The 121,896-nt window shown below is 42.4% G+C and overlaps 6 protein-coding genes across 9 annotated transcripts; 3 read left to right on the top strand and 3 right to left on the bottom strand.

The window, feature by feature from the left end:
- Nucleotides 1-2,114: 2,114 nt before the first annotated feature.
- Nucleotides 2,115-22,216, bottom strand: LOC138960786 (uncharacterized). Its single transcript, XM_070332436.1, has 12 exons — nucleotides 21,538-22,216; nucleotides 15,663-15,822; nucleotides 15,118-15,288; nucleotides 14,729-14,820; nucleotides 13,822-14,048; nucleotides 12,473-12,723; nucleotides 8,753-8,975; nucleotides 7,786-7,875; nucleotides 7,308-7,519; nucleotides 6,656-6,856; nucleotides 5,550-5,721; nucleotides 2,115-2,584 (listed from the first exon to the last, which is right to left on the bottom strand). The coding sequence occupies exons 1-12, from the start codon at nucleotides 21,855-21,857 to the stop codon at nucleotides 2,490-2,492; spliced, it is 2,214 nt and encodes a 737-aa protein (XP_070188537.1). The 5' UTR covers nucleotides 21,858-22,216; the 3' UTR covers nucleotides 2,115-2,489.
- LOC138960927 (melanoma-associated antigen E1-like) lies at nucleotides 18,722-20,816 on the top strand. The gene is made up of 2 exons (XM_070332562.1): nucleotides 18,722-19,310; nucleotides 19,938-20,816. Exons 1-2 carry the CDS (start codon nucleotides 18,918-18,920, stop codon nucleotides 20,814-20,816), a joined length of 1,272 nt encoding a protein of 423 aa, XP_070188663.1. The 5' UTR covers nucleotides 18,722-18,917.
- Nucleotides 22,217-35,828: 13,612 nt separating the features above from the next.
- LOC138960784 (uncharacterized) lies at nucleotides 35,829-67,480 on the bottom strand. Its single transcript, XM_070332433.1, has 13 exons — nucleotides 67,281-67,480; nucleotides 66,810-67,192; nucleotides 66,273-66,432; nucleotides 65,874-66,050; nucleotides 65,275-65,366; nucleotides 64,483-64,709; nucleotides 61,784-62,034; nucleotides 61,417-61,654; nucleotides 60,474-60,563; nucleotides 60,129-60,340; nucleotides 37,652-37,852; nucleotides 37,200-37,371; nucleotides 35,829-36,145 (listed from the first exon to the last, which is right to left on the bottom strand). The coding sequence occupies exons 2-13, from the start codon at nucleotides 67,130-67,132 to the stop codon at nucleotides 36,054-36,056; spliced, it is 2,235 nt and encodes a 744-aa protein (XP_070188534.1). The 5' UTR covers nucleotides 67,133-67,192; nucleotides 67,281-67,480; the 3' UTR covers nucleotides 35,829-36,053.
- Nucleotides 67,481-70,406: 2,926 nt separating this feature from the next.
- On the top strand, nucleotides 70,407-74,723 carry LOC138961214 (xylan 1,4-beta-xylosidase-like). The gene is made up of 5 exons (XM_070332814.1): nucleotides 70,407-70,732; nucleotides 71,220-71,376; nucleotides 73,086-73,157; nucleotides 73,930-74,020; nucleotides 74,443-74,723. The coding sequence occupies exons 1-5, from the start codon at nucleotides 70,407-70,409 to the stop codon at nucleotides 74,721-74,723; spliced, it is 927 nt and encodes a 308-aa protein (XP_070188915.1).
- A 14,758-nt stretch (nucleotides 74,724-89,481) lies between these two features.
- Nucleotides 89,482-95,134, top strand: LOC138961213 (periplasmic beta-glucosidase-like). Its single transcript, XM_070332813.1, has 6 exons — nucleotides 89,482-89,605; nucleotides 92,251-92,310; nucleotides 93,049-93,260; nucleotides 93,403-93,603; nucleotides 94,081-94,252; nucleotides 94,618-95,134. Exons 1-6 carry the CDS (start codon nucleotides 89,482-89,484, stop codon nucleotides 94,704-94,706), a joined length of 858 nt encoding a protein of 285 aa, XP_070188914.1. The 3' UTR covers nucleotides 94,707-95,134.
- Nucleotides 95,135-97,925: 2,791 nt separating this feature from the next.
- LOC138960778 (uncharacterized) lies at nucleotides 97,926-116,331 on the bottom strand. Of its 4 annotated transcripts, none has more exons than XM_070332424.1 (13): nucleotides 115,853-116,331; nucleotides 114,206-114,576; nucleotides 111,210-111,369; nucleotides 110,739-110,909; nucleotides 110,257-110,348; nucleotides 108,849-109,075; nucleotides 107,018-107,268; nucleotides 106,224-106,446; nucleotides 105,415-105,504; nucleotides 104,769-104,980; nucleotides 102,099-102,299; nucleotides 99,082-99,253; nucleotides 97,926-98,247 (listed from the first exon to the last, which is right to left on the bottom strand). In XM_070332424.1, exons 2-13 carry the CDS (start codon nucleotides 114,526-114,528, stop codon nucleotides 98,135-98,137), a joined length of 2,235 nt encoding a protein of 744 aa, XP_070188525.1. In that variant the 5' UTR covers nucleotides 114,529-114,576; nucleotides 115,853-116,331; the 3' UTR covers nucleotides 97,926-98,134. The 4 variants fall into 4 exon arrangements, with proteins under 4 accessions (XP_070188525.1, XP_070188526.1, XP_070188524.1 ...); XM_070332425.1 differs by lacking the exon at nucleotides 115,853-116,331 and adding an exon at nucleotides 115,389-115,531; XM_070332423.1 differs by lacking the exon at nucleotides 115,853-116,331 and adding an exon at nucleotides 115,313-115,527.
- Between the last annotated feature and the right edge of the window lie 5,565 nt (nucleotides 116,332-121,896).

Here is a 121,896-nt window from a genome sequence, read left to right as displayed (position 1 = left end):
GAATACTAGATGATCACCCGCTTCGCCGGGTACCGGCTTCGCCGGGAAGAAGTAGAGCCGAATACCAGGCTGCGCCTGGGACCCGGCTTTACTGGGTGTACGCCGGCTTCGCCGGCGCACGAAGGAAAGGAGATAAACGCGCAAAACACTGGAGACCTTCTAAAAATAGTAACGTGCAGTGACCTTCTAAAAATAGTAACGAAGTAACGGGAATATGGATTGACGCCACACGGAGGAAGGGAGATAATCGCGGCTGAAAACACTGAAGAAGATAAGGAAGAGTTACTGGTAGTGGATCCAGACCAAAAAAAACCAAAATCGGTTCAGCGCGCACAGCGCTGCGCGCTGAGAGCACGTGTTGAAATATCTCATCGACCAGGTTGTGTCCAGGGTGTACCTGAATATGATCACCAAATTTGAAACAGATCCATCGAGAACCTTGGCCGCGCATCGCGCACAGACACACAGACACACAGACACACAGACACTAGTCGTATACATATACTGTTCAAAAAAAGAAACGCATAGCTTGTAATATTTGGTTAATTTAGTTATATGGCTACAAGGATATCCACCAAACTGCAGAAAATGTTTATCTGGTCGTCGACCTTTCGTCTATTGCCACAAGTGAGCTCTGCACGTGACGCATGCGTTATCAGTGGCTACAATGTCAAAATTGCTCATTTGGCATGACCACTCGTCATGCTTCAGTGTAATCTCGTGAAACTCGGGGAATATTGAGCTCTCACCATGTCTTCCAAAACCCATAAAAGCGGATTGTTCGCCACAAAGAAATCAGACGACAATTCAGCGACGAAAGATGGCCCGATTGAGCAGAGAAGACCGCCAAATTGCATTGGGTCGTTTACAAGCAGGCCAAAGTCAAAGTGCAATCGCCAGGCACTTCCACGTGTCCCAGAGCACCATCAGTAGACTGTGGGTCAGGTTTCAAGCCACTGGCTCCGTTGCTGACTTGCCACGAGCGGGAAGACCAAGGGCGACAACTGCTGCTCACGACCGCTTCATACGGCTCCGCCACCTCCGGAATCGTTTCCTGTCGGCCTCATCTTCTGTCCAGGCTCTCCCCGGGCCACACCGATTATCGGACCAGACCGTGCGGAACCGCCTGCATGAAGCTGGTTTGAGAGCTCGCAGACCTCACAGAGGAGCTGTCCTCACCCGCCGCCATCGCCAGAACCGAGTGCAGTGGGGCAACCAGCACCTTCGCTGGACCGTCCGGAATCACTGAAGACACGTGTGGTTCAGCGACGAGTCCTACTTCCTGCTCCAGCGACATGATGGTCGGAGGAGGGTCTACCGGAGAGTAAACGAACGTTACGCGCCCAACTGTGTGGATGAGGCACCCGTTCATGGTGGTGGAGGCGTCATGGTGTGGGGGGCGATCAATACCACTGGAAGGAGCACCCTGGTGCACGTCCAAGGGCGCATAACTGCCCAGCGATACGTGGAGGAAATTCTGCGCCCACACGCCCTTCCTCTTCTGGCTGACCAGGATGCCATATTCCAGCAGGACAACGCTCGCCCGCACACAGCACGACTCACCACCCAGTTCCTCACCGACCACCATGTCCAGGTGCTTCCCTGGCCATCCATGTCGCCAGACATGAACCCGATAGAACACCTCTGGGATGAATTGGACAGACGTGTGCGCAGGCGAGAAGAAGCGCCGGCAAATCACCGCGATCTATTGCAGGCACTTCAGGAGGAGTGGGACACCATCCCACAGCAAGATATCCGGCATCTGATCCAGTCCATGCCCAGAAGGTGCCGGGCAGTTGTTGCTGCTCAAGGCAGTCACACCCCCTACTGACTTGACAGCCTCGGCACCCAATCGTATTGATTGACTGATTGATTTGAAGATGCAAATGAACTGTGTGTGCATTCAACTGTGTCCATACCAAATTTCAAACAAATAATCTAAATATTGGATTTTCTGTTAATTTTTTCGAAAAATAAAACAAATTTGGCAAGTAGCAACTATGCGTTTCTTTTTTTGAACAGTATATATATATAGATAGATCTATGCTTCTACTTTGAGTTCTGCTATGATGTATCATTGTATGTATGGAATGCAAAATAAATCCTCGAACTCAATTTGACGAGTTGTTGTCTGCGCAGCTGCTGTGAGGACGCGCCACGTAGAATAAAAGAACACAACTATACGACATTTGAGAACTTCGTCTATCTCAAGTGTCGTGTAACACACGCATTAGTGATATTTTTAATCTTTTGCAATAGTAAGATAAGCAAAGTAACAACAATTAAGCTACAGCACACGGAAAAACCGAGAGAACTGGGGAAGCAATTAGGCCCTACAGCTGGAAAAAAAGAGGAAAAAAATAACGTAGTAACATATGAACGTAGCCAGTTTGTAACAGTGAAAAAAACAGACTGAAGCATCTTCTTATCATGTAAGGTATTCAACTGAGCGACCATATCGACTTGCATTCCTACAAGGTGATATGACGTCATTTAATGACGATGACGTCAGCAGCGAGGACGTTGGAGCCGACGTTTGGTGTCTGGTTTGGCTGCTGGCCGCCCGCGTATACTCTCATCGTACCTGTAACAAACCCATGTATTTTAAATGTTACGATTGATTGTTGATTTAATATGGGATATCTATATATATAGAGAGAATACTACATGGCTTGGTGTGTCGTACCAGATTTACACGAGTTTAAAAAAAAAATATTGAACTGCGAGCGAAAGCGAGCTGTTCACTATTTGAAAAAGCAACGAGTGTAAATCGGTACGACACAGCAAGCCAGGTAGTATTCTGTTTATCCTACATACTGTACTTACGTTTATTTTACTGAAAATGTCCTGCAGTCGAGGCAGCTAAATACACCGATTAACAGTTCCGCGGCCATTTGGAATTGTGCGTACGCAGACCGTTTTTTTGAGTATTTTTTCTAATTCCACTTCCAGTTCCGTGGAATTTGCGCATGTGCAGATCGTTTTTTGTGTGTATTTTTTCTACTTCCACTTCCAGTTCCGTGGAATTTGCGCATGTGCATATCACTTTCCGTTGATTTGAACGCATAGATTTGCTGAAGAAAGTACACTTTTGTAGTGATTTGCAAAATTGGGACCCCCATTTCTGAAGGCGGTAACCTACACTGAGCACAAAAAGTTAAAGGGCAGCTGTCGGGTTGTGGCTCTCAAAATCTGTTCCTTAGAATGAGTTATCATGTAACTGAAACTATACTTAAAAGTTACTTGGTGATTTTGACAGCTTGATAACACAAGTCCGAAGACTTTAGACATGCTACAATGTCTTTAATCGAAGAAAGTTTGCATTCTTGGCCGAGTCAATGCAGCCCGCTCGAAAATTACTTCCCTTGGACGCGTGACGTCAGCCGCGGAATCGGCCGGGTTGAACGGTGCTCTCTTTATGCCCTGTAATGGGCGCAATCGGGTTGTCTAGTCAAGCCCTCAAGCATACTTCACGGGTAGGTGAAGAGAAACTTAGGATGGGGTGACTTCTCCCAGGCCAAAATTTCGCAGTAAAAAACGGAGTTCATAACATGTCTTCTGTCCCCCTCCTGCTTTTGTTCCACTTGAACCCTGTTTTTGTTCAACTTATTGGCAGATATTGTCACGCGTCGAGGAACACAAACACACACACACACAAACACACTCACACACAGACACACACAGACACACAGACACACACGTGTTATCACACATATACACACACACACACACACACACATACGTGTTATCACACACAAACAGACACACACACACACACACACACACACACACACACACACACACACACACACACACACACACACGATAACCATCACAAACACAGTTTGACAAATTCATCTTTGATTTTTTGCGGCCGAACCCCCCTCCCCCATTTACCACACTAGATCCACTGTTTCATCTTTGTCTCCGTCTCTCTTCCCTTTATCTTATCTCGTCTATCTACTTGAGTGAGTAACTGAAGATGTATTATCATCATCTCTTTCCTAGATTTTCCCACCGACAGAGTTGGCTTTTGTCTTGAATTCAGTACCTCACACGTACACGGTAATTGGTGTGACACCTCAAGCGGACCTTCTTCATAAGTGTACAGTGTCTGCTGACAAGGGACACGAGGGTCTGTGGTTGAGCAACTTTATGGTTTAACCGGGTGGACTGGAGGAGTAGCAACAGCATGTGAACCACTTTAGAAATGACTTGTAAAGGTTGCAGTCGGTCAGATCAAAGAAGAGAAAATGTGAACGTGGGTCTTGAGAAGATATTACCATCCTAATACTTTACTTTGTGCAAGAATCAATCACGCGTACAGCATTACAGATGTCCAGCTGTAGTCTACATTGTACTGTAAACTTCACAGCGGCCTTATCGGCTTCCTCGAGTGACGTCACAGCAAGGCTAACGCTGCGACGTCTTTCTTGTGCTGATAGAGTTGTCGGTCGCGGATTTTGAGTCGTTTCGGCCTGCCAACTGCTTCGTTTTTTTTTGCGGATTATGAGAACTAGCAGAAAGTTTCACGCATTTTAATGGTTTCAAACTAATGATGAAAGTGTCTTCTTCTGGACCAAATCAACAGTCTTTAGTTGAATCAACTCGGAAAACTCTTAAACGCGTTTTTGCACGCGACTCCGCGCATTTTTGAGACCAGGCAACCCGACAGCTGCCCTTTAAGGATATTTTTTCAGTGGTATAGCCCAGATGTTAAACAGCAGTTTTGGGGTCAGAAATATACGTGTATTTGAAGAGTATTTCTTCTGCTCAAAAATGTGTTTCCTGGATCTGAGCAATATTTGGGTATGACGTCACAGGTCCGTGACCATGCCTACCCTCAAAAATGGCGTTTTTTGACGGCATGATTCACTTTCAACCGTCGAAACGGTGACTTAAACTGAATGATATTTTACAATTTTTGCATCAAAAAGTTTATTTGGTGTTTTTTCTAACAGTTCATGCACATTTCGTTCAAATCCGCCGCGCAGTCAGGCTGATCCAGCGTGTAAAAGAGGGCGACCACAATCTTGGAAAACAGCCAAAAAATGCGGGGTTTTTGTGGTGTTTTTGCTGGGTAGCCGCAGTTGATATGCAATACACCTAAAACTACAAATAGCAGTCTCTCCAAATATTACAGAACGATGACAAAGACCCTCATCGGTATACGTGCCAATACTTATAGCAAACGGAACCCGAGAATAGACGTTGTAACGGTTTTCCGTTAAAAAATTGTAAACGTTCGTAACGTCCCAGAAACAAATATGACATACACGCGACTTTAGATAGATCTGCATCTTTGGTACGACCTTCCAGATTATCAACAGCGGGTTCATGTTCGGAATCAAGAGGTCAAATTTGCGTGGCTCCCAATCATTTTCATAAAAGATTTCCTTTGTCTTGTTTCTGCGGCCTACAGAGAAATATCGCTGGATATTTTCTCACTAGAATAACAGAGACAAAGAAGGGAAGTCATGCTATATATAAGGTTATATGTCACAATGGTCTTGCATTTAAACTGTTGCTTTTTTCCCAGTTGTACGTACACTGGAGGGAGGCCCATCCCGAGCTGGTGTAGATGGCAAAATGGCGGGCAGGCACGGTAAAGTGCAGCGTGTTGCCTTGTCCCGGGGCCGTGGTGGTCCGGGTCACTGCCACCAGCTGCAGGCGGGGTGTGGCCACTGAGGTCTGAACCCACTCCACGTAGATCTGGGTCACCTGCATGGATGAAATAGAACAGCATGGAATGAAGTATAATTATGTTTGTGAAATAGTAGGCCTACATAGAGCTGAGCACATAATTATTATGTACATTTAGATCGTTAATGTATTACATTCAAGCAAGCAGTTGACCCGTGATTTGTAAAAATGTAAAACAATGTAAAATGTGACAATTGTTTTAAAAATCACGGAGCGCGCCCCGAGATATGTAAAACATATTTACAAATCACGGGGCGCGCCCCGCAATTGGTAAAATGTTTTACAAATCACGTAAATGCGCCCGATATTTTCTTGTCAACTCCAAAGTCCAGGGATCTATTAGCTTGGCGGTAATTACGATGTTGAGAATTTGTTTGAGAACTCGCGTGCACATGTTTGTGACGGACACACCGACAGACAGACAAATCTGCGCTAATCACGCTTCGAAATCGAAATAAAAAAAAATAACATGTGCAGATTTACTCACACACTTTCATTTTCATATGAATGTTTGGCCTGGGATCCCTTAGTGGTTGACTGGGCTCTAAACAACATATAATAATAACAATAATAATAATAATAATAATAATAATAATAATAATAATAATAATAATAATAAAAGGAAAGTTATACTTTGTGGAATGCGATTTTTTTTACATTTTTACAAATCGCGGTTTTAGGTTCGACGTAATTTGTAAAATGTTTTTCCATTTTTACAAATCAAGTGTTAACAAGGCTACCTTATCAAAAGCTATGTATACAGATGTCAAGAGTTAAGATAAAATACTCCCCAGTTTAACTGATAATGTGCAATTGTGGAATGTAAAGCTAATCCATGAACCCTCCCCCCCCCCCTGCCATCCTAGATCCCCCCCTCTACCCGCAGAAGGAATGTGTTGCTGAACCCTTCATCCTTTCTTTTTTCTTGGTGATGTTTGCCATGACCACTAACCTCATCAGCAGTCAAGTTGCCAGTGTTAGTCACAGTCACACTCAAGGTCATGTCGTGACCCGGGGTCAAGGTCTTAGGGACGACAAGGTCAGAGTAGCGGAACGTGGTGTAGGACAGACCAAAGCCGAACGGGTAGAGAGCTGGAGCATTGCTGTAGCGGTACGTCCGTCCTGACATCGAGTAGTTCACCATGTTGGGTATCTGATAAGGTAGGACAATTATATCATCTTTTCGGAATATCATCAATGGATACTACTGAAAAAAGCAGAGAGAGCGAGCGAGAGAGAGAGAGAGAGGGAGAGAGAGACAGAGAGAGAGAGAGAGAGAGAGACAGAGAGAGAGAGAGAGAGAGAGAGAGAGAGAGAGAGAGAGAGACTGAGAGAGAGAGAGAGTGAACACTGAATGGTTTACTGTACTAAGGCCACAGACCCATAAGTAAAAAATGCGGTTTGGCTGTGAACAGCATTGCGCAGACCCGGTCGGCGAGGAGAGGCCAGGCTCTGGGCAGACGTCCTGCAGGAGAGCTGGTTCATGCGTCGTTTACCTCCATTGAACATTTGTAAGATCCGGAAGGTCAAAAAAGAGGAAATCACCATAGACAATGATTACAGAGAAAACCCAAACAAAACAAAACAGCATCGTCTTAACTAACATCATCAGCGAGGAGAGGCCAGGTGCTGGGCAGACGTCCTGCAGGAGAGCTGGTTCCGCTCTCATTGGTCAGCACGTGCAGCAGAGCTGTCCCCGTACTCTGGGCCGGAAACCAACACTCCATGATGGCTGACACTGAGGGATTCTGGTCCGCCCACGTCACGTTCAAGGGACCCGCGTTGAATAAGAGCAACACGACATGAGCCCCTTTACCTGCAAAGGCAAAACTTTAGTTCAAAGCTCATGAAAATGTGATTACAAGGCTAGTTTTTGTGTGTACTTTTCGACCAATAAAAGGTGAGATAGTACGTGTCTAGAAGTCGAAGATAATCAAAAATAGATTTCATTTAATATCAGTAACGATTATTTTCCTACTCTTCCAAAATCGTGATGGAATCATCTTTAGAAATTCGTCGTAACCTTGACGGACACGTTTTGACAAGAGACACTGTGAATTGAACGGGTGGGAGAGTACTCACCGAAGGTCACAGCGTCCTTGAGCAGCACGAGCTGTCCCCCGGGCAGGTCCACATCAGGACGGTCTCGGTTCTCCGATTCTATTGACGCACCTGGATGTACACATGATCGTTTATAGTCACTTGCATCTAGTGTGTATTATGCTGACACCTGAACCTGTCATACATATGGGTAAAATATAGGCTCCGTGCAGTCTGTCAATAAGAGGAAACTGCTTGAATCTGATTTGTCATACCAATCCCCCTCGGTGTGCGATTTTCTAAGTGTTCGTCGACCATAATTATATAGATTATCTTCTCAATGTGTTCACCAGTTACTAAACGCAAACATATGTAATTCATTTAATTAGTTCTTTTCAGGGTCGGAATTATGATATATTAAAACAAAATGACTTTCTCTGCCGGGACATCGATGTCACGATACACTGAAACGGTAATGATAAAACGAATGATAGCAAAAACGTCCACCACCGAATAGTTTTTCATACTTGCTGGAAGATCATCTGAATGCCGGTGTCACGAACTGAAAACTCTGCCTGAACAATCCTTCTCATTGCGGTCAATGCGCATGCGCTAACATGGGGAGATTAATCAGGTCGTAAACAACCTAACCCTAACCCTAACCCTTACCCCAATCCTAACCCTAATCCTAACGCTAACCCTAATCCTAACCCATGGTTCGTTCGGTCAAAGGGTCGCATTGTTTAAGTCCAAGATTGGCGCATGCGCATTGACCGCAATGAGAAGGATTGTTCAGCAGGGGTTTCAGTTCGTGACACCGGCAAACAGCCAGATAAAACTCTCTTCTGGTTTCCATATTCATTCATAGTGTTGTTTTTATAATAAGCACTTGTTTGTACGTCCTGTATGTGACCGATTCTCGTCGACGGCCAGGAGAGACCACATTTGTCTATTTCAATAAGTTTAACGTTCCATTATTTTTTTTAATGAATTCTGTCACATGAGTCACCTGTTCCAAGACAGACAAAGATGATGTCAGCTCCGGCAGTCGCCTTGTGGATCTGCGTGGCGTCGTACTCGTCACACTGGAGGTCCTTACAGCCGTTGGCCGAGGTCGCCTTGATGGCCAGCTGGGCCAGCCCCTCTGCCGGTGTGACGGTCAGTGTCCTGTTGACCGTGGGGCTGTAGCTCCCGTACAGCACGCCCTTCGTGTTGGACATGGGGCCTACCACCTGTACACACAATGACCACTCTGACGTGACTGAGAGAATCTTTGTTCTGCCCTCAAAGGGGTTTGCTGTGTCCGAGTACCTACCCCCGAACCCTAATCATGACCTTTCGATCTTAATATGGACCACCTCCTGTTCTGACAAGCTAGAGCGCTAAAAAAAATTAAAAAAATAAAAATTCACCCTCTCTGGATAACTTGCACATGTCAAAATAGTTGCCGAAACACAAATCTCAAAACCGTTGGGCTTTTTCTCTTTTTATATTTAGTCAAGTTTTGACTAAATGTTTTAACATAGAGGGGGAATCGAGACGAGGGTCGTGGTGTATGTGTGTCTGTGTGTGTGTGTGTGTGTGTGTGTGTGTGTGTGTGTGTGTGTGTGTGTGTGTGTCTGTCTGTGCGTGTGTGTAGAGCGATTCAGAGTAAACTACTGGACCGATCTTTATGAAATTTTACATGAGAGTTCTTTAGTATGATATCCCCAGACAGTTTTTTCATGTTTTGATAAATGTTTTTGATGACGTCATATCCGGCTTTTTGTAAAAAGTTGAGGCGGCACTGTCACACCCTCATTTTTCAATCAAATTGATTGAAATTTTGGCCAAGCAATCTTCGACGAAGGCTGGACTTCGGTATTGCATTTCAGCTTGGAGGCTTAAAAAATTAATTAATGACTTTGGTCATTACAAATCGGAAAATTGTAATTAAAATTATCTTTTTATACAATGATCCAAAATTACGTTCACCTTATTCTTCATCATTTTCTGATTCCAAAAACATATAAATATGTTATATTCGGATTAAAAACAAGCTCTGAAAATTAAAAATATAAAAATTATGATCAAAATAAAATTTCCGAAATCGATTTAAAAACAATTTCATCTTATTCCTTGTCGGTTCCTGATTCCAAAAACATATAGATATGATATGTTAGGATTAAAAACACGCTCAGAAAGTTAAAACGAAGAGAGGTACAGAAAAGCGTGCTGTGCAGCACAGCGCAACCACTACCGCTAAACAGGCTCGTTAATTTCACTGCCTTTTGCACGAGCGGCGGACTACGGTCATTGTGAAAAAATGCAGTGCGTTCAGTTTCATTCTGTGAGTTCCACAGCTTGACTAAATATAGTAATTTCGCCTTACGCGACTTGTTTTCACTTTTGGCAGCGTTCACTCTAAATTTGCCGCCTAAAACGGACTCGTTTCTGTCCACAGCCAAAGCTTTTATCACACAAAAATTGCTATACATGACAGCTAAGACCGTATTTGTTACATTTTAGCAGTGCTGACCCCAAGTTTTTTCTGCAAAAAAAAAAAAAAAAAAAATAGCAAAATCTCAAAGTATGTGCGAGTCCCCTAATATGGACCACCTTCAACAAATCGAAGAAAATAAAAGCTAAAGGCTATTTTCATTAATTCATTAAGAAGCTTGCTGGAAATAACTTATAACTAGCCCTCCAGATAAAAAAAAATATGACAAAAAGTCTTCTTTTCGTGGAAGTTGATAATTTCACTTAATTTCACTCTGTTTTTGATAAGCTTCTTTAGTTTCCTGGTGTGCTCCAAATAATGCTCTCATCACCCCGAAACAGATAAATCTAAAGCATATTTTAATTAGTCTGACTTGTACACTAAGTTGTATCATGTTATTTTGAAGTATAGGGGGCTTTTTACAGTGAATCACGAAGGCCGCTTCACTGGTCCATATTATGCGCCCAGGCTCCTAATATGGACCATTTGTGATTTTTTCTGTATTTAATTTTTGCTGAATGTCTATCAAAGCTATTTCACTCTAATTACGCCTAACGGTTAACCTAGGAGAGAAGGACTACCAAACACAAAATGAAACTTCTTCGCCAAGAAAACAAGCTAGTTATCAGCATGAAACTGTTTTGCTTCGTGTTGTGAATGACATTCTTTCTGCTCTGGATAATGATGACCTATCAGTTCTGCTTCTCTTGGATAACTCAGCTGCGTTCGATACGATCGATCACTCTGTTCTGCTCTCTCGTCTCGAATCTGTTTTTGGCATTCACTCTACCGCTCTTCACTGGTTTAGTTCATATCTACAGGGCCGTAGTCAGTATGTGTCTGTCAATAATCTCTCATCTCCTCCATCTCCTCTCTGTTTCGGCGTTCCCCAGGGATCAGTTCTAGGCCCAGTTTTATTTGTACTATACACCACTCCTCTCTCTGCCGTCATCAAGCAACACGCAGTCAATCACTACCTCTTTGCAGACGACACACAACTCCAACAAGCATGCAAGCCTACAGAAATCCAAGCGGTGACGCACACTCTCCAAAACTGCACTTCAGATATTAAATCATGGATGACAAACAATATGCTCAAGTTAAATGATGACAAGACTGAATTTCTTCTTTTCTCTGGAGCTTCCTGTTCGACCACTTCCCTTCCAGCCTCCATCACAGTAGGTTCTAGTGACATTTCTCTCTCTGATAGTGCTAGGAATCTTGGGTTCATCATGGACTCCCACCTCTCAATGAAACAACACATCAAAAAAGTCTGTCAGACATGTTACTTTGAGATCAGAAGAATAGGTTCCATAAGAAAATTTCTCACTGTTGATGCCACTAAAACTCTCGTTACATCCTGCATTCTGTCCAGATTAGATTACTGCAACTCCCTTCTCATAGGCTGCCCTGACTCCACTCTCCAACCCTTGCAAAAAGTACAACACTCTGCTGCACGTCTCATTTTCAGAGCACAGCATCGACAACCCTGCACTCCTCTCATGAAAGAACTTCACTGGCTTCCTGTATCTGAACGTATTAGGAATAAAGCTGCCTGCTTCTGCTACAATATCATCTCTGAATCGGCACCTGCCTATCTTTCTGAACTGGTCTCTCTCTACACTCCCTCTCGCACCCTTCGTTCTTCTGATGATGCTCGACTTCTCTGTCAAGGTCGCTTTAAACGCAAGGCTCATGGCTTCCGCACGTTTTCGTATTATGGACCTCAGTTATGGAATTCACTCCCCTTTCAATTACGTCACTCTCCATCCATTTCATCTTTTAAGTCCAATTTGAAAACTCACTTGTTCCAACAACACTACGGATAGTTCCTTAGTATAGAGTCTGGGGATGTGAGATGTGCATGATGTGTTGTTTGAATCTGACAGTGATTGTATGATTTTTGTATACATGTATTGTTATCCCGCGCTTTGAACTTTTGATAAGGCGCTTTATAAATGCCCGTTATTATTATTATTATTATAAACAAAAAGTGGTCCATATTAGGAGCCCTTCCCCTACTTTCTTCTATCAACTTCTACCAAATTAGTATTTGTGTGGAGAAGGCAGTACGTGACTGCAATATGATCGAATCGGTGGCGCATAGGGTTCGATTTAGGCACTTGATTCAGGCTCCTATGCTTCTTGGCAGGGTTTTAGAACGCGGTCACGCGGATAACGTTTCTGCACAAGGAGAGTATACTCAACCGCAATAACACATAACCTATTCAGACATCCTAATGTACTTACAGCTACGTGGTTGAAATTTCTTTTGATCGGCAGAAAGCCGTTCTGATTTTTCAGCAGAACAAAGCTCTTCATCGCCGCCTCCAGTGTCAGAGCTTGGTGGGCGGGGCTCTGGATGATTGACAGGTTTAGTTTTGTGTAAGGGTTCATGGAGGCGGGGTCGAATTCTCCGTGACGCATACGAGTGTAGAACAGTGGTTTCACACGTTCCCTCACGGTGGACTCTTCTAGCAATCCGGCTTTCACTGCGTCACCTAGAATGTATTGCAAAAAGACACAAGAAAATTGGTTGATTAAAATCAACATGGCCGAAGCAATGTTTTCATAAAAGAAGCGGTATTGTACGGGCACATGTTGTATTTGGGTTACATGTTTTGCAGAGTATTTGAAAATACGTAGGCATAAAAACATGCAAAGAAGAGTGATAAGTCCCTGTTGTGAATATAGTCAAGTGGATAAATTGATTACTTATGTATCACACTAGTTTTACTGCTACAGCAGTCCCTCTCATGAACGGACACCCTAGGGTCAGTGCAAACCTGTCCGTACATTGCAGGTGGCCGGTCACGCCCCCCCCCATCACACACACTCAGACACACTGACGGACTGAGTGAGTCTTTGCTACTGGTGAACGAGCTCTACTTGTACTAAAACAATAAGGTCAAACTACTACAACTTATGACTGAAAGGAAAAAAAACCTGTCCTGTAAAAATGACGTTAAATCAACGGTGTCAGAAAAAGAGAGATAAAAGAAATCCTCAAATTCCTGAGGATACAGGCATCCCACGAAAGCATCCACGAACATACTCACAGAGGCACACATGCTTGTGCAGATACTTTGCAAAAATATGAATTGAAAACCTGCATGTCGTAATTTTTTTTTCTGGCTTTATTGAATGCTTCAGGCAGTGACTTTTCCCTGCCCAGTTTCCTCTTTCGTCTCTCTTACCCCTCGCTTACCCCCCCCCTTCCCCTCCCCGGCCACTCCCTTTACCCAGCCACGACAGCACAAACTTATAATCTGCAAGGCAGAGTACACATTTTCTAAAAGGAAGACTACTCCTCTTCAATTATATCCAGAGATCTTCCAGCTGTCTCCACCACAAGCCAAGTGGTCGAGTTTTCTTTCACAATGTATTTCTGCTAAAAAACACACACACCCAAGCCCAGATCGTGCATGAAAAGTGACGAAAGATGTCAATTTTGCCTTGAATCTAGGCCTATGTGTATTGAGCACGTTTGAAACATTAACATCTAAATTATGATCGACCATCATTGAGGAAGACAACGTAATATGGACACATTTCAGCTCAACGGAAGATAAGGGTTTTAACCTGCTAGCTACACCCACCAATATTCATCATGACGTTCTGACTCAGGTTACCCGAGATCTCCAGACTGACGCCAGCGTTGACCGCGGCAGCAGCGGCCTGTGGGTAGGTCTGCAGGTAGTGGTGCTGCGTCACTATGCGCTCCAGGGCGTGCTCGTCACTCACCACGTAGCCCGTGAAGCCCCACGTGTGTCTCAGGATCTCCGTCAGCAGCTTGTGGTTGGCGCACGCTGGTACTCCGTTGATGCTGGACAGAGACAGAGGATAGAATGAAGGTTTTAAGTCGGCGTGCTCAGTGAAGAGTTGCCAGTGAGTTGAGTTGCAAGTGGCTTGAAGTGAATGTGCTGAGCTAAAGTTAGTGACAGTACCTCACAGAGACACCGGACATTCCATCTAAATAGCTGTATTGAGCCCAAATCTAGCTGTCACGTGTGCAGTAATACGGCTGGCAATCCGTGACGCTTTACGGCTGTGATGTCCCCTCGCTGTCTGCAAGTCCGTCGCTAGTTTAATAATAATAATAATAATTAATGAGCATTTATATAGCGCAACATCATAACTTTACAATTATGCTCTTTGCGCTTGACAATGATGATGAGTTTAGACGATTCCTATAGTTTAAGAAAGCTTAGTTTTCTTTGTTAAAACAGAAAATATGTCTTTCCCTAAGTTACTGATTCTTTTGCTCTACACAGATAACCCGAAAACCCAAAGACAAACCAAAAGATATTGAAGCCTTTTCAAGCTTTCCATTTGAAGTTTTCTCACAGACCGTCTTACCCCAGATTAACCTAATTTAGCAGTCGAGTCTGAAAGAAGAAGTAGAAGAGGAAGGGGACGGAGGAGGAAGAAGAAGAGGAGGAAAAAGAGAAGAAGAAGAAGACCGAAGAGAAGAAGCAGGAAGAAGATGATCCAATGGTGTCAAACCTGTTGTAACTACACATAATACTGTAGGTACCGGCATCCACACAGGCCTTGAAGGCAGGGAGGAACGTCTGGTGCCAGTCAACCTCGCTTACCTGTGGAGAGCAGACACACGTGTAGATTTCATTGTGCTAGGTGTGCTATCAAGCCCGTGCTTGCTTTGCCTGCAAGTTATTTTCAAATTGCCTTTCCATTCATCTTAAATTGGGAAATATTTGTGTTCATTTCTTTAAATATACAAACAGACAGACGCAGACAGACAAACAGACACAATCACCCCCCTCCCCCCCCACACACAGACAGACACACACACACACACACACGCACACACACACACCACACACACACAAACACACACACACACACATACACACACCCAAGTAAATGCCTACCTGAGCATCAAATTTCACTCTCAGAATGGGAATATTCTCGGGGCCGCCATGGACGTCAAAGTGTTTACATCCAGCGTTGGCAAGAATGTAACGACTATGGTTGCCTTGGAGACCGTAGACAAACTGTGTTGCTAGGATACCAGTGAGAATGGGGTCTTCGCCATAGGTTTCCTGCAGAAAACGGCATTTGGTACTCATAAAACGTAAAGTTGACATTTGTCAAGTTTTATTGTATTGACGTCTCAGACCATGTATGTTCTGGACTCCTGGACTGAACATTATTTCTCAACAACCTCTGCGGTCCAACAAAACCATTCAAAGATCCTTAATTATAGACGAAGGAAAGATGGGAAGAAAACAACGCTGCAGTTTGTTTTTACAAAACGTATCTTCATAATTTCTCTCATTTCATAATTTCGTGCATTGTCATTTTTGCTTGAATGCAAAACGTGTGATAGATTATCGGTGATCGATATTTAACTTTTGCGTATAATACATGTAATGGCATTTTGAAATAGTAAGCCTCAACATTGGGAAAAACAGACCTGACTTCTGCCCCATCTTGGGTCTCGTACGATGTTGACCACTGGCGAGAAGCAGGACAGACCTCGACTGTCTCCGTACAGACCTCTACGCGTGTAGTCGTTGTGCTTGGCGCGCAGCTCCAGGCCTGTCGCACGGGCAACACGGAACAGCAGGTCGGGGCTTGATAAAAGGAATACCTTCATAACTTACACACAAGTCGCGTGAAGCGATATAAAAACATTTAGTCAAGATCAACACCACAAACCAATCATCGCCGAGACTACATTCAGATAGTCTCGACTAACCATACCGAAGACCGAGACATCTCACGCTCGCCGCCGCGAAGAACGCGTCCGTTGTACTTACTGAACCTATTTTCTTTCATTCTGAGCATATTTTTAGAGTAAACATGACATATCAAACTCATCAATTAATGTTTAAGCCTCGAAGCTGAAATGCAATATCAAAGTCCGGGCTTCGTCGAAGATTACTTGACCAAAATTTCAACCAATTTGCTTAAAAAATGAAGGCGTGACAGTGCCGCCTCAACTTTCCACAAAAAGCCGGATATATCGTCATCAAAGACATTTATCGAAAAAAAAGAAAAAACATGTGTGGGAATATCATACCCAGAAACTTTCATGTGAACTTTCATGCAGATCGGTCCAGTAGTTTTCTCTGAATCGCTACACACAGACACACACATATACTCTTAAAAAAAAAGTTAAGGGCCGGTCATGAAATGTTCACAATCTTTAAAATATTCGCAAAAAACTCAAGGGTTTGACAATTTGATTGAAACGTGACTTTTTTGAATGAACAAAAGGGCAGTGCGTATTGAGCTAGGAACTTTTTTGGCAGGCGAAGTTACTCTGTCATGCTAAACAGACGTAAAAAGTAAGGTTTTCTTTACAAAGGGGGCAGTTTTCAAAGTCCTATGTAATCGGTGTAAGACATGCCAGGACAAAAATCCAGTAATGCACGGGCTACAACAGGGTTCCAGCCACAAAATGTGCTTATACATTTGTCTTTGTAAACTGACACACTGACAAAATAATGCAATGAAACAACATGCCCCTATCACGAAAACGGAGCGACTTGGATCAGGCAAGAGCAGTTTGATGGCTATAAGATGTTGTTTCTGCCCATCAAGTGGTTCAGAGTGTTGCAGTGTCTCACTTCAACATCATCAGACTGAAGGAATGGCTTCAAGCAATTGGCAGAGTGCAGTTACAACAAGGGGTATGGTCGGCCTACAGTCACCACAACAATGAAGGATCGCCTCATCCAAATGAAGGGCATGCGGCAAAATAAAATTACTGAAAAGGCACGAGGCATCGACCATGAGCTGACACCACCCACTGTTGTCAGTAATCAAAGTGTTACAAAGTGCTTACACGCTTTCAACTTCAATAAAATACGCCCAAACCGCAAAACAACATTGACTGCCAACCATTCAGCTGCCCACCGAGCCTGGTGCACTCAAAAGGTGAGAAGCTTACGTCATCGTAGGGCTCAGTTCTTGTTTACAGATGGGTCCCGCCTCTTCTTGGATACTGCTGATGGACGCACAGAGTCTGGAGGCGTAGCAGAGAGCGCTTTGTAGATGACGCTGTTCTAGAACGAAATCATTTGATGGGGGCTCTGTGATGGTCCGGGGAGATGTCACCCTACGTCGTAGGACATCTCACAACCGATATAGCGGGTAGCTTAACTAGTTATCGCTGCCGGGATAAGATTTTGCAGTTCTTCGTTGTAAGAAATACTACTGTTGTGAATTTGAAATCAGAGGGTTGTCTAGAGTAACAAGCTCTAGCGTTGTTTTTGCTGACATGTTTGACGTGACATTTTCTGGATACAGTCCTCGGTGTTTCAATAAAACAATACAGAAAAAATAAAATAATTTAACCTTGTCATTTGTTTGGCATGCGTTAGAAAAAGTGGCCCTCAACTTTTTTTTGAAGGGTATACATACACCACACCCTCGTCTCGATTTCCCGTCTATGTTAAAACATTTAGTCAAAACTTGATTAAATGTAATAAAGCACGTTAAAAAGTATATATGTTACAGGGAATAACAAAATTTAGGGAATAAGCTTAATCACTGAAATTTTAAGGGAATAGGCTTATTCCCTGTTTCAACTGGGGAGTAAGCTTATTCCCTAAAAAAATCAGGGATTTAGCTTGTACCCTGAAATGGGAGATCATTTTTTTGGCTTATTCCCTGATTAGTTTGAAACACACAAACAGAAAAACGTGTACATTTTATCATAAATAAATTCGATATCAGTGAGCTTTGATCACTCTTTAAAACCATCTTTTGCTTGGAAATGAGTTCTTTCTTGACTTTTACTCACTCTCTTGATAAATACAGAATGATTTCGTGAACTGTTGTCGGTGTTTGTGTTTTGATTTTTCCTCGGGCAGATTCAGTTCAATTGAAAAAGTCAGTCGAGTCTGTGATTCATATCAAGCAACATGGACGCGAAAGAACAAGTATTTCTTGAGGAAGTGCTAAAAAATAAGGACAAAGCAAATAGATTACTTATGACCAGAGATGAGTACCACAGAATTTTAGATGAAGTGAAGGAAGCAGCAGCGACAACAGCTACTAAAACCCAACATCAAAGGCACCTTCTAAGAAGGTATGAAATTCTTACCTGTGGGCAAGTATCCAAACTCGTTCTAAAGCGAAAGGACGAAACTGAGCAACCTAAACACTTCATATTTGTTGAGGAAATGTACGATGTTTTAAAGCGCATCCATGTTGTCACTGGCCATGGTGGCCGTGATAAAATGTTGAAAGAGGCTGGGAAAAAGTATGCAAACATAACAGAGGCCAGTGTCACTTTGTTCAAGTCTTTGTGCGTTCAGTGTCAGGAAAAAAAAGAAGACCTACGATTAAAGGCATTGTTGTAAAGCCTCTCCTGTCAAAGTCGTTTGGATCAAGATCTCAAGTGGATTTAATTGACTATCAGTCACTTAAACAGGGAGGATACTCATGGGTTATGGTCTACCAGGAACATCTTACCAAGTTTTGCGTGCTTAGAGCCCTTACAACAAAACGAGCAGAAGAGGTGGCATACCAACTTTTAGACATTTTCCTTCTCTTCGGAGCCCCGCAAATTCTTCAAAGTGACAACGGTGCCGAGTTTTGTGCCAAAGTCATCACTGAGCTAAAAGAATTGTGGCCTGATTTGGTTCTTGTCCACGGGAAGCCCCGACATCCCCAGTCACAGGGGTCTGTTGAAAGAGCAAATTCCGACATTAAGGACATGATGACAACTTGGATGGCCGACAACAGCACAACAAACTGGACAGTGGGTTTGAAGTTTGTACAATTTCAAAAGAACAATAGCTATCACTCAGGTATAAAGCAAACACCATTTGCTGCATTGTTCGGTGCTGATGCAAAAATCGGGCTTACTTCAAGCAGCATCCCAAATGAAGTTCTTCAACGACTGCAAAGTGAGGATGACCTGCAGGCTGCTCTGGGATCCCCAGAGGCTGGATCCTCAACGCTCATGCTGGGATCTCCAGAGGCTGCACCCTCAACGACCGTGCTGGGATCTCCAGAGGCTGCATCCTCAACAATCGTGCTGGGATCTCCAGAGGCTGCACCCTCAACAATCGTGCCTGGACTTCCAACGTCCTTACTACAGCATGAGGTAAGCTGCTTATTTACTCTCTCTCTCTCTCTCTCTCTCTCTCTCTCTCTCTCTCTCTCTCTCTCTCTCTCTCTCTCTCTCTCTCTCTCTCTGTTTCATTATTTTCCTCAGATATAAGAGAGGTTTGCCCTGAAATGGGGCAGGAGTCTGGGGGCAACGGCCACATTCAGTAACCGACGTAGAAAACAATGCAGTATGCCTGAAAAAAACACTAAGCATTTAGATTACAATATACATATTTTACAGAGAGAGAGAGAGAGAGAGAGAGGAGAGAGAGAGAGAGAGAGAGAGAGAGAGAGAGAGAGAGAGAAATGCATGAGACAGGAAGAGTTGCATGAGAGAGAGAGAGCGAGAGAGAGAGAGAGAGAGAGAGAGAGAGAGAGAGAGATGCATGAGACAGGAAGAGTTGCATGAGAGAGAGAGAGAGAGAGAGAGAGAGAGAGAGAGAGAGAGAGAGAGAGAGATTTGTGGGTTGGGGGAGGGATGGGGGGGGGGTCGCCTTTATTTCAGAAAAATGTTCGTCACCTTATAATTATATTCCATAATAATTTATTCGCCATAAAACAATATATCCAAAATTAGTCTTTTGGCATGTCATCATTTCCAAGTGAATAATTGTTATTTCAGGTCATGGACTTCGAGCCAGGATCTTCAACGCCACCATCGGGACGTTCAACCCCAGGACATTTAACGCCAGCATCAGGACGTTCAACCCCAGGACCTTCAACGTCAGCATCAGGACGTTCAACCCCGGGAACTTCAACGTCAGCATCGGGACGTTCAACCCCAGGACATTTAACGCCAGCATCAGGACGTTCAACCCCAGGACCTTCAACGCCAGCATCAGGACGTTCAACCACAGTATCTTCAACGCCAGCATCAGGACGTTCAACCCCAGGACCTTCAACGCCAGCATCAGGACGTTCAACCCCAGGATCTTCAACGCCAGCATCAGGACGTTCAACCCCAGGTCCTTCAATGTCAGGAATTGATAAGCATAAAAACAATATACTAGTCTCTCGTAAAAGGGCCTATCAGGCGCAAGAAAATCAGGCTGAAAGGATGGTGAAAAGAAGCAAGCGAATATTTCCTGAAGCTGAAGTTGGAGACTCGGTGACAGTCCCAATACCAGCAGTTGACCGTGGGAGATCTGACCCAAGAAACTTGATTGGCATAATCAAAGACAAAGACGACAAAGGCCTGTACACAATTGTGGTTAAAAGTGGGGTGCTCCAAGGCAAATATTCACGAAATCAATTTGATGTTTGCACATATTCCATGCACAATCTACAGGATATGAACGAGGAATGTTCTATTTCACTACGAGCAGCTGTGAGGCAAGAGTCGAACTGTGGGGGACAGGGGTACATAAAATGTAACTGCTCGGGATCAAAACGGTGCAAGACAAACCGATGCTCTTGCTTCAAGGCTCGCATGGCTTGCAACTCAAGATGCAATAAATGCCCTCTTGACGTGCTCCAACAAAAATTGAAGATCACACTTTGAACGTGCTGTGGTAGATTGAAGAAATAAAAAAACAGAGCTTTGGACTTCAATTGTTTGCTTCAAGTCGCGGATAAAGTATGAAGTCAAGTCACTGTAGGTGATTTTCATGTTCAAATTTATACAATCTGTACTTTGCATGATTTGAATGTATACGTTCGTGTTCATATCAACCAGTCCGCAGAATATGTAAATGTTTTGACATGTTGCCCACTTCTTATTAGGGCTTTCATTGTTTGTGTGCAGCAATATTTTTATCTTGTATTTTGATCCTTGTGTATTCATGAATAAACCAATGTTTAAAGCAACAAATCTTGTATTAGTGTTTCTGTTTGTGTGCTTTAAACTAATCAGGGAATAAGCCAAAAAAATGATCTCCCATTTCAGGGTACAAGCTAAATCCCTGATTTTTTTAGGGAATAAGCTTACTCCCCAGTTGAAACAGGGAATAAGCCTATTCCCTTAAAATTTCAGTGATTAAGCTTATTCCCTAAATTTTGTTATTCCCTGTAACATATACATAGGTCTAGAATGGTCCTGCGAATTACACACGATATTAGTTGTTGGAAACATTTACAACCTTAATTCATAGTGCCACTTTTGTATTCGGGGGAGAGAAAAAAAATCTGTGTACGTGTTTTGGCTGATTCGATAAAATTGTGCCGTCAAAATGTACTCCTCGTGTGCGGGTTAATTAGATTGTGTCATTTACCAGTTCTCTTACCTGAAAGTTGCAGCTAGCCCCAGGGCCTGGGGGAAGGAGGTGGCGGGACCGGCATTGACCACGCCCCTCAGACACTCTGTGTTCCACGAGTAAGGCCCCACCCCCAGGCGCGGGATGGGCGGGGCTGGACTGACTGCTGAGCCGTGACCTCCGCGCGCCATCTGCAGTTCTAGTTCCTCCAGGGTCAACAGCGACACCAAGTTGTCTACCCTTGCTGCCCATGGCAATGACACGTTACGGAACGGGTAGTCCTGGGTCGTCAGTGTTGCCAGGCAACTGAGGAGCATGAGAAGTGCGACGAACTCCTGACAAGTTTTCATCCTGTTTTATTTTCTTGGAAGGGAAGTTCCCGGTTAAATCAATGTCTTACCTCCACGAGGATTAGAACTGTACTAGAAGAACACGAGGCTTAATACCACGAAATGTGAGGAACTTTTGTGATGTTCACGTCATTCACGTCATAATTCCATGTTCTTCCAACCGTTCATCCTAACTTACAAAATATAACAAACTAGATCCGTACAACTACACCAGACGTATCGGCTGTGTGAGTATCTGGAGCATTCCAAAACTGAACTGCTAGTATTAAACCTTGCACGTAACAAAGCTGCAGCGCAGCTTTGTGTAAAAGATAATCTGAAGTTCAGAAAACCGGAGTAAGCTTTCTTCACAGACGCTGTTATCTTGTATCGTTACGAACATGGGTATAACAATCGCAGGAGCCAGCTATGGCCTGATATACTTTCTTTATGACTGATAGGAACGATTAAAGGAAGTTTGAGTTAGTTTTTTTTATTTTGAATTTCGTTTAATCGTACATCGAAGCAATATTTATGAACTTTGGCGTCTATGACAGCCAGTAAAGCGGGTCATCTTCGTTGTGCCCTTGTCAGCATTCGTAGTGTCTAATGGTGCACAATTTTGAGGCCTCCGTTTGTGTTTGAAGGAACGTCTGACTGTCCGTGTTCTTCAAGTGCACTGGGACGCAGCTATGCAGATAAACTATTGAGATATTTTTTTCCCTTGTCTTTTTTTTACGCTGACCGTCACTGGCCTGATTTGACAACAAGAAATACGAACTCAGCAATCTTGAAAACTAACGTAACTGGGACAAGGTTTTGAATGACTTTAACTGTGTTGCAAATCGACTTTGTTCCCCCTAAATTGTACTGTGCTGCAAAGTTGTCTAATCCAATATGAGAAGCCTTAAGACAATTCTCTTGTAATCCACGCATTATTGTCTCAGAATCAGCCCAGAGCTCACACTGTTTTGTGTTGTACAGCTACGTCTCAACTCATGTATACACACTTCTTCCACTTTGTCTTCTTCAACTCATGTCATTAGTTCCAAGCATGCAAAACAAACCTGTCCAAGAGAGAGAGAGAGAGAGAGAGAGAGAGAGAGAGAGAGAGAGAGAGAGAGAGAGAGAGAGAGAGAGAGAGAGAGAGAGAGAGAGAGAGAGAGAGAGAGAGAGATCAAATCAAATCAAATCAAATTTTATTTTACGAGGGTTGTGGCATAAGCAATATAAAGGAGCTTCTTTTCAACCAGCCCTCGCCCAGAGAGGGACTATTCTAATCTTGAATACATATATATATATATATATATATATATATATATATATATATATATATATATATATATATATATATATATATATATATATATATATATATATATATATATATATATATATCCCATGACCTCCCTTCTTTGTCTCTGTTACTTCAGTATGGGTATATATGTTGTATTTTTATAGCTCAATAAATACATCATGGACTCCAAAAAATATATGATAGTGCAGATTCCGATTTGGGCAAAGGACTACTTTCCTCCCGACCTTTGACCTCGCGCCGAACAATGTGACACATTTGTATGAAGTTCTAAAATCGTATTGCACGGCTCAGAAAACCATATCAGTTGCACGCAAAAATGAATCTCAGAACTGATCTGATGTATGAGATGCAATAAGCAAAAGTTTCTTTCATTATGAAAGCAATGCAGGTCGAAAAAAACGAACATTCAACTTACAAGATAACCAGATGCTAGCGAACCAAAAGAAAAACACGAGTACCCTCCCCTTGCATCGTTAGCAGACGACTTTTGAGAATCTGTCGGTAGTGTGTTTTGGTGTGCGCCTTCAGCTATCAAACATCGGCTGTTTCTCGTGTTTTGCGAGCAAGTCTACTCTTTTGCCTGGCTCTGCAGTAAGTCCACATATTTTTCCGTAATCCAGTCATATTCCTTCAAAATGCAATCAATCGGCGGTGACAGACGTGTCGGTCGCGTTTTCCTCACACCGTCCATACCAGTTTAAGTTCATCCATGCAAACACACTCGCAAAACAGTTTATCACGTAGATACATTTCAAATAGGGAGCAAATGGTTAAATCTAAACCTACATATTTGTTCCCTAAAATTTGCTTCTCTGTCAATAAGCCTAATTACACACGTTCGAGAAAAACAACGTGGAATCGATTCTGAATCGAGTAAGCCAAATGGGTCCCAAACCCGTTTCGCCCGTTCTGCCGACCTGAAACGCAAAACAAAAGAATTGTGCGCTTCAACTAAATTAATTTCTATTCGACTTCATTACTTTCTTGCAACTTATGAACCTTTACTTAAAAGCTTTTAAATGGTCTGAAAGTAGTGTTACCGCGTACTTATCGATGCACTCATTCGTTTTATTTTTTCAGCGACGGTCACTTAGTTTAAGGTTGCAAAAGGGCTAAGTCTCGCTGGCAACAGTTTTACCCTGCACAGATCGCAACAGTGCCGCTAGTAGTCTACACTTTGTGTTTGATGGTAGAATGGGATATACAGATTACAACACTCGTGGTTTTTTATATGGCTTGTATTTCAGTCAAGACCCAGCGGGAATATCAATCGAGAGCCACTCGCCAGAGGCTCGTGTCTCCCGATGATATTCATCCGCTGGGTCTTGACTGAAATACAAGCCATATAAAAAACCACTCGTGTTGTAACCTATACATATACATACGTAAAACAGAAAAACTATTCACATGACTATATACACGTTGTAGGCTATACATACATTCTTGCGTTATGAAACACTGATGCTTTATGGACAGATATGATCAATATGAAAATAATCAGAACGAAGTCTTCCATCACTGTGACTTTTCGTAATTTGACATTAAATGTAATGAGAGGTGTTTTTTGAAAGTATTGAGACTTGTTGGGACTCGAACTGATTCCGGGAGAGAATTCCACAAAACGCTGCCAGAATAAGCTAAACTTGATTTAAAGAGATCTATCCGCGGAATGGGGACGTTGAATTTTCGGCTTGGTTTGGCTTTAAATTTTGTAATGAAAGCACTCGGTGCATGTCCGGAAAGGATTTTGTGAAGGAGCACGCCTTTATTTGATTTAAATCTTTCTTTTAAAGGCAAAATCTTAAGTTTTTTATAATCGTCGAAAACAAGACTGGATTGTTTTAATAGAACTGATTTTAGTGCTCGTCTGTGTAGACTGTACAGTGGTTTTAAAATGTTTGCACTGGCAGAGTCCCAGATGGTCGAACAATAATCCGTGATGGTTTGTATGTATGCATTATAAAATAATAACCTTGAGTGTGGATCAAGAAAGTGCTTTATTCTGTTCAACAAATATATTTTCCTCGACACGGTTTTACACAACGATCTAACATGATGGGTCCAAGATAAATTATTATCGATATTTACTCCCAAAACTTTGTGATCTCCTACTTCCGCTATTGCATCGTTGCCAATTAATAAGGAATGAGGATTATTCTTGATGTTTTGTCTTTTTTGCCTTGTTGTAATTAACATGTATTTGGTCTTTTGGGGGTGAAGACTCATGTGGTTATATTTCGTCCAATTAATGAGATCATCTACACTGTTCTGCAATGATAAATAAACTTTGTCTAATTTTTTATCAGAAGTGTGTATGGTCGTATCATCAGCAAATAGTTCACAATCATCATTAACACTAAAAGGAAGATCGTTAATATACAGAGAGAAAAGAAGTGGCCCAAGGACAGAACCCTGGGGGACTCCATATAACACCGGTCTTTTACTTGACATAGTGGAATTCACGCAGACGGATTGCTCTCGTCCGGCTAAGAAAGATGAGAGGAGGCATAGGGTTTGGGGTGACAATCTATACTCAGCTAATTTTCTTAAAAGTAACTCATGATTAATGACGTCGAATGCTTTTGCAAAATCGACGAATAGGACACCACAGAGTTCATTATTATTAATGTTGCTAAGCAAGTTTTCAAGAAGGTTTATTAATGCTGTGTGGCACGAATGATTTACTCTGAAGCCTGACTGATTTGAATGAATAAGGTCGTATTTCTTCAAATGTGCGGCCAAGTGTGTATATATGTGTTTTTCAAGTGGTTTGGATAAAACAGGAAGAATCGAGATTGGTCTGTAATTGGCGGGGTCAGAAGAATTACCTGATTTGAATAGCGGGATTACTTTTGCCTCCTTTAATTTGGCGGGAAAGTCAGATTTGTCCAGGCACAAGTTGTAAACGTATGTCAGAGATTCTGCAATAAAAGGGGCAGACAACTTCAAAATTTTCCCATCAAGATTATCTAGACCATGAGTACCAGTTTGTTTTAAGCATATCAGATAATGGAAGACTTCGCTCACAGATAACAGGGGGATGTCTAAATTATGTGTAATATTTTTTGAAACACAAAAGAAAACTGTTTCAACTTGTCCAGATTATTCTGTTTTGATCTATCATTTGTGATTATTTTTTCAACAATAGAAGTGAAATGAATGTTAAGATCATCCGCAGGTACATCAATGGCAGAAGATTTTACGGTTTCTTTACGTGTCAACTGGTTGATCACTTTCCAGATGGCTTTTGAGTTTTGTTTCGTATTTGATGCAGCGAGCTCACGGTAATATTTTTTGCGAGCAGCACGTTTCATGGACGTTACTTCGTTTCTCTGCTTTCTGTACTCTTCTTCTCTGCCATTACGTTTAAGAAAATCGCGGTGATTAATCGCACATTGAATGTCGTGTGTAAGCCATTTTGGTTTTGGGTTTTGCTGCACACGAAAGGTTCTGAATGGTGCATGTTTATCATATACTTTTAGAAACAAGTTGTACCATAATTCAAATGCTTCATCGGGGTCAGTATGATTATAATTTGTTGAAAAATCTGTACAACTTAAATCAGAAAGAAATGATTCTTTATCAAGTTTTGAAAATAGCCTATACGTTATGAATTTATGCTTTCGTTTGGGGATTCTAACCCCTTTTTTCGACCATGTGAGGCATATTGGAAAGTGATCACTACAACCAATACTTGGAACTGAGGTTTCAATAATGTTAGCCTGAGTTGACACACATATATGGTCTATAAGCGTAGATGAGGTAGCTGTAACTCTTGTTGGAATCGTTACTAATTGTTGTAAATTATGAAGGGATAACTTTTCCATCCAGCACTTGTTGGGTTTCAGAAGATCAAGATTAAAATCGCCCAAAAGTATAATTTCTCTGGATTCAAGGCTGACAGCGTCCATCATGTTATCGAAATTATCAAACCAGTTAACATGTTCAGCTGGATTCCTGTAGCAGAAACCGGTCAAGACTGGCGCTGATTTACGCAATTTTAATTCCAGCCATATTGTTTCAACCGAATGCTGCTCTAAGTGATGAAGTCTATGAAACGTTAAGGACTCGTGGATATAAACAAGCAAACCAGTTTCTTTTGTTGATGATGGATCTCGACGTACGACATTATATCCTTCAATCTTAACTTCCACATCTGTGATATTGCTGTTAAGTCTCGACTCAGAGAGTCCAAAAATGTGAAAGTATTTGCCTGAGTTGAGAAGAATAGCTGCTACCTCATCAAGCTTATTTATGGCATGATTAATATTCAAATGTCCAACTCTTAGACCGTCTTTAACAGGCCAGGAATTCGTAGATACAGTCATGGACTTTTATTAAACAGTACACAATGAAAACAATCTCTGTAAGAGAAAATGAGTGAGTAGAAATCTCGTAGAATACAACAAAAAAAACAAGAACAATTCAAATTAATCTAGAAAACAAAGTTTAAAAAAGAAGAACAAAGATGTATGCACTGTAAAGGCAGGAATCTGCAGGAAATGCACAAGCAATTCGATAAACTCGATCGTACTTCAACCGTCACAGAAAAGTCAATTTTCCAATGCTCCAAGGCGCTGGTGGTAATGCTGAAGAGTTAGAGGCAATCACAGTACAGACACGGATTGACCGACACAACATTTAACTCGCACGTATTGAGTACAATTCATGCGCACGGGCAGAACAGTTGAACCTGCCAGGCCAATGATATGCTTGTCACAGGTTACGTTATGATCGCTAAACAAAGGGTACTCAGTTAAGTTATTTTCCACAATACTTTTTCGCGAAAATACGGATAATTGAGCGAAACACACTGATAGTTAGGTACCGAATATGCGTACCATTCACACAACTGATGAAGATGATCACTGTCGTTTGGTGGACTATCCTAGCGGTAGTCCGATGAACTCACCAAGACGATGTTCCAGCAACAGACTCTTTGTTCAGAGCCGCTTTCTCTCTCTCTCTCTCTCTCTCTCTCTCTCTCTCTCTCTCTCTCTCTCTCTCTCTCTCTCTCTCTTTCTCTCTCCCTCTCTCTCACACACACACACACACACTGACACACACACACACACACACACACACACTCACTCAAACCCACATTGTTAAACACGCCAGTGTCAGTACATTTGTTGAGGTTGTTGTAGATGCAAGAAGTAATTCCACAGTGCAGGATGCCAGGGTGGAGACATCATAGGTGGTGGAAGAGGGCGGTGCAGAGGGGCCATTGCGTGCGCCCCGTTAGCTTGCAGCGGCGACATCATGGGGTGCGCGTGGCCAGGGAAGGCAGCCATCCGTTGAGGAGGAGGCGGTGACCAGGCATGGTCAGCATACCCAGCATCGGCGTGGCGGACAGCTGACAATGGAGGTGGCAGAGTGTAGATTGGCGGGGCAGCAGAGCGTGGCTGATGGTACTCGGGCAGCTGCTGCATCACGGGGTCGTCTCGCAGCTCAGCACTGAGCGGAACACTGGGCGCTAACGGCACGGCGCTGGTGACTGAAGTGTGGTGGGCGTGGCTGGGAGGGTGTTGGGGGTGGCTGGTGGGTGGGCGACCGTGACCAGCCTGGGTGTGGTCATGAATCAACAGGGGATATTCCTCCTGAGACACGAGGGGAGGAGGGCGCTCGTGAACATTGCTCCCCATGGGATGATGCATCTGGCGTTTTGGATCGCCGGTCCGTGGTTGTTGATTCCCGTCATTGCCTGGGCCAAACAAATTTTCGGCAATACGGGCTGTTCCTTTGGGGCTGGGATGAAGTACGTCTCTGTATAGCGCTAGGCGTGGAGCCCCGCTATCTGTTGTGAAGATGTTGTCATGCGAGACGAATGCAACCCCAAGTCTACCACACACTTTGTTTAGCGCATCGTTAGAGAGGCGTATGTTTGCATTGAGGGGTGACCGGCCTTTAGCAGGGAGGATGGCGGAGGCACAGAGTGACGCGTGAGGAAACACTCGCCTGCATTCCTTGACCAGATCTGTCCACGTATTGCCGTCGACTGGGGAATGCTTACATGTATTCACACCTACGTGGAAAGTGACAGTTTGCACCTGAGGGGAGGGTGATTGTTTTTTCAGTCTGGCGATGAGGTCTGTCCCCGTCATGCCTGGAATACACACTTTTTGACCGATGTCTTCGGCTGAGCGACTGGATTTTGCCATGTTGATGCCTCGGATGACTGAGTCACCCAGCAACAAGGAAGTAGTAGTGTTGTTGAGTAGAAGGGGCCCGAGTTTTTCTACTGAGCTTGAAGAGGTCTTTTGAGCCGATTTGGAGCTACATGTATCATTGGCGCAATCTGTAGAAGAAGCGCTCGCCGAAGCTGACACAAGTATCTCCTGGATTGGGTGTGGGGTAGGTTGGGAGGTTGAGGCCTTCTTTGTAGCATTTGTACCGTTCTCGTTCGGGGCGGTGCTCGAGCATGTGTCGTCGTCTACCGACACTGAGGGGAGCCATGTGGGTGGTGGTGGGAGATCCACGTCTTGATCCGTGTGGCATACTGAGGGGGGACTTGGGGGAGAGGGCAGAGGGGGGTCATCTAGCCTTTTTTGGATCTTTTCCACCACACATCTGATTTGGGCGTTTTCCTCCTCAAGCTTGGCCACTTTTGTTTTGAGGGACTTGATTTGTTGTTTCGTCGCGTCCTTTGATTCATTGCATTCCAGAGTGACTAACCTGTTGCCTGCAGATGCCAGGTTCTCCAGAGAGAGAGAGAGAGAGAGAGAGAGAGAGAGAGAGAGAGAGAGAGAGAGAGAAAGACAGAGAGAGACAGAGAGAGAGAGAGAGGAGAGAAAGAGAGAGAGAGGAGAGAAAGAGAGGGAGAGAAAGAGAGAGAGAGAGAGAGAGAGAGAGAGAGAGAGAGTGAGTGAATACTGAATGGTTTACTGAACTAAGGCCACAGACCCATATAGAAACCAAAGCCACAGCACAAGGTAACATGAAGTGAATTTGCCAAAAATTCAAAAAAAATAAAATTTGTTGTGCACACAAAAGCATTCAGGCTGTTGAATTTTGTCATGTGTCTTGGGAAAGGGGAAGTCTTATTCTACGTAAAAGCCGCGCCAGGTCAGAGTGAGCCAAATCGTTTGCATGGAAAGGACTGTGCCTTTTAAGGACGCATGGATTTTTCATCAATTCAATTGCAGGATAACAACACAACACCAAATAGTTTCTAAGCTATTATTTCTTTTCCTTTCTTGAGTCCCACAAAGTTCCCAATGCATGCTAGGGCATACTTTTGTATTGAAGCTGTTCGTGGAAATGTCATGTAAGTTTTTACACTGGCTAAGGCCTAAAAAAAAAATAGGTGTGGTTACGGTAACCCGACCTACCCTATTTTTAGGGGCCGATCCTATAACTTTTTATTACATTTGTCAACAAACAAACAAAAACGAGTGCAAAAAACGTAATGAAAGCGAAAGCGCCCGAGTCGCACACTTATTTCCCTGTCAAGTAGGTTTAATTTGTACACATTAGAAAAAAAAGTAAAAAAAAAAAAAAAAGTGATTGCCTACCTACCTACCCTATTTTTTTTGGCTATGTTACCGTAACCACACCTATTATTTTTTTTGGCCTAACATGAATTTTTTAGACTGGCTTAAATGAAAGAAGTATGCATTCTTGTGTTTTGTTTCTGCAAGCGGTATCATTTCCTCATGTTATCTGATTTTGATCTTTTACAGTTTTAACCGCTAGGATATCCACAATGGGCTAATTAAACATATACGCCAGCCCACAGTGCAAAACAGGATATGAACAAGGTATGTACGTATAGCGCTGTTTACATCATTCGTTTAAATTCAAAAATCAGACTAATTTGCCTTCTTCGGCATTATGCATAAGGTATTCATCTTCATTTTTTGCAATGCTGACTGTAGTTCTGTGTGTGTCTGTGTGTTTACCGATATATTGTAGTTTATCAATCGGTTGAAGACGACACAGTTTCCAACTCCCCAGTTCGTTTATTTATGAGCGAGACTTCTTGAGTCAGTTGCATGTATGATAGCTAACTGTGGTGTCTGCAAGAAAGTTAGGGTATTTCGTATACTTCATACTTGGTGTACATTAATTTCAGCTTCGGCATGACTAGTCCCGAAAGATGCTAGTTTGTAAGTGAAATGATCTGACTTTGGTTGTCTTTCGAAAAAGAATCCAAATTCGGGAATGGACTCAACAGTTCGAGGTTTAAAATGGAGCGGTAGACTAACGAATCCGATTTAATCCTTCAAGATTGATATCCTTGGGGTTATGTGAAGGACGTAGTATACCATAAACAACCTTAGACAATCAGTGACTTGAGTACAGCAATTACAGGCAGGATCAGGGCATCCCAATAGAGGATTGCGTTCCTGTCATCGGTTAATTTTGCGCAAGTGTGACTCTACAATGAAGGGGTCATTTCTCCAGTCAATTGTGTTTGGCGAATATCTTCATGGTTGTGCATGGAATTCACTTTGTTCATCACCATTCCACGAAGGATCCTGTTTGAGGTTTCATGTTCCGATTTGTTAGTTCTTTTCAAAAGTGTTCCAAAGTACCCCTCAATTTAACCTGTAAACTCACAACTTTGTTGACCTTCGTCATGCATAAGCTGAAGTTAATTAACACCAAATGATAACTAATTCGGTCAACGGATGCAGAAGTTATAAAAACAAAATTGGGTTCGGATGTTTAATAACAAGAGACAAACTTGAATAAAGCCTTACGAAGTACATGATTGTAACTGGAGCAAAAGTGTGTGTGTGTGTGTGTGTGTGTGTGTGTGTGTGTGTGTGTGTGTGTGTGTGTGTGTGTGTGTGTGTGTGTGTGTGTGTGTGTGTATGTGTCTGAAGTGCAACAGTTAACAATGACGATGAGACAGAAAGCTAAAGCACAGATCCTTTTATCTAACGATCTATAGCGTCCTCAGTTTTTTTTAAAATGTTGCTGTGTTGACAAACGTTCTCCGAGCAAACGTCTATCGCATGGGTTTTTTCATAACATTGAAAGCGTTTCTTCTGAGTAGAATGAAGCTGAATCAAAATGTAAAGAAACAAAAGACCCATTGCTCAAAACATTCAGAAACAGGATGATTTTGGTTGGGTCGTATACCTAAAAGAATTACCGAAGGGATTCATTTGAGGCTAGTGTATTAATGCAAATTGAAAATCTTTGAAACTCAGACATAACTTTATAGAAATTTGATAAAAATAACCAAAATTCACAGTAGTGTTTTGCATCTCCCTCTTCACCCAACCCCAACCCTAATTTCTCTGCCCTAAATCGCTCAAAAACAGACACACGTTAGTTTTTCGCCTCAGTGCGTATATATCCACATTTAGAAATATTGTATTATTTATTTTTGGTCACCGCCCTTCCCTTTTCAGATAATTATAGTCGATTTCCCTTGGATTCCCGATGGGTCCACGGTAGACACCATGATCACGCATGCGCACTAAAACCACTCAAGTCACTTTCCCGAATCTATTTATAACCTCCGACCCAGTAGGGTAAATGACCGAGACGGCTTCGTGCACCGCGACCAAGTGGGAGGGAGAGGCCCAAGTCGGTTAGCCCACAAGAAGGTGACAACTCTCACCAAGTTACCACCCAATGGTTGTCACCCGCTTCGAGCTTCGTGCACCTCAGCCCTGCGCTCTAAACGATGGCATCAGTTGGACCTGATCATCAAAAGACATTGCGAGCTAAAGAACGTAGTTATCAGTCGCTCTTAACAGAGGGCTGACTGTGATCACTCATTGGTCTGTTCAGATCAGGATACAGCCCAAGAAATTCCACCGTCCCAAACCACCAGGCAAACCACGCATCGACACCAGCAAGGTTAAAGACACAGAGATGGTGAAGAGGCATGCAAAGAGCCTGGAAGACGCACTGGAAGTCAAGCCCCCAGAGGCGAACGCAAAACAGCGCTGGGATCATTTAACGGACACCATCCACAACACTGCATACACCGTCTTTGGAAGACGACAAGGAAAGACAGAAGACTGGTTTGAAGCCAACGCTTCTGAACTCCAAGCAGTGATTGAGGAAAAGCGAGTTGCACTATTGGCACACGTACAAGCAACAGCCAACCGAGGCAACACCGCGAGCACTTAGGTCAGCCAGGAACAAAGTCCAGAGTGCAGTCAGGAGATGTGCAAATGACTACTGGTTGCAACTATGCGAAGGAATTCAGCTGGCTGCTGACTGCGGATATATCCGCGGTGTCCATGACGGCATCAAGAAAGCTATTGGTCCAACACACAGCAAGACAGCACCACTGAAGTCAACCACTGGAGAAGTCATCAAAGACAAAAGCAAACAAATGGAGAGATCGGTGGAGCATTATTCTGAACTGTATGAAAGGGAGAAATTCATCTCAGAAGCTGCGCTGGAAGCTGTGGAACGATTACCCGTCATGACAGAGCTGGATGAGACAACAAGTTTGGAGGAGCTCTGCAAAGCCATAGACAGTCTGCCCACAGGCAAGGCACCAGGACTGGATGGGATTCCCCCATAAATTGGAGTAGTACCTTCAGCGCCTCATGGACAACTTCTCAGGAGCCTGCCAGGACTTAGACTTGACCATCAGCCTAAAAAAAATCAATGGCCAGGACACTGAATGCCCACCAATCATCACCATCACCAACTATCAGCTGGATGTCGTGAATGAATTCACATACCTTGGCTCATCAGTGACTGACGATCTTGGCATGGACCCTGAAATCAAGGGAGAACAGAAGCTCCAACCAGCCTCGGAAGCACAAAGGCTCAAAGCCAAAGAAAAGAACAGTAAAGTATCAACACTATCAGATACTATTCACAAGTGTGGTCGCTGCGGCAGAGACTGCCACTCTCGCATCGGGCTACACAGTCACAGCAGGGGCTGTTCCAACGCCAACGGACTTTTCCAGGCGCAGATCCATGGCCCCGCGGGACCGACGGATGCCGACGATAGTTTCTCTCGAGCTGTTTAGGGTTACATACTTGATGTTTCCAAACGGCACACACGCACACACACACACACACCAACGCACACACACACACACACCAACGCACACACACACCAACGCACACACACACACACACCAACGCACACACACACACACACACCCCAACCAGGGCCGGACTAGGCTAAGAGAGGGGGGGGGGGGGTGCCAGTGGTGGACCAGGGGGATGTTCCCCCTGGCGGGGTCAAGGGGCAGAGTCCCTTGTGGGGCTGATGGGTAGGTCATATTCTGAGATAGGAAAATGGTCGCTCCTTGCATGAAACGGCATAAAATACACAATAATAACAAATGTTTTAAATAAGACAACAAGTTTGGACATGTTTAGGCTGGGGGGGGGGGGGGGTGTTGCGCAACCCCCATGTCACAAAGATGTGAGTAGCATATTTGTGAGGTGAAACCACGTCGTGTTTTTAACCTCCCTAAATATTGAAGTGCGATGCGTAGCTGACCGGAGAGGCGTTATCACGGGTTTTGTGCGTTGCACGAGAAAACCATAGTTTGACATGAGTTGTGTTTATGAGACATGTAGCTGGTCTGGGTGTAATATCGTCACAACGCTCAACATTTTCAACCAGTGAGGTTGTCAGCGTGTGTCAAGTTTGTCGGGGACAAACACTCTTTCAAGAGACGGGTCTCTTAAGGTAAATGATTTACTATGTTGTATATTATTGACGTTGGAATACATAGCTGGAATGTAAAGGTTAGTGTGTACAAAGTGCACTAAATTCTAGTGTGAAGTTCTGAGAGAATTCTTGTTGTGATTGTATTATGGTTTTCGTTGGTAAATTCTTGAGCATAATTGCTGTTACGCATTTATGTTATGTTTAAGACAGTGATACTATGTGTGGTAGTGTCAGTGATGGATTAAGTGATTCATGGATGAAGTATAGTTGGATTTTGTCTGTGGACGGAATGTGAATGTAGAATGAACGAGAGAGATGTTTACATGACTTTAGTTTAGGAAGAGGAGATCGTTTAAGAGAATGTGTATTAAGACTTGGGTTAATTCTTTAGGAGGTTCCATGAGGGTTTTTCCATGGCGTGGACAAGGGAGGGACCTTACACGGGAGAATGCGGAGCGATGGTGGGGGGAGAGACCACATCGGCGCAGAGATGGCTAAACGGAGGAGTTTCCATCGTTACCGGTCGTAGCGACGACGGTTTATTTCGCTAATCTCGGGGAGAAACGTGAAAGGTGTGTGTTGGCACCTATAAGGAAAGTTCTGGGAATTCATCATCTACGGGATTCAACGACACAAGGATGTGTAAATGACGACATGCAGTGAGCCGTGATACGAACTCGTGAGTGTTGGTCAGCCCCTTATCTTGTGCGTTAATCTAGCTTTGAGAAAGTATCTTTATAACATGTATTTACATGCATTGAGTGAATGCTATATGTTGTGTGAACTGTGTGTTCAAGAAGTTGATTCGTATTGATGTATTTGAAGTGAAGAATTGTGTTATATTTTGGTGAGGAAATAATAAGTCTGTATCCTCCCAAAATTCTGTGTTTGGAGTGTTTTAGTGTGAAGAGTGAAGAGTCAGGGTAATTAGATAGGGCAGAACACGTATACGTAAAAGTAACTCCTTTATTCACACTAAAATCCACTTCATGACACCCCATAACCCCCCCGGTAGTCCGGCCCTGCCAACGCACACAACACATACACGCACGAACGGTGGCACTGAACACTCGATGCATGTATCTTATTGCATTGTATCACAAGACGTTACATCTCCAGATACCATTGAACTTGAACAAATCACGAATCACCAGTTCACGCAGTTAAAAAAAAGGGTGCATGTATCTATAAGACAGCTATGATTACATCTAAAAAAAAGCTTCTATTCTAATGTGGCATTGTTTTGCAGATCTGACAGAATTGAAGTAAAATTTCAACAAGCCAATATCTATTTGGCCATGATGACGTCAGCAATGAGAACATTGGATCCCACAGAACGCTGGCTAGGCTGTTGACCTCCTGCGTACACACGTACGGTACCTGGATAAAATAAATATAATTTATTCTTATAATTGTCAATTGATTGATTGATTCATTAACATTAGGTGTTAGCCATTCTACGTGTCTTTGCTATTTTGACATCAACATCAATCATCATCAGTCACACGAGCAACTTGATCGTATGAGAAAGGGGAACAAGTCGCGAAAGGCGAAAATACAATATTTAGTCAAGTAGCTGTCGAACTCACAGAATGAAACTGAACGCAATGCCATTTAGCGCGGTAGTGGTTACGCTATGCTGCATAGCACGCTTTTCTGTACCTCTCTTCGTTTTAGCTTTCTGAGCGTGTTTTTAATCCAAACATATCATATCTATATGTTTTTGGAATCAGGAACCGACAAGGAATAAGATGAAAGTGTTTTTAAATTGATTTGGACAATTTAATTTTGAAAATAATTTTTATATATTTAATTTTCAGAGCTTGTTTTTAATCCGAATATAACATATTTATATGTTTTTGGAATCAGCAAATGATGGAGAATAAGATAAACGTAAATTTAGATCGTTTTATAAATTTTTATTTTTTTTTACAATTTTCAGATTTTTAATGACCAAAGTCATTAATTAATTTTTAAGCCACCACGCTGAAATGCAATACCGAAGTCCGGGCTTCGTCGAACATTACTTGACCAAAATTTCAACCAATTTGGTTGAAAAATGAGGGCGTGACAGTGCCGCCTCAACTTTCACGAAAAGCCGGATATGACGTCATCAAAGACATTTATCCAAAAAATGAAAAAAACGTTCGGGGATTTCATACCCAGGAACTCTCATGTCAAATTTCATAAAGATCGGTCCAGTAGTTTAGTCTGAATCGCTCTACACACACACACACACACACAGACACACAGACACACGCACATACACCACGACCCTCGTTTCGATTCCCCCTCGATGTTAAAATATTTAGTCAAAACTTGACTAAATATAAAAAAGGAAGAATGACCTTCAATAGTTGTAATCCACGTTTATTAGTATACGTACACAAATAAACCCACGCCAGCATGCACTTGTACTGAACATAAAACTCACACTGCAGGAACGCCCATCCCGACCGTGTGTATACAGCCAGGTAGTCAGCAGGCACGGTTAAGTGAAGCGTGGTGCCTTTTCCAGGGGCCGTGGTGGTCCGTGTCACTGCCACCAGCTGCAGGCGGGGTGTGGCCACTGAGGTCTGAACCCACTCCACGTAGATCTGGGTCACCTAATGATATCAACGCTCGCAGGTGTTGGAATGCCAAACACGGTGCAAAAAAAAAAAGAGAAGGAGGGGGAGAAGTTGAGGCTGAAGGAGACCTAAACGCTTAAAATAGACGGACAAATCTTGCGAACTCTGTTTCCCCCAAAACGCACAGTATGCTAAAATGTGCAAAGTCATGAAATTGAATTGAAGAAAATGAAAGCGATAAATATGTTCACTTTTTTAAAGTATGAAACAAACAACCCAACCCAACCAACAAACATACAAGAACTCGAACACTAACTTCATCGGCAGATACGCTGCCTGTGTTGGTAACGGTGACAGTGACGTCAAGGTCGTGACCCGGGGTCAAGGCCTTAGGGACGACAAAGTCAGAGTAGCGGAACGTGGTGTAGGACAGACCAAAGCCGAACGGGTAGAGAGCTGGAGCATTGCTGTAGCGGTACGTCCGTCCTGACATCGAGTAGTTCACCATGTTGGGTATCTGATAAGGAAGGACAATTATATCATTTTTTCAGAATATCATTAATGGATACTACTGAAAAATAAAGAGAGAGCAAGCGAGAGAGAGCAAGCGAGAGAGAGCAAGCGAGCGAGCGAGAGAGAAAGAGAGAGAGAGAGAGAGAGAGAGAGAGAGAGAGAGCGAGCGAGAGAGAAAGAGAGAGAGAGAGAGAGAGAGAGAGAGAGAGAGAACAACAAAGAACAAGAACAAATCTTTAATTGTCTAAGGCCACAGCCCCTTACAGTTGTGGTTAAAATAACAGCAATAGTATCTGCACAGTTATAAATTATAGTCACGCATAAAATTCAACAAATACATTAAGACCCTGATGACATGTCACTGAACCTGATTTATAAGGGTTCGTCTCTTCTGTATGTGACAGGGGAGGCTACCGCTCCTTTCACAGCAGACTCTGCACCCGAGTTGTTGGCCTTTAAAAGTCAACACCAGTGGATTGTAGAGTTCTGTTTGTGATGGGGTCTGGTGGTTTCCGATTGTCTGTATGTTCATGGAAACCTTCGGGTTTGCATAACAGTTTTTATAGGGCTAAGAAATTAGCCCTAACATTTTCAATCCTGTTTGATTGCACTTCGCTTCCCGAGGTGATCGTAGTGTTTCGGCACACGGTTACATCTGGCGTTTGCGAGCAGGGATGGGACTCGGCATGATATGTTCAGGTAATGGCATAATATGACCACTGAACATTTTCGTGCTGTTCCCATTCTGCGAACTTGGGATGGACAGTGGTCCCCCGGTTCGGAACTTCGGGACGAAGTTCATTTCAAACAGGGGCGATTGTGACAGGGGAGGCTACCGCTCCTTTCACAGCAGACTCTGCACCCGAGTTGTTGGCCTTTAAAAGTCAACACCAGTGGATTGTAGAGTTCTGTTTGTGATGGGGTCTGGTGGTTTCCGATTGTCTGTATGTTCATGGAAACCTTCGGGTTTGCATAACAGTTTTTATAGGGCTAAGAAATTAGCCCTAACATTTTCAATCCTGTTTGATTGCACTTCGCTTCCCGAGGTGATCGTAGTGTTTCGGCACACGGTTACATGTAACATGAAGAACACAAATCTGCTGAAGCTGTTCATCACATTATCCTCATTACTGCCACAGAAATACACAAGTTGTTGTTGCAGCGTCTTAGAGTTCGAGATTTTCAAATACTTTGCTCGAAGGTCTTGATAAAAAGGACATAAAAATACAACATGGTGTTCATCTTCTTTATCAGCTGTACATAGAGGACAGTTTCTTGTCGTTTGGTTTGGTGCGTACCGAAACTTGTGAGCGTTGATTTCGGATACTCCTGCGCGGAAACGAGTAAGAGCAACTCTGTACTTAATATCTTCGATTAATTCAATGTATTTCTCTTTTTCCAAGCATGTTTTGTAACAATTATAAATGTCGAAACGTTCACTGCATTCTAAAAAGCAGAACCATTCTTGACAAAAACAATCTTGTAAACGTCTTTTAAACTCTTGTAAGAAACACTTCTCATTTCCAACCATTCCGTACATCCACACAGCAGCAAAACCATTACAACATAAAAGACTCTGCACATGTGAGACCCAATTTGTGTGGCCCTTCGATGCCAAATTACATAAAGCTTTATATGCAATCTTGGAATATCCTGAATCAGGTCGCTTCAGCAGTGTAAACCAGTATTTCACACATCTGACTGCAGAGTTAATATACAGCGGATGTCTTCCCAATTCACCATACACAATGTTGTTTGGAGTTCGAATTGTCACTTTCAGGAACTTTTTACACGCAAACAGGTGGACCCTTTCCACAGAGTCATACTTTCCATATCCCCATAGCTCTGAACCATACAAGAGCATAGGGGCGATCCGTGCGTCAAACAGTTTGAAAAACACCTTTGCCGAATGGCAGCCAAGTCTGTTCAGTAATCTAACGATTTCGATCACTCCCTTTTTCGCCATGGTTGTCTTTGTTTCTACTGCAATGTTCCAGCTCAGTTGGGTGGAAAGGGTTACACCGAGATATTTAAACGAGTTCACAATCTCAAGACGATCCATTCCGTAGAACCACTTCTCTTTCTGTGCAATGTGCCCGCCCTTTCTAAAAACCATGACCATAGTCTTTGTCAAGTTCACGTTCAGAGAGAGAGAGAGAGAGAGAGAGAGAGAGAGAGAGAGAGAGAGAGAGAGAGAGAGAGAGAGAGAGAGAGAGAGAGAGAGAGCGCACTGAACTAAGGCCACAGACCCAAATAAATTTACAAACCAGGGCGGGGGGGGGGGGGGGGGGGGGTCCAAAAATATGGTAAAAAAATGAGAGGGAAATATACAACAAAGGTATAACTGATTGTACTCAAAATTCAAGATTAACATATATATTCATGTAATATTTACCTCAGAAAACAACTGTCTTCTTCTGATCGCATATATACTACTAGAGGAAAACCCGGCTTCGCCGGGTGAATCGCGAGACAGAGACAGACAGCGTGGCGGTTCACCACAATCACCTTTGAAGGCGAAGTCCTCTCAAACGGGATTGACAATTTTAGAGCTTATTTCTAAGCACTATATTAACTGTTATGGTTTCTCAAAGGCCAGAACATACAGACAGTTAGTTAAAATTAATATTAAACTAGAGGAATACCCGGCTTCGCCGGGGTGAATCGCGAGACAGAGACAGACAGCGTGGCGGTTCATCACAATCACCTCTGCAAGCGAAGTCCTGTCAAACGGGATTGAGAATTTTAGAGCTTATTTCTTAGCCCTATATTATCTGTTGTGGCTTCTCAAATGCCAGAACATACAGACAGTTAAGTTAAAATTAATATTAAAAGTCCTACGGTTTTGAGCCATTAAGGACTTGAGTGTTTGTCCGCTTTCAAAAAGAGGAAAGAAAGAAACAAAAAATAAGGAGAGGAGGGCAGGGGGTGGGGTTGAGTTGATAATGCTCTGTGGAATTTGTTAAAATGAAAAGTAGTTAAGATGTTTCTTGGTAAGAATTATAAGTCTGTATTCTATATCTTGAATAACGGGCTTGTAATATTTTTTTATTTTATTTCAAATCGAGTTAAAAAGTGGAACCTTTCAGGATCACCAATAAAACCAAATAGATGAGCAAGTAAGAGGAACACGAACAATAAATCTCAAAACTTTTTACAAATAAAAGGATTAAGATGTAAGCCACGAAGGCCGTGGTAATAAAAACAATATGTACAGTTTGGCGACTAGTGGGCCTTGGGTGAGGATATGTTGTCTAGAAGGTAGTCGCTGGAATCAGGAGGGATGGCGGGAGCCACTCGACCTCAAACTGAAACACGCTGATGTGATAATCTGGGCTTAGTTATACCCACAGCCCCATGTCCGAGTCCCTGACCAGTCGGCACAGCAGCAAGCTGTGTGACCAGCCTAGAGAACTGCTACTGCGCAGATAATCCTGGGGACTCAGACCATGGAGCTGCATATGGTCATATAAGGTTTTAAAGGTAATTCTATTTGTAGCGCATGGAGCGAAAATGTGTTGAAATGAATAGGGTTCTCCACAATGGCAGGACTTGTTAAAGATATGGAAGCGGCAGCCGCCGGCACGGAGGCGTCTGAAGATAGTGAGGAGGTTTGTTGGGAGATCGGGGTGTAGATCGTTCATATCAATGGGTTGATAGGACAGAGATGTTACGTACTGACTTCGAATGAGTTTACGGATTTTACTGTAGAACTCGGTTACTGAGTAGCCGATGTTAGTGTTAGCTGGGCTAGATTCTGCCGCTTCTTTGGCAGCGACATCCGCCAGTTCATTTCCCCGGACCCCTACGTGAGAGGGGACCCAGAGAAATGATACGGATGTGCCGGATGAGATTAACTGGTGACATATAAAGAGGATTTCTCTTTGTAGCTCTGCCCGATTTGATGTGTTTCGATGCAGAGCTTGTAATGAAGAGCGCGAGTCAGAGCAGAAAACTACCGCACGCGGTGTGACTGGGAGGTCATTTATAAAAGTGCATGCCATGAGCAAGGCAAATAGCTCGGCTGAGAATATGGAGATGTCTTTATTAAGAGTATATTTCCTTGAGATTTTGAGATCTGGGATCACAAAGGCGCAGCCAACGCTGCCGTCTGCAAATTTGGATCCGTCAGTAAAGACTTTTAAATGCTCCGAGAATTTGTAGTTTAGGGTTTCTTTTGTAACAGTAGCTAGGTAGACGGGGTTATCTTTTTTGGTAGTATTATCTTCACTGTCGTATATGATAGTAGGGGTTTCCTCAAGCCAAGGCGGGTAGGAGGGCGGGGGGACCCTGGCCAGCTCACTGACCTTCACCCCGCTATCGGCTAGAATGCGGTTTACTGTGTCGGATAAGGGTAGCGTTTTGGCCAAGAGTTGAGTGCTATGTTTGGTGTTGGCCTCATAATTTTGGTGCTGAGGAAAAAAGTCAGTCAGGACCTCGCAGGCAGAGTTCTCTACCGCGTGGGCTCTGACAGCATACTGAGCTGAACGGAGTTTTATCTCATCCACAAGGGGCAGCCACCCACACTCGCTGTAGACTCGACTCTTACTCGCTTGTTGGGAGAGTCCCAGAGCTATTTTGAGCGCCCTGCACTCTATAATAGCCAGTTTTTTCATGAGCGCCGGGCGCGTCGCGAAATAAGCTTCGCACCCGTAAAGGAGGCGGGAGCGAATTAATGCCCGCACTACCTCTGTGACACACTTACGCCCTCTGGCCCAGGATTGGGACGCCAGGTAGCGTATGATATAGAGATCCTTGTTGGCCTTATTGATCAGATGTTCGATATGACTGGTCCAGTTAAGTCGGGTATCGATGATAACGCCGAGGAACTTAACTTCTGAGCTCGGTTTGATAATATCACAACCTATCTTTATACTGCAGTTCCTGTACAGTTGTCTACGGGAGACAACAAGAAAGACTGTTTTATTTGAGGCTAGTTGGAAGCCGTTGGTGTACATATATTGACAGAGGTTGTCGATTTTAGTTTGGTAAGAAGATAAGTCAACAGTGTTGGTAACTCTGTTATGGCGTGGTCTATTAGTGTCTATTAAGGCGAGGTCGTCCGCATACAGAAGTACACTGGCACCGTCAACCTTAACAGAAGTAATGTCATAGAGCATGATGCTGAATAAGTTTGGCGCGATGATACTGCCCTGGGGAACCCCCATGTCCAGCGCATGGGTTTCGGACACCGAAGAGCCCACCCGGACAGACATCTTGCGATTGCTGATGAAGTTTTTGATGAATTGGTACATGTGGCCAGAGACACCGATTCTGCCGAGTTTTAGGAGTAGACGAGCATGCCAGACGCTGTCGTACGCAGATTTAATATCAAAGAAGGTTCCAAGAAGAGAATTATTACTATGTGCCAAGGTCTTTTTGATTTTTTCAGTGACGTGCACAATGTGGTCCGCACACGAACGACCTTGCCTAAAACCTGCCTGGCATGTAGGAATGATATTGTGTTTATTGAGGTGGAACTCCAGCCTCTGGTTCACCACACGCTCAAAGATCTTGCTGAGGTGGGGGGTTAGTGATATGGGGCGGTAACTGCCAGGTAGATTGCCCGGTTTTCCGCTCTTCAATACTGCTACTACTTGTGAGTCTGACCACGCTGCGGGGATAGTATCCTTTAACCAGCATAGGTTGAAAAACTGAGTGAGCAACTTAACAAAGTTAAGTGGTAGATGTTTTATCATGTGATATGATATTGGGTCTAAACCTGTGGATTTTTTTGGGTCTTTCACAGAAGAGATGGCGTTTTGGACTTCTTTTGCCTTAAACATGCAGTTTATAGGCAACTGGTTGTCATCTGGGGGGTATGTGAAACCCTTCTCCTGATCTAACCTATAATTGAGTCGTTCAGTATCTAGGGATTTTGATTGACTATTTTTGGCAAAGGTATCTGCTAATAGGTTTGCCTTTTCAGAGTCAGTTGTGGTCATTTTATCACCCGATAGTAGTGGCTTTTCTTTAGTTCTGTATCTACATTTAAATCTGCGGATTTTCTTCCAGATTTTGCCACAGTCTTTGTAATCTTTAGTTTCTTTGTGCACAAAGTTTTCCCAGTTTTGAAGTTTAGCCTCAGCGGTGATCTGGTTAAATTGTATTTCAGCTGACTTCATATTCGTGAAGTTAGCGTCTGAGCAGTGCCTGAGATATGTCCTAATGTGATATCGCTTGTTTGCCAAGGCTTCATCACAGTCTGCATTCCACCACTCATTCCTTTTGGCCTTACAGTTAGGATTTACTGATTTAAGCGGAATGTGATTATTGGCAGCAGTGAGTATACATTGACGTATGTTATTGTAAGAGGCTTCGATGTCATCCGTAAGGAGAGTTTCCTCCCTGACACCCTCGAGCTCCGCACGGAAGCTGTCCCAATTTGCCTGTTTGTAATTGTACTTTTTTCTGACCTCCGAGTTATTGCGATTAGGGGCGAAGTGGCGGAAGGTAAGAACAATGGGTAAGTGATCGGAGCCGAGGGCGTCCGGGAAAACGTTCCAGTCGATGTCAGTGACTATGGCATTTGAGCAAAGGGAGAGATCGATTGCTGACGGGGAATGGTCAGCTCTGTCTGGAAGTCTGGTTGCCGAGCCATCGTTTAGTATACAAAAGTCAGTTTCCAAAATGACGTCAGCAAGGTTGCTATTGGCATGTTTGTATCTAGGGTTAGCAGAGTCCCACAGAGGGTGGTGATTATTAAAATCACCCATCACGCACCAGTGTGCCCTGCCATGATCCAGGGATTTTAGCCAGTCGGTAGTTCCTTTTTTATTACACCCGTGGGGGTAATATATGTTAACTATGTTGAGGTTTTTGGATCCTTTTATTTCGATTTCAACAGCACATGTACTGAGATTTTCTGAACTAGGGATGAGAGGTGCAAAGGGTTTGTAATTTAAGGAAGACTTTAGATAAATAGCTGTTTGAATGAGTTGCCCTGAGCCCTTTTGCTCTACTATGGGAGGGAAGTCAAAACCATCTATAGAAGGCAGTAGGGAGCGTTTTCTCTTGACTGACTGGATAACTAAGATGTCAGCAGAGTGATTTGATATATAATTATATAGCTGAGAGAAGTTAGAGTTGATAGAGCGACAGTTCCACTGTAATATGATAAATCCGTGACCGCTTTCACCTTGTTCAGCCATTTTAACACGCACAAAGAAGGTAAGTTAAAGGGCAGATTTAAAATAGGTTAAAAAGTGGTTTTAACAGCTTTCATATCCGTCACGGACAACTGCTTGGCACCAGCAAGAGCGCCCAGCGCCAGAGTGGCACCGCCCGGAATGAAGCGTTCAACCTTGGTGTTGGAGAGTTGTGTGTATGTAGCTGAGAGGGAGTCGATCAGGTCGAGAGGACTCTGCATCTGTCTGGCCTTAACCATGAAGCCGAGGCACTGCTCGATGAAACCTTGAAGGCCTCTTTGTTGTTCATTTAAATTTGCATATTGCTCTCCTGTTTTTAGCTTATCTAGTGCAGCGTCGGCTAGCTCAAGCTCTGCCTTCTCCTGCTCCTCCCTCATCTGCTGCTTTATTTCCTGTTCAGTTTTAAGTTTGTATTCTCTGAATCTCTGGGCCAATCCCTCCTCCATTCTCCCCATCAACCTCTCGAAGAGCTGCTCTTCTTTCGAGTCCTCCTTCCTGTTCTGGGCTTTGCGTAGGAGGGAGGCCTTTAACCCGGGGGTCCCATGAAGCGGCGCCTCTGCCCGAGCCGTCTGAGACTTACAGGGCGCCTGGGGGCCAGGATTTGGATTTTGCGAAGTTGTTTGGTGCTTCGCGGTTGCAGCAGAACTGTCCGCATGAACTGGAAGGAGTGTATTGTCATGTTCGGTCATTTTGTTTTTGATTTCTTGTATTTTATTTACTTGCCCACCCAGGGGGGGTCTCTGGACAGCCAAAGAGTACCCGGACCGGGGGGTTGAGGTCCGCCGGATCGGTTGCGGAGGGGGACGCCAGAAGGAGTCCCTCATTTCCGCTGGGGCAGTCGCTGTTTTATTTTGTTGTTTGGCGAGCTCGCGCCGCGCCCGATCCAGGGCCTCAGAATATGGTATGTATGCTGCCGACCTGATCTTATTGGCCTGCAGCCTCAGTCTCATTTCCGGGCATCCAAGATAAGCGGCGGAATGCTCGCCCTTGCAGTTTACGCAATGTTTGGCCTTGGTGCACGTCGCTCCGTCGTGGCCCTTGGAGCCACATCGGGGGCAGATCTGCACTTTTGATTTGCATTGTTGTTTTAGGTGCGATAGTCTCTGGCACTTCGTACAGCGCCGCACTGGAGGAGTGTAGGGTTCGACGCCGTACACCTCACTCTCCAGAACGACGCTGTCTGGAAGAATTGCCGTTGTAAACGTGACACGGACCGCCTGAGACGGTTTCCCATCCCTAAGGAGAAGACGGCGAAAAGATCGACATACAGACAGACAAAAGCCGCTAGACCCCATCACAAACAGAACTCTACAATCAACAGGTTTTTTCCCACACACACACACACAAACACACACACAGAGAAGCCGTATATATATATATGTATATCTATATCTATAAATATATAGAGATAGGTGAGAGTGTATTTTTTGCGTGGCTATAAATTGATTCGACCTTTTCACTTTGACAGTAAGAACAACTTACGGGTGCAAGGGAAGCGTTCTGGACAGCGCAGTGACATTCTAAAAATAGTACCTCAGAAACGGGAATTTGGGGTGAACGGCGCGACAGAGACAGACAGCGTGGCGGTTCACCACAATCACCTTTGAAAGGCGAAGTCCTGTCAAACGGGATTGAGAATTTTAGAGCTTATTTCTTAGCCCTACTGATATCATCTGCTGTGGCTTCTCACATGCCAGAACATACAGACAGACAAAAGCCGCTAGACCCCATCACAAACAGAACTCTATAATACATAGGTTTTTGCCCACACACACACACAAACACACACACACACAGAGAAGCCGTATATATATATGCATATCTGTATCTATAAATATATAGAGATAGGTGAGAGTGTATTTTTCGCGTGGCTATAAATTGATTCGACCTTTTCACTTTGACAGTAAGAACAACTTACGGGTGCAAGGGAAGCGTTGTGGACAGCGCAGTGGACAGCGCAGTGACATTCTAAAAATAATAGTAACTTACAACTGAACGGGAAAGCCACACGAAGGAAGGGAGATAAACGCCAAACACTGGAGAAGATAAGGAAGAGTTACTTATAATGGTGAAATGAACACAAAAACTAAACTCATTTCAGCGCTGCGCGCTGAGAGCACGTGTTGAAATATCTCATCGATGATATTGTGTCCGGGGTGTAGCTGAATACGGTGTCCAAATTTGAAAAAGATCCACCGAGAACTTTGGCGTTGTGATGTGGTGTAGCGGCTATGGTGTGTCGGTATGGGGGCCCGGGTAGCTGAGGTGGAACCAAAATAGCTGAGGTGGAACCAAAATCGGTTCAGCGCTGCGCGCTGAGAGCACGTGTTGAAATATCTCATCGATGAGGTTGTGTCCGGGGTCTCTCTGAATAAGCCCACCAAATTTGAAGCAGATCCATCGAGAACCTTGGCCGCGCATCGCGCACAGACACACAGACAGACACACAGACACACAGACTCTAGTCGTATATATATATAGAAGTCCTACGGTTTTGAGCCATTAAGGACTTGAGTGTTTGTCCGCTTTCAAAAAGAGGAAAGAAAGAAACAAAAAATAAGGAGAGGAGGGCAGGGGGTGGGGTTGAGTTGATAATGCTCTGTGGAATTTGTTAAAATGAAAAGTAGTTAAGATGTTTCTTGGTAAGAATTATAAGTCTGTATTCTATATCTTGAATAACGGGCTTGTAATATTATTTTTTTTTATTTCAAATCGAGTTAAAAAGTGGAACCTTTCAGGATCACCAATAAAACCAAATAGATGAGCAAGTAAGAGGAACACGAACAATAAATCTCAAAACTTTTTACAAATAAAAGGATTAAGATGTAAGCCACGAAGGCCGTGGTAATAAAAACAATATGTACAGTTTGGCGACTAGTGGGCCTTGGGTGAGGATATGTTGTCTAGAAGGTAGTCGCTGGAATCAGGAGGGATGGCGGGAGCCACTCGACCTCAAACTGAAACACGCTGATGTGATAATCTGGGCTTAGTTATACCCACAGCCCCATGTCCGAGTCCCTGACCAGTCGGCACAGCAGCAAGCTGTGTGACCAGCCTAGAGAACTGCTACTGCGCAGATAATCCTGGGGACTCAGACCATGGAGCTGCATATGGTCATATAAGGTTTTAAAGGTAATTCTATTTGTAGCGCATGGAGCGAAAATGTGTTGAAATGAATAGGGTTCTCCACAATGGCAGGACTTGTTAAAGATATGGAAGCGGCAGCCGCCGGCACGGAGGCGTCTGAAGATAGTGAGGAGGTTTGTTGGGAGATCGGGGTGTAGATCGTTCATATCAATGGGTTGATAGGACAGAGATGTTACGTACTGACTTCGAATGAGTTTACGGATTTTACTGTAGAACTCGGTTACTGAGTAGCCGATGTTAGTGTTAGCTGGGCTAGATTCTGCCGCTTCTTTGGCAGCACATACAGACAGACAAAAGCCGCCAGACCCCATCACAAACAGAACTCTACAATCCACAGGTGTTGCCTCCACACACACACACACACACACACACACACACACACACACACACACACACACACACAGAAGCCGTATATATCTATCTATATATATATAAATATATAGAGATAGATGAGAGTGGATTTTTCGATAAATAGATTCGACCTTTGCACTTTTACAGTGAGGACAACTTACGGGTACATGCAAGGAAAGCCCACAACTTCTAAGGCGAACAACTCTGCAGAGTCTGCTGTGAAGGGCGACGGTAGTCTCCCTGTCACACTCGACCCCCTTTGAATGAACTTTGTCCCCAAAGTTCCGAACCATGGACCCGCCAAGCTTAGGTCCCTCCCAGGTTGGTGGAATGGGAACAGCACGAAAATGATTCAGTGGCCTGAACATTTCATGTCGAGTCCCATCCATGTCGACCACGCCAAATGTAACCGAGTGCCGAAACACCACAATCACCTTTGAAGGCGAAGTCCTCTCAAACGGGATTGAGAATAACTGTTATGGCTTCTCACCAAAGCCGCCAGACCACATCACAAACAGAACTCTACAATCCACAGGTGTTGCCCCCACACACACACACACAGAGAGAAGCCGTATATCTATCTCTATATATAGAGATAGATGACAGTGTATTTTTCGCGTGGCTATAAATTGATTCGACCTTTGCACTTTTACAGTGAGGACAACTTACGGGTGCAAGGAAAGCGTTCTGGACAGTGCAGTGACATTCTAAAAAATAGTAACGTAGTAACGGGAATATGGATTGACGCCACACCAAGGAAGGGAGATAAACGCAAAACACTGGAGAAGATAAGGAAGAGTTAGTGGGAATGGATCTGGGAAGATGAAGAGAAAAACCAAAATCGGTTCAGCGCTGCGCGCTGAGAGCACGTGTTAAAAATTCTCATCGACCAGGTTGTGTCCGGGGTCTACCTGAATATGCCCACCAAATTTGAAGCAGATCCATCGAGAACTTTGGCTTGGCATAGCGAACACACACACACACACACACACACACACACACACACACACACACACACACACACACACACACACACACACACACACACACACACACACAGACACAAGTCGTATATATATCCCCCCTGAAAAAAAAGAAAAAAGAAAAAAAAAAGATTTTTCTATGCTGATTCTATGACCATTTCTAAGTTCAAATGGCACCAGATGGCACCATTTTGCTTCTTTGGGCAAAAAAAATTTCCGGGGGGGCACGCCCCCGGACCTCCCTAGCAAATTCGGGCGCTTCGCGCCCATCACATTCACTTTCAATTCAAAGTGCCCCCCCCCCTTACAAAGCAACTGATCCGCCCCTGAGATAGGTGCTTCTACATTTAATAATTGAAGAAAGTGGCATGTTTCCAAAACAATTTAGAAATCTTAATCTTAAATCTAAATACAATGGACAATGTAATAAAAAATGTGTTTCGCTTTCTTCCAGATAGTCGCAAAAAAGGCAGTTACGTGCTGTTTCACTGTCAGTGTCACAAAACCAACTATACGAAAACAATAAATGTTAACATTTGAAATATACGTTTCCACAGCCATCATATCCTTAAAGGCAGAGTAAGCCTCCCGTAAACCATCACAGATACGGTCAGGCTTTTACACACAGTACAAACACCCTTTCATTTAAACACTCACCAATTGAGAACATCCTAGGTGCCCTCCGTAAAGAGCGAACAATTTTCAAAGAATTTATTTTTGCGTGGTTTATCTTACCCCTGAGCCATCGTGAACCCGTGTGATCCAGTTTTCCCCCTTTTCACAATGCAGTCGTCATAGTTAGTCATTTGAATGCGACTCGACGTGAGCTTATCTACAATAGCACGTTTTTTATGCACGAAACAAAAGGCTGTGGTTCACAAGAACTCTAGCGATGGCTTTTGACTGTTGAGAGAAACGACGATTTGCACTGATAAACCGGGCCGTCGTCTGCTACGACCCTTGCGTGACCCTGCTTCCGGGCTTTTCTTTTTTTTAAACTTTCACAACTTCGAATTGTTCTGATCTTGTCTTGATGAAAAACGAATTCTTTTATGATTAAAGAATGTTTGTGTAACAAGCTGTCAATTTATTATTTAGATTTTAAAAGTTAGGTCTAGCGCAAAAACGAGGCGCCATTGTTCTTCAGGGCCAAGTCCACGAAAATAAATTCTTGGAAAATGTCTCACGCTCAACAGAAAGCAGCCAGGATGTTCCCGTTCGGTGAGCGTTCAAATGGAAGTATGCTTGTACTGTATTTAGACGCTCGGGGAGCTCTGTGATGGTTTACGGGAGGCTTACTGTGCCTTTAAATGTACAATAAAAACTGTAGCGATCCTTCAATCGAATGGTTTCGGCCCATTCCTGCTTAAACATATCCATTAATCTTAATTTAAATCCTTTAATGCTGAATCCGGTCGACTAATTTGAAGGATTAGCCCACGTACTGGTATTGTGTATGTTTGTGTGCAGGAGAACGTAAACCCGCCTCTCAGTGTTGTTGCATCAATTACATATTTAACATAAGTAATAATTATCATTGAGTTTTTGTTTTTGTTTTGCTGTTCTCTTTTGTGTGTGTGTGTGTGGTTGTTTTCTTCCATACATTCATAACGAACTATGCTGCCCTCTCCATGAAAATGTACACAATAGGCCCTCAGAGGAAGCCTACGGACAGACTAGAATAGAACATGCACATAACACAGAATGTCTGCACAGCACACACACACACACAGCAATACAGCACACCGTCTTGTACCTCCTTCTGCCCTGCCGAAGTCGGGGTATCCTTTTTAATCCACCGAACAATTAATATCCACAGCCATGTGTGTCTCCTGCCTCCGAACACACACGCTACAGAGCTCGACTCGATGTGCGCAGTTCCGTATAAAAATTATTTTCCAAATTTCCCCACTGTGTTTTATAAAATAATCATATTATGAAAGCACTTACATTCTTATCTTAGTTGTTATGTATTCATTGTTAGTAAACATCGGCATTATTCATGTTTTACTTTAAACGCAATCATTGTTATTTATAGATCACAGGCACCTGATGTAAGTAGGTCACACACGTGTAAATGTTGTGCCCAGTCCTTGTTTTTGTTTCTGTTATTATTTTAGTTAGCAGGTCTAGTTGAGCACGTATTAAGTATCATGTACCCACTACTAGTCATTGTGCATTTTAGTTAATGGACTGATGATGTCATTTGTATGGAGCCGACGCACGTGCGAGGATATGTATGTGTGGGAGGGGGGGGGGGGCGCGGGAGATGGAAGCTTGCTGTATGTTATGTAATGTATATATAGTATGGGATACGTGGAAATGTGATACTATTTATTTGCATGTATGATACAGGTACAATGTGATAATTGTAGGCTTATACTAGTGATTACTGTGTGTGATACATGAAATGTGATATGAATGCTGTTTTTATATGTTATACTCTTACTTTCTCCCAAGCGCAAGACAAATTCTTCTTTGAAAATTGAAGCCAATAAAATTTGAGTTGAGTTGAGTTGAGTTTATCAGAACTTACTTATTGCATGTCTCAGCATCGATGTTCTCGTCCCACGCGCTTCATTCATAGTCTCACCTTATTTTTTTTCTTTATTTTTTTTCTTTTCTTTTTCTATTTGATTAATTTTTTTTCTCTGTAAATCCTCCTGTTTTGATTAAGTTCCCCATACCCCCCTCCTACATTTTGTTCTTCTGGTTAATAATTGTGTTGTCCACCATCATGAAAACTTGTGTAACTTAGCATTGTTATGGTCACGTCAAATAAGCATCTGCTTGAGTTCGTGTCCTAGCTGCATTTTTGTCAATTGTTTCATGTCATGTATTTTGAATAAAATTGTGTTTAAACCAATTTAAATACACGCAAAAACATGTTAACATGTCCACGCCCTGTTGGAGCCAGACGAAATAAAAACCTGTTTTTGACAATATCAGTCGAACATCAGTTGTCCAACACTTTTTCCCGTTTTCGTCCAAAGCTGAAAGCATTTTATATGACTGTTTCGGAAGTCGCTTATCATCCATTTCATGCAAGCGGAACCAATAGCGCAAACACCGTACATAAGCATGTATATACAAAGGATACCTTCCCAATTCACCATAAACCATCTTGTTAGGTGTACGAGTTGGGACTCCAAAAAACCGCTTACATGCCAACATGTGAACTCTTTCAATGCTGTCTCATCTGGTTAAACCCCATACGTCAGAGAAATACAACAATACGGACTGCACTTTTGAATCAAAAATTCGAAAAAAACGTCTCTTTTGTCATCTTTTTGAGCCTGAGGAAGACTTTTAGAACCTAACATGTACATTTGTTTGCTTTTACTGTCAAGTGATACGTTCCGCGCTTCAGACTTAAGCTATGTTTCCATATAGCGACGCGGCCGCGGCACGATGGCGAAAAACACGCGATGCCGCTAGCGAATTTCGCCGTGAGTGTTTCCATTAAAAGCGGCGCTGCAGGCGGATTTTTGTTCTTTCTGGCTTGACGTCTTCTAATAAATCGGTCAAAAACTCACACAACCATACTGTAATTAAGAGAAACTATATTTGAAGCTACATACATGTATATTGGTTACAGGGGCGGATCACATCATTTTTAGGGGGGTGGGGGGTGTCCACATTTCTTTTAGGGACAATTCGACGACGCGAAGCGTTTAGTTGAGGGCGCGAAGCGTTCGAACCTCTTAGGGGGGTCCGCGGGCATGCTCCCCCGGAAAATGTTGACAAAAACATTGAAAATGGGGCAATCTGGTGCACTCTGAGCCAAGAAACTTCCCCTAATACACCTTCCAAAAAGTAAGTTTAAGAAGACAAATTTGGATCAAATTTAAGCAAGGACAATTGATCGATCTGGTGCAACCTGAGCCAACATATGAGCCAACTACTTTCCAAAACCGTCACTTAGAAGACAAAGGCCGGCTCCTAGGCGGGTCCGGGGGCATGCCCCCTCGGGAGAATGTTGATAAAAATCAAGGAAAATGGAGAAATCTGGTGCAATCTGAGCCATCAGTTTTTCTTTAGTCTCAATTTAAAAAAAAAAATTTAAGCTAGGGGGGAAGGGTTCCGGAAACCCCGGAAACCCACCCTGGATCCGCCCCTTGGTTAGAAAATGTAAAAGACGAGAAATGTAAGAAAAAAAACTCTTTTGTTTCAACAAAATGCTCAAAAAGCGGATCGAACATTTGACAACATTTGAAAAAATTCTTGCTGGTGCAGCTCAGGGAATACATGTAACTGACAAAAAACACACATTCAAAATAGAATAAAAACTTGGTTGTGGGGGGTCCTCGAATAATTGGAAAGACTTAGACCACGCCCACTTTGGACGCGAATATCGCGCGGCAGCAATTTTTTTTCGCTCCCTGGAGCGAACAAAATCTTGACGCCGTGCCATCGCGCGGCACGTCGCCGCCCCGCCGCCCCGCCGCCGTCGCGTCGCGCATATGGAAACACGATTTCTTTGTTACTACTGTTGCGGTCGGTTTTGACGCTGCCGCCACCTCGCCGCAACCATCGTGCCGCCGTCGCGTCGCTATATGTTCTTTAACATGGTTGTAAATTTTTAAAAAATCCAAAAACAAAGAGACTGCCAACGTTCCAAAATTCAGAATCAAAAAACAAGAAAGGTAGGTTGTTGGAACGTTTGTTATTGACAAAACAATACATTCACAAATATATCGACCCAACGGTCTTTAAAGTGCACAGACAAACAATTAATAACGAAAACTTATCTGGCTGATTTTTTCTTCCGCCTGCCACGAAGCCGCAAGCAAATGAATGATTATGAATGCTTCGTGGCAGGCGGAAGAAAAAATCAGCCAGATAAGTTTTCGTTATTAATTGTTTGTCTGTGCACTTCAAAGACCGTTGGGTCGATATATTTGTGAATGTATTGTTTTGTCAACAACAAACATTCCAACAACATACCTTTCTTGGTTTTTTTATTGTAAATTTGAAACCAAGGTAACAACATTCGTTCACAACATCTAACTTGTGACCATCATAATTCCATTTTTCGTTTTCAGCCAAATACCCTCCCTTCCTAAAAAACATAACTTTTGTCTTTTCCTTGTTTACTTCCATTTATAAATCTGGACAACAATCTCTCAAACAGTCAAGCTGATGTTGTAGTCCAACAGGGGTGGAGGAAAACAGAACAACATCATCCGCAAAGAGGAGAATAAATAATTCCATCAAACCTGGCAACATCTGTATACCATGTTTTCCCACAGAGGTAATATGTACCGCAAGTTGATTGATAAGAAGGGAAAAAAGTGAGGGACTCAGCACACATCATTGTCTGACACCCTTTGGACAATAAAAAAACTCAGAATATATGTTATTCACCAAACTAGCATACATAGCCTTCAAGGCACAGTAAAATCTACCTGTAACACCTTCTCGTGTCATGGGTTAATCTTGATCATCTGCGATGCCGTGATAAAATTGAGTGCAATGTATTGGTTTTTATATTTAGTCAAGTTTTGACTAAATATTTTAACATCGAGGGGGAATCGAGACGAGGGTCGTGGTGTATGTGTGTCTGTCTGTCTGTGCGTGTGTGTGTGTGTGTGTGTGTGTGTGTGTGTGTGTGTGTGTGTGTGTAGAGCGATTCAGACTAAACTACTGGACCGATCTTTATGAAATTTGACATGAGAGTTCCTGGGTATGAAATCCCCGAACGTTTTTTTCATTTTTTTGATAAATGTCTTTGATGACGTCATATCCGGATTTTCATGAAAGTTGAGGCGGCACTGTCACGCCCTCATTTTTCAACCAAATTGGTTGAAATTTTGGTCAAGTACTCTTCGACAAAGCCCGGGGTTCGGTATTGCATTTCAGCTTGGTGGCTTAAAAATTAATTAATGACTTTGGTCATTAAAAATCTGAAATTTGTAAAAAAAATTAAAAATGTATAAAACGATCCAAATTTACGTTTATCTTATTCTCCATCATTTGCTGATTCCAAAAACATATAAATATGTTATATTCGGATTAAAAACAAGCTCTGAAAATTAAATATATAAAAATTATTATGAATTTTTTTTTTCGAAATCAATTTAAAAACACTTTCATCTTATTCCTTGTCGGTTCCTCATTCCAAAAATATATAGATATGATATGTTTGGATTAAAAACACGCTCAGAAAGTTAAAACGAAGAGAGGTACAGAAAAGCGTGCTATCCTTCTCAGCGCAACGAATACCCCGCTCTTCTTGTCAATTCCACGTGCACTGCCTTTGCCACGGGCGGTGGAGTGACGATGCTACGAGTATACGGTCTTGCTGCGTTGCGTTGCGTTCAGTTTCATTCTGTGAGTTCGACAGCTACTTGACTAAATATTGTATTTTCGCCTTACGCGACTTGTTTATCTTTTACCACCTTCCTGCATATTACGTGTGTGTGTGTATGTGTGTGTGTGTGTGTGTGTGTGTGTGTGTGTGTGTGTGTGTGCAGTATATATATGGCGGACGTGTCATATATCTCATATATATATATATGTCATATATAACTCATATATCATGTGCGCGAGAGTGTGCGTGCGAGAGTGTGTGTGTGTGTGTGTGTGTGTGTGTGTGTGTGTGTGTGTGTGTGTGTTTGTGTGAGTGTGAGTGTGTGTGTGTGTGTGTGTGTGTGTGTGTGTGTGCAGTATAAATATGGCGGACGTGTCTGTCTGGAGTACTTTGGGTGTTCTTACTTCATATGATTTATTGTTCTTATTTTTGTTTTTTTAAGGTTGTTGTCATGTATTGTTTTGGTTGTTTTGAGAGCAGATGAACCACACTTTTCCATCTATTGTAATTAATTGTATGGACAATAAATGATCTTATGTATTGTGTCTTATGTCTTATGGTTGACAGATTCAAAAGCCTTCCGTCGCGATATAACCTTGAATGGTTGAAAACGACGTTAAACACCAAATAAAGAAAGAAAGAAAGAATCAAAAGCCTTACGGAAATCCACAAATGCCACATATAACTTGTGACCTTTTCTGTTAAGACATTTTTGAACAATTGCATACAAAGTGAAAATATGGTCAGTTGTGGAATAATTTTTCCGAAAACCTGCTTGATTTTTGACAATCTTTTCATTGGCATGCATATAATCATACAATCTCTGGTTTAATATGGAGGTATTACATTTTCCGATGATACTCAATAGGGAAATTCCTCTGTAATTATCAGCCAAATGCATATCCAGCTTCTTGTAAATTGGTATTATAATTGCCTCTGCCCACAACTTGGGATAAACACCAGACCGAAACACTACATTTAAACAATTTCGTAAAAAAACCAAAAACATCCTGGCCACCAGACTTCAACATTTCAGCAAAAATACCATCTGTGCCACAGGCTTTTTCATTCTTTAATTTGTTCACAGCCTGCAAAACTTCTTCGCCAGAAAAATCTTCATTCAGACTCAAGTCGTCATCGATTTCAGCATTACTGTCATGACCCACATTGTTTTCCCCAATTTCTTCATTATCCACTTCATCATGCTCACATCCATATACTCCTTTAAAATAATCATACCACTCCTGTAAACATATTTTGTCACTCACACTACTTTTTTGCTGTCCAGCCACACTCTTGAACTCTTTCCAGAACTCAGAGGAATTATTTACCTTTGATGCCAGAGAACTTGCTTTGTCATGTCTATATTGACACTTCTTGCTGTTTTCAAACAATTATAACTTTTCTTGGCCTCTACAAAGCCAATTCTATCATCTTCGTCCCTAGTTTGTCTAAAAGTCTGCAGAGAGGGAGGGAGAGAGAGAGAGAGAGAGAGAGAGAGAGAGAGAGAGAGAGAGAGAGAGAGAGAGAGAGAGAGGTTTTTTATCTTTTACCACCTTCCTGCATATTACGTGTGTGTGTATGTGTGTGTGTGTGTGTGTGTGTGTGTGAGTGTGTGTGTGTGTGTCTGTGTGTGTGTGTGTGTGTGTGTGTGTGTGTGTGTTGTGTGTATGTAATAACAATAATTTGAAACCCTCTGTGATGCCGAGAGAGAGAGAGAGAGAGAGAGAGAGAGAGAGAGAGAGAGAGAGAGAGAGAGAGAGAGAGAGAGAGAGAGAGAGAGAGAGAGAGAGAGAGAGAGAGAGAGAGAGAGAGAGAGAGAGAGAGAGAGAGAGAGAGAGAGAGAGAGAGAGAGAGAGAGAGAGAGAGAGAGAGAGAGAGAGAGAGAGAGAGAGAGAGAGAGAGAGAGAGAGAGAGAGAGAGAGAGAGAGAGAGAGAGAGAGAGAGAGAGAGAGAGAGAGAGAGAGAGAGAGAGAGAGAGAGAGAGAGAGAGAGAGAGAGAGAGAGAGAGAGAGAGAGAGAGAGAGAGAGAGAGAGAGAGAGAGAGAGAGAGAGAGAGAGAGAGAGAGAGAGAGAGAGAGAGAGAGAGAGAGAGAGAGAGAGAGAGAGAGAGAGAGAGAGAGAGAGAGAGAGAGAGAGAGAGAGAGAGAGAGAGAGAGAGAGAGAGAGAGAGAGAGAGAGAGAGAGAGAGAGAGAGAGAGAGAGAGAGAGAGAGAGACGTCTTTCGACAATATCCGACAATATCATTTATAGCAAAGCTCCAAAACGTGAAGTACAAACTTCTGCGGAGAAGAACATTCTCATTTTGATGTGGCTGGATTTACAGCCTTCTCAGTCTTTGTATTTGCCTATGATATGAGTAAATGGAAGGATGACTTTTAAAATAGCGAGACCACAACATTATCTTCTTGTCCTTGTGAAATTCCTTCAAGAAAATTCAGATTGCTATCCTTGGGGACAATCTCACGCTACCCATTTTTTCCCCGCATGCAGTTATTCGTGTTTCACTAACAAGCCCTGATACTTTATTGAGCGCATACGTGCACACGGGGGTGTTCGCACACCGAGGAGAGGAAATAAATCCCTCACCACACTAATCACGACAAACTGGTTTTAGGCCAGTTTCTTCTTCTTCTGCGTTCGTGGGCTGAAACTCCCACGTGCACTCGTGGTTTGCACGAGTGGAATTTTACGTGTATGACCGTTTTTACCCCGCCATTTAGGCAGCCATACGCCGCTTTCGGAGGAAGCATGCTGGGTATTTTCGTGTTTCTATAACCCACCGAACTCTGACATGGATTACAGGATCTTTTTCGTGCGCACTTGGTCTTGTGCTTGCGTGTACACACGGGGGTGTTCGGACACCGAGGAGAGTCTGCACACAAAGTTGACTCTGAGAAATAAATCTCTCGCCGAACGTGGGGACGAACTCACGCTGACAGCGGCCAACTGGATACAAATCCAGCGCGCTACCGACTGAGCTACATCCCCGCCCTAGGCCAGTTTAACACCAAACCAAAAAAAACAAAAAGTCGCGTGAAGCGATATATAAAAACATTTATCCTACATACGTGAGAGAGACACCCGTGAGATAATAATCGTTCAAATCACACGTGTGTATATCATGTAAATGAGGTCATGTCAAGCAAGTCTGGCAGGGACCTGTTTTTCCACTGCTTATGATGCCAAAGTCACCGAGACAAACGTCATTATAGAAAAAAAATTGCGCTCGGTAATTTACCCTCGATAAATCTTTAGAACTAACACGTCACGCCACACTTTCAGAGTGACGTTTCTTTGCTTTGACGTAATAGATTGCACGAGGCTTTAGAAGAGATCGAGGTTCCAAAACAAACGTCTTCAATGCAATTTAGCTGCCTCGACTGCAGGACATTTTCAGTAAAATACACGCAAGTACAGTATGTAGGATAAACAGAATACTACATGGCTTGCTGTGTCGTACCAGATTTACACTCGTTGCTTTTTCAAATAGTGAACAGCTCGCTTTTGCTCGCAGTTCTATATTTAAAAAAATAACTCGTGTAAATCTGGTACGACACAGCAAGCCATGTAGTATTCTCTATTTAGTCAAGCTGTCAGCATCAACACATATCAACACAAAAAATCAGTCATCGCAGAGACTACGAAACTATTTTAAGATAGTCTCGACCAACCACACCAAAAGACCCAGACCGGTCACGCTTGTCTCCGCGTACTGTGCGAACGCAGTACTTACTTAACCTATTTTCTGTAATTCTGAGCTCATGTTTAGAGTTAACATATCATATGTATACATTTTTGGATTAAGGAGAAATTGAAAAATACGATACATTCATTTTTAAATCTGTTTGTAAAAATTCGATTTTAATGACAAATTTAATGAGCTAAATAATTAAATATTTTTTAAACTCCAAAGCTGAAATGCAATCCCATAGTCCGGACTTCGTCGAAGATTGCTTGACCAAAATTTCAATCAATTTGATTGAAAAATGAAGGCGTGACAGTGCGGCCTCAACTTTCACAAAAAGCCGGATATGACGTCATCAGAGATATTTATCGAAAAAATCTGGGGATATTATACCCAGGAACTCTCATGTTAAATTTCAAGAAGATCGGTCCAGTAGTTTTCTCGGAATCGATGTATACACACACACACACACACACACACACACACACACACACACACACACAAACACACACACATACATACACACACACACACACACACACACACATACACACACACACATACACACATACATACATACACACACACATACATCACCACCCTCGTCTCGATTCCCCTTCTAGAATCAAACAAGTAGAATGTAGTTTTACTTGGTCATAGAAGAGAGGCCAGGTGCTGGGCAGACGTCCTGCAGGAGAGCTGGTTCCGCCCTCATTGGTCAGCACGTGCAGCAGCGCTGTCCCCGTACTCTGGGCAGGAAACCAACACTCCATGATGGCCGACACTGAGGGATTCTGGTCCGCCCACGTCACGTTCAGGGGCCCGCCGTTGAACAGCAACAACACGACTGGGGCCCCGTTGGCTGGATAAACAGAGGCGAGGAGGATTTTTGGGCGCATTGGTTTCAAAATTCAACAGACGATCACCCTTACATCTTCCAGAATATCATTATTGTTTCATACCTTTTCTTCAATGCTGTATGAAGGATAACTCACCGAACGTGATGGCGTCCTTGAGCAGTATGATCTGTCCTCCAGGCAAGTCAAGGTCAGTACGATCGTTGTCTTCTCTCTCCACCTGCAAGCCTGTCACCACATATAGATTGCTATTATTCCTTATTGTGGGAGAGGAAAGCATGTGTAACGGAACGTGAGTGAATGTACTGGCGTAGCCATAATAAGCACAAATCTCTTTGGGTGATTAACACATATATAAAGTTATTATTTTACACTAATCTGACGAAGTCTTAAGTTCATTGAGAGAATTGCAAAAACGCAAGGAGCAAACCGCGTGAGAGTGAAAGAAAATGTACATTTCATTTTTTTCTTTCTTTATTTATTTGGTGTTTAACGTCGTTTTCAACCGTTCAAGGTTATATCGCGACAGGGAAAGGGGGGGGGTGGGATAGAGCCACTTGTTAATTGTTTCTTGTTCCCAAAAGCACTAATCAAAAAATTGCTACAGGGGCTTGCAACGTAGTACAATATATGACCTTACTGGGAGAATGCAAGTTTCCAGTACAAAGGACTTAACATTTCTTACATACTGCTTGACTAAAATCTTTACAAACATTGACTATATTCTATACAAGAAACACTTAACAAGGGTAAAAGGAGAAACAGAATCCGTTAGTCGCCTCTTACGACATGCTGGGGAGCATCGGGTAAATTCTTCCCCCTAACCCGCGGGGGGTACATTTCCTTCGAGCCAAGTGAGAAAAAAAACCAACCATAAAACAAACAAACAAACAAACAAACAAACTGAAACAAAAATCATTAAAAAAAATGCATTTCTTCTCAACACATTCAGCTGCAATCAGATACAAAAAACAACAGCAATGGATATAAACACAGTCAGAAAGGACTAAGCAAAGATAGATGCAGGTTGAACACAACAAGCAAAGATGTAAAAATAATTATCTGACTGTCACATGTTCACCTGTTCCGAGACAAACGAAGACGATGTCAGCGCCAGTGACGGCCTCTTTGATGGCCGTGGCGTTGTAGTCGTCACAGGGCAAAGGACCGAAAGGGTTCTCGACACAGCCGTTAGCCCACGTGACCATGCTGGCCAGCTTGCCCAGACCCTCCACAGGTGTCACGGTCAGTGACTCGTTCATGGTGGGGGCGTAGTTGTTGTACAGCGCCTCCTGGTCGTTGGCAAAGGGACCCACAACCTGGAACAAGACCAGATTGGCACAATGGTTGGTGCGTATCTGCGTTGCTGATACACAACAAGACGAGAGATTTTCCTTCTCCAGGTTTCACGACAAAAGAGAAGGGAAAGAGAATCATAGTACACTCACCGCCACTTGGTTGAAATAGCTCTTTATTGGCAGAAAGCCGTCCTTGTTTTTCAGCAAAACAAAGCTCTTCATCGCCGCCTCCAGTGTCAGAGCTTGGTGGGCGGGGCTCTGGATGATTGACAGGTCCAGTGTGGAGTAAGGGTTCATGGAAGGCGGGTCAAACTCGCCGAGACGCATGCGCGTGTACAACAGGGGCTTGATGCGTTCCCTGACAGTAGTTTCATTCAGCAAACCAGCCTTCACTGCTTCTCCTGCAGATACAGACTGCCATGTTAGCAGACGAACACACGAACAGATCTACTTTTGAATTGTGAGTTCTGTTACTGTAGTTTAGGAATGATGAAGAAATAATGCGACGTGTTGTTTTGCTTAACCAATTTGTGGACAGGAAATCAACTTCAATATTAATTAAACAAGAGCAGACGAGAGAGTGTGTTGCGCGCTGTGCTGTCCAAATGTACACAATATGACAAGGAGAACAGGAAGTAGTGTTGACTATCAAAGCTTTACGATTAAATTTAAACTTGTTTACAGCCAGAGATAAGAAGTAAATTATGGGGAACGGGAGCCCTGAGAGACAAGAAAAGGAAGAGAGACTGACAAGGAAAAGAACTACTCATCAAAACTCAAGAAGTATACATACACCACATTTACATGTTTCTCCAATCCACATGTTATATGAAAACTCTGAACATTAATTTCTACGGAACCAACAATAACAAGGGAGTGCTGGTGGTGGTGTGGTCTCTTGTCTTCCGTTCTTTAGAACTTTATTGTCCTGCGTCACATTGCCTTCAGGAGCGATTGCAAAAATCAACAACTACAGATTTGTTATACATGTAGGGGAGAGTTACTGGTTGCGTACCTGTTATCCATATCGTACCACCCCCATTCCCGCGAAATGACGAATGCCTGAAGCCCCTGCTGAAGTGTGGGGAGAACCCCGTAGGAAAGAAGCATTATTCCAGTGTCAACATGGCAGCTAGCGAGAAAACCACCAGCAAGAAAGAAAAATTCACTTTTTTCGCATTTTGATGTTATTTTCGTAGTGACAAATTTGTGTGACTATGCAAAGACTACACCACTGAGCAAATTAACTTGACTATACATTAATACCTTGTTGAGTGTAGGCTGCATTTGGATCAAAACGTTGGCCTTTGCTTTACATGTGGAAGGCTAGATCTACTTATTGTCCAGCCTACCGAAGTCACGCATATCGTGAGAGAGAGAAAATGAAAGTTTTACGCCCTCACGGCAAAGCCATTAGGGGCATGTTACACGGGAAATCCCGGCTTTGTATGAAAATAAAAAATAAAAATGCGGGGGGGGGGGGGGGGGGGATGTAGACAGCTGGCTGCCGGCTGCTAGAGGAGACCTGAAATGGGCTAGGGACCGGGTTGGGTCGTCTTGGGTCAGTGCTGAACTGGTTACTTTTTTGGCTGTTGGCCGAACGGACACCCGGGCTTCATATTTTTGCATGCATGTATTCGTGTTTCCAAGGCCTGAGGCTTTCGCTGTGACCCTGGGATCTTTATCGTGCGCATGTGTATGCGTGCACACGGGGGTGTTCGGACACCGAGGAGAGTCTGCACAAAGTTGACTCTGGGACACACATCCCGCGCCGAACTTGGGGGTTGAACCCACGCTGATAGTAACAACCGGTTTTAAAGCCAGCGCCTCTACCGACTGGGCAAGCTCCCCCCCCCCCCAATTTGTTGGGGTCAAGAAGTTCCATGGAGGGCGGGGGGTATGGAGTATCACATAGTGTTTTGCTCAGAACATTCCCACCCATGCAGAGCCGCGGTATGGGTACGCATTACCGTGAAGCTGGCAGTCAGTGCTACCAAATGTCGTCTGTGTCTACCACTCGGTGGTGACTTAATGTGGGTCTATGTAAGCAGATGCCAGCGCAAGCAATCTGATGCAGAGTCAGGAGGCGGTTTGGTACAAGAGAACCTTAGAGGCCACAGCCTCGGCCGTCTAAGGGATCTGTGTGTCTGGAGGCACATTTGGTTTCTGAGGTTCAAGCGGAGCTGTTGCCTCTGCCGGTGGTACGATAACAATGACTTCTGGTACGATATGCAGGATGACACAACCTCCTATTAATTGCCAAATGATCCATTTAGGAGTACTTATTAAGAAGTCTGAAGCCTGAAGTTGTTTCAGAAAAATGCTTTCCCCCTCGAACTGGACATCAGAGGACATGAAAAAATGTCTGGCAGCCATTGCAAACGGAATGGGCTTCAACGCTGCTTCAAGAGTTATTGATATTGTACCACAAGGTCACTAATATCGTACCCCCAGTACGTTATATGTGACTGACAGGTACGCATTACAGAACTGGTCTTGTAATTCGTACCATTTGGATGATTTTTTAAAATTCGTACTGAAACCAAGTTTGCGTTTTTTTCATTGCAAACAATATACGGAACGTTGAAGGCACAGGAGATGAGTGTTTATGGACAATTTGAAGTGCCTAGCATAAAATGGTTGCGCTATAGAGCTGTTTGTCCTTAAGTGGTACGATACCAGTAACTCTCCCCTACATGATTTTATTCTATGTTGTCTTCTGTCATGTGATCTTTGACAAATTGACGGGATTCAGGTTTCAGGCATAGCCACATGCGTACCAAAGACAGTCAAAGTTGCACATCAACACAGTGTTACATAAGCGTTTTTAAACTATGAATAGTGCTGACCAATGTTCATCATAACATTGTGCGTGAGGTTGCCAGAGATCTCCAGATTGACGCCGGCGTTGACCGCGGCAGCGGCCGCCTCCGTGAATGTTCGGACATATTGGTGGTCAGTGACAATGTGCTCCAGCGCAGCTTCGTCGCTGACCACGTAGCCCTTGAAGCCCAACTCGTCTCTCAGGATCTCTGTCAGCAGTCTGCGGTTGGCACATGCTGGTGCTCCGTTCACGCTGAGACGCATAGGCGACGGACAGATAATGGTGTGTGTATACGATGCGATACAACTTTATATCGTCGTAAGTATTACTTTCATGGCAGCAACATTTCACATTCATTTTTTGTCACTTGGTAATAAAACAATGGTTACTTTAGTAATGTCACCCAAACCAAGGTTTAAGATTGCATGGTCATACTAGGAACCAACCAACTAACAACCATAATAGGCTTATATCTATATAGTAACTCTGAGGTTCAGAAAAAAACACATCTTAATAATTACAGAGCTATCTGACTTCCAAGGAAGGGTGCGGCCTAGTTCACTTCAATTCTCAGTTACGGAATGTAGACATTTACCACAGAAATTCCACATCGACCATCAAGCCCACCAATCAGTCACTGCTGTTTATTAAGTTTAACGTTTTGTATTCATGCAGGAACAATATATATTTTGTGTTTGATTTATAGTCAAGCTGAAGAACTGGAAGCACAGAGTACACTTTATTTATGGAATTGCAAACGAAAAAGGTGATTGTTATTGTAACACTTATTCTTCAAACAGTATGAATGTGTCTTGACCTGTTTTCGCTACACATGAGACTGTAGGTACCGGCATCCACACAGGCCTTGAAGGCAGGTAGGAACGTCTGGTGCCAGTCCACCTCGCTCACCTGTAATGAACAAAACTAATTGGATGCGGTTTGCAGCGATTAGGACATCTGTGACACCGTTTATATTCGCATCACCGCTTGTCCCCATGGTGCACAACTGAAAATGTCCGACCACAAGCAACATATGTTTCAGCTGCTGATTATTCTAGCTACTTTATCGTTTCTATGTTTCGGGTTCCTTAGCTTCTTTTAATGACAAAAAGTAAATGTCTATCCTGAGCACGCTCTTAGATGTTTAAGACAATTGTCAGACTCAACGCTTTACTATGTCATGTTAATACTATGCTTGTACATTTAGTTGTTCAAGTGCATTCACTTTGCTAAAGTCACAAACAGATAAGCATGCATGCTTACTAAAAAAAATTGAGGTATCATTTTGTGTTCCTTTTTTCTTTTGTTCATAGTAACTGTTAGAAGTGGGTAATTTTGGGAAACGAAGGGTAGGGTGCTTTGCTTTAGAAACGAATCATATAAATCAAGGTATATCGGATTTCTGCAGATGCGTACCTGAGCGTCGAATTTGTTCCTTGGGGTAGGAATGTTTTCCGGCCCGGCGTAAGCATCGAAATGCTTGCAACCAGCGCTGGCTATGATGTAACGACTGTCCACGTCGTTGCCTTGAAGACCATGGATAAAATGTGTTGCTAGGATACCAGTAAAAACAGGGTCTTCGCCATATGTTTCCTTTAAAAAAAAAGAAAAACAAACTCAAACATGGCTTTTTTTTTTTATTAATCGATATTGAATTTGAAGATTTATCCGTTAACAGAAATGACTTTTGAACTATGCTTTGTAAACTAATGCTAAACTAAAAGTTATTTGTCAGTCATCCGTAAGATGACATATTTGAGTTTGAAACAAAACAAAGGAAGAAAATCAAGCTGAGCAACAAGGTAAACAACATACCGCATTTCTGCCCCACCTGGGATCCCTCATGATGTTGACGACAGGCGAGAAACAGGACAGTCCACGACCATCACCATACACACCGTGTCTCATGTAGTCGTTGTACTTCGCGCGTAATTCCAGCGCTGTCGCACGTGCAACACGGTAGAGCAGCTCAGGACTGTGTAAAAATATATTGGAAGGGAATTTTCAACTGACACAAGTTGCCATTTCTTTAACGACGAACAACAAAATACAACGTGATATCTGGTAAAAATAGGGTAACTAATTAAGACAATACATGTACTCCCCAGTTTTAGCTATATTTACCACCTTGCATATACATCGAATTTTTAAATATCTAATGCAACTACGCTTAATTTTAAATTTCATGAATTAATTATTCTGTATGACAATTTCAGTTGCCAAAAAGCTAAACTGCTTGAAAAAGGTTAACTGGCTTAATTATCAATCTATTTGCTTCAATTGTCGTTGTTTTTCTCTCCATTGAATGGCTTGAGTATACCGGATATCTTGAACAAGATTGTATGAACTGACCTGAAAGTAGCAGCCAACCCAATGGCCATGGGAAAGGAAGTGGCGGGACCGCTGTACGCTATTCCGTGCAGACACTCTGTGTTCCACGAGTATGGCCCCACCCCCAGGCGCGGGATGGGCGGGGCTGGACTGACCAGAGAACCTCGCCCACCTCGTGACATCTGTAGTTCAATTTCCTCCAGTGTCAGCAGTGACACCAAGTTATCCACCCTTGTTGCCCATGGCAATGACACGTTACGGAACGGGTAGTCTTTGAGTGTAACTGTTCCAAGTGAAGCAACGGTTGTCAAGACGACGATAATAAGAAGGTGAACTTTTACCATGGCTGAATCTGTACCTTGACGGAGTACGGAGGTAAAATACACCCAATGGATGAGGCTCCTCTGCACACACACAATTGAATCGAAAACTCGCTTTTATTATGATGTTTTTTCAAGCAATTAAAGCCGTTTTTTTCCCTATAATACTCACCACAGAAATCCAAAAGCAGGTTTATTCTATGACTGTGAAATTGTCGACAAATGCCTCGTTTCGATTCAAGAAACAAACACCCCAAAAGGCTTAACACATCATGTTTATCCAAAACATTTCAACCCAAAACGGATAAATTAGCACAAAGGCACTGGACAGCTACATTAACATGTTTTATTCATTCAATTTGAGTTCTCATAACGCACAAGTTTACGCTGAATACAAAACAGCAGATACAACCGGTGCAATTGTTATGTAGGTCATCTGGTCTTCTTATCGCTCAACTTTTGCATAATTTGCTAACCTGTTTGGAATGTTTAAGTGCAACATGACCACACATTTTATCTCCATAGGTCACTCTCCTTTTTACATTTAGTCAAGTTTTGACTAAATGTTTTAACGTAGAGGGGGGAATCGAGACGAGGGTCGTGGTGTATGTGTGTGTGTGTGTGTGTGTGTATGTGTGTCTGTTTGTATGTGTGTGTGTGTGGTGCGATTCAGACCAAACTACTGGACCGATCTTTATGAAATTTGACGTAAGAGTTCCTGGGAATGATATCCCCGGACGGGTTTTTCTTTTTTTCGATAAATATCTTTGATGGCGTCATATCCGGCTTTTTGTAAAAGTTGAGGCGGCACTGTCACACCCTCATTTTTCAATCAAATTGATTGAAATTTTGGCCCAGCAATCTTCGACGAAAGCCGGACTTCGGTATTGCATTTTAGCTTGGTGGCTTAAAAATTAATTGATGACTTTGGTCATTAAAAATCTGAAAATTGTAAAAAAAAATTTTTTTTTAAAACGATCCAAATTTACGTTTATCTTATTCTTCATCATTTTCTGATTCCAAAAACATATACATATGTTATATTTGGATTAAAAACAAGCTCTGAAAATTAAAAATACAAAAATTATTATTAAAATAAAATTTCCGAAATCGATTTAAAAACAATTTCATCTTATTTCTTGTGGGTTCCTGATTCCAAAAACATATAGATGTGATATGTTTGGATTAAAAACACGCTCAGAAAGTTAAAAAGAATAGAGATAAAGAAAAGCGTGCTATCCTTCTCAGCGCAACTACTACCCCGCTCTTCTTGTCAATTTCACTGCCATTGCATCGAGCGGTGGACTGACAATGCTACGAGTATACGCTCTTGCTGTAAAAATGCAGTGAGTTCAGTTTCATTCTGTTAGTTCGACAGCTTGACTAAATGTTGTAATTTCGCCTTACGCGACTTGTTTGTTTTGTTTTTGATGTTGTAGATTTTTCCTTCTGCTATTTTGATGCTTTTAATGTGAAAATTCGCAAAATGGTAAGTTGTAAAATAAATTTCGCAAAATGGTAAGTTGTAAAATAAACTTCTAGATTTTACGAGGTTAACCAACTGTGAGCGCTTTTGACGTCACATGGGATTTACAGGCTTTTCTAAAACCACCACCACCCCCGAACGCCCCCCCCCCCCCCCCCACGAAAAGAAGTAAAGAAATCAAAATGTCAAGCTATTCCCTAATGAAGAGAAAGAGAGAGAGAGAGCTAGAGAGAGAGAGAGAGAGAGAGAGAGAGAGAGAGAGAGAGAGAGAGAGAGAAAGAGAGAGAGAGAGAGAGAGAGAGAGAGAGAGAGAGAGAGAGAGAGAGAGAGAGAGAGAATTGAATTGAATTGAATTGAACTTTATTTAACAAGGATTAAGATTTAAGGCTACGCCTTTTCTTACAATCTGTCCTTGGGACGCACAGACACAAAATGATAACATTGAAAAATTAAAAAGTTAAAAAAGTTAACCAACAAAAGGAGGTCAGAAAACTTCAGCACGTGATGATAAAGATGACGATGATGATAATGATGATGATGATGATGATGATGATGATGATGATGAAGATGATGCATGAAGAGCATACATATGTGGTTATTCATAAAATAAAATGCATACTATGCAAGTAATTATAAGTACAAGCTGGTAGCAATCGAACATGTAGCAATAGTACAACAAAGATATGTTCAGAATATACAATGCACAGCATATCTTTGGCGTAATACTAAGTGTGGTCAGAGACATAGATAGAAGAGATGCGAAGCTCTGTCTTTCCACTCGCGTTATCTTCGCCAATGTATGTCTCTGGTGTGGTAAATCAAAACGCGTTAAACTACTCAGACATTAAGTGTTTTTTGACACATTTTTTAAAACTTTTTAATGACTTTAAGTGCTTAAAGGGTGATGGAAGTGAATTCCAAACTGATGTACCCGAAAAAGCAAGACTGGTCTTATAAAAGTCAATTCGTGGAATCGTTGGGATCAAGTTGACCGACCCATATCTGTCGGTAGCTTTATTAAATAATGGTGTAATGTAAATCGGCACTTTACCGTAATACAATTTATGCATGAAAATGGCTTTGTTTAACTTGAGATGCTTTTCCAGTGGAAGAAAGTTAAGCATTTTTAATTTCATATCTGTTGGGGCATTATCCTTTACGATGAGTTTAGCCGAGCGACGATAGAGAGAATCTAACTTTTTCAAGTGGACATCACTGCTGCCATCCCAGAGCGTCGAAACATAATTGATGTGAGGCATTACATGAGCATGGTGGAACATTTCCAGAGTCCTTCTGTCCGTAAATTGCTTTAACTTGGATAGGAGGAAAACGTTCTTGGCTACTTTCTTGCAAATATACTGTAATTGTGCCTGCCACTTGAATTCACAATCACAAGGGAGAGAGAGAGAGAGAGAGAGAGAGAGAGAGAGAGAGAGAGATAGAGAGAGAGAGAGAGAGAGAGAGAGAGAGAGAGAGAGAGAGAGAGAGAGAGAGAGAGAGAGAGAGAGAGAGAGAGAGAGAGAGCTGATAAGACCTCTGCTAGACTGAACTCGTGTAGCCGACAGAACGTAGAATTCATTGTAAACACAAAAGACATTGTTCAAATCTAATGTGTAATATGTGTCAAAGAGCCGGCTCAGCATTAAACGTTTTACTTTAATTGCTTGTTTTTGATATAACCATAGTCGTATATGTGCACTCTGGGACTGAACAGAACCTTCCTTTTCATATCGTTCATCCATTCCGTCAGTGGAAGGATTTTGGACAGGTTAGAGGTTATTGGCTCGTTTTTGTTGTAACTTTGCTGTAAACATGTTCAGGCTCGCCCAAGGCTTTTTGGCCTTTCTGGCAATTCTTGGTTGCCTAACAACGGCGGCGATTCCAGGCTATCCGTTCCGCTACGTGTCGACGTTGCCGTGGGCAACAAGGGTGGACAACTTGGTGTCGCAACTGACCCTGGAGGAAATGCAACTGCAGATGGCACGAGGTGGGCGTGGTATCCTGGTCAGCCCGGCCCCGCCCATCCCGCGTCTGGGGGTGGGGCCTTACTCGTGGAACACAGAGTGTCTGCACGGTGTGGCCTATAATGGTGCCGCTACCTCCTTTCCTATGGCTATCGGGCTGGCTGCAACGTTCAGGTACGCAATTGATTGGATTCAGTTTATTTTGTAAATGACATTTTATCTAGTTTGCAATGTTGCTTTTATTGATGTCGTTATTAATTGTTAACATTGGCACAGGTATTGTTTTTCTGTAAATTGTATACGCTATACCCTTCTTCGCCAGACCGGAAGGAAATAAAACGTTGACTTTTGTATAGCGGCATTCAAAAAAGATAAAGTCAGACTATTTATTCTTTAAGGACGGCAATGTGCCCACATTATACACCTTTCTTCTCTAGCACTCGGTCATTCCACAGCATGCTCTGCAAAGGCGTAATTATTTTCTCCTCCGTGTTTTCGACATCTTTGCTTGATTGTAACAACAAGTACAATTTCGTTGCATAGCCTGGTACAAAAAGGATACAGGATTTTTCAATATGCAGATCTATTATTTTTTATGTTACAATCCTATACTCGAGTTTGTCTTCTTTATAAACAAACCCATTATTTATGTCCCCCACAGCCCTGAGCTACTGTACCATGTTGCACCTGCCACAGCGCTGGAGTTACGCGCCAAGTACGACTACATGAGACACGGAGTGTATGGCGATGGTCGTGGGCTGTCCTGTTTCTCGCCTGTCATCAACATCATGAGGGACCCCAGATGGGGCAGGAACCCGGTAGGTAGGACCTGTATAACCTGAGGTCTTTGCCAAGCATCACACACAAGCGTAGGCATAATAATAATAATAACGATTACTTATATAGCGCGTAAACCTCGTGGTGACAAGCCCAGAGCGCTTTACACTTACATAATCATAATACAAACAAGGAAAGAGAACTAAATCCGAATAAATTCAAACATGGTCACACACACCCACACACGCACGCACACACACACGCACACGCACACACACACACACACACACGCGCGCGCGCACACACACACACACAATCTTTCTTTCGTCATTGTCAATGTTCAGGTAACCCGCAATGTCATTCTATGTACGCATACGTTATACTAGTACAACACACACAGGCACATACACATCTTCACGAACGCCACACTTTAGTGGATAATACACGTGGCAGCGCCAATGACTCACCGATCATGGGATCTCCTTCAGAGGTCTAACTTAAACATGTGTGTTTTGAGGGCTGTTCTAAAGGCAGATGGTGACTGGGAATCCCTAATGCTCCGGGGGATTTTCTCCCAGACAAGAGGTCCCTGGTACTTGAAGGATCTCTCAAATCCATAGTTAGTTGATTTTCTGTTTCTTTTTGGTTTACTAAGTACATTGGTATCTGTTGCAGAGCGAAGAGAGGAGAGGTTTGAATATTTTGATAACATCTCAGAGAGATAAGCAGGTCCTGTACCATGAAAGAAAGAGAAACAAATGCATGCAATTTTGTATTGAATACGACTTCTTACAGGCAGCCAGTGAAGAGATCTCAAAACAGGTGTGATGTGGTGTCTTTTAGGGGTCTTTGTGATTAATCTAGCGGAGTTGTTCTGTACTTTCTGCAGTTTTTCAATGAGATAGTCAAAAGAACCAGAAAGAAGGGCATTTCCGTAATCTAGCCTTGAAAGAACGAGAGAGCAAATGAGGGTTTTTGTAGCATCGGAAGAAAGGCAGTGGCGGATGGAGCTAATTTTTCTCAGTTCATAGTAGGCATTCCTACAGACAGTGGAGACTTGTTGTTTGAAGCAGAGAGGCATGCACGAATAACAAAAAAACACTTGACAATTGTTTGAGTTTTAAAATACGATGATGAGTTGGCTGGCGACTTTTAAAGAACAACCGATTTTGAAGACGCTTTGAACAATGTTGCCATTGTGGTGTTGTTTCTCTCATTGTTCTGGGTCTTCGTTATGTTTTTCTTCTTCGCTCGCCTGCTGTTTTTATTTCTCATACAGTATCTGTATTTTCATCCCCTTTTGCAGGAAACCTATGGCGAAGACCCCAACCTTAGTGGAATCCTAGCAACACATTTTGTACACGGTCTCTAAGGCAACCACAGTCGGTACATTCTGGCCAACGCAGGCTGTAAACACTTTGATGCATATGGTGGCCCGGAAGCGGGCCATGAAAAGCTTGATGCAAAGGTGATATGGCTAACCTTGTCTTTAAGGTTACCTCTGAGAGATGTATTAAAATAAAGGTGACTCACATGTGGAGAAATGCTTCCAAAAGCTGCTAGACACATGCTAACTTTTGCTGTATGTAACGATAACTCTGCGACAGCTTCCGATTGTCTCAATTTTGTTGAACTACAACTTTTAAGGGTGTGTTTATTTATTCTTTGTTTGCGTTATCGGCTACACATGCCATGTGTAGTCTCATCCATTTCAACCTGTTGATAACGAAATGCATCTTGTGTGCTACAGCTGACCAACGTGGACTGGTACCAGACGTTCCTACCTGCCTTCAAGGCGTGTGTTAAAGCGGGCACCTATACAGTCTCATGTGCAGCTATAACAGGTAATTAATACCAACGTGTCCTGAAGCCCATGAGTTAAGAAACCATGAATAGATAAACATAATATACGTGTGCGTGATGGGAGGGGGGGGGGAGAGAGAGAAAAAGAGAGCGAGCGAGAGAGAGAGAGAGAGAGAGAGAGAGAGAGAGAGAGAGAGAGAGAGAGAGAGAGAGAGAGAGAGAGACACACGGAGGGAGAAGATGGGGGAAAGAAAGAAAGAGAGAGAGAGAGAGAGAGAGAGAGAGAGAGAGAGAGAGAGAGAGACACACACACACACACACACACACAGAAAAGATGGGGTGGGGGGAGGGGGGTGGATTGTGGTGTTTACGTAGCCGGTTTTGTAAATAATGACATTCCTTTGACATTTTCATACCAAGTGACTAACTGGTTTTTTTCAAATCCAAAGCAGCCAACACAAGTTTTTGATAGCCTTCGGGCCAAAAGTCATGGAGTTTTTGTTCCCTTACTGTCGTTTTGGTTTTAACCCGCAACTAGTTTCAGCCCAAAACAGCAATAAGAACTTGATCGTTGTTGAACAGCGTCAACTCTTTTGTTACCTCTTATCCCGTCAACTCCTTATTCTCCATTCCAAAATACATGTTTGTTTCAGCATCAACGGTGTACCGACATGTGCCAGCCACGAACTGCTGACTGAGATCCCGAGGGACACGTGGGGTTTCACTGGCTACGTCATCCGAGTGACGAAGGTGCCTTGGAGCACATCGTGACGGATCACCACCATGTACAGACCTTCCCCGAGGCCGCCGCTGCTGCTGTCCATGCCGGAGCCAGTCTGGAGATCTCTGGAAACCTCACACATAACGTCATGATGAGCATCGGTCAGTGTTCACAAACTGTACAACCTGTCCATAGACTGGTCACCTCAATCCGAAAATTCTCAAGTAGATACAAATACTCTTACGCTCGTGCTGTGAAACACGAGTTTGGCGCTCATTTGATACAAGTTGTAGGAGCCCACATTGGGGAAAACATTTACAACATGCAGCTTGATGGAGCGTTGCCTTTTGCTGTATGGGCCTGTTGTGTCCGATATTAGAGGTACACACAGATAACCCTAAGGCATGCATCCATTTTTGATTCAACATCAGCAATAAGCTTCCCACTATTATAATGTTAACCCATTGCTTGAATGCCAGTATAACCCTGGCGTATGGATCACAAATTCATAAACGGAAAAAAATTGCTTTTTTGCAGCAGTCTCTCTACTCTTCAGTGTTATTTGTAATTTTTCTTTTTGAAGTTGACGCCGTGAAAGCTGGTTTGCTGAATGAAACTACTGTCATGGAACGCATCAAGCCCCTGTTCTACACGCGCATGCATATGCGTCTCGGCGAGTTTGACCCGCCTTCCATGAACCCTTACTCCACACTGGACCTGTCAATCATCCATAGCCCCGCCCACCAAGCTCTGACACTGGAGGCGGCGATGAAGAGCTTTGTTCTGCTGAAGAACCAGAATGGCTTTCTGCCATTGAAGAGCAAGTTCAACAAACACACCGTGGACCCTCCCTCGACAATCTGATCCACCTCAGTTAGTACAGCACTTTTGATCCACCTAACAAGGCAGAATTTGGCGGGTTTGCCCCGAAAAATGGCTGTCAGCTGTCTTAGATAGCCTACAGTAGTTGAAGAACTGAAACAATTGAAATTGAAACAGAAGGTGTTCGTCTTAGTGCTGACGCAAGAACGCAGTTTGCGATGCGTTCTGATTGCGTCATATCATTGCGTGCAGGTACAATATCACAACTAACGGAGCAAAATCTGAACAAGATCTAACGTCTACACACAAACTGCTCACTTCAGCACGATCTTTTAACTAGTATAGTATACTTAAAGGTGTTATACATTGCTACTGTTTGTTTTAACGGTGTATCTCTGTGCGTTAATGCCATGTGCGTGATCAAAGAAGGTAGGCCTAAGTGTAAAAAATCTTCGTACGTGCCTCCTTTCTCTCTGAAAACTGATCCGTACGTGCCTCCTTGACAGGATCGTACGTGCCTCCAAATAATGTTATTTATTTTGTATAGCCGTAGAGGCACGATTAACACAAAGAATCATGAATCAATGTAATTATTTAGCAGCAAAAAATCATCTGATTGCACACAGTACACACACACCCACACACACCTTGTAAGTGTGTAAGTATGTGTGTGTGTGTGTGTGTGTGTGTGAGTGTGTGTGTGTGTGTGTGTGTGTGTGTGCTTCAGTGTTAACACACATATACCTGAGTGTGTGTGTGTGTGTGTGTGTGTGTGTGTGTGTGTGTGTGTGTGTGTGCTTCAGTGTTAACACACATATACCTGAGTGTGTGTGTGTGTGTGTGTGTGTGTGTGTGTGTGTGTGTGTGTGTGTGTGTGTGTGTGTGTGTCTGTGTCTGTGCTTGTTAACACACATATACCTGAGTGTGAGAGCCGAAGAATGACCGTCAGCTGCGTTAATGTCGTATGGGTGATCAAAAAAGTGTAGTGTTTTTGTGTGTGTTTTAGTGTTTGTGTCAGTGTTAGTGTGCAAGGGCGGGGGCACACCCACACATTTTTGCACAAACTTGAAGGCTTGAAGTTGATGGCGCAAAGCGCCGTATTTGAGTGCGCGAAGCGCCCGAACATGCTAGGGGGGGGGGGGGGGGCGGAGGGAGGGGTGGGGAGGGGTGTCCGGGGGCTTGCCCCCCCCCGGAATTTTTTCTCTCAAGGAAGCAAAATGACACAATCTAGTGCCACCTGAGCTCAAAAACTGTCATTTAATCATCTCTCTCTCTCTCTGTGTCTCTCTCTGTCTCTCTCTCTCTCTCTCTCTCTTTTTTTTTCTTTCTTTTTTCTTTCCCTTTGCCCCCCCCCCCCCCCACTCTGAATCAGCCACTGGTGTGTGTATAAATGTGTGTGTGTGTGTGTGTGTGTGTGTGTGTGTGTGTCTGTGTGTGCATTGTTTGTATAAATGTGTGTGTGTGTGTGTGTTTTATGTGTGTGTGTGTGTGTGTGTGTGTGTGTGTGTGTGTTTGTGTGTGTGTTTGTGTTTTCCGCATTATTTGATGTCTTTGTTGATTCAGTCCCAAAATAGAAAAGAAAGTAATTGAACATTCTCTTTGTGTAGGTGGCAGGTTTCACGGTATTGAGACATTCTATTGACTGCACAATGTGCTCTGATTTCTAACTTGCTGAACCAATTTTCTCAGTGTTTTTTTTTATATGCAATGCACAAATGTGTCATTTTGAATACAATTCTGAAAAAAAAATCGTTTGAGTTGTTTTGTTGGCATTTTATGCACATGTGTTTGGTAGCGATCGTGTGAATCCTGACAGATGCCATTTCCTTCTGCATGACAGAAGCCAACCATTGATGTGAAAATTGAAACGAAAAGGCACTCAATTCACACTGAATGGTCATATTTGATAGCAGAGCTGCAATATCTAACCATACAAACAAAAACAAAAGCACAAATATGAATTTTGCATTACATATTTTGCACACAAAAAATCGAATCGAGAACTGGAAGCTGTCTGTCCGAAAAACTAAGTCTTCACAGATAAACCAAGTAAGCTTATTTTACCACAAGAAATGATAACATGATTTTATTTTGACATTGAAAACACACCTTTATAGTCTGTACTTCATAGGAAAGCATTTACAATGACCGAAATTTCGCGAAATTCCGCGCCGTGTCCATTTCTTGGAATGTCCGACCGTCGTCTGTCAGGGGTTTCCAACGATCGCTACTTTCACTTTCGTTGTCATTTTCGGGCAATCCTATGCCGTATGTGACATATTACACACTTTTCACAGTTGAGGCCGAAGGCGTGATTTGTGATTATTTTTTCAGGTGAGATTTTATTGTTTTTGTTGCCTTTTTGTCGAGTAATATGCCGTCTGTCAGCCAACGATCGCTACCACACGATCGCTACCTCTTCATGCTCGATCAGATTTTTAGCTTTTTCAATGATTATAGAAGTTTGATTAACGTTTCCTTTGCAGTTCTGGATCGGTAGGGTAAAGGTATCTAATTTCGACATAAGATCTTGGGGGTAGCTAAATCCGACCGATTTTCCAAGTCACATCAATGACGAGGTGCGCACGTCATCACAACAGACGGAATGCCATTCATACACGGGCCATTCATGAACCGGTTGATGACGCGACTTTACGGACCAATCGTTTTGTCGCGAGAGTTATTTGCGTCATCGGCACCGCGGCGCGAAAATTTGCCTTGCAAGTGTCTTCTAAAGTTTTAACGTTGAGGGGGGAATCGAGACAAGGGTGTGGTGTATGTGTGTGTGTGCGTGTGTGTGTAGAGCGATTCAGACCAAACTACTAGACCGATCTTTATGAAATTTTACATGAGTGTTTCTGGAAATGATATCCCCGGACGTTTTTTTCTTTTTTTTGATACATACCTTTGATGACGTCATATCCGGCTTTTTGTAAAAGTTGAGGCGGCACTGTCACACCCTCATTTTTCAATCAAATTGATTGAAATTTTGGCCAAGCAATCATCGACGAAGGCCGGACTTCGGTATTGCATTTCAGCTTGGTGGCTTAAAAATTAATTAATGACTTTGGTCATTAAAAATCTGAAAATTGTAAAAAAAAAAAATAATTTATAAAACGATCCAAATTTACGTTCATCTTATTCTTCATCATTTTCTGATTCCAAAAACATATAAATATGTTATATTTGGATTAAAAACAAGCTTTAAAAATTAAAAATATAAACATTATGATCAAAATTAAAGGCACAGTAAGCCTCCCGTAAACCAACACAGATACGGTCTGGCTTTTACACACCGTACAAACACCCTTTCATTTAAACACTCACCGATTGAGAACATCCTAGGTGCCCTCCGTAAAGAGCGAACAATTTTCAAAGAATTTATTTTTGCGTGGTTTATCTTACCCCTGAGCCATCGTGAACTCGTGTCATCCAGTTTCCCTTTTTCACAATGTAGTCGTCAGTTAGTCATTTGAATGTGACTCGATGTGAGCTTATCTACAATAGCACGTTTTTATGCACGAAACAAACGGCTGTGGTTCACAAGAACTCTAGCGATGGCTTTTGACTGTTGAGAGGAACGGCGATATGCACTGTAAACCGTCGTCTGCGACGACCCTTGCGTGACCCTGCTTCCGGGCTTTTCTGATCTTGTCTTGATGAAAAACAAATTCTTCTATGATTAAAGAATTTTGTAACAAGCTGTCAATTTATTATTTAGATTTTAAAAGTTAGGTCTAGCGCAAAAACGCACCACGGTCCAAAAACATTCTGATAATCATCGATCCACGGCTATCGACAGTTTACATCGATAGAAGGGAAGTAACTCATTTTTGACCTGAGTTCAGAATGGGTCCAAAAAGTGTTCGAGACAATCTGCAAAATTAATTCTTTAAAAATTGCTCGCTCTTTACGTAGGGCACCTAGGATGTTCCCGTTTGGTGAGCGTTCAAATGGAAGGGTGTTTGTACTGTGTGTAAAAGCCTGACAGTATCTGTGATGGTTTACGGGAGGCTTACTGTCCGGGCGTGATTTCCGGTATCATATTCATAACAGCCGTCCCGGCCAGCACCAAAACGAGGCGCAATTGTTGTTAAGGAGAAGTCCACGAAAATAAATTCTTTGAAAATTTCTCACGCTCGACAGAAAGCAGCCAGGATGTTCCCGTTCGGTGAGCGTTCAAATGGAAGTATGCTTGTACTGTATGTAGACGCTCGGGGAGCTCTGTGATGGTTTACGGGAGGCTTACTGTGCCTTTAAATTTTCGAAATCAATTTAAAAACACTTTCATCTTATTCCTTGTCGGTTCCTGATTCCAAAAACATATAGATATGATATGTTTGGATTAAAAACACGCTCAGAAAGTTAAAACGAAGAGAGGTACAGAAAAGCGTGCTATCCTTCTCAGCGCAACTACTACCCCGCTCTTCTTGTCAATTCCACTGCCTTTGCCACGAGCGGTGGACTGACGATGCTACGAGTATACGGTCTTGCTGAAAAATTGCATTGCGTTCAGTTTCATTCTGTGAGTTCGACAGCTTGACTAAATTTTGTATTTTCGCCTTACGCGACTTGTTCTTCTTTGTTTCTGTTTTTCGACGGCATAATTGGATGACCAAGCAGGCACGGCTACCTACTAAAGTCGTGTTGAGGCAGGCTTTGTTTAGGGATCCTTCTATCTCCCCCCTCCCTATGTGAGGAGAGTAGTTAGGGTACCCACAGTCTTTGGTGGTAAGCCTTCAGTTTGTGTGCGTCACTTATGTGCGTGTTTTTTGTTGTGTGTTTTTTCCACTTAAAATAAAAGTAGATTTGTTTAACATTCTGTATTCATATATGTATGCAATTGATTATTATTTTATATCAAAATGAGTGAGTGTCTTTTTATGAACAAAAAAGTGTTCCTTGTTAATGAAACAGGTATCTTGGCTCTTCTTGCCGTTTTCTAAATTAGGGGGTATCGATAGTATAAGTTTATTTCTGCCATTAAAAAAATGATAAAGAAGTACTTATCTGTTTTTATCTTGTACACACATAAATACACTTTCAAAACATGTGACTTTTGTTAGTGTATGGAGACCTTGAAATGTTAAAAAAAAACATTTCGCCGGCCGGTTTAGGTGAAAATGGCGTTCTGATCAAGGACATCTGCATGCAAACATATAGACAGCCTCAGGCAAGGAACTTTGTTGTGAAAATCTGTTATATGTTTAAACTTTATGTAAATCATTTAGTATTAGTGGTTTTCTGTCTTCTTTCTGGAGTCAGGCTTGCATCAAGTTTGTTTAATAGATTTTCACGTTTTGGGGGCAACTTTCGTTTCGCTTGATTTTCTATGGAAAAAAAGACTGCGTATAATTTTTTTCTTTGTTTTGTGTGGTACTGATCCTAATTAATTACAATAACATCCATGTTCACAGTATTTCACAGTTTTATGTTTGACTGGAAGTGTGAGAAAATGGGAAATGGCTGAAATCAATACCGTGAAACCTGCCAGGTGCACTTTAGAAAACAAAATGACGTCATTTTATGACATCATGTCTTTTCGTGTGTTGAAAGATTTTCTTGGTTTTTGTCAGTGGCACAGGTGACAGAAAATCTTCTACAATATTGAGTTATAGTTTAGTTTTTAGTTTTTCCTGTTAAAATGCCTGTCAATAACGTGAGTTTTCGGCCAACGTGTGGTCTTTTTTTTTATCGGTGTTTAAATGTTTCATGTCAAAACGCGCTTTACTTGCGGCGAAGATCCGTTCAAGAATTATCACAACAAGAAACAAATTTGAAGTTGTGCTTTTTGTTTTCGTGACCGTATATATCTTAATTCTGCGTCGGATTTGGGTGTGACGAAAAAAAGAACAGAGCCGGAGTGCTATGTTAATTATGAGCAGTTCTTCCACACCCATTTAAAAAATATGACACTACCAGCATGTTCCCGCATACTGAGCCAGAATTTTTTGTTTTGGCAAATCGACGTTGCAGTTCAGGAGCAAATGATCAAAATTACTTTGCGAATTTGCGTTCAAACGTGTTTTTCCCATAATATAACGATGCACAGGTCGAAAATATGGCCAAGAACAAATCTATGGTACTTCGAAGAAAGAATAATAACAAAATTCGTGTCCAATACGACTTGCAATTTACCGTGTGCGCTGTAAAATCTCCCTACCTTCAAAGCAGACGAAAAGCAGACATCTTCATTTACTTCCAAGGGAGAAATCATTGGTCATAAAGTCTTGCAGGACCCAGACATAGATCTGCACGCTTTCTTTTCTTTTCATATTCAGTTGCTTCGCAAAAACGAAGTGTCATTGGTTTTCTCAACTTGTAAAGTCAGTCAAAACGACCGCAGAACACAGAACTGGGAAATGACACTGATTAAAATACGAAAGATGACGAAAGTATAAATGACGTCATCTGGTCACACCTATCTCGAGAACTAAGGGTGCTCAGAACCAGCGCCCTTCCATTATCTGTTGAGCGGTGTCTTATTACTCGTACCAAATGTTGGAGTACATCTGAAGATGTCAGATGCCAATCACATCCATAATCAGTGGATTTAAACGAAAACCATAGCTGCGATAATTTTCTGATAAACACAACGACTGGGCTTTGCCTCTAACACTGAGGCCGCTTTGCCTTGTTATCATTACGGAATTTCAGAAAAAAGAATAAAGACAACACACAAGACCAGCCCCGAACGACCCATCCCTCCACAAACACACACAAGCGAACAAACACAAACGAACTCACACACACACACACACACACACACACACACACACACACACACACACACACACACACACACACACCGTACACATGAATGATTTGAGCTATCACCACAATTGGACTACAAACACAAACACCCCTCTCTCTCTCTCTCTCTCTCTCTCTCTCTCTCTCATTTTAATGTTCTATTATGCATTATGTAGTCGTATAGGTAATGTTGAAATTAGCAATACTGTATCAGTATGATTGCGATTGACAATAGACCCTTTTCACTTAAATTTTGGCGCATGCGCTGTGAAGTTTACTGTCAGATCTACCGGAACTAGGGGGCAAAAGGAAAAAAAAGGGTTGTTTTTTGGCAATTTTCTCCCACAACCCCTTTACGTAATTCATCGCCAGAGCAATCAGTGAACTCGAAATAGGCGCACTTTCAACGCATATAATAATTATGATGAATTAATAAATAACCAAGAAGGTATGGGCCAGAAAAGTAAGACATTTTCTTTTTTTCCCCAAAGTTAGAGCGAAATCAGCGGCCGCACAGACGTTTTGAGCAATCAATGGTAAAGATTGTTGTATCACTTGCAAGTCTAAACTGTTGTGCATCTTCTTCTGTACTTTATTTGTAAATCGTGCTTATGGTTTTTTTCTACAAATGGGTTTCATGGGAGCAAACCACCACATTTTTCACTTTTAAATTTTTATATTCATGTATGTACTGTTACACATCAAGCACACACCCACTCACACACACACTACTCACACAAACATTGATTATCAAGAAGACACATGCAACCACACTGGAAGACCATAAAACCGAATTGGGCGTTCAAAAAGCCATAAAAGGCTATAATTTAATTACAAAATATCTTTGATAAAACAAGAGATAAAACAATTTCACCACAACATACAATACAAATACATAATAATATATACACATAACAAGGCCAGTAAATCATTTTACGCAAGCATAAAAAATGTTCTCTAATAATTGCATTTACGAATAAAAACGAAGTTTGGCAACCAGCCTCAGGTGGAAGAAGGGGAAGGTGGAGGGTGGCAAAAAACTTTGCTGCTGCTGCGCCGGTGTACAAAAGCTGACTGACTACACTGAATACAAAAGCTAATAAGGAACTTAGTCGATAAATATCGACAGGGGGCCGACTAATGGTTTAAATGTGAATTGTGTGTATAATAATGGGTGTGGGTCTGAAATGAAGTTAGGTAGTAGGTAGTAGTTAACATTTGTTTTGAATAATTATTGGTATTTTGACAATGTGGTTAGCATGGAAATGTAAGCATTTGAATGTAAGTCTTAGGTACCATTGTACCCAGGAAGAGAGACCAGAGATAGGAGTAGGTTGCAATAGCTTGTGTGGTCTTTGAGCTTTGTTTTTGGAAAGATATTGTTAAAGAAAAAGAAGACAATTACAGTAATGCAATATTTATTGTGAAAACCAACGATTGTACAAAGAACATGTGAAGCAACATTATGTCTATGATGGTGTGAAGAAAATTAGTTATGATTTATACTATTATTATTTAGACTTGAGACTGACAGTGTTGTGACGAGCGTTGACTAATGGTAACGAGTACATATGTGTGTAGTTGTGGTGTGTGTGTGTGTGTTTGCGCGTTGGTTTGGATTATGGGTCAGTGTAATTTGTAAAACAGATGTGACAGTAATAATGGAGTTCACATCAGTGAGGTTAGTTTGAAATGGAACACACGCACGTTTTTGAAAAAACAATATGAAATTTTGAACCATGAGATCTTTATTAAATAATAAACTGAATTAACATCAGCAAAACATCAAAGCAATTATTAATAAGGTTTGAAAAGCTTGACTTACTATGTTAAATAGTGGATTGAAGGCTGAAAACGTCATTTACAAATTACATCTGAGATAGGGAGGGCGGGTGGGGGAAGTGCTGAAAGTGTGGATGAGAAAAAAAAAATGCTGAGTGACAACAGGGAGGTTAAAGGCTGCCCTTTTCGTAGCGTTCATTAATTAATTCCTATTGTTTACATGTGCCAATAATGTTATAAAACTGTACGTAAGGGGATATAATAACGATTGGCTGTAGCTTTCGAACACAGAAAAAATTATTTCAGTACATGTATTGCAAAGTGGTTTTGATAGTGTCGAATGTAAACAGAACAGTCTCAAAGTGAAAGTGGATGTTTTCCGGAAACTGCGAAGTTAACAAGAATACAGAAAAACGCGCTTTCCTGCTTATCACAATACGCTACTGCGCTAATCTGGCGTGTCAATATCACTACGTTTTGGACGTGGAAGGTGAGCGATTTCCTTCACGCGGGGATTGACGACGCTGTACTGTCTGTGACAAGTGTTCGTGTCCGAAGTAGCCTTCAGTGTGTGTATATGTATTCATGTGACAGAGAACGTGACCTCATTGTTCAATCCTCTCTCTCTCTTCTTTCTCATTCGAACGCACACACGCAAGAACGTAGCCTACGCACGCATGCACGCGCACGCACACACACACACACACACACACACACCCCGCTGACGCACACGGCAAACCACGCACACAGTGACACACTGACTGTCGGCAAGCATCTCTTTTTACATTTAGTCAAGTTATGACTAAATGTTTTAACATCGAGGGGGGAATCGAGACGAGGGTCGTGGTGTATGTGTGTGTGTGTGTGTGTGTGTGTGTGTGTGTGTGTGTGTGTGTGTGTGTGTGTGTGCGTGCGTGTAGAGCGATTCAGACCAAACTACTGGACCGATCTTTATGAAATTTGACATGAGAGTTCCTGGGTATGATATCCTCAGACGTTTTTTTCAATTTTTTGATAAATGTCTTTGATGACGTCATATCCGGCTTTTCGTGAAAGTTGAGGCGGCACTGTCACGCCCTCATTTTTCAACCAAATTGGTTGAAATTTTGGTCAAGTAATGTTCGACGAAGCCCGGGGTTCGGTATTGCATTTCAGCTTGGTGGCTTAAAAATTAATTAATGACTTTGGTCATTAAAAATCTGAAAATTGTAAAAAAAAAAAAAAATTTATAAAACGATCCAAATTTACGTTCATCTTATTTTCCATCATTTTCTGATTCCAAAAACATATAAATATGTTATATTTGGATTAACAACAAGCTCTGAAAATTAAATATATAAAAATTATTATCAAAATTAAATTTTCCAAATCAATTTAAAAACACTTTCATCTTATTCCTTGTCGGTTCCTGATTCCAAAAACATATAGATATGATATGTTTGGATTAAAAACACGCTCAGAAAGTTAAAACGAAGAGAGGTACAGAAAAGCGTGCTATCCTTCCCAGCGCAACTACTACCCCGCTCTTCTTGTCAATTTCACTGCCTATGCCGTGAGCGGTGGACTGACGATGCTACGAGTATACGGTCTTGCTGCGTTGCATTGCGTTCAGTTTCATTGTGAGTTCGACAGCTACTTGACTAAATGTTGTATTTTCGCCTTACGCGACTTGTTGTTATATTTAGTCAAGTTTTGACTAAATATTTTAACATCGAGGGGGAATCGAAACGAGGGTCGTGGTGTATGTGCGTGTGTGTGTGTGTGTGTGTCTGTGTGTGTGTGTGTGTGTAGAGCGATTCAGACTAAACTACTGGACCGATCTTTATGAAATTTGACATGAGAGTTCCTGGGTATGAAATCCCCGAACGTTTTTTTCATTTTTTTGATAAATGTCTTTGATGACGTCATATCCGGCTTTTCGTGAAAGTTGAGGCGGCACTGTCACGCCCTCATTTTTCAACCAAATTGGTTGAAATTTTGGTCAATTAATCTTCGACGAAGCCCGGACTTCGGTATTGCATTTCAGCTTGGTGGCTTAAAAATTAATTAATGACTTTGGTCATTAAAAATCGGAAAATTTTAAAAAAAAATAAAAATTTATAAAACGATCCAAATTTACGTTTATCTTATTCTCCATCATTTGCTGATTCCAAAAACATATAAATATGTTATATTCCGATTAAAAACAAGCTCTGAAAATTAAATATATAAAAATTATTATCAAAATTAAATTGTCCAAATCAATTTAAAAACACTTTCATCTTATTCCTTGTCGGTTCCTGATTCCAAAAACATATAGATATGATATGTTTGGATTAAAAACACGCTCAGAAAGTTAAAACAAAGAGAAGTACAGAAAAGCGTGCTATCCTTCTTAGCGCAACTACTACCCCGCTCTTCTTGTCAATTTCCATGAGCGGTGGACTGACGATGCTACGAGTATACGGTCTTGCTGAAAAATGGCATTGCGTTCTGTGAGTTCGACAGCTACTTGACTAAATATTGTATTTTCGCCTTACGCGACTTGTTTTCTTTACCTTTGTTTATTGTGTTTTCGATATTTGTGTTTATTTTTTGCTTGACTTATCTGTTTTATTTTAATGTTTGCTATCCACATCGTGTGATAAATGTTTCTTCTCAGTCTTCGAGTCAGTTTAGTTTCTGCACGCCGCTTTGGTACTCCTTGTTTTTCTAACTGGTGTATTGTGCGCGACTGATTTGCGGATTTATTTTTATTCCTTTCATATGCAGTTGAAGTGTTGTGGGTGTTATTGTCTGTATATGCTATGTTGCGTCTGTGTATGCCTACAAGAATTTTGGGTGTAATGTGCCTGTGGTCTGCTCGCAGTCGAGCACAGAAAACATGGCGGCGCCCTGTGGCAAATTCGTGGAAAGTCTTCCCGACCGCAGATACACACCGGTGACACTGTGACGGTTCCCCTACGCTTTGTGTTCGGTGCCCTGACCCTTTGTGTTCGGTTCCCACTCGGTTCCCACACGCCAAAATTCGCGGACAAAACATCCATTTATGGTAGTATTACGCAATGTTGCTCTCTGAGAATGGTCTTGTTAGATCTGTGAGTGTTTACACTACATGCCTAGGTGCTGTTGGATTGAAGGTTTTTGATATTTTAGCCGTTATTAGGTAGAATGCCTTCCACTTTACTGCAAAACTGCATAATTCGTAGCATCGGCAAGAAATATCCTACCAAAAAATGCCTGCTTGGAACTGTCCGTGGTCCAGCAAAAAGTTCAACATGTCTGTAGCAGACAGCCCAAGTTTCAAGATTGTAGGGCCATCCAAACAGCCGTAATAATAAAAACAACAAAAGTAGTCAGTGAAATTGGCTGTGTTCGGTCCCCCCACACTTTTGTGACGTAGATGTGACGGTTCCCATAATTCATTGTGTCGGTCCCCACTTTCTGTGTCGGACCCCACTTTCGACCTAATTTCTCTGTGACGGACCCCACAACCAGCCTATTTTGTGTCGGTCCCCACACCTTCTTGGATTTATGACTTGCCGGTTACTTGTATCATTGTATTCATTAAATCTAATTGTCTCGGAGTTATTTTTCAGCAAAAACCGGCAAGGCAGCACCTTTTGTGATACCAAGTAAGTCAGATGACATCAGTATGTGTGTGTGTGTGTGTGTGTGAGAGAGAGAGAGAGAGAGAGAGAGAGAGAGAGAGAGAGAGAGAGAGAGAGAGAGAGAGAGAGAGAGAGAGAGAGAGAGAGAGAGAGAGAGTTGTGTTTCCGTACCCGCGACAGCGTTTTTCCAGCGGCGCGACGAAAATCAAGCACATAGAAAACAAGTCGCGTAAGGCGAAAATACAATATTTAGTCAAGTAGCTGTCGAACTCACAGAATGAAACTGAACGCAACGCAACGCAGCAAGACCGTATACTCGTAGCATCGTCACTCCACCGCCCGTGGCAAAGGCAGTGCACGTGGAATTGACAAGAAGAGCGGGGTATTCGTTGCGCTAAGAAGGATAGCACGCTTTTCTGTACCTCTCTTCGTTTTAACTTTCTGAGCGTGTTTTTAATCCAAACATATCATATCTATATATTTTTGGAATCAGGAACCGACAAGGAATAAGATGAAAATGTTTTTGAATTGATTTCGAAAAAAAAATTTTGATAATAATTTTTATATATTTAATTTTCAGAGCTTGTTTTTAATCCGAATATAACATATTTATATGTTTTTGGAATCAGCAAATAATGGAGAATAAGATAAACGTAAATTTGGATCGTTTTATAAATTGTTATTTTTTTTTACAATTTTCAGATTTTTAATGACCAAAGTCATTAATTAATTTTTAAGCCACCAAGCTGAAATGCAATACCGAACCCCGGGCTTCGTCGAAGAGTACTTGACCAAAATTTCAACCAATTTGGTTGAAAAATGAGGGCGTGACAGTGCCGCCTCAACTTTCACGAAAAGCCGGATATGACGTCATCAAAGACATTTATCAAAAAAATGAAAAAAACGTTCGGGGATTTCATACCCAGAAACTCTCATGTCAAATTTCATAAAGATCGGTCCAGTAGTTTAGTCTGAATCGCTCTACACACACACACACACAGACACACACACACACGCACATACACCACGACCCTCGTTTCGATTCCCCCTCGATGTTAAAATATTTAGTCAAAACTTGACTAAATATAATGACCAGGAGTGTTTCCACACGCGCGACGCGATTTTTTTGAAAGGGTCCTGGAGCGATTTTTTCGCGTTGTCGCGCGGCAACGCGGGAGTTTACAGATTTTACCGCATGTTTAAAACGCAAGTACGGAAACACGTCACGCGTTTGCGCGCGTTTTCTTTTGTCGCTGCCGCTGTCGCGGGTACAGAAACAGAACTTACCGCGAGTACGACACTACCGCGAGTACGACACTACCGCGAGTATAACACTACCGCGTGTCACACTACCGCGAGTATAACATTACCGCGTGTCATTTTATGACTTCCATGGCTGAAGGCAAAGGTTGAAATGTTTCCTTGAAATATAAAACAAAAAGGCCTGGTCTGTTCTCTGAACACTAATTCAATGTTTGTCATGCTAACCAAGAACTCAAAACGATCAGAACACACTATCAGAATACATATAGAATGGGTTGCTTCCAATCAAAGTTAGAACACAAACTCACAAGAAGTAAGTTTGCATGCGTTCTCTCTACGGTTATGGTACTCGCGGTTGTGGTACGCGCGGTAGTGTGACACGCGGCAGTGTTATACTCGCGGTAGTGTCGTACTCGCGGTAGTGTGACACGCGGTAGTGTTACACGCGGTAGTGTCGTACTCGCGGTAGTGTGACACGCGGTAGTGACGCTCGCGGTAGTGTCGCATAACCGGAGTGATCTGGAAAGGTGTCAATCTCTCTCTCTCTCTCTCTCTCTCTCTCTCTCTCTCTCTCTCTCTCTCTCTCTCTCTCTCTCACACACACACACACACACACACACACACACACACACACACACACACACATACTGATGTCATCTGACTTACTTGGTATCACAAAAGGTGCTGCCTTGCCGGTTTTTGCGGAAAAATAACTCCGAGACAATTAGATTCAATGAATACAATGATACAAGTAACCGGCAAGTCATAAATCCAAAAAGGTGTGGGGACCGACACAAAATAGGCTGGTTGTGGGGTCCGTCACAGAGAAATTAGGTCGAAAGTGGGGTCCGACACAGAAAGTGGGGACCGACACAATGAATTATGGGAACCGTCACGCCTACGTCACAAAAGTGTGGGGGGACCGAACACAGCCAATTTCACTGACTACTTTTGTTGTTTTTATTATTACGGCTGTTTGGATGGCCCTACAATCTTGAAACTTGGGCTGTCTGCTACAGACATGTTGAACTTTTTGCTGGACCACGGACAGTTCCAAGCAGGCATTTTTTGGTAGGATATTTCTTGCCGATGCTACGAATTATGCAGTTTTGCAGTAAAGTGGAAGGCATTCTACCTAATAACGGCTAAAATATCAAAAACCTTCAATCCAACAGCACCTAGGCATGTAGTGTAAACACTCACAGATCTAACAAGACCATTCTCAGAGAGCAACATTGCGTAATACTACCATAAATGGATGTTTTGTCCGCGAATTTTGGCGTGTGGGAACCGAGTGGGAACCGAACACAAAGGGTCAGGGCACCGAACACAAAGCGTAGGGGAACCGTCACAGTGTCACCGGTGTGAGATACCAGCGTCGTCCGCGACGCTGGAACAACTACGCGCCCACCATGAGCGAGTCACTGACCGTGACGCCTGTTGAGGGTCTGGGCAAGCTGGCCAGCACGGTCACGTGGGCTAACGGCTGCAGTAACCTGCCCTGCCAGTCGTACAACGCCTCTCAAGTCAACGGAGGTACGTCGTCACTTGCGCTGACATCGTGTTTGTGTGTCTCGGAACAGGTGAGGCCGAAAAATAAAACCCGTTGGCTAAGAGAACATGATCAAAAAGAAAGAAAACAAGTCGCGTAAGGCGAAAATACAATATTTAGTCAAGTAGCTGTCGAACTCACAGAATGAAACTGAACGCAACGCAACGCAGCAAGACCGTATACTCGTAGCATCGTCACTCCACCGCCCGTGGCAAAGGCAGTGCACGTGGAATTGACAAGAAGAGCGGGGTATTCGTTGCGCTGAGAAGGATAGCACGCTTTTCTGTACCTCTCTTCGTTTTAACTTTCTGAGCGTGTTTTTAATCCAAACATATCATATCTATATATTTTTGGAATGAGGAACCGACAAGGAATAAGATGAAAGTGTTTTTAAATTGATTTCGAAAAAAAAAAATTCATAATAATTTTTATATATTTAATTTTCAGAGCTTGTTTTTAATCCGAATATAACACATTTATATGTTTTTGGAATCAGCAAATGATGGAGAATAAGATACACGTAAATTTGGATCGTTTTATACATTTTTAATTTTTTTTACAAATTTCAGATTTTTAATGACCAAAGTCATTAATTAATTTTTAAGCCACCAAGCTGAAATGCAATACCGAACCCCGGGCTTCGTCGAAGAGTACTTGACCAAAATTTCAACCAATTTGGTTGAAAAATGAGGGCGTGACAGTGCCGCCTCAACTTTCATGAAAAGCCGGATATGACGTCATCAAAGACATTTATCAAAAAAATGAAAAAAACGTTCGGGGATTTCATACCCAGGAACTCTCATGTCAAATTTCATAAAGATCGGTCCAGTAGTTTAGTCTGAATCGCTCTACACACACACACACACACACACACACACACACACGCACAGACAGACAGACACACATACACCACGACCCTCGTCTCGATTCCCCCTCGATGTTAAAATATTTAGTCAAAACTTGACTAAATATAAAAAGAACAAGTCGCGTAAGGCGAAAATACAATATTTAGTCAAGTAGCTGTCGAACTCACAGAATGAAACTGAACGCAACGCAACGCAGCAAGACCGTATACTCGTAGCATCGTCACTCCACCGCCCGTGGCAAAGGCAGTGCACGTGGAATTGACAAGAAGAGCGGGGTATTCGTTGCGCTGAGAAGGATAGCACGCTTTTCTGTACCTCTCTTTGTTTTAACTTTCTGAGCGTGTTTTTAATCCAAACATATCATATCTATATATTTTTGGAATCAGGAACCGACAAGGAATAAGATGAAAGTGTTTTTAAATTGATTTCGAAAAAAAAAATTTGATAATAATTTTTATATATTTAATTTTCAGAGCTTGATTTTAATCCGAATATAACATATTTATATGTTTTTGGAATCAGCAAATGATGGAGAATAAGATACACGTAAATTTGGATCGTTTTATAAATTTTTATTTTTTTTTACAATTTTCAGATTTTTAATGACCAAAGTCATTAATTAATTTTTAAGCCACCAAGCTGAAATGCAATACCGAACCCCGGGCTTCGTTGAAGAGTACTTGACCAAAATTTCAACCAATTTGGTTGAAAAATGAGGGCGTGACAGTGCCGCCTCAACTTTCACGAAAAGCCGGATATGACGTCATCAAAGACATTTATCAAAAAAATGAAAAAAACGTTCGGGGATTTCATACCCAGGAACTCTCATGTCAAATTTCATAAAGATCGGTCCAGTAGTTTAGTCTGAATCGCTCTACACACACACACACACACACGCACGCACGCACACACATACGCACATACACCACGACCCTCGTTTCGATTCCCCCTCGATGTTAAAATATTTAGTCAAAACTTGACTAAATATAAAAAGGAGGGTGGGCGATTTACTTTCTTTTTTGTTTTAAGAGAGGGTTATGCAAAGTAAGATTAAGACGCTTTCTCTTTCTGTCCCTCCTTTGGTGTTTTTGAACTTTATTTGTCTATTTTGATTGTTATTGCAATATGATGTAATTGCTTTGATTGTTATTGCAATATGATGTAATTGATTTGATTGTTATTGCAATATGATGTCATTGCTTTGATTGTTATTGCAATATGATGTAATTGCATTGATTGTTATTGCAATATGGTGTAATTGCTTTGATTGTTATTGCAATATGATGTAATTGCTTTGATTTTTTTTGCAATATGATGTAATTGCTTTGATTGTTATTGCAATATGATGTAATTGATTTGATTGTTATTGCAATATGATGTAATTGCTTTGATTGTTATTGCAATATGATGTAATTGCATTGATTGTTATTGCAATATGGTGTAATTGCTTTGATTGTTATTGCAATATGATGTAATTGCTTTGATTTTTTTTGCAATATGATGTAATTGCTTTGATTATGTGATGAGATGAAAAGAGATGTATACGATCTTAATGGACACAACCGGAAGTGAAATCCCTTTGGAAGCATTCTCGTAGGACCAAAGACAAACAGAAGCATTGAAAGTACCAACAACTTTCACAGCTTCGGTGTAATGAACGGACGCAGCTAAAGGTCAATATTTTTCCCATCGAATGAAACAATTGTTTCAGTCTGAATTGAACATGCCCTGTCAGTTCTGTGGTTGTCCAATGCTTCTTGCAGGTTTTCCCTGGAAAGAGAGGGCCTTGATCGTGTTGACCTTGAATTACCTGGAGAACAAGGGCAACTTCTTCAGGACGCAGTGACCTTCAGTGAGTTACCAATGCTTGGCCGCAGTCCTTAAATCCATTTTCCACCTGTAGATAAGCACTTATCTACCACTGGATGAGTCGCGCTGAGATGGGGCGGGGATATAGCTCAGTTGGTAGCGCGCTGGATTTGTATTCAGTTGGCCGCTGTCAGCGTGAGTTCGATCCCAGGTTCGGCGGAAATTTATTTCAGAGTCAACTTTGTGTGCAGACTCTCTTCGGTGTCCGAACCCTCCCCCCGTGTACACTACATTGGGTGTGCACGTTAAAGATCCCACGATTGACAAAAGGGTCTTTCCTGGCAAAATTGCTTAGGCACAGTTAATAATTGTCTACATATACCCGTGTGACTTGGAATAATAGGCCGCGAAAGGTAAATATGCGCCGAAATGGCTGCAATCTACTGGCCGTATAAAATTTCATCTCACACGGCATCACTGCAGAGCGCCTAGAACTGTACCCACGGAATATGCGCGATATAAGCCTCATTGATTGATTGATGTTCGGAGTTTTAGGTACACTTTTGTGGTACATGTAATAAAAAGTGTTTGTGTGTGTGTGTGTGTGTGTGTGTGTGGGAGGGGGGGGTTGGGCTGGGGATGTGGTGGGATGTGGGTGTGTAAAGGCATTGTAAAGCGAAAGGTTGGGTTCTTGCATTTGGACGTTTGGCTCAAACAAACACAAACAAACGAATCTCTTCTTTCTTTTCCAGGTAACGGAGCCCCTGTAGTGCTGCTGCTGTTCAACGGCGGGCCCCTGAACGTGACGTGGGCGGACCAGAATCCCTCAGTGTCCGCCATCATGGAGTGTTGGTTTTCGGCCCAGAGTTCGGGGACAGCGCTGCTGCACGTGCTGACCAATGAGGGCGGAACAAGCTCTCCTGCAGGACGTTTGCCCAGCACCTGGCCTCTCCTCGCTGATGATGTTAGACGATACTGTTTTGTTTAGTTTGTTTTGTTTTTAAGATTCGCTCTTTCTTGGACCTTTCGGTCCGTAAAATATTCCATGTGCATCATGTAACTGTGAATATGTGTCTGCAAAAATCATTTGCACAATTTTTTTTCAGATTCCTGATTTCTCAAACTACTCGATGTCAGGACGGACGTACCGCTACAGCAATGCTTCAGCTCTCTACCCGTTCGGCTTTGGTCTGTCCTACACCACGTTCCGCTACTCTGACCTTGTCGTCCCTAAGACCTTGACCCTGGGTCGTGACCTTGACGTCACTGTCACCGTTACCAACACAGGCAGCGTGCCTGCCGATGAAGTAAGTTGATCGTTTTATTTTATGTTATCTGTTGTTTTGCTATTCTCGTCTTGTCTCTCGTTTCTGACACCTTGGCCCAAGACCTCGCCTTCACAGACGATTTGGCACCGTAACCGCAGATGAAGTTAGCATTTTGTATCTATTCATTTCATGTATTTCTGCACTGCTTTCCTTTTATTCTCTTGTGTTTTGCAAATAGGATAAGAGCAGCCTTCCACTTGGACATATACCAAAAATCGACAACCAGTCTACTTTCTGTATGTTTTTAAGCGACACCTGGCAATCAGCGAAATAAAACATTCATACTCTCAGAAGAAAACAGCAAGGTATATTTTAGGAGTGGAAGGATGCTCTTGTCCCATACTACATTCTGGGCAGACCTGCAGTGGTTTAATTACGAGATCGCTTCCAGAGAAGGCATGTTCCTTTAAGTAATTTTGTAACCATTGTCTAAGAAATTCGTCTCATTCGTTTCAGGTGACACAGATCTACATAGAATGGATTCAAAAATCAGTGGCCACACCCCGTCTGCAGCTGGTGGCAGTGACCCGGACCACCACGGCCCCGGGACAAGGCAACACGCTGCACTTTACCGTGCCTGCTGACTACCTGGCTGTCTACCATGACAACAGGTGGATCCTCATGCAGTGTGAGTGAGAAAGCCAACTTTTAGAATAATGTATAAGCGGATGATTATTTTCTTAACTCTTTATTTTCTTTATCCCTGTAGATTAAAGCCGCATTTGGCAAACCAAATATTCTCTGACAAGTGGGGCACCACACGTGTGGTTCATCATATGTCCGACCCACTGCTCTTGCGTGGCAAGCTTACGGATCAAAGTTAAACCGAACAAACCCAAAAATGCATTAGAATTATTCGAATATCAAAATGTGGGTGAGCGTTAGTTGTCATTGAAGAACTGAAAGATTATTTTCTAGAAAATGATATGACTTTGTCGAGGTGCAGTTAAAAGGAAGGATCTGCTAAGACTCAGCATGTTACACTTTTTTCAGGCACAATACGTGTGTATGCAGGAGATCAGCAGCCCAACCAGCGATCTGTAGGATCCAACGTGGTCATCGCTGACGTCCAGATGACTTAGTCATCCTCGACCCCTCAAAAAAACGAAACAAAACAGAAGTAACAGATCTCGTGAGAACGGTTGTGCACTCGAGAAGGTTTGGAAAAAAACACGACACTGTCCCTTTCAACCCGTATGGGGCCCACACAACATGTGACAGACTGACCAATCCACCAAACCGATTCGTTCTTCGAGAGAAGTTTAGCGGGAAAACCTTTTCAGTGCCTCAGTGAAACAGACGAATCTATGTGCTAAAGTGGGCAAAGTGTAGCAGACGACACGGCGGATGGACTGATTTATCATGACTCACAGCCATATTATCTAGTTTGACCGTTTCTGGAATCTACAAATGCATATAGTTAACTATTTTGCGTTTGTGTTGGAATGTGTAATCAAACACCATACTGTTTTACAGAATAAAGTTATTCGATATTAATACTCTTTGTCATAACAAGAACACTACCCACCCCCACCCAGTCAGCCACCCCACGGCGCCCCCAACCCCCCTTTCAAGTGTTCTTCCGTTCGCTTTTTTTTCTCGTCTGCCGAGGCCAGGTCGGCTAGCTGTGTCGCTACGTGCGCCGCGTGACCCCAGAAATTGCATAAACTGCTCCGACACAAACTACATCCATCACAGGAGGTTCCGCCGATCGGTCGAAGTATCCTATATATCTAGGTGCATGTTTCACAATCTTCTGTTTCGCCTGAAGTCAGTGGTACTGGCAACAGTAGAAAGTGTAAACAACACAGCAAACGAAGACTTGCAGCCATTTTTAGTCGGGAACATTCTTACTTTTCTCTGCAGCCGATACGCAAAAGTAAGTCGAATCAAGTCGAAAGCAGCTCTCTCTTGAAAATATTGATATTCCAAATGAACCATGCATTATTTTTGATCTGGATCAAGTAGCAAATAGTTGTGAAGTACGTTAGAACAAATGAAAAGGACAGCTTCCTCACTTCCCCTCTGCATAACTATAAATATGAAGTTGCTATCAGACAAAGGCCATCTTTCGATTGCCACTCCTGTCACAGATTTTTGTTTGAAAAACAGTGTTACTCATGGAAAAGCAAAGATAGTATGGATACATTCAGGCTAAGTTTGGGACTTGACAAAAATAGTGTCTTTTGCCTAACATATGTCATTTACACCTGTCAAAAGGGGCAATGCCTGCAAGTTTTCATACAAATAACCTAATACTTGATCTTATTCCAGAGGTTCTCAAATGTCTCACATTTTCTGAAAAAAAGTTAATTTGCAAACTTCAGATTTTCCTGACTTTAGGTGTACTGTCAAGCTTTGTGAGCGTGGCAGTGTTTTGCATTTACCTGTGAATGTGTCGGATATTTTTAACCAACTTCCTCTGCATCAAACTGAAACCGAACACGTATCTGTCTGTTATGAAAATGGACATACTAGAGTTATTTCCAAACATAAAGTTTTACCTGATAACATTTTACTCGCTTTACAGTGGTTAAAAGCCAATAATCCAATCTACGCAGACTTGGACTTGCACAACGCTGGATCAAAGCTAAGCAAGTCACATGATGATAATTTGTTGGGATTTTGAACAAAACTTGGAAGAAACACAACATGAAGTTATGGTTTCTGCTGATAACTCTGCATATCATTCAAGCCTTGAACGAGTTACACACACTTCACCTATGTTGTATGTCCAGAGGTCTAAACATAGCCCTGTGAATATATACGAGATTGAAAATGGAGAGGAAATGGCATTTCCATGTTTTTTTCCTGAGGGCAGAAATGGATTCAGACATGCAAGGGACAGAAAAGTATGGCTTTCAATGTACGTGTACTTGCGAAACAGACTTTACAATGTAGACTCTCGGTTCAGAACAGATATGATGTATTTGCTTCAGTCAGCAGTAGCATATGACAAGTTACTTCTCAGACAAGCTGCATCAATCTACATGAAAATCCGATCTCAATTTGCAACTGGAAGACAAAGTAGAATTTGTGCAAAGGATGCTAAGAATATTAATACCACTTCATCTATGCATGACAGCTCTTACATGTTCACGAAGAACATTCGAGGGACAACTGCTTACTTTCACATGTATCCGTACATTACTGCTTCTTTAATTATAACACGGCTTCGACCCCTGTTGATTTTAATCAACCAAATTTCTTGTTTATTTTGTGTGTGTGCATGATTAGATAAGGACATGCACGGTAATGTGTACAAAAGCACTGTGTGTGTGTGTGTGTGTGTGTGTGTGTGTGTGTGTGTGTGTGTGTGTGTGTGTGTGTGTGTGTGTGTGTGTGTGTGTGTTTGATCTTATCATAGTATTTACCTTTTTGACTATCTAATATCCGCGGATATTTACTGTGCTTTGATCAAACAATCAGAGCCTACCTAAAAAAAATGAACGGGAGCATTTCACTATCCTGGGCGAAGAGCATCCTGACCTCAAGTCAAAATGAGTTCGGCTCATTCTATCCCTGACAGGATGCCTTGATTTTCCTTGTCTGGCGAGGAAATCGATTTTTTACATAATCTTTTCGTAATGTGTTATGGATGTAAGCAGATTCGCGATCGTCGATAATGATTTTTCATGGTGTTGTGTAATTTTTAAATTACAAAGGAATTGATATAAGAAAGTTTCAAGCGAGCTATTTTTCGCGGCTGTATTTACTGTGCAAACAACTCTAAATATGGCAAAAGTGTCACGTGATAATCAACCGTTTGGTTTCGGCGCTCGCTGGAGCAGACGATTGTTTTTGACAGTGATGGAACCATATATTATGGTCTCCTTCCGGCAGCAGTCCCAAAATTTCGACTTGTTTTGACCTTAGAACGATGTCTTTATCATAACTGTGAAGAACAGAACGGAGATCACTGTCGAAGTCGGCCAATCTGCAATCATTTTCGTCTCGCGAACGTTAACACTACTCGCGAACAACATATGGGAGATAACTCTGTATTCTTGTTTTGATAGATTCGCGTAGGACTTTCGCGTCCGGTCAGAGAGACAACTGGCGATAGCCGTGGAGCGATGATTATCAGAATGGGGCGAAGAGATCTGGGCGATGAAAACTGTCGTAATAAGAGCAAACGCTTAAAATAATGGCAGGTGTCACCAGCGCGGTAGGAATAAAGCGAGGTTACATTCTTTTTAGAAAAAAACACTATTTGTTACACCGGAATTAAACGAACACAATGGTTTGCTCGCACACAAACACACTCGTGCAAATTTCTTGGCCTAAAGTCAAAAGAATAATCTTTTTCTGAAGATGGGACTATTTATTGTGGCATCCTTTTGTCAAGGCATCATGTATCATAGCAAAGTTATATATAGATACATAAAGTGTAAATTGATAGATAAATAAATATTCTTGAAACAATAAATGAAAATAAGGTAAAACATGCAACAATCAAACCAATGCGTTCTTTACAAATATAATACATGTACAGCCATCCGAAACAATTTTATCCCACCAACGGCGCATCTGGTTTGGTCATGATGACGTCAGCAGTGACGACGTTGGATCCGACTGAACGGTTGTTAGGCTGCTGTCCACCTGCATACACCCGTATTGTACCTTGAAAGAGAGATTAATCAATCACTCAGGCACTGTCTTGCTAAATTAAAACAATTTTAGTGCCACATTTTTCTGCAACTCGTCTAACAAATATTACGTACAACGCTTTACTTACAACTTGAAATAATACTAGCTCATATAAGCGTGGACTGTACAGAAAAGGCTCACACAATAACACTCTCAAAGCTGGATCTGAGTGGATGGGGGGTAGGGGTGATACCCGACAAATGTACATGTTTTTCTCAAGCAGAAACCGAAAATACTCCTTTCAAATTCTAAGTTTCAACAGCCACTGGGTCAACAAGGCTCCCCTGCGTGACTAGCCCCTGCAAGTAACCCCCGCCATTTTGAAAAACCTTCCCGCTCATACACCAGGTCCAGCCCTAGCTGACTCTATTTCCATTCTAAAACATGTACTATACTGCCGGAGCTAACACTCCTACTACTGTTACCAGAGAGAGAGAGAGAGAGAGAGAGAGAGAGAGAGAGAGAGAGACAGACAGACAGACAGACAGACAGAGACAGACAGACAGACATACACAAAGAGACAGACAAAGGTAGATAGACAGACAGACAGACAGACTGACGGACGGAAAGAGAGACAGAGACAAGCAGTGACATACAGACAAAGAGACAGACAAAGAAACATAGAGATAGAGAGACAGACAGAGAACTTGAGAGGCAGACAGACAGACAGGCAAAGACCAGACAAATAGATAGAGACTGAAGGCGAGAGGGAGAAATAAAGACATACACTGGTAACACTTAGATTTTATTTACATTTTTCATTTTTAAGTCTTCAATCAGCCAGTAATAATATATATCTTTACTCACACTGAGGGTAGATCCACCCTACGTCGGTGTAGATCGCCAGGTATTTGGCAGGCACTGTAAAGCGAAGTGTGATGGGTTTCCCTGGAACCGTGGTGGTCCGTGTCACCGCCACCAGCTGAAGGCGGGGTGTGGGCACTGGGGTTTGAACCCACTCGATGTAGATCTGAGGCACCTGCATAGAGGAAACCGAATAATGGTAACTGCCTCCCGAAATAGGTTCGTCGCACATATCAACAAAATTTTTTTAAGTGAATTTCGCTCAACATCCTGTTGCAAGTTTCTACGGTGACACCCAAAATGTCACTTCGAACATTTATTTCCAGCAACAACCACCACCATAACAAAAACGACATAAGATACAGCAGACTTCCACTAACTCGCGGTCTTTGGGGTCCAAAGATTTTTGATCGCGATATATCCGATTCGCGATGCAGTTTGGGGTCCAATTAAAGGGAAGAAACCGCGTTATCTTCTGAGTCAGAGAAAAACGCGGTTATTTCCCTTGTTGGTCACAAAAAGCCTGTGAGCCGCGTCACGTTGGCGTGTGTGCGTTTGCCGTGTGAGTGCTGTGTGTGTGTGCGTGCATGTGTGTATGTGCGTGCGTATGTGTGTGTGCGCACGCACGCCTGGCATGTGGTTGTGCTACAATGTTCATGTGTATGTGTTACTGCGTTTCTCGCAAGTGTGACGCTTCTGTTGGCAACTAACTTGAGTAGGAAAAGTAGGATATGCGCCGAAATGGCTGCGATCTGCTGGCCGATGTGAATGCGTGATGTATTGTGTAAAAAAATTCCATCTCACACGGCATAAATAAATCCCTGCGCCTTGAATATGTGCGCGATATAAATTGCATAAAATAAAAATTTAAAAAAAATTTGAAAAATCCCTGCGCTTAGAACTGTACCCACGGAATACGCGCGATATAAGCCTCATTGATTGATTGATAAGTTCTCAAAACGATTAACTGCGATGACACGTTTTCTTTTATCAGCAGATGACGATTTCTTTTCTTTTTTCTCCGACTCATAATGAATACATGTTGGGTTTAGCGCTGGTCTTATATTGACAACATACTATTTAACACCAACGATAGTTAGATCAGAATGATTGGTGGATCAAAATCATTGGTTGACGTTTACTTACGTTTTTAGATGTGTCAGTTACATGGATATTGCTTTTTTTGTTTTGTTTTGCTTTGTGTGAGTCTGAGTTGACACGCGTTTTGTCTTTGGCAGAAAGCATGTAGATTTCTTCTTTGATTGTTTGCTTTTTCTGCCACCTGCTATAACGCAAGAAGCTGAAGCACTGTAGAAAACCCGGGGCGTCTAGCTGAGATCGCGATTAGCGGGACTCGAGTGTTAAATTGCATGCCTGACTAGATTGCAGAAGGCTGAAGCGCAGTTTAAGCACTTGATTGGCGACTGTGGCCACCCGGACCGTCTAGCAGAGATCGCAATTAGCTGGACTCGAGTGTTCAACTGCACGCCTGACTGGCCATACTGACTGGTCAGACACTTAACCTCTATAGGCACGTGGCCAATTTGAGGATACCGATCGTGGCATGAAAGTTCTTGACTGAGTGAGGCACGTGCGCGTGAAAGGTTTGTTTTTCTTTTGTTCGCAGGTCTCGATCAACCCGTAATGTACACAACCTGAAAACACACACATGCGCATGTTCGTTATATTTTTTCTTACAATGTTGTCACTTCAGTTTAAACCTTTTAACAGGTGGTCCTGAGTTTTATAATTTTTTAACGAAACTATAATTGAATTAAAGTCCATGTTTTTAATGGTCCTCCCCTTAGGAAGTCAACGTATATAAAGGAAATATTATTAATACTCCTCTTACAGGGATCTTAACATATATCTCTTATTGCCCCCCCCCCCCCCCCCCCTCCCGTATTCATGGAGAGTGGGTCCGGGGTCCTATCACGGTCGGGCTTGCTTGATCTTGCCCTTTTCTTTTCCTCCTTTTTTTTATAATACCATATTACCCCAGTCCTGTCCTTAAAGGCATATGTATCGATGACTATACACGCTAATTGCTTTACCAACAGCTGGAGACAGACTAAATTAAGTTCCCTGCAAAATATTGTGGTCTAGGACCCCTTAAATGTTGAGATATTTGAATTTTCATTTTGATCTGGATCGTCCTATTTATAGATTTGGCAACACATGTAACGTTGATGCAAGGGAGAGAACACCGCGGCTTTGTTGACATCCTCACTTTTTCAGAGGCTAGAACAAGCTGTAATGCATGTATTATGGTCCGCGCATGGTGACGTATCGTCATTATATGGTCTTATGGTGCGTTTGACATCGATTGTGGGCAAACTACACTTTGTAAACACGGGAGTGCGTTAGTATGCCTTTAAGAGGCCAACAATCTATGCCTGTAGGACGTTAATATATCTTGTAAGTACAAACACATGTAGAACACTATTTGGAGAGACTGAGGGAGAGAAAGAGAGAGAGACTGAAGATGAAATGACAATTTACTGCATGATGAAAGGCCATCGGACCCAGAGAGAGATAGCGTGGTTATGATAGAACATTTTTTCATGATCTGTACTATTTTTTGGCCTTTGCGTGACTAATTTAAAAGGTCGGTCCTGTTTTTTTCGGGGTGCAAGAGGTCTCCGCGATATAGCCGAATTCGCGATTTAATGGACCGCGAGTTAGTGGAAGTCTGCTGTAGTAATAACAACCATACAATACAACAAAAACAATCAGAGAAGAAAGCAATGAAAATGTTTTGTTGTTAATATTATTCTTAGATAAATCTTTATTCAATTTTACTTCAGCAAACACGATGGCGATTTAAAAAGGAGTTGAATTGCTTACGTCAATTGCAAAATTCCTTGAGTTTTTCCAAGAAGCTGTGGTCCTAGTGAATGGCAAGTGTTATTTTAAGTAGTTTTAAGAGGACCTCCCATTTTCTTTAGCATTTGAAACCATTTCAGCGAAAGATAGAAATAAAGACGCACTTTCCTACATTGGAGTGACAAACAGTTTACCTCGTCAGCAACATAACCGCCTGTGTTGGTGACGGTGACTGAGACATCAAGGTCGTGACCCGGGGTCAAGGTCTTAGGGACGACAATGTCAGAGTAGCGGAACGTGGTGTAGGACAGACCAAAGCCGAATGGGTAGAGAGCTGGAGCATTGCTGTAGCGGTACGTCCGTCCTGACATCGAGTAGTTCACCATTTCGGGTATCTGGAAATGTCAAAGTAAATTCATTGGCCTCGTTAACAATCCGTGTTAAGTAGTGCTGGGTATCATTTGTTGCATAATTGTTTTGATAGAGGTTCACTGTTCAAGAATATAACTTGGAGGGAATACTCTTGCCTTTTCTAGTTCCACAACCAACAGACGACGCGTGAATGGGGACAGTGCAGGCAGCTGTGTTTGATCAACATCACATTGAAGACAAACATTTCCATTCGCTCGATTTTATTTTAGAAATGTTGATTGTGTCGTGGAGTGGAATCCTAGTAAAACAACCACCACCGTGCCGTGAAACACCATTAGCAGAAGAGCAATCAAGAATACCAGAACTAAAACTACGATCATTAAAGGCACAGTAAGCCTCCCGTAAACCATCACAGATAAGGTCAGGCTTTTACACACAGGACAAACACCCTTTCATTTAAACACTCACCGATTGAGAACATCCTAGGTGCCCTCCGTAAAGAGCGAACAATTTTCAAAGAATTTATTTTTGCGTGGTTTATCTTACCCCTGAGCCATCGTGAACCCGTGTGATCCAGTTTCCCTTTTTCACAATGTAGTCGTCAGTTAGTCATTTGAATGCGACTCGATGTGAGCTTATTTACAATAGCACGTTTTTATGCACGAAACAAACGGCTGTGGTTCACAAGAACTCTAGCGATGGCTTTTGACTGTTGAGAGGAACGGCGATATGCATAAACCGTCGTCTGCTACGACCCTTGCGTGACCCTGCTTCCGGGCTTTTCTTTTTTCACACTTTCACAACTTCGAATTGTACTGATCTTGTCTTGATGAAAAAAGAATTCTTTTTTGATCAAAGAATGTTTGTGTAACAAGCTGTCAATTTATTATCTAGATTTTAAAAGTTAGGTCTAGCGCAAAAACGCACCACGGTCCAAAAACATTTTGATAATCATCGATTCACGGCTATCGCCAGTTTACATCGATAGAATGAGACCCGAAGGGAAGTATGTAACTCATGTTTGACCTGAGTTCAGGATGGGTCCAAAAAGTGTTCGAGACAATCTGCAAAATTAATTCTTTAAAAATTCTTTACGTAGGGCACCTAGGATGTTCCCGTTTGGTGAGCGTTCAAATGGAAGGGTGTTTGTACTGTGTGTAAAAGCCTGACAGTATCTGTGATGGTTTACGGGAGGCTTACTGTCCGGGCGTGATTTCCGGTATCATAACAGCCGTCCAGCACCAAAACGAGGCGCCATTGTTGTAGAGGACCAAGTCCACGAAAATAAATTCTTTGAAAATTTCTCACGCTCGACAGAAAGCAGCCAGGATGTTCCCGTTCGGTGAGCGTTCAAATGGAAGTATGCTTGTACTGTATGTAGACGCTCGGGGAGCTCTGTGATGGTTTACGGGAGGCTTACTGTGCCTTTAATAGCTATCGTATTTTCAGCGTGGCGATAAGGTCCGATATTTTGACGAAAACAATATAATACACAGAGTTGAAGATAAGAATTACTTGTTAGAGTCAAAACATCCGACCCTATCGCCACGTCGAAAACACGATAGCGTTCATATTGCTATTCTGACCTAGAAATGGGATTATTAACTTGCAAAACGTAAGTTTCTGCTTTGATGCGGTTTGTTTCTGACGAGAGCAGACGGACTTTCTTCGCACATGTTTATTGCGCATAACACTACTACCCTCCCGCGGCCGACCAACGCAGCGGAAATCGTGCTCAACACAACGTCAAGTTTGAGGGTTCTCGCCTGTAAATAAAATAAAACCAAATTAACAACGCGGAAGAGCGAAGAAGTTAATCTTTTTGTGGTTTATTTTTTCATTTTGACTGACCTAAAGTCCTTTTATGAGAGAGGTTAAACACGCACGCGCGTGTCTCACAGACATGACAAAGCGGTAATGTCCCATGACACTTTCTCAGTTAGAATACTGATTCTGTTGTGTACAAGGGTATACATTGTATATCTATGTCATGTTTCGTCTAAAAGTAAGATGATTTGGGTAATTCATAATCGTCTTAAGAGTTGACAAGCAATGGTAAGTAGAAGTGCATGTCTTCCATTGTATTAGAGCGAAGGTAAGACCGTCTGCTCGAGTTGAGTTTTGTTGTTGTAAACATTGAGGATTTTGAACAACTTCCGTAGAACTATGGAATGATCGTCGGAATAGGGCTGTGTGAGACTATCAAATTACAACTCCCGAATTCCCCCACGTCAGAATAGCAATATTGATTGATCTATGTTCAAACATCGTGTGTCCTCCTGTGTCAAGATCAAATATAACACTCCTCACTCGGTCATCATGGTTCAGTCGATGCATGGATACCCACCATTGCCAGGCTACCAACTCATTCTGTGACTTTATGCCAGGTGGAACAAGCTCTGTGGCAGAATATCGGTCCTGTCCTACTAAGAATGATGGGATACAAAGGCTCAAAAGTAACAAGTGAGTAAATTGCAATCTAAAACTCAGACCTGGTCAGCGAGGAGAGGCCAAGTGCTGGGCAGACGTCCTGCAGGAGAGCTGGTTCCACCCTCATTGGTCAGCACGTGCAGCAGCGCTGTCCCCGTACTCTGGGCCGGAAACCAGCACTCCATGATGGCCGACACTGAGGGATTCTGGTCCGCCCACGTCACGTTCAGGGGCCCGGCGTTAAAGAGCAGCAATACCACGGGGGTCCCGTTGGCTTGATACACAAAACCAATGCGAAATTCGTTTCAACAATGCATTCACTCTTTCAGACTTAACGAAAACCCTACAATAGCGGGCTCATAACTCAAGTTTGGTTCTCCGCGTACGGGTAAGATTCACATTGTAAATAATAACAAACAACAAACAAACACTGGTGGGTTAAATTGACGTAAACTTTCAAAACAAATATCTAGTTTTCGAAAGAGTACACAGATTCATAATCCGAATAAATGAGTTCAAGCATTCCAAGGTACACTTGACACACAGACATCTGGCAGTAAATTCAAGTTTAACATTTTGACCTACTACACATTCCTCAGTAGTATAACGCCGCACATAAGATGTGTCTGCTTTTTAATTTAGTATGGGGGAATGGTGTGGGTGTCACTAGCGTGCTATGCATCGTGAAGTGACGTAAGGTGTTCTCACCGTATGTGACCACGTCCTTCAGAAGCTGCAGCTGTTGTCCGGGCAGCTCCACGTCAGGCCGGTCATGGGCTTCAGACTCCACCGGCTGACCTGTGTACACACGATGACATTTACATATACAGTCCTCCTTCAGCAAGAGATCATCTGAACCACTTTTTGCATGGGTTAAGCTCAGGACGCACACCTTGAGAGTAGGACATAGTTTAAAACCAAGAATGCTTGAGCGTGATTAACCATTCAGTAAATCACAGGCGCCGGACACACCAACGCTAGTTTCATGTTCAACTTCATGTTAAAACGAGACGAGAGATTGAAAGAAAACGTTGACGTTAGCAGAAGAAACACAATGCTGGCTAATGACTGCTGGGTAAATATGAAAGTCAAGCATATTCGCTGTTTTTAGCATGGGATGGTATAGGGAGCCGATATCAATAACGCCGATTTTTCACGACCCTCAGACTCATCTAATCATAGAGCTGGCATAGAGCGGTTTTTTTCAAAAATATTTTAGAAACAAACACAACTTGTATTTTCACCTCAATACCAAACTCACAGTCCTGCTTTGGACTTGACCCAAGATAACCTTGCTTTTTGTCTACAGTAAAGGGGAAGGTGTTGGTGTTACTGGTCTGATATTCATCTTGAGGTCTTGTCAGATATTCTGAGCAGCAGAAAAGTGGGCTTTGGGCAAGGGAAAAGAAGGTCAGGCAAGACAACATTTTATTTTCAAAAGGCTATCGAACAAAACCTTTAGCTGTCCCAAGAAAGATCAGTCCACTCGCTCTCCAAATCTGACAAGCTCAAAATACCTGTTCCGAGACAGACGAAGATGGCGTCAGCCCCATGCATGGCCTTGGTGACGTAATGCTGACTGTAGTGACGACAGTGTAGGTCGTCACAGCCGTTGGCCCAGGAGAGAGTGTCGGCCAGTGGTGCCAGGCCTTCCACAGGAGTGATGGTCAGCGTCTCGTTGACAGTGGGCGGGTAGTCGCCGTACAGCCAGTCCTTGTTGTTGGACATGGGGCCTACCACCTGCACACAGCCAGTGGTTGACTATGGTAAGGAGCTGATACTAGTGATCGTACTGTGATACGTATATCTGTATTCTGAGGCCCCTTCACTGAGAGGACACCTGTCAAACGGGACATCTTTTCCTGTCAGGAGGTTAACGATAGTGACCAAACTATACCTTGTATGACAGGGCACCTGTAATGCAGTAACAATGTCGGCTTCTCGGAAGGGTACTCCTGCTCTCATCACAGGTACCGATGTTCTAGCGTCACAACCTCTTCAGTTCAGTTCAGTGTGAGTATTGCCAAGTTAAACGCAGCTGACCGTTTACATGTGAAGTTATTAAAACCCCGAAATAGAGATTCCGAAGATAAAAGTGTACACTTAGCAACTTTGTAAAGACAAGCTGTGACAGCAATCGTTGCGCAATTTTAAAGGTTTAACAGACACAATATTTACTGTTTGAAACGTTTAGAAGATTACAGAAAGTACTTATTTGAAATAAGTACCCAATACGCGCATACACGCTGTTTGATATCATTCTTTGTCTGTGTCATCGTTGCTGTAAAAAATCAAAAGAACCGCCACTTACCGCCACGTGCTTGAGATGATTTTTGATGGGCAGAAAGCTGTTCTTGTTCTTCAGCAGAACAAAGCTTTTAATCGCGGCCTCCAATGTTAAAGCTTGGTGGGCGGGGCTCTGTACGATCGAGACGTCGAGTTTGGTGTAGGGGTTCATGGAAGGTGGGTCGAAGTCACCAAGACGCATGCGAGTGTAGAACAGAGGCTTGACCCTCTCTCGTACAGTGGTCTCGTTCAGTAAGCCAGTCTTCGTAGCATTCACTATGTAAAAAAAACCCACCAATTACATACTTGATCTCATGCAGACCACCGGCACGGTGGCCTAGTGGTAAGGCGTCCGCCCGTGATCGGGAGGTCGTGGGTTCGAACCCCGGCCGGGTCATACCTAAGACTTTAAAATTGGCAATCTAGTGGCTGCTCCGCCTGGCGTCTGGCATTATGGGGTTAGTGCTAGGACTGGTTGGTCCGGTGTCAGAATAATGTGACTGGGTGAGACATGAAGCCTGTGCTGCGACTTCTGTCTTGTGTGTGGCGCACGTTATATGTCAAAGCAGCACCGCCCTGATATGGCCCTTCGTGGTCGGCTGGGCGTTAAGCAAACAAACAAACAAATCTCATGCAGACCAGGTGGTGTTATCCTTTTAAATGTCACTTACTTGACGAAGTAAGCGCTCCAAATGTAGACAAGTGTAAATTAAACTCTCATTTACTGTTGTTGCCCGTGTATTTAGAATGATTACTTACCTTTGTTTCTTGGATCTTGTGATTAGAACTGTGCCTCACTTGTTTATGATTGTCAGATACATGTATGTTCTAATGACGAGAAGCGCAAAAACTTCTCTGCAAGATGACTGACGTCACCAAGACGCTAAGGAAGGAATGACTGAAGGAACACAAACCAACTCAGGTTTGAACGGCGAAAGAAACAACTTATGTGGAATCACTGCGATACACAACAAAACAGCGACAGGCAAAAGCCTATCTCACTGTTAAGTCGAGAGTTACCAGTCGCGTTGCTGTCCTTTTGTTAACGTTAACCTCAGGTCAGTTACCAAAGAAGTATACCAGGACTTCTTTTTAAAATATTCCACGACCGATCCTATTTTTCCTCCCGACCCTGGAACGTCTTTTTGAGCCTTTAAAAAAGAAGAAAGAGAAGATTGATAACATTACCCACCTACCGACCCTGGAACGTCTTTTTGAGCCTTTAAAAAGAAGAAAGAGAAGATTGATAACATTACCCACCTACCGACCCTGGAACGTCTTTTTGAGCCTTTAAAAAAGAAGAAAGAGAAGATTGATAACATTACCCACCTACCGACCCTGGAACGTCTTTTTGAGCCTTTAAAAAAGAAGAAAGAGAAGATTGATAACATTACCCACCTACCGACCCTGGAACGTCTTTTTGAGCCTTTAAAAAAGAAGAAAGAGAAGATTGATAACATTACCCACCTACCGACCCTGGAACGTCTTTTTGAGCCTTTAAAAAAGAAGAAAGAGAAGATTGATAACATTACCCTCCTACCGACCCTGGAACGTCTTTTTGAGCCTTTAAAAAAGAAGAAAGAGAAGATTGATAACATTACCCACCTACCGACCCTGGAACGTCCTTTTGAGCCTTTAAAAAAGAAGAAAGAGAAGATTGATAACATTACCCACCTACCGACCCTAATTTTCTCTTGCCTTGTCATTGGAAACAAATATTGTCTTTTTGTCAGCCTAACTGAGTTAAAATCAATGCAATCATGTGACCAGCAATATGACTTGCAGCTCGACCTTATTACTCCCGACTGGTTCACAGTATAAACTCAAAATCGTTTGGAATGACATTGCGTACTGACCAATGTTCATCATGACGTTGTTGGGGAGGTTGTCCGAGATCTCCAGACTGACGCCAGCGTTTACCGCAGCAGCAGCGGCCTTGAGGTAGCTGTCCACGTAGTGGTGCTCGTCCACGATACGCTCCAGTGCTTTCTGGTCGCTGATGACGTAGCCAGTAAAGCCCCACGTGTCTCTCAGGATCTCCGTTAACAGCTTGTGGTTGGCGCATGCTGGTACCCCGTTGATGCTGTAACGTGACGATAAATATTTAGATTGACATATCTAGCTAACTAGGGGCATGCAGCGATTATAGTGCTGCCAACTTTCAGGCAGATGTATATAAGATTTCAAGCAAATTTGCTGGAGTGGATATAATGCATCATGGATTCGACTAGATAACTTTAACCAAAAGAAATTATGTCGACTCCAGAAAATCTCCTTTTCAAGGGAACGTGGATTGCAGTTATATAGGAAGTCTTATCGTCGTTTAATACCAACAATGAATTCATACTTATTTGGATAAGAAAACACAACACAGTCAAAGCGAACTAGCTAGTATCCTGCTTACAATAACCGTAGAAAGTGAAGCTTAAGGTTTATATGAGCAATATATTTGATAACCAGTACTTTGGTAATACTGACCCCAATCTAGTGATCATAAAACGGCATTTGGGGAAAATCGTAGAAAGTGAAGCTAAGGGTTTAAATAAGTAATAGCTTTGATAAGCTAGTACTTAGTAATAGTAATAAAGACCCCAACCTGTGGATCTTTAAACGGCACCTTTGGGGAAAAGAACACCAAAAGCAAGGCAACCTTTTTCAGGTAACCTGCACCTGCACATCAAGGCGCTGAAACCAGTTTCGGGGATAGAGGGAGCACTCAGAAGCAAGCTTATGCATCACATAAAAGATATTGCTTATATTATCCCACAAATCGCGGCAACACGAAACACACCACATGTAATGAGACATGAAAATTAGGGTACGACCACCATGGAACTCCCATTCTAAAGTATTCGTTTGTGAGTCTCAGATCTCAAAGTAATGATTACACTCATGGGACTTCAGTTTCCGCACGCTACAAGTTTTAAAGCCATGTATTCACACTCTTTTACTTTAGAATTCAGACGGGATTAGCAGAATTCAGTAAGCACAGGTTCCGCGTTGACAACACAAAGGGAAAGGAACTGCAACAAATCTTCAACCAGGAGAAGCAGGCAAGATGGCATAACCAAACAGCCGATACCCGTTGAAACTACATATATAAGACTGAGGGTGCCTGCCTCCACACTGGCCTTGAAGGCCCGCAGGAAAGTCTGGTTCAAGTCAACATCGCTCACCTGTCGCGAGAAAGAAACATGACTATTGTTATCAGCTAGCCCACTCATGCACGATACCGCGAGTGACCAGTAAGAATCACCATCCTACCTGTTATAGCTACACATGAGACTGTAGGTACCGGCATCCACACAGGCCTTAAAGGCAGGTAGAAACGTCTGGTGCCAGTCCAACTCGCTCACCTGTATATCATTGTCACACAGAGAACTATATATACAGCAATCAGCGATGACAAGAAGAAACGTAAGCAAAATGGTTACATTTTCAAACAAGAAACGAGAAAATGTTTACTTAAAATTACTCTACTATTTTAGCAGCAATCTAATACATTCCCCCAAAAGCGTGTTATTTCTCCTTTCTTCAGATTCACGAAACTAACAGTACGTACTTGTGATGACTCGTGGATTGCATTTTAAAGCACATACGTCATCTCACTTTCACAAATCTTCTTTTTTAATCTAATATGTTGTGGACTGCATCTGCTTAATCGCACTAACGAGAAAGTTCTTGTCTTTATCTTGGTAACCACGGTATATTATTTTCAACACCTGTATTGTGACACCTGGCCTCACCTGTGCGTTGAAGGAGAATCTGGACACAGGTATGTTCTCGGGTCCCCCATGGACATCAAAGTGCTTGCATCCAGAGTTGGCCAGCACGTAGCGACTGTGGTTGCCTTGGAGGCCGTGGATGAATCTTGTTGCCAGGATACTCGTTAGAATTGGGTCTTCACCATACGTTTCCTGAAAAAGAAAAACACATAACACGCCGGTTAACATTAATAACGTGTGTCAAATTGATATATCCATTCTTCTCAAGTTTCTTTGGGTACGATACTATACTGCACGGTTCGCTCATTCACTTTCATTATCATTCACCTTCGGGTATCATTTGCAGTACGCCGAATCTTGTATCTGTCTAGTGCAATGAAAAGCACCAGTACCGGTAAATGCAGCAACAGAAGCAACAACAGCAACAGTAGCAACAACAGCTGTCGAAGTAGCTGAAACGACTAAATATCCACGCTACTGACTATCCCTTACCTGGTTTCTACCCCACCTGGGGTCCCTCATGATGTTGATGACGGGAGCAAAGCAGGACAGACCACGACTGTCCCCGTACAGCCCGGTACGCGTGTAGTTGTTGTACTTGGCGCGCAACTCGAGGCCTGTCGCACGTGCCACGTTGAACAACAGGTCCGGGCTGCACACATACATCACATAACACTGACAGACACTGAGCAGGTTATATAAGGTCAAAATTCGTTCTTTATCGCGAACCAACAGTTCATGTTCATTAAGGGCAACGATGACTTTAATTAGCGATTTTATAAATTCGTCCATGCAAACAGCTCTTTGCGATCGGCAACAAGATATGTAAGCAGGGCCGGACTAGGCTAAGAGGAGGAGGGGGGGGGTTGCCAGTGGTGGTCCAGGGGGATGTTCAGGGGGGGTCAGGGGGCGAAGCCCCCTGAAGCTGATGGGTAGGTCATATTCTGAGATAGGAAAATGGTCGCTCCTTGCATGAAACGGCATAAAATAAACAATAATAAAAAATGTTTTAAATAAGTGAGGTATATGTTTAGGCTAGGGGGGGCGCCCATAACCCCCCCGTTAGTCCGGCCCTGGTAAGTAGGCCTACTAAACTTGGCCAACAAATTAATGCAACAATTTTCGCACGCTAAGAAAAGCATTAAAACGCAATTCATTTTAGTTCAACTTTACATGCTCGAAAAGGTAATTATGTCAGCTGGACATCCGATTGATGGTACTTTGTATAGGCATCCCGTGACAGCCTGTCAAACAAGGTCACCCCTAAAGTCGACCTGACAAAAACCATAGCCCCGTATTTTAAAATCTGAAAAAAATCAGAATATGCACAAACCAAACACTTGTGACAACCATTGGAAAGGCCATTTAATTTTCTGTTCAGAACATTTTGTTTTATGCACCTCAAAGGCGGTAGGTGTCAACCGTTTCAGAGGCCCAAAAAGGCACGTTTTGCGGCCATTTTTGAGGGGGTCCTCCACCCAAAGAGCCATATCTGCTCAAGTTCTCAATGATTTGCTTTGGAAATTTCAGAATTTATGACCAATAGGCTGACCAAAATCGGTGTTTACTTTTGCGAATGTGTATAATAAGCGTGTTGTATTACGTACATTTTCCGAAACAAATATTCATATTAATTCAGGGTTTTAGGTTAAAAAATCGTGACTTTGCCTGCTAAGCAAAAAATGGATGAGGCAATAGGTGCCAAAGTTTGAGGCAGATCCGAGTGCTGGTTTACATCTGCTGGAGATGGGAACGCGCAAGAAAATGTATCGATCACCGTCCTTGGTAATGCGTACAGTAGCTGTGGAGATAAACTGACCTTGGCCTGTGCTTCCTTCGCTGCGGGTCACAAAAGCGCAACTCACCGAGCACAGCGCGCCGGAACGGGATAGTAAGCACAGGCCCAGGACTGTTACTTGTTAAGGCCATGTCAGACGCACAACACAACACGGTGGGTTTTTTTCAAAACACAAAACAGCGTGTTTTCCGTGTGACATCCCCCAAAACGCGTTTCAGAAAACACTGTTTCGTGTTTTCGCATCGTGTTTTGGGTTTTAGAGCATGCCGCTCTAAAATCTGAAAACACGTTTTGGTAGTCAGCCAATGAACGCGGACGATCAACTCACGTGACTCGGTTTCCGACTCAGATGTGGTGCCAATTCAGGGTAGTATCAGACCCATGCATCCTAACTAGAGTCTATGGAGCCTGTCACGATTGAAGAGAGGCAATAATATCAGTGGGCGCTGCCAGCCGTGTTGTTTACAAACCCAAACACAGGGCGGTAGCTGGACGGGTCAAGCTGACACTGACCGTATCAGAGGGCACTGCCAGCCCGGCGTGTTGTTTAACCCAAACACAGGGCGATAGCTGGACGGGTCAAGCTGACACTGACCGATATTTTTGTGAAAACACGCACCGCGCTTCATCTGTGTGTTTCGCGTGTGACATCCCCTCTTTAAAAACATGTGTTTCCCCGACGTTTTGAGATGGTGTTTTTGTCGAAAACATGGTTTTGTGTTGTGCGTCTGTCTCCGCCTTTAGTCTCCACGGGTAGTGTACTCAGTACCACTGACGGTGATCGATAATTTTTCATGCGTGTTCCCATCTCCAGCAAATGTAAACCAGCACTCGGATCTGCCTCAAACTTTGGCACCTATTGCCTCATCCATTTTTTGCTTAGCATGCAAAGTCACGATTTTTTTTAACCTAAAACCCTGAATTAATATGAATATTTGTTTAATTCTTTCGGAAAAGTTACGTAATACGACACGCTAAGTATACACATTCGCAAAAGTAAACACCGATTTTGGTCAGCCTATTGGTCATATCTTCTGAACTTTCCAAAGCAAATCATTGAGAACTTGAGCAGATATGGTTCTTTGGGTGGAGGACCCCCTCAAAAATGGCCGCAAAACGTGCCTTTTTGGGCCTCTGAAACGGTTGACACCTACCGCCTTTGACAAAAGGCTACTTAAAGACTAGAGAAGTCAGGTGCATAAAACAAATGTTCTGAACAGGAAATTGAATGGCCTTTCCAATGGTTGTCAGAAATGTTTGGTTTGTGCATATTCTGATTTTTTTTGCAGATTTTAAAATACGGGGCTATGGTTTTTGTCAGGTCGATTTTAGGGGTGACCTTGTTTGACAGGCTGTCACGGGATGCCTATACAATGTACCATCAATCGGACAAATGATATGTACAGCTGACATAATTACCTTTTAGGGCATATAACGTTCAACTAAAATAAATTGCGTTTTAATGCTTTTCTTAGCGTGCGAAAATTGTTGCAATAATTTTTTGGCCAAGTTTATTTTATGGGACGAGAATGAACTGTACGCCAAATCATGTCCATGTATCGTTTCCTTTTCTGTCCTTCCTGACTAAAAAAAAAGGCGAAAAGTAAATAACTTTAGTGGTTTTAAATTCAGCAAACTTATGCCATCTTTTAACCGATTACGAATCTATTTTAACGGGATTTTTTTTTACCTGAAAGTTGCAGCTAGCCCCAGGGCCTGGGGGAAGGAGGTGGCGGGACCAGCACCAACCACGCCCCTCAGACACTCTGTGTTCCATGAGTAAGGCCCCACCCCCAGGCGCGGGATGGGCGGGGCCGGGCTGACGTCAGCACCGTGACCACCTCGCGCCATCTGCAGCTGGATTTCCTCCAGTGTCAGCAGCGACACCAAGTTTTTTACCCTTGTTGCCCATGGTAACGATACGTTGCGGAACGGGTAGTCCTGTGTCGTCAGCGTCGCTAAGCAACCGATAGTTGCTAAGACAACGACGAGGATGTTGTTCTTTCCATGCATCACTGCTGTCTCCTGTGCTTTAACCTCTGAGTTCAGATCAAGAATTTTCTGAAAATGTACACAGATTAAAACAATTGAAGCTGTTCAATATTGGCCGAGCGCTTGTGTCAATTCTGCGAACGTCTTAAAAGTAAAAGTAAATAATTTTATTCACAAATAGTTGTTTGTAAATAAAAGCAAATAGTGTTTGTAAACGATGCGTAGCACAGCGTAGAGTGATATAGAATCAATAGATCAGCAGAACATCGCTGACAGCTAAAATATAGCGTACTTCGCAACTTTAGCAAAAATGAACAAGCACAAATAAAAAACAACAACAACAAAACAAATTGAGCGATCGAACAAATGGTCGAACGAACGAATATTTAATGTTGGCTATAGAAATCGTATGAAGAAAGAACCCTGCATATTTCTGTCAGATTCTTACGCTCATATTGTTGGTCCGATCACCGTTTGGATATTACTACAAACTACGTGCATGCATGTGCGCGTGTATGCGTGAACCATGTTAGAAAAAGGAGATGTGCAAAGTTTCACACTAACTCAAAATAGTGCAAAGACAGTATCGTATAAAACAACCGGAAAAAAGAGAGTATGAACAAAATTACAATTAAACATTGCAAATCACATGTGATCCGCAGAAACAACAATGGCTTCCGACATCAACGTCATAAGGCCTGTTCTGTAGTGTTGGCCCTTGTGCAACAATGAGTAAAAGTCAACATAAAATGTGAACAAGCCAAATTCTAGCTGGTGAAATATCCACTCTCCGTAAACATTTTACCTGCCAGAAAATGCGAGCGAATAAATGTCACCAAGTAATAACTGGTACTAACAGAAATGCACCGTTTGTCACACACCAGGCATTTAGCGTCTTCGCCGCAGTCTCAACACACACATATGGATAGCGGTAAAACAGATTCCTATGAATCACGCGCACTGTGCGCGCGGACACAATAGGAATTCATTGGGCCTACGCACATGCCTGTGACTCAGTATTGTGCAGTCTTTACAAAACTGGGCTGCCTTTATATGCTGCTCAAAATGCTTCCTGTCGGCAGGGATTGTGTTGCTCAAGTTCCGAATCGCAGACAAACCGGCTTTGGCGTGAAGCGCTTTCAATTTAGCAGCGTAGCAAACAAAGGTTCAAAGGCCGGGTCAAATAACACAGAAAAAAGAGTGAATTGCAGTCTTAATTTATTTAAATTCCCTATTGTTTTAAGCTTACTGCGCTCGCGGTTAAGCCGATACAGACACGGTCAAAATGTGTAACACAAGCATTACGAAATACACTAAACAAAAAAATAGTACGGACGTTACTCACCGCTGTTTACCATCAAAGATCTAATGTATTTTTGCGGCCAGATGTCGTTCGCGTCAAACAGACAACACGCGAGAAGCCAATAACTGCAAGATTTTTGATCCGAATAATCTTCACACAAAAACCTGCAAACAAACTGATGGTTTCATAATACTCAGGTTGTTTCTCTGAGGACAAAGCCTTGGATCATTCTAAGTTATCAAAGTTTTGAGATTAGTCGAACCAAGCCGAAAATGTGTATAATTGCATTTGAACTTAAGCACTTAATTTAGTGTGTCGTCCAATTTAGTCAGCTATACACCACAAATCTTTAAGTTGTTTATTTGTCACATAATAGTGATTTTAGGAAAAGTTCTTAATCTTTCTGACAATAATTATTGAACTTAATAATTGTCACACCAGATGTCAAGAAGTGTCATTCACTTTTGACACAACACCACAAATCGTCAAATGTTTAACGTGTTTTTGTTGCGCTGTCCACTTAAATAGTCAGTTGTCTCAGCAGAAAAACATTCCCAAACACCGAATGTCTGCTCACCAGTCATGACCTGTCAATAAACACGCGCAGGGCTAATTATTGCGTTTTTAGACACAGATCATCATTGATCATCATGCATATTGATTGAGCACGTGCAGTGTGGATGCGTCATGACTGGCGAAAAGTGGATGAACTCTGCAGCTGTTCCCGCCCTGCTGCTGAGGCTTGCTCATTAACAGGTTGCATTTCAATTAAGGCGAGCGCGAGTCACTGGTGAGAGACTGTTCCGGTATTCGGATTTGGTTTATTTTAATGTACTCCTGGTGTGTGGTCACATAATTACAACCCCCAACCTGAACTGTATAGCTTTTGGGGCAATTTGAGACAGTTTTCTTGTTAGATATAACCCCTTTAATCCGAAAGGTGATCCAGATAGTCAAGTGAACGGCCTTAACTAGCATATACAGTTTGGATGAAATGACACGAGAATTAATGCTTTAATTTGGATGCGACATTTGTCGCAATAATATTTTTGCCTAGTTTAGTATAGCAACTGAGCAATCAGGAAATGATTACGTACATGTTCCCGACGTACGATTTTTACAGGACAGTACAAAGGGATCACCTAAAAGAAGCTGCCAGCCCCAGAGACTGCGGGTAAGAAGTGTAGTGCCCGGTGCCCTGACGTCACCCCTCCGGCACTCAGTGCCCCACTGATATGGGCCAATCAACAGGCGCGGAATGGCGGGGCCTCCCATCTCTCTACCCCCGCCCCTTGACATCTGCTCTGTAATATCCTGCGGACAATCAGCGAAAAAAAGTGTGGATCTATAATATGTACTTGTGGATGTGTGTGGAAAATACAAACACGCACGTATGTGACAAATGGATTTGTACATAGTTCAGTCTAAAAAGTGTTTGACAAATGTGTACAGATTGGCTTGCCATACATTTGGTTTGCATAACTTGACTGCGTGATGAAGGATCACCGGTTGAACTGGGGTGATCTGATTTTGCAAGCTATATTTTCATTGGTTGCCTGGTTATAGGATTGACCAATGAGAGAGGAGATTTCTAAAAAGGAGGTAGCCATTTTGGATTGTATAGAGCAGAACATTGCTGGAAGTGGGGGCAGTCAGACGTCTCTGTTCGTGTCTCCACGTTTTGTCTGAATGTTGCTCAAGTGACATTGAGGTCGACTGTTTTCGACTCATGTTTTGGATGAATCATGTGTGATTCAATGCTGTGAATATACAGGTATTTATTGAATTGTATTTTGTTCAGTAATGCTGACCTGTGAAATGACTGTGAGAATAATGTTGTGAAGTGGGTTGAAGAAGCGTGAGCTGTTGTCAGCCATTTTGGAAAGGAATGTTTTTATGTTCTTTCGTAATGGGAGTAATTTGTAAATGAGCTGTTGTAATACTGTAACAGCATAAGCTAGTTGACGGATGAATGAATAATATTGAGTAAGAGTGGAATTATTATTTTGTGGAGAAGTTTATCTAAGAATTGAGTGGTTGAGACTTACGGTAGCATAAACTTTTTACACAGCACCCCGGTGGGAGAGAGGATGCCCTCAGCTGCGGGGAAGATAGAAGAAGACTGGCATCCCCTCCTTGGCGCCACGGATCGTTTGATTGTGGGCGCAAGGTTGTAACGCAGCGCAGGAATTCTGGGACCCGGTGGAACCCCACCCCATATCACCATGAGCATTATTGTCATTGGCGTGATATTGGATCCAGCAATGAACCCGCTGAATTGTGAGTAGTCACTGTAGTGTGAATTACCACTGGAGAATACGTAACATGTGAAATGTGCGTAACGAGATCCTGTGATTAACAGGAAACATGATTAACAGAAAGATTGTGTGAAACAAGTGACGACGTCAGCGAGAACCGGTTATTCTTCCACGTGCTACATAAGCTATTATCATCGTTATTACAGTGAATGCAAGAGAATTGTTTATTGTATGAGAGGTAACATATTTGTATTTTGTTGTGATGTTTTGAATACAGGTACGAGGGCAAAGGGCAGTAATCGTGTTTCAGTCTTTATGCCTAGTTTGAGTGTTGTGTTTGTGTGAGATGAAGTGAGTTAGTAAACAGAGTAGAACACGCATTTTTCTGATAGAGTAATTAATACACACAGACACTTTCACGCAAATACCCTCCGTAACAACGTACAAACCCCATTCGCATCTTCCTCTCCACACAGTTACAGATAAAGAGAGCGATAGAGAGACAGACAGACTCTTAACACACACACACACACACACACACACACACACACACACACACACACACACACACACACACACACACACATACATATCCTTCACTAAATCTTGAAACTTTATGCAACAATAAAATAAATGATAGGAAATTCCTCCATCTATAGCTAAGGCCTGTCTTACACTGTGCCGAATATCCTTGCGAATATGAACATGTTGTATTCGGCAAAAAAAGAGACGAATGGACAGGAAAAAATATTGAAAATTCGAAGCCTTACCGATCATTGCGAATGCATACAAATCCATATACGAATGTCTTGCGGATGTATTACGAACGTTGCGAGTGGCCTTGCGAGTGTTGCGAGTGCTTGCAAACATTTTACGAATAAAGCGATTATGCAATTCGCATTGTTCGTAATATTGCTCTTACACTGTGCCGAATTTCCCTTGCGAATAGAATTCACCAATAATTCGTAATGATCGGGACATGGTCGCAAGACATTCGTAAATGTTCTTGACCATTCGTCTCTTGTTGCGAATATTAGCAACATGCTCCTCATATTCGCAAGGAATGCATGTTCTTCAGTATTCGCAAGCCATTCGTAATCATCGTAAAGGTATTCGTAGCGCTCGCAAGGCGTTCGCAATGATCGGTACACATTCGCAAGCACTCGCAACTATTCGTAAGACATTCGCAAGAAATGTGTATATGAACATGTTGTATTTGGCCAAAAAAAGAGACTAATGGACAGGACAAATATTGACCATTCGAAGCCTTACGAATCCTTGCGAATGTCTTACGAATGGTTGCGAGTGCTTGCGTATGTCTACTGATCATTGCGAATGCATACGAATCTATATTCGCAAGGATATTCGGCACAGTGTAAGACAGGCATAACGAATGTTTGCGAATGCCTTGCGAGCCTGACGAATACGTTGCGATGATTACGAATGTTCGCAAGGATATTCGGCACAGTGTGAGGCAGGCATAACGAATGGTTGCGAATGTCTTGCGAGCGTTACGAATACATTGCGATGATTACGAATGTCTTGCGAAATCTTACCAGTACGTTGCAAAAAAGTTAAGAATATGACTTCTTTGCGAATATTAGGAACGTGTTTTTATGTTCAAAACAAGAGACAAATGGTGGCGAATGGTTAAGAACATTTACGAATGTCTTGCGACCATGTCCCGATCATTGTGAATTATTGGAAAACTCTATTCGCAAGGGCAATTCGGCACAGTGTAAGAGTAGCATAAGGTAGTAGGGGAAGGGCTCCTAATATGGACCGGCTCCTAATATGGACCACCTCCTGTTCTGACAAACTAACGGCGCTAGAGCGCTCAAAAAAGTTTTATTCGCTGTATTCACCCTCTCTGGATAACTTGCACGTGTCAAAACAGTTGCAGAAACACAAACCTCAAAACCGTTAGGCTTTTTCTCTTTTTTTCACTTTTGGCAGCGTTCACTCTAAATTTGCCGCCTAAAACGGACTCGTTTCTGTCCACAGCCAAAGCTTTTATCACATGAAAATTGTTATATATGACAGCTAAGTCCGTATTTGTTACATTTTAGCAGTGTTGACCCCGAGTTTCTACTGCAAACAAAAAATAATAGCAACATTTCAAAGTATGTGCGAGTCCCCTAATATGGACCACCTTCAACAAATCGAAGAAAATAAAAGCTAAAGGTTATTTTCATTAATTCACTAAGAAGCTTGCTGGAAATAACCTATAACTAGCCCTCGAGATTTAAAAAAAATATAACTAAAAGTCTTCTTTTCGTGGAAGTTGATAATTTCACTTATTTTCACCCTGTTTTTGATAAGCTTCTTTAGTTTCCTGGCGTGCTTCAAATAATGCTCTGATCAACCCAAAACAGATCAATCTAAAGCATATTTTAATTAATCTGACTTGTACACTAAGTTGTATCATGTTATTTTGAAGTATAGTGGGTTTTTTACGGTGATTCGTGAAGGCCGCTTCTCTGGTCCATATTAGGCGCCCAGGCTCCTAATATGGACCATTTGTGATTTTTTCTGTTTCTAATTTTTGCTGAATGTCTATCAAAGCTATTTCACTCTAATTGGGCCTAACGATTAACCTAAGAGAGAAGGACTACCAAACACAAAATAAAACTTCTTCGCAAGAAAACAAGCTAGTTATCAGCATGAAAAAAAAGTGGTCCATATTAGGAGCCCTTCCCCTAGTTACCAAACCTGAAACGCTAATTACAAAGTCGACTGGTCTTTTGCTCATGTGTTGGATTGTTGTGCGTGCTTAGTTTATTTTGTTTGTTTGTTGGTTGTTTGCTTGGTTGTGTTCGTTTTTGTTTTTACATTTAGTCAAGTTTTGACTAAATGTTTTAACATAGAGGGGGAATCGAGACGAGGGTCGTGGTGTATGTGTGTCTGTGTGTGTGTGTGTGTGTGTGTGTGTGTCTGTCTGTCTGTCTGTGCGTGTGTGTGTGTAGAGCGATTCAGAGTAATTAAACTACTGGACCGATCTTTATGAAATTTTACATGAGAGTTCCTGGGTATGATATCCCCAGATGTTTTTTTCATTTTTTGGATAAATGTCTTTGATGACGTCATATCCGGCTTTTTGTAAAAGTTGAGGCGGCACTGTCACACTCTCATTTTTCAATCAAATTGATTGAAATTTTGGCCAAGCAATTTTCGACGAAGGCCGGACTTTGGTATTGCATTTCAGCCTGGAGGCTTAAAAATTAATTAATGACTTTAGTCATTAAAAATCGGAAAATTGTAATTAAAATTATTTTTTATAAAACGATCCAAAATTACGTTCATCTTATTCTTCATCATTTTCTGATTCCAAAAACATATAAATATATTATACTCGGATTAAAAACAAGCTCTGAAAATTAAAAATATAAAAATTATGCTTAAAATAAAATTTCCGAAATCGATTTAAAAACAATTTCATCTTATTCCTTGTTGGTTCCTGATTCCAAAAACATATAGATATGATATGTTTGGATTAAAAACACGCTCAGAAAGTTAAAACGAAGAGAGGTACAGAAAAGCGTGCTATGCAGCAGAGCGCAACCACTACCGCGCTAAACAGGCTCGTCAGTTTCACTGCCTTCTACGGACTACGGTCATTGTGAAAAAATGCAATGTGTTCAGTTTTATTCTGTGAGTTCCACAGCTTGACTAAACGTAGTAATTTCGCCTTACGCGACTTGTTGTTTGTTTGTTTAATTGTTTGGTTGCTTTTCTGCTTTCCTTGTTCAAAATGGAGAAATGTTTCTCACCACAAAATGACAGCAACTATTTTTTTTGAAACACGACGCGATCTTGTACTTCTTTACT

Source organism: Littorina saxatilis, linkage group LG3 (assembly GCF_037325665.1).
Source record: "Littorina saxatilis isolate snail1 linkage group LG3, US_GU_Lsax_2.0, whole genome shotgun sequence".
NCBI lineage: Eukaryota > Metazoa > Mollusca > Gastropoda > Littorinimorpha > Littorinidae > Littorina > Littorina saxatilis.
The sequence above is the reverse complement of the archived record's forward strand: the minus strand, read 5'-3'. Positions and strand labels throughout refer to the sequence as shown.

Bases quoted from the DNA above. Each gene is read 5' to 3' on its own strand.
- LOC138960778 (XM_070332424.1), bottom strand. From the start codon at position 114,528: ATGCATGGAAAGAACAACATCCTCGTCGTTGTCTTAGCAACTATCGGT. The intron at 111,370-114,205 runs GTAAAAAAAAAT...GTATGTGTGCAG, and splicing joins GGGCTAGCTGCAACTTTCAG to CCCGGACCTGTTGTTCAACG. The intron at 110,349-110,738 runs GTGAGGCCAGGT...AATGATATACAG, and splicing joins GATTCTCCTTCAACGCACAG to GTGAGCGAGTTGGACTGGCA.
- LOC138960786 (XM_070332436.1), bottom strand. From the start codon at position 21,857: ATGAAAACTTGTCAGGAGTTCGTCGCACTTCTCATGCTCCTCAGTTGC. The intron at 14,049-14,728 runs GTTTGACACCAT...GTCTCTGTCCAG, and splicing joins ATTATGTGTAGTTACAACAG to CATCAACGGAGTACCAGCGT. The intron at 5,722-6,655 runs GTTAGTGGTCAT...TCATCCATGCAG, and splicing joins GCAACTTGACTGCTGATGAG to GTGACCCAGATCTACGTGGA.
- LOC138961213 (XM_070332813.1), top strand. From the start codon at position 89,482: ATGAGCGAGTCACTGACCGTGACGCCTGTTGAGGGTCTGGGCAAGCTG. The intron at 92,311-93,048 runs GCAACTTCTTCA...TTTCTTTTCCAG, and splicing joins GAATTACCTGGAGAACAAGG to GTAACGGAGCCCCTGTAGTG. The intron at 93,604-94,080 runs GTAAGTTGATCG...CATTCGTTTCAG, and splicing joins GCAGCGTGCCTGCCGATGAA to GTGACACAGATCTACATAGA.
- LOC138961214 (XM_070332814.1), top strand. From the start codon at position 70,407: ATGTTCAGGCTCGCCCAAGGCTTTTTGGCCTTTCTGGCAATTCTTGGT. The intron at 70,733-71,219 runs GTACGCAATTGA...TGTCCCCCACAG, and splicing joins GGGCTGGCTGCAACGTTCAG to CCCTGAGCTACTGTACCATG. The intron at 73,158-73,929 runs GTCTCATGTGCA...CACCATGTACAG, and splicing joins TTAAAGCGGGCACCTATACA to ACCTTCCCCGAGGCCGCCGC.
- LOC138960784 (XM_070332433.1), bottom strand. From the start codon at position 67,132: ATGGTAAAAGTTCACCTTCTTATTATCGTCGTCTTGACAACCGTTGCT. The intron at 65,367-65,873 runs GTACGCATCTGC...TGTTCATTACAG, and splicing joins GGAACAAATTCGACGCTCAG to GTGAGCGAGGTGGACTGGCA. The intron at 36,146-37,199 runs GTGAGTTTTATG...TATTTTATCCAG, and splicing joins GGGATGGGCGTTCCTGCAGT to GTACCGTACGTGTGTACGCA.
- LOC138960927 (XM_070332562.1), top strand. From the start codon at position 18,918: ATGATGACAACTTGGATGGCCGACAACAGCACAACAAACTGGACAGTG. The intron at 19,311-19,937 runs GTAAGCTGCTTA...TTGTTATTTCAG, and splicing joins CGTCCTTACTACAGCATGAG to GTCATGGACTTCGAGCCAGG.